Genomic DNA, 126,969 nt, shown 5'->3' on the forward strand with positions numbered 1-126,969 from the left:
TCAAGTTTTTCTGCACGTTTCATATTCTCTGTAGCTAACACTTTCAATTAATATTTCTTTCGCTTTGTTAAAGTCTCGTATGTTATATAGGTACAACACGTGTTTACCTGCGTGTATTCGTTTAATGTGGAATGACTCTGTGTTTGGAGTCTCTTCAATGAGTTTTCTAGTGTCCTTCGGATTTTGCAGTCTGTTTATTGGATGCTTTCTGCCTCTTTTTGTGGACGCGCTTGTTTCTGTGCGTTTTTCCGTGGAGAGGCTAGTGGCCTCTCTGGGACGAGTCTGGTTTTGTCAGTATTGAGGTTGTTAAAGAAAGGCTCACTGCGTGATTTATGAAGGCTGCGCCTGGGACGTTGAGGATTTTGTTGGCGATGGTATTCTTCTTGCTCTATTTATTATTCACTCTCGTACTTCTGATTTCTATGTTTATTTGCCTTATTTTGTAGATTTTTTCCTTTTCCCTTATCAATTCCAAGATACTGTTTGACCTTGCAGTTTATTTTATATCTATTATTTGAGAATGTTGCTGTGTCTGTGAGAGTGGGGTCTTTTGTGATTGCAGTACGTCACATCTACTTCTTGTTGGCATTTGTGCCATTGGGAGGTTCTGCTGTGCTCATAATCTCGTTTCATCCCCTATATGCATCTCCTATTGTGTTTTCTTCTTTGCATTTACTTTCTTTACTACTTTCATCCTTTTGTTCCTACCTATCAAATTTGACGGAAGGTTGATTTCAGCGACCTTTATCAAGAAAGTTCTTGGTCGATTTTTGCATTAGTACTTTTCTTTTTGTGGCTTTTTTCATTCCGCTTATGGAGAGTTCCGATTCATTGTTTTGGTCACCATATCCGTTGTCTTCTATCTTTTTTTTCTTCATTTATTGACTTGATTGTTTTGATAGTGAGGATAACACGTGCACTATTCATCACTTTTGTTACTAAATGTCATTGAATAATTTGACACACTCACTGGCAACTCCTTGGCGTAGTATTTTGGGGGGTGGGGGGGTTACTGCTGTCCGACTTGCTCGGGTTTCGCAGCTAACTGACGACAATCAGTGCACTCAGCGCGGTATGAAGGTTGGCTGATATAACTAGGTTTTGTCCAAAAAAAATATAATACTTAAAGAAATATGAATTGGTGTAAAAATCAGTTGTACATTCAGATATATAAAAGTATGCGTAGCTTCACTTTCAAAAAAGTGACTATGAGATTCCTTCATGTACTTGTGCACTTGAAAGATTACGAGGATGAAGTGGACGGAACCTTGTAAATTGATTTTGTTGAACCTGAAGTTTTGTATTTAAAAATTGTGATGCTGCATTTTCGACATGCTTTCCACAAGAAATAAATACGGTTTCTACCACCGAATTGAGTACTTAAGTTTGCAGGAAGCTTCTCTTGTCTTCGACATAACAAATTTGGCGATCCCTCCCAGGATACTCATCATCCTCAACGGGAAAACTTCCAACCAACTCTACGGACGTTTGGCAACCAAAGGACTACGGTCATACCAGTTGAAGACACGAGTAATCTACGAGCCCAGGTAATATACCAAACTGACCTTCATACGCCATAGAAATCGAAGACCTAGTTTCGATCCCAAATGTTCGCACATCACAATGACTCAACCAACGACCACATCTTCAGCCGACTCGAATTTGTTGCAACAAGCCCGACGATAAAAGACAGAAAAGTTCAACCGGGCTCAATCCGCTGTGTTATGATGTTAGTATTGACTATCGACTCGCGACTGACGTCTAACTACTGAATTTTAACTACTGACTTTCCGTCACGATGATGCCGCAGAGGAAAACTATGATGGGGTGTGTCTAAGAATGCGAGATCATCGGATTCGTCGAGGAAAATTAGAAAGGAAATTAGACGAGGAAATTAGAGTATTATGATAGTGCAAGTCGGAAGGGCCTGATTTCCTATTCAAAAATGAGTCGAGTATGAAGTGATAAGTTTCGACACGAGACTTGGATTTCCAGAAAATCAATTATGAAGTTCCGTCCACTTGACTCGCTACTTTTTAAGTATACGCGTACCTACATGACCGAACTTCACAATCCGTTGTATGGAAAACGAAGCCAGGAAAAATTTTATATATCTGACTGCATGTCTCAAAATACCATTCTTCCTCATACATGCATGTATGTTTTCTTAAATATTTAGTCTATTGGATAGCATGAAATAACGAAACTGATTACTTCAGCCAACGCTCATACCGCGTTGAAAATACTCGTTCTGTCACGTAAACTTGAGGCTTAGATGATAAAAACAAGAAGATTGAGCCGTAACACAACTATTAACTTTCCTTTTATCAAACATTGTGTTAATAAGCTATGGTCGTATACATCAAGAAAATATCTTTTTAATATTAAACGATTATCACCATAAGTTGTATCATTCTCGCATATACGCTTACCTATATATTGCTTTGTTTATATTTTCCGGTAATATTATGTGTATTTAATATTCGGAATTGGAGAATGTACAAGTATTATACATACGTATGTCGTTTGAAAGAATGTAAACATAGATGTGACGAAAATTGTGATACAAACCGAAGGCGAAAATGATTCCCTGCGCGTGGCGAAGATGAAGTCGAATATGTAAAATGACATTATTCAAACATGTTTTCGCGAAAATCAATTATGAAATTGCCCCTACTTAACTTCACAGACCATTTTCTTGAAAACGAAGTCACGCATGGTTTCACATATCCTATTTATTCTTACATAATTGTATGTTTTGTAAATATTTTTTATTTAATAATATTAAATAAGAAAATTGATTACTTCAACTAACGCTCATGCCGAGCTGAATGCACTCTTTCTCGTCAGAGTGCTGTGATCCCCCCAACAGGTCGGACTTCACTGGCCAAAAATACGAGGCGTAAGACTTGTTAGTGAGTTTGCCAATATATAGTGATATTCAATCACGAAAAGTGATAAATAATGCTCATTATAAAAGCAATAAAGAAAATACGAGAAGGAAAGAAGATAGGCAGAATGAAAGAAGCAACCAAAAGAAAAATACAGCAAAGATGAATCAAAAATTCTCTTAGTAACACAAACTTCGGCTCCCAAAGGTTGCTGAAACTTAATCTTACGTCAAATATGGTGGGTAGGAACAAAAGAAAGAAAGTAATAAAGAAAGAAAAGCAAAGAAGAGAACACAATAGGGGATGCACATAGGGGAAGAAACGAGACCACGAGTATAGTAGAGTGCTTCTCAATAGCAAAAATGTCAAGAAGAAGTAGTATCGACATATTGCTATCACGAGAGACCACACTCTCACAAACACAGCAACATTCTCAAATAATAGATATAAAAGAAACTACAAGGTCAAGCCGTACTTTGGAATTGATAAAGGAAAAGGACAAAAATCTACAAAATAAAGCAAATAGGCATAGAAATCACAAGTACGAGAGAGAATAATAAATAGAGCAAGAGGTATAGCATCACAAACAAAACCCTTAACGTCCCAGGCGTAGCCTTCACAAATCACGTAGTGAATCCTTCTCCAGCAACCTCGATACCGAAAAACCAGACATATCCCAGAGAGGCCACCAGCCTCTCCAGGGAAGAACGCACAGAAACAAGCACCTCTGCAAAAAGAGGCAGAAAGCCTCCAATAAACAGACTGCAAACTCCGGAGGACACTATAAAACTCACTGAAGAGACTCCAAACACAGAGTCATTCCACATTAAACGAATACCCGCAGGTAAACACGTGCTGTACCTACACCCACGTGCTGTAACAAAGCGAAAGAAATATTAATTGAAAGTGTTAGCTACAGAGAATAAGAAACGCGCAGAATAAATTGAAAAACTCAGTAAAGCTTTGCGCCTAACCATGCTCACTGAAGACGAATCTGGTAGATGCTCATTTAGGGCTCCTGGAACGGAAACATCCGACGATTTGAAAGCAGAGTCAGTTATATCAGCAAATCTTGTATCGGTACAGCAACCTACAACTGGACCGTCTCGTTAAATTCGATGAAGCTCTACGGAAAACCCGGGCGAACTACCAACAAAAGCTGCCAACGAATAAATCGAAACCGTGGGAAGAAGTGACGGCGTTGATATAGGAGACTTCATAAAGAATGTCAGGTACGCGAGAAGCCAATGCTACCAAAAACCATTGCTTCTAAAATTAATTCTTGTGAAGAAAATAATTGAAAGTAAGAAAAAAAGTACCCGCTTCGTTGAAATCGAAAACTACAAAGAATTATATCCCGCACAAAGGCAGAACGTTTCAATCCCAAATATAGCAACCAGTTGCCGCGACAAACTTAGAACGTCTAGACAAGCAAACAAACTAATTTATGCTATTCGGAACAAACATTTAAAACCTGCAAGCAGGAGAATCGCTATACAAGAAGAGAAAATCGACACGATAAAAACATACATGATGAATCTGAAAGAAAACATCGGACAATAAGTTTGATCGGTCAAAGCCCAGAACCTCGCGTCGGAAATGGAGTTATATATCAGAAAGAAGCAAGGAAAGAAGATTCCGACAGATAAATAACAAGCTTCCGAATGAGTGAGTGAAAATAAAATATTCCAAGCGTTCATGAATCGGACACACAGACGAATTGTTACTTTCGAAATTTTTCATTCACCCACCATCGAGTTCTGTATACAATAATTGATCGCCGTGGAGTCCCGATTTTCGATCAATTACGGAGAAAATTCTACATCGTTCGTTGCAGTCATTAAATTACTACAACTAACAGCACTTCATCAATACATTGATAAAGAACTCTAGCGTAAGTGGAAATAATAAATTATTATCGTTGAGTCCTTTCATTGACAAAGATGGTATAATAACGGTTCGAGATGATTAACGTACGCGAAGCTGCCATCTCATACAGCTAATTATTCAAAAGCAACACGAATCGTGGGTACAGCGGGATTCAGGACACATTAAACGCAATCTGGCAATCCTTTGGGTCAAACAATGGCAAAGTAGCGGTCAAATATTATAGAAATTAGGAAATATATATATAGATATATATTATATGAATATGCGTCATATATAATATAATGATATATATATACATGACCTTGAAATGTTCTTGACCGCTTCATATAGAAAAATTCCAATTATGCGAAAGCCAGAATTCATTTTCGAAAATATTCAGCTGTCACAGTTTACGTGTCTCATCCTGTAAGATCTACGTATGTTATTTTAATTATAGAAAACATAATGCTGGTACATTTTCCAAGTTTCTGCGAATAAACATATTGTCTCACGAGTTAAGGCAACTCTGTACAGCAATTAAATTCGTTTTAGCTTACCTAACTGCAAAAACAGCGAAGTGCCTTTGTAAACGAGGATTGATTGTGAAACTTCCAGCAGTAGGATTCATACAGGATACATATTGTGTATTCTGAATTTCTTTTAACGTCAATTTCGTCCTGTCGTACCTAAAATTCCATCAAATTATTATTTTACGATATTAATTTACAATAGCTAAGATTATGCTAACCTACTATGAAACTGTAAAGACATCTGACTTTAACATACATCGCATGGCAAGAAAATAAAGAATATACTTTAGAATAAAAGAATAAACTTTAGATGGAAATTAAGAGTCTATAGTATGATATTGAATCTTAAAAAGTAATGCAGATAATGATAGATCTCCATTCATTGATCTCCTTAACATGTATCTTTAAATGAACGAATAAGTAGTAAGTGTTTGGTTTACTTTGAATATGTTAATATGTTAGTTAAATTTGCCAATCCAAAAAATTGTGTAAGGACAAAACTAATTGGTCCAACACGATGATTCATCTTTTTCTTCCAAGGTCGTTCTTTCAAGTTTTCAACATTATCGCAATTCCTTAAAATAAATCTGGATATTTTTAGATACGCTCATTGGTGTCTTTTATAACCCTCTGTAAACAAATGGTACTTGGGCTAAAACCGATTAGTTTAAATAAAAGTTTAATTTCATAAAATTAATCGTATGCAATACTAAGAAAACCAGAGCTCATAACTATTACAGGTCAGCTTTTAAAAATTGTGATATAAGAATTCGTCTTTGCTAAAATGATTTTGGTTACGAGTAATCAATATTGATGACAGCAATTCTTTTTTAGTTATCGATAACCATTCTAGATGACGGAAATTTTATTTTGATCATCAATAATCGTTACCAATGGCGAATTTTTTTTTATTACATTCGACCATATAAATAATGATAATAATCAGTAAGTCTTACAAAATTTAAATTGAAACATTCTTGTGCCAGTTGTTTTCAGATCCATGTGCATTACTTCTTTTTTTATATATATAATGGAAGAACGGATTGATGAGAATGCAAAAAACTATATAATCCGATTTAAAAAAATCTTGCTTATTAAACAATGTTCAAAACATTGAAAACTCGAAGAAAAATAATCTTCAAGTAGGAGAATCATCAAGGAGAACCATAATATTTGTCGTTCCGATTAACTTTGTCCTCGTATAATTCTTTTACAGATAAAAATAAGTAAGTATTCAAAAATCCAAGATAAACGAAACACCCTGTATATGTTTTTCTCTTGTCGAAAGGTGCCTTTCATTCTTACCGTGGACCGTTAATCGTATTAAATTACAACTTTTTATGAACAGAGATTGCTTTTCTAATTATGTCGAAACTTTCTATAGATAAAAATAAGAAACAATGAAAACATTCGTTTTGCGAAGAATACTAATCGTCCCGAAGATTTATTACAGCAGAACTCCATTTATCTGAGTTGCACAAAACTGTGTAATAGGATTTCACTGGCTCTCTCCATTACATTGTAATTTCTTGTTCAAATTAGGACTTAGCTGAAGTGAATGGATTCTATCGTGAGATAGTAGTTTACCAGAATAATGATGCATACTTCGATCTAATAAATAGAGTTTAGATAAATGTAGTCCTAATGTAGTTAAATTTGTCATTCGAAATAATAGTTTGACAGTAGAAAGTAAAGAAATTGAACTTTCAGCTTTAGAATTCTATCGTAATATTTACATTATACATAATATTTCTATATACCATATAAAATAATTATATATATAGTACATTATAATAATATTTATATATACCAGTGATTGTAGTCAATATGCTGTCTAATGAGTGTGTGAGGTTGAACGGTTCCATATGTATCGACTTCGGGCATATTCATATCATCGATGAAATAAATTAACTTTTTCATACCAGGTGGTCCATAATTTCTACCAGTCTTTTTCTCCAAATGCTTTTCCATTATTCGTTGTAACATTTCTTGAATATGCAATTAAACTTTTAATTATGTTCTAAAAAAGAACTACATAGAAAATGTGACGATCAAGAAACACTAATGAATAACATTTTGAAATCGAGAAACAATATGTAGCTTCCTTTTTCTCTTTTATTAACACATTCGGTACGGATGGAATCTATAGTTGCCGACATGGGCGAACCTCGCTTTGGGAAATATAGTCCCAAGTCTTTTCAATCAATTGCCAACCTTTGAGACATTGTAGAGGCAGTTCATATGCCTTGTAAATAGATAAATACAGCCACAAGAGAATTTGCCTACACTAGTGATATCAGTGAGGACAGGATTTGAAATTCGTTAAGGTCCTATTTTTATGTGTGATTTTTGTAAATAATTATGATTATAACTACAATTCTGTAAATAAAATTTTACAGATCATAATAATAATTCTGCAAATAAAACTGCGAATTATAATAATAATTATGTAAATGAACAATGTAAATAAATATTTGTAAATAATAATAATAATAATAACAATTCTGGAAATAAAGAGTTGAAATATTATATGTATAGATTTTATAACCTAAATGTATCCCACAGAAATATTTTTTCCGAAACCATATTTTATATTGAAGGCTTGTCTAAACGACAAATTCCATTCCCATGTTAAAAAATGTGGTAAAAGGAACATTTTCTAATGTTAAATATCTTTTGGAATATCTTTTGAAATATAACGGCATATTGATTGATTGATTAAACATATAGAAAAAGGAAAATTCATTTCTCCAAATTCTCTTCGTCGGAAAAGCTACTACGAATGTGTTAAAAAAGTCTTACAGAACCATTTAAATTAAGATATATAGGATGCCCTATAATTAATGATCCAGTTAGAAGACAGCGGTTCTACAAGAAAAGATAAGTTAAAAATATAGAATATGGTTTTCATGTAAAACTTTTATTGACAAGTATTAGTGGAATTCACCGTAGACTATCATAGTTTTCAACTGTTCTAACTCCATTTTCCGAACAAGTTTAATGAACTAATCATCGCAATATAATCCAAAATTAAAAAAGTAATACTTAAAATTTAAATTCAACTTAGAAAGCAACGGGTATTCGTTTCTTTTAAATCTTAGTTCAACAATTTTGAAAGGTTCTCTTTCTTAATAGTTGTATCTTCAAATGCCAATCATATTGCTTCACAGTGTCTCTGTGACAGACAATCCGCATCTGCCTCTCGTGGAAAATCAAAGCACAACGAGAGACAAAATTCAAGGCGACAGCCAGTCCGCGGATAATAACCTTGTCTACTTTGACAGACGATTGTCCCCAGTAATGTCTAATGACCGAGGTCAATCTGTATAATGTTATCCAGGAAAAAGCCCCGTAAACTTCACGTCTGCGAGTACTTTGTTTTCCACTGGAATGGAAAATAAGAGACAAAGTCTGCGAACAAATATTGAAAGAATTTGAAGAACGTGTAAACGGGTAGCGCGTAGCTCGGTTTAATCGTCTCTTTACTAACAGGCTTTTTTTGCTTTGATTCTCTTTCTTTATATCAACAGTTTGGAAACGCAACGGTCGACAACGATTCTCACGTTTCTTTTTATATTTTTGAACCGATTTTTTGTAACAAGATGAAACGCAGACATGAATAGAAATATTAATTTACTGTGGCATTTGTTGACACTTACAAGGAAAATATTTGGAGGCGACGCATTGCGATGGTACATTGCCATGCATTCTATTGTACATGTACAATGTACATAGATCGGTATCGGCGAATCGTTACCAGATGTAACTTTGTATCGATGTAGGAATCACAATACTGTCAGTTGGTAAGTAAGGCCCAATTGAGATACAAGTTTCAATGTGTAGAAGGCAGCACTGCTGTATAATTTACGGTAGATTCTCATCATTGTATTTTGTTTCTGAATCCTTGGTTAATCTTTAACCAATATATGTTAAAAAGCAGAATCACTCATACGCAAATAATTTTTATAATGGCTCGGTTCTTTTGATCCAGTCTCTTTAATAACGCGGAATTAGAAAATCAGATTCTCTCAATTAACGACCTTTTTACCCATTTCTTCTTAGTCTTTAATTATTTATTTTCTATAATCAACATATTTCCTATTATCGATAATAAAACTTGAGTGTACTGTAGTGAATAGTACTGTATTGAATAGTAATTGATATCACGCTATTGAAAATTGAAAAGAATCTGATAAATTGAAACTGATATAGGTTTCATGAAACCTAGATATCATAAAAACAATTTTTTCGGAAACAAAATTTTGCATGAATAAATAATCTATATTTGACATTTATCTTTTTATATTACGGTTTTATATTTTATATAAACAGAATATTTGAAATTAAATTCTTTTAGGTCAATATAAATATATATTTATCTATATAATTAACTACTCTTTAATACCGATTGCAGTTTATGAATTAAGAAAAGATAATAATCGTGAAACACCCGTTTGAAAATTTTTCTGAAAATAGAGAAGCTAATGCGGTAGATGTTCGTTTATCCAAATTGGTTAGAGGACAAGATATTGCGAATAGCCGATAATCGAATTCGAATAATAAAAATCTACTTGCTATCTCTACCAACTACTGCTGAGTTTCAATAATAGAAATCGACGTTCAGATATCTGAGGTTGATTAATAATTTCGACATAAATTGTGTTAAATTACATATCAGCTTAAAGAAAATACACGGACATGTACGATTCTGAATACGCCTTCGTATAACTGAAAGTGTGCTCAAATGTAGTTCGGATAATAAAGTTTCAGTTACCAGTTCGCATAACCAACCGTAAACAAAATCTGATTCGTATAAACGGGATTCGGATAAACGAACTTCTATCGTGTGTAATAGTAATGGTGCAATTCGCTTAAAATATAAAATTATAGTTCTTAGAAACATTATATAACTATTACAGAATAATCTCCTCGCGGAACTGTGTTGATAAAAAAAGAAATTATGTATTCATTACCAGTGTATATAAATATCAATGAGAAATAAAGGTCTACAGCACATTTCGATCAAAATTAAGTTAACAATACAGTATGATTTTACAGTCTCTATAAATCATTTTAGTGCACACAGAATGCAGATATTGCAGTAAAAAGGCAATGTAATTTTGAAAGCAAGAAACGTGTTAGGTGTTTGAAATTTGCGGAAAAGGGAACTATAATACATCTAATTAAAATAGTTGTAGTTAAGTAGTTTTGAATTACTCCGCTTCATTGTAATAAATACTTAAATAAAATGTATCACTACGCCCTCTAGCTGTTCTGTTAAAGTTTTCAATGGAATAAGCGTCTAAGGTACAGGAAAATGTCATCACAACATTAAAGAGCAGTGTAACCTACAAACGGATTTATCTCGGGATGTGTTAAATGCGAGTTAGACCCTTATTACCTTTGGTATTCAATTAATTGAATTTTGATTACCTGATGTAGTATAATAATTAAGAGGCACGTTGGCAATATTATAGGTATCCGGAAGGGATGCGAGCTTTTCAGCAATGATTACACTTTTCCCTGATCCCGCCGCACCTATCAGCATTACCGGCACACGTTGTTGTATGAAAACATCCAGGAAAAAGTGTATGCGCGCAGTTTCTCCAGTTGACACCAAAGTGGACTAGGAAATGAAATCATTCATGAGAATTTGAAAGGTTTGACGGAAAGTTTACAAAATATGCACACTCGGTCACAAAAAGATTCGGACTTTGTACAGTCTATTTCTATCCTCTATACATTTTCAATAAATATACAGTAACCAATAAAAATATATTACATTATATTACACTACATTATATAGATAACAGTAGAAAAACATTTTCGCACTTTTTCACGATATTTGGCCTACAACTGTAATAAATTTAGAGACTTTCGCATCTTTCGATTCAGCATGTATATATCTGTTTTATGTCTTCAAAGTGTGTTGTTTAAATCTTCACTATAGGCTCAGGTAAAAATTGTAAACAAATTAACATTTATTTTTTTCTTTCCGATTCCAACCAATTGTAATTTTTTGAAAACATTTTTTACACGTCATATAGTAAACTATACCTCCTAACTTCTAAAAAAAAAAACGAAGTTGGTTGGCCTAACCTAAAAAAAGGTTATTCCGTTTTAAAGAGTATCCGAACATACATAGATATATTAATGCCGGTCACTATTTTACTCGGGGCCCTGTTACCAGTAGATAAAACAGGCACGTACCCAAAGAAGAGGAGCTCGGACAGAAATATTTGTTATTACTGCATGAAATAAATAAATCCACTGTCTGAATATATTAACTATAAAACAGCATTGAACCAACTACCCATATGTGAGACTGAAAAGATAGTTGTTCGAGGAGAAACAGCTATATTATTTAATAAACCGAATGAATTTGAACTTGTTTCGTTAATATGTATATGGAAAAATTTTCTAGATCGAACAAATGTTAAATGTTCTTAGCAAATTATTGAAATATCATCATATGATAACATAAATAATTTTATTAAAAATATATATAATAATTTCAGAGGGTAATAATTTCAAAAGGATTTCGAAAATGAAGCTGAAAATATTATTTCAATTAAATACAAAAGAATACCGAGTTACACAAAAATATTTTTCGATGATAACAATGGAAACAACGTACGATTACAAAGAAGTGAAGCATTTAAAGTGAACATATTTTTAACCGTTTGTGATAGAATAGTCACTGATATCTGTAGAAGAGGTGATATATAACGATGTGGACAAAAAGTTTACATTTATGTACCTACATATAATTGTATCAAAGAAGCATTCATGTATTGTAAAACTTATATTGAGGGAATTTATAGCAAAGATGTAAATGTTAATGAACTGAAAGTGGAAATGTAGCAGTTTAATATATTAATTGAGGCTAAAAATGTAGTCATTGTTTGTGAAAAATCGAATTTTATGATCGAAAACAAAATTATGCACAGTTCCTAATGTCAGAATAACTTAAACTTATTTTTAACATTACTGAACTATTTTTCAACATTAGATAACTGAAACTGGTAAAAGATTATTTACGTAGTACCTTTTCGGAATAAAAGTTAACGCAATGGCAATGCTGTACATAGAAATGGATATTCTCAAATTCTTTGCTATGAGGATATTATTAATAAGATTTCAGATGTCATAATAAATCAACACAACTATAGAAATTATGATTTTTTGTTAACAAATATTACTCTCACCCTTCTTTATATAAGAAGGCCCCACTTTCATTCGTATAGCTCGGACCTGAAAAGCTCTAGATGCGGTCCTGATTTTACTCATTTTTTTCTAGGAAAAAATTCCATTGCGTAAATTTTTATAATCGCTTAAATAATTACATGACTCTTATAACACTGGTCAATTTAAAAGCATTTGAACAAATTTAAAAACACTCGTTTTTCACAATGTATCTATTTAAACATTGGTGATCATATGGATACTCGGCCTAATGTTAGTAATTTAATTTTTTGTCACTAATTGACGTATTGAAATTCTGAGTTTTCTATGTTGAAACATAGACGAAAGCATGCCCCGAGTGAAGTCAAAAAACCAACATGGTATTACCTTAAAAGAAGTATTTACATATATATGTTTATGGGTATTCACAGCATTTATGTAACTATGTATATAGCTATATGCGCCACACATGCGCATAACTCTTCCTTAAGTTGTCATCATGTTTATTTGTAGGCTTAACTAGAGTTAGTTAGTTAGAAGTTTAACTAGAGTTCGAGTCATGCTTTTCTCCAGCGAGTGCGCAGATCTGTTTATACCGTGCTCGGAAGTGTTCGTCCGATTTTCACTAATTACTTTACATATTGGTAATGAAGTTTTTTTTGTAATAAATGCTCGTTATCGTTAATATCAGTTCATGCAAATCATGCTAGTTATCGATAGAAATGATACTATGTGCTTCCTTTCGTGAGAAATGTGAAAATGTGTCGATCGTGATCAGGCGACTGAAATCTGCTACTTTTCGTAACGCACAACATTATTATGACGATATTATACCTAGACACTTACAATATTAAATGAACGCAAACAAATGTTGGTATTTGGTAACTTATAACGAGACAAGGTTACAATAGGTACATTTCGTCGAAACAAAAATATTCGTGTCGTACTATTATTCACCTAAATGTTCGTGGTATACTTAACCTTTTGTGGTCCTTTTTCTTTCAAATTTAACTCAATTGAATTAAATTTTTAGTGATGCCCGAGTCTATACATATTTTCGCAATAGTTTTCACTATTTTCTTAAGATGCCCCTCGACATGATATGATATTTACGGATTAACCTTTGTATACATCTATTACTGAAAACATTTGTGTACAATATACATATATTATATTACATATATTTGGGTATATTTAATAACATAGAAAATATTTCACTGTTTGTTTTCATAGCAAACCAACTGTATGAATACTTCTATCTCACACTGTGTATTGTATTATTACAAAAATATTTATTAGCTAGAACTTTTTGTAGCCATTATATATATAGTTATCTTATTTATAAACAGTTCATTCGTTTACATTATCTACAGGGTATAAATAAAAAAGTGGGCGCTGCTTACAAGATCGATTGTTGGTACGAAGAGAACAATAAAAAAAGTTGATGTAAAAAAATTTTGTTTCAGGATCTTTTTCAGGTTAAAAGTCATATCATTTACACTAATTTTTTACCTAACCTTTTACCTTTTTACACTAAATTTAACCATTTTATATTATATATTTTCCTACTATTGGCAAGAATGTATCAGATGTGTCGAACTTTCTTTATTGGCTTAATCACACTGTCATTCTCTCCAAATCTTTCACTCTCAAGGTTGAAAACAAATAACATTCGATACAGATGGAAGTCAACCACTACATCCTTTGTCTCTAAGTGAGAAACGTAAAGTGTGAGTGAGATAGAGAAAATACTCTCTTTGTGTTTAAAATCAATCTTGTAAGTAGCGCTCCCTTTTTTTTATTTTCATTTTGCATGCTATTGTTGGGCGATTAGCTCTTTCTCAGTCATAAATAAATAAGCGTTAATATGTATTAATTTTCTAAAAGATAGTTTAAAGCATGCGAGTGAGTAAATCTCACCTGGCTAAGGGAGCAGTGTAAGCGATTGCAGGATATTCTATATACTACCCACGTGATCGAGCACAAGGAAAATTTGTTTCCCTAGTATTAGTACAGACTAGCATAGAGATATCGTTATCATTATAGATATAGATGTCAGTCGTTATAGATAACAATAACTTGTTAAATATTGGTCTAGTTTATCAGATATCGAGTAAAATATTTTTAAAAAATTGTGATTTTCTGAATTGCAAAAAAAACAGTAAAAGCCACTTTTTCCAACCTTTTTTTAAAATTTAAAAGCTTAAAATAAAACTTTAAAAAACGCATATTGTACATTTATGTCATACACATGCTGAAAATTTGATGCAGAAACAAGCGAGAGGTATCGGAAGTTAGATTTATTACAGGTATAGGTAGAAGGTCGTGAAAACAGTGCAAACTACGATTTTCACCATTTTAATTGTTTGTTGCTTAAAGTAACGTTAGCCCATTTCGATGAAATTTTTAGCATGTATGTTATTGTTACAAATATACAAAACATACTTTTTAAGTTTAAGTTTTTAAGGTTATGAAAAGCGACTTTTACTATTTTCTTTGCGATTTCGAATCAACTGAAAGCTTTTCAAAACTTTTAACGTGTTATGTAGCAAACTAATCCATCTAACTTTTCGAGAAAAACCAAGTCGTTTGGTTCAATTTTAAAAAAGTTATTGTTATAAAGGTTAGACGAATACGAGTGTGAGTACATTGTTGAAAAACAAAAGGCGCTTTGTCTGCCGGAACATAACCTGTCGCTATACATTAGGTTGTCCCAAAAGCTTCTTTTGTTTTATAAGGAAATAACAGATGCATAATATTTTTGGTTTTACATTATTTTATCAGATTATGTATGATCCATTTCGTTCCAGTGGAACGCATCTTGTGGTATGTAAATACAAATGTTGGGCATCCATTATTTCCTTATAAAACGGAAGAAACTTTTGGGACAACCTAATATATATGTTGTACCTTCGTCATAGAGTACACGGTAATAATAAGGCATGAATTAAATTCTGTACAGGGTGGTTGGTAACTGGTGGTACAAGCGGAAAGGGCGTGATTCTACGCGGAAAAAGAAGTCGAAGATATAGAATAAAAAATTTTTTTTTTTAATTTTTCCATCGAGACAACGATCTACAGTGAGATCCGTTATAACGTACCGCACGCGTACCGAGCGAAAATTCAAAGTCGATTTTCTCGAAAACAAAGCCACAAACGAAAAATTTTTATTCTATATTTTCGACTTCTTTTTTCGCATAGAATCACCCCCATTCCGCTTGTACAACCAGTTATCAACCACCCTGTATATAGAGATTTATGACTCGTATTTTACGAATAAAAACGTCTTCCTGATTTTTGCTTTCCACGGATACGTGACAGACCTCTTTTTAGGAGAAGATGGAAAGGGTACCTTTGCCTTAGACACATCATAATAAATGTTTTTCTTTTAGTAATTTCTTTCCTATTTTCCTCCTATTGCATCTCTGTTAATAGAAAATTTGTTTCATAACATTTATTTGGTATAGTATTATTAATGAATAGAAAAACATTTTTCTTATTTCTTTTCAACTATGGCGGTGATGCGTGGCATGAGTCGCGCGATAAAAATATTCATTCATAGACGTTATTGTTACCAATCTTTTTCCACAGAATTAAAATGTTTTCCTCAAAAATCCACTATTTTCACTAAAATACGTATTTTTTAAAATCTTTATGTACTTCCGCAGCTCATGTAAGACACGAAAATTTCTGGTTTTTTGGTTTAGGTCGCACTAGTTCTAAAAAGTGCGTTACGCTGATGGATAGGTCAATTTTACATGGCTCATTGCGCATCGCCATTTTGTTGAAAATAAATAAAAAAAGGTTATATTTCTGTCCATTAGTTGTCATACAATAAATCCCGTAAAACAAATTTTCTATTGAATTCATATAATCAATAGAAATAAAAAATAGAAAAGAAATTGCTACAAAACGTAGAATTTTCATGTGTCCCAGGTATTCACCTCTTAAAATACGGTCTGCTGGTCTGCCAGGTGTTCGTGACAAGCAGAATCTTCTATTCGTGAAGTACGAGTCATAAAGTCAAAAGCATTTATGCCCTCTTACTGACTTGTACTCAATGCTACAGGTAATTGATTGAAAGAACTAATTTGTTTATTGCCTGCCGGAGGGTACACGTGATTTCGGGTAACCACACACTATTATCTTAGAGGTTCTCCCAGCTTAAAATTCAATATAACGTTATTATTTTATTGTTATAATAAGTATAAGGATTGCTGGGTGCCACCTGTTACTTTTCGACGTTATATCGGAATAAAAATAAAGTTAAATACGTCTACGAATCATGTGTGCTTCTCTTTATCTCGCGAGTTTCTAAAATCATAATTATAGTGTTCTCATATTACCTATTATATTTTTTATCAATTGATTCTTCAGCGAGTTAACTTCTGAATCCAAATTACTGTATACTTTTTCGATGGAAAAGGACCAGCATTATTAAAGAATTCAAATAACAATTCTATAATATAAAACATAGTTGGTAAGTTAAATTAAATCATCATATTTCGTACTAGTAATATCAAAATTATTATAAACGAAATCTTCACACATTTTCAATTACAACATATTTGAACTGCTTTGTTAAGGCGTTATTATTTGAAATAAATAAATATTTTAACAGTTGTTTTTAAGCCAGGTTTATGGTACTGCAGTACCTGTTCTAATGGCGAGTGTTAGATTATATAGAGGCACTTTTATCATATTTCGGATCAGTTTCATTCATAGTCAGAAGAACTTCTAATTTCTGGAGTTAACGAAGAAATCAGAGAGTTTCTCTGCGTCTCAATTACATTGACGCAGCACAAAGCGCTAATCTGGAGTTCGGCCCCTATGCAAGTAACTTGTATCGATGCCTTGGGTTCTTTAGCTCGGATAACTATATATATTATATATCTCGCTCCTTTATCTTAAAGGCGGTGTTTTTATGAGCGTTGCTAATGTTTAGGAAAGCAAGTAATTCTTCATTGGTCAACACTCTATCATTCTGTTACGAATAGGATTCTCGCCTATGTTATGTTAGACGCTGTACTTAGTATTACTCATTCAAACGTAGTAAAGTAAACGTCTAACCGCCTTTAAGGTAATTCGCATTCTGTCATTGCCCGGTCTCATTTATTTTATACCTACTATATCAATTCTACAGTCCTCTTTCCCTTCCTTATTGTAACTATTTTATAAATTGCGAATATCGGGCGGCTCGGCGTGTTCTTTATTTCTTCTTTCCTTAATTTTCTGAGTTTGAAAATTTTAATTCGAGAATCGACAGCAACAAAGGAGAATACTACGAACTACTGATCAACAGTCAATATCAAATCTCCAGAGTGAAGCGTAGAACGAGTTTTGAGGAAAGCTTTATTTCAACTTGGATAAGAATAACCGGATAGCGAGGTAAATTTTAACCTCAATCCTTCATTTAATCTTTCACGTTCTAAAGGAATTCAGAGGTATTTTTTTTATTAATACGTTGCTATAAAGTAAGTGTGTGTACATTTAAAATTAGATGTTATTTATAAGCAGTACTTTCGTAGAATTCTCGAAATGTATTGTAGGAAGATATATATCCTAATAGATGTATTATATATAAGGTGGATATATATACATATATATATATCTATATTATTTCATCATCAAAATAAGACTAACAAATAAAAATGGCAAATTTACGATAGTTATACAATACAATAATAATATAATAATAAATAATATAATAATATAATAATATAATAACATAATAATTTAGGACATAGAGGATCAAGAAGTGAATCGAGATGCCTAATAAAAAGAAAACGCAAAATAAACCGAAAACTTTTTGCGACAGATGCCACCGGGTAGGACATCTCGCACGAGATTGTTTCACGCTTATGTGCGACTACTGTAAAAGAACAGGACATGATATGCTGGATTGTAGATCCTTTGAGAGAGATAAAGAATACATAATAGATTCAGCTAAGCAGCGTTACAGAAAAAATTTTGCAAATGCTGCTCCACAACCCGAGGGCCAACCTGGTACCAGCAGCGAAATCAGTACAGAAATATCAACCCTATCAACTGTAGGAGCTTACCGTGAATATTTAATATCTCCTTATAAAGATATTATCGAGATCTCAACCCCAGAATTGAAAGGTGAAAAAGCAAAGATGATGGTTTCTAAAAACTGTCCAATTACAATGATAAAAATAGGTACGTTAAAGGACGATGTGACTGCTGCTAAAGAAGTCCTCACTTTAGAGGATGTATTCGGTGCTCGGATTCAAACCATATGTTTAATATGCTTAAGTATACACGTAAATAACAAGACTATACTACATCCTTGTCGAGTAATTTCTGATGACTTTTACGTAGAGACAGATGGCATATTCGGCTGCGATTTTATGGGCAGAGCAAAAATCAAGGATGGGAAACATGTAGAATTAGCTGGAGTACGAATACGATTCATCCCTAACCAACATGTACGCGGAGTACTAAGAGTTAATGAACTAGTGGATATTCCAAACGAGGACTCAGATTCAGAGACACTAACAGAATCAAGTAGCGAATTAAATTCTTAAATCAGGTATTTCTCTCGCGTTATAATTTACCAAATAATAATATTAGCCAAATGAGGCAGGTTATAGTCTCTAATAGCTGAATTTTTTAATTTTATATAGTAAATGATAATCTGTCAGAATTCTATTTTTAACGTTTTATTCTATGTTACTTATTCTGCTAAACTTATACCGTTTTCTGAAGAATTAATTAAAACATTCACTTTTATCTTATGACATACGGATATACTCGAGGAAAAATGAAGTTTATCATTTCTTTTGCAATATTTCGACTTTTCAAAACCATTATATAGATCACAACGGACGTGCAAGCACTTCGGATGCCATATTATTACAGCAGAATTGAATTTAATGAAATAATATTTAAAAATGTAATTCAATTATCCGTTCAATTATATATATCATAAGTTATACGCGAAAACCTAACATTATTGATATTTAACGGTATAATATTGATAGAAGTACGTCAATCTGATACATATTTCGATTTATGTAATATTTAAACCAGCGCAATTATCTATTATTTGCAAACACTGTGTGACATAAAATACAAGACTGTTATAATTACGACTGAAGGAAAATATATCATTTTAATAGCAAAATTCACAATATAGATTAATACACATCTAAATATAATTTAACGTTAGCAGATTTTCCTGAAAATACATATACAAATGTAAAATAATTTAAAAAAATCAGATGATGCATGATCAATTAGCAAACGCTTAACAGAGTTAAAAACATACATTTTTGAAAAAGATAGTACTGCCCATGCATAATGTTATTACATAGTAGTTTTACTTATTTAACTTATTATTATAAGGATAGTAATAATTATCATTCATTCAGCGAAAAGGATGATATCGATAAGTAAACTGCGAACGTTTATGTACGAAAAATGTGTAAAATTGTAGATCAACGTAAAAAATATCTAAAGTAAGGTAGTCGTTACAATATTTTAGAAAGTAAATCAAATCTCTATTTAAATCTCAGGTATTTCTTAGTTGCATTTACAAACATATAAACATGCATAAACATTTGTAGTTTACAAATAATCAATAAACAGAACCCCCTATACCAATTATCCATATAGATTGAAAAAAGAAAAATGTTTGCATCAACATCTAATGTACAAGTATAATACGAACAATTTACTGATGTACACGAAATTCTTATCCCATTTATACTGTATTTTGCATTTGTATAGTATTATTCATCACGCGGTTTACGGAATTAAAGAAGAACAAAGAATTCGTAATGTAATCATCGAAAATTAATAATCAATACTAAACGAAAAACTGGTCCATTGTTACCACATTACTAATGTTTATTTGCAAAGTGTTTGGTTCCTACTCTTATCCGTAGAGCATAATATCATCAAGCAAAAAAAATTTGAAGTCTTTGTATACTTAGTGTCACATTTAAGTCAATTCATGTGAATAACGTTTAAGGCGTTAATAATATTGAAAATATTCCAGATTAAAGCATGTTTCTGTAAATGACTGAGATTTTGTACTTAAAAAAACATTTGTGGATAAGCTTTCGTTTCTTTTATGCCTCTTATTATTATTATTATCCACTGTAAGTTTGATAAGAATTAAATTTTCATTCAAAATGTGAATGAATTACTTATGATATTGGCAAATATGTGTAAGATCGTACATTTAATATCTAATAAATTTTTACATTCATTCACCAAGCTATTTTTTTTTATGTTATTTAAATTCTATTTTATGTGTTTATGCAGGCCGCACAAGAAAGCAGGGAAAATTTTTAGGAGCATATAGCACCCATCAAAACAAATAAAGAAATCTCAATGAACATAGGTACAAATGGGTTCATGGATTTATTAAAATCTTTTTTGCTCATTTTTATCATTACTACGAGCTCCTAAAGTTTTTCTTCAACCTTTTTATGCACTCTGTATATATCAAAATTATAAGAAACTGTATAACACAGGGTGTCTCATCACAATAGGTCCACGTAAATATCTGCTAAACTATATATTATTCGAAAATGTGTTTCAAGTAAAACTTGCTTTAAACAATATATTTTACCTTGATGCAAGCATTTGACAGAAAACATTTATTAATAAACCTTATGATGATCTTATCTAGATGGGCGTACCTTGGAGGTTTCAATGTTACCTTTGCTTTTTAAAGTGGAAATATATATATATATATATATATATATATATATATATTTTTGATATATCATTTGATGCGTTTTTTAATTCTCTGCAAAAGTAGGTATTAAATACAAGGAAAGATAACGCTTTTATATTTATGTTTTGCTGGTTTTCTATACACTCAATTTCATGAAATTAGTACTGAAATATCTTTCAAGTTCTACTGTGTAAAAAATATACAGTTCCATCCAAAAAAAAGATCACCTTGAGATACTGAAAAGTCCTCCACATGGACAAATCTTACAGTTGTCATAAGACATCCTCCTTGAAACAGAACAAGTTTTATTTGAAACACTTGTTCGAATAACATATAGTTTAGAAAATGAAATTCCTTGTATAATAAAGATCTTTCAATAAAAAGAAAGGATGAAGTTCTAGAAACGAGTCGAAGAATAAAGACTTAAATTATCTTATTCTAACATTTGTTTAATATCTAAAGAATTTCTTTTTTAATGAAAAATTGTTTAAACGAACTTGGAGAGGTATATCAGGATCCAGTTCAAAGGCCTGTATCTTCTCACTCCATGGAACCAACTTCTTTGTTTCGTTTTCGATGAAAAAATTAAATACGTTGCTGCCAGTAGGAAACTTAATAGTCTTAAATTCGTTTTGCCACCACTTATTGAACTCGTTTCGCCAATCGATCAATTGATCTTGAAAGGTCGCTGATCCGAACGCCCAAATACAGGCAAATGCAAAGTATAATTCGTACCTGTTTGTAGAAAGGCATTGAGGACATAGAAAATCATTTAAGAACGATAAGAAATGCGGTAAATTTCTCTATAGCACCCAAAAATTGGGATACGAGCCAGACGTTTATCGAGGGAGGAATCGATGCTAAGTATAGGTACGGTCCATCATTCTTACGAATTTTAAGAAAGGACAGCGTGAGTGAAAGCGAAAACGGCTTATTATAAAGAGAAAAAAAGCATATCGGCGAGATGATAATAATGCAACGATGAAACGTTTTTATTTTTCATTTTTGTTGAATAAAACGTATGCCGATGTAATTGTGAGGCTTTTCTGATTAAAGCAAGATCAGACACCATATAATTTGGAACATGTTTCCTTATTTAGTGACATTAACCTATTTTCTGTCTATTAAGTTTGTAATTTCTATTATGTAAATATGATTTAATTTAGGCGAATTTGTGCGAATTTTACTCGGGATCGGGTTGCAATCCCAGAAGTTTGTAATGTTCGGATACCTGAAATTGTAATCGGATCAGGTTAGGTTATAACGCTCCCGTGCGATTTTCTCTTTTTTATTGCAGAAAAATGTGAAAATCATTTCGAATCTTAAAGTTAAAGTACAAAATCTGATTGTAAAATTGAGAAACAGAGTGATACTGATATGGTCACAAAGTTTCCTCAAAGGTCCCAATCTGAGCCGATTACAATTTCAGATTTTCAATTCGGGATCGGAGGTTCGATTCAGAACATAATTTTTCTGTTATCATGCACCTAAACACTGTTTAAGTGTACTAAAAAACAGTGACACACTGAAATTTCATTTAAATTGTTACAATAAATAGTTACAATTAGGTCAAGTACAAATTAACCTTAAACTTAGTTCAAGTACAAGTTAACCTTAAATTTTCTGGATCCGGACCCGAGATCATAATTTCGGTTACTCGCACAATCCTAAATTTAAATTACATCGTGTTTGGTCTTATTCCAATCAGAAAAATTTTACAAATATGTTAGTGAAAGTGTCGCGACAATTATGGGTATGTACTTTTAATTTTTCTTTAGAACTAAACTCAAACTTAACTAACTTCAATCTAGGAAAAACCCTACAAAATAATAATTGACAACATATTTAAAACTACAAGTGAAATTTACAATTGTGATACAAAAATTGAGAGGTTAGCGAGCCATAAGTTATATATGATATATAACATAAGTTATATATGATATATAACATAAGTTATATATGATATACATATGACTATTAAGTTTCATTTTTTTAAATTATTTTTTATTTGTTATTTTTAGTTATTCGAATTTATTATCAACAAATATCAAATTAAATTTCCTTCTTAACTGTTTCCTGTTTACTTTCTGTTATTTAATTTGCGTTTATGCATTTAGAATTCTTTGTGACACTTTTTTAATGATATTTCATCTTTTTAAATAGTCTTTATCAATATGTTGCAGCTTGAAAAAATATATGATGGTCACTGAATTGTATGCTACTACCAATTTATTGTATTTAAAGGAACTGATCAAATGAATATATTCCGATTTTTGAATGAATTATTTTTTGAAATATGTCGAATCTTTCAAACGACGCCGCATATCTTTTTCTACTATGTTGTAGTTGCTAAAAAAACGAATTCAATGATCTATAATGTAATGTCATTTTTGGTTGACTTTGAATATCAGAATGAAGCGAAAATTTATGGAAAGTAATAACTGCATCCCGCCCTCAGCAAGGTCTGTATCGATCCTAAGATCGACTCAAGTTCTCCACAAATCGTTTCGTTATGAAATTCGAGGTCAACTGAAGGTCATTTTCGTAGGTCGCTAAATTCGTCTTTCTAGAGGCTACAACAGTAAGCAATAAAAAAATATACGTTATTATTAAAAAAAACTGAAGGTTACATTGATATCTCAGAAAATATAATTCATCAAAAAGTTCAAAACATATTCATCTGATTAATTCCCTTGAATACAATAAATTTCATTTGAAATATTTATTGATAATGTTTATAATATTTAATGATAGATAACGAGTTCTTTTAAGCGTATATAAATTTTAGTACTGTTTAGGTCTTATTTATACCATTCCTTTGGGCAATCCGGTGTTACATTTTCCTTAATCAGAAAATAGTCCAGTAATTTACAAAGCATTTCCACGTGACATATTTCTGGTAATGGCGTAATTTTTTTAAACCTAGATTTTGTCATTTCTACAAGGGATGGTACATATTTATCGAACAGAATGGTTAAGTTCGCTCTCTCAGCTGGATCTCTTGTTTCTATCCAGCTGGTTGCAAATCTAATCAAATAATAATAATAATAATGGTAATTCATTAATTAATAACAATTATATAACATACATGTATGTATAACACATACAACATATATTATATAACATAACTTTATAATAAAAAATTGAAAATATTTGTCAAGTTCAGTGTGCTATAATTTAGTTAAGAGAACTTATACGAACTACAAAAGTAAATAAATGTTTACTTACGGATACCACCCAATATCTTGTGGATTTATATAAAGAATTCCTGCCCTAGAAACAGTAGCTGGCGTTGCTGTCCTGAAATTTATTTTCCAATCTTACTTAACTCTTGTACGATAAGAAATATTCACACATATAAATAATACATAAAATATTAAAATATGTTAATATAGAAATACAGCATGTATTAGAACAAACACTATAACTAAAGACAATAAACAAACATATTGGGCATGTATATCTATATAGATGTCCTGTTTCATTGGGAACGCTCATTGGAAAAATAGGAATGATACGAAAAAATGTCTGACATGAAGTTGTGTAGTATCAGCGATGACACACCGTACTTTTATCAATTTGAATTTAAAATTGATTGCACGGAACTGACTGTTTTGGAAACATAAAAAAGCTCATAAAGCTCGTGTCTCGATAGTCGAAACGATGGTGCGAAAAGCAGGAATTTGTAGTGTTTGAAAAACTGATTGTCAGCTACAGTAATCTATAATCAGCAATAAAGGTACCCATTTACAATTGTTTTCATTTCAATTTCAACTCGATATCGTATAACTTTTGTTCGAAATATTTTTTCATATCATTCGCATTTTTCTAGATATTTGAGCATTTTCAGCTAAACAGGACATACTGTCTATGTCATATAATAAATAATCATATTGCAATACGTAAATATTGAATGTGCTTTAGCTTCTGCTTGTAATTTGAGGAAAACAGTCACAGGAGATTAGTCTATTTTCCAATCTCCTGAAAATGTTCCCAGCAATACGACATCGTTTACAGTAAAAATGTTGCGTCGATGACTGATGAGAAGATCGATAAGAAGTCTAAGTTCTAGCAAATTTGTGCTCGCAAACTAAAAATCGATTGCCACTCAATTGATACTTAAAAACTGATTTACGATCGAGATTTGTGATCTCAATACTAATAGAATTCTGAAGAAATAATCATTATCGTAAATATGCAGAAAAAGGGACCTCGACTCCAATTTTGTTGAATTTCGGATATGTTGTAGAAGGGGAGTCTCGGGTAACATACGCTTCTTTCGACGCGTAGAACGATCGTGTTCAAAAGTTATGACAAAAAGAAAATGATATTTGTTAGATTATGCTTATGCTCTGAATATAAGTAATTAAAAACGAAATTTCATATGCATTTGTATAGAATTGAGATCCTAATAGTGGTAACCAATAATTAGGTTAGGTTCGATTCCATGATCCACAACATCCAACTTAACATAACTTTTGAGGCCCTCGGACAAAGTGTATGTTATTTAGTCTCTGTCTCTCTACAACATATCTTAAGATCAAAATCATTGGAGTTGAGGCTTCCTTTTGTGGTTAATCAGTTATAATACTTACGATGATAGCTATAGTCATTAGACAAAAAAAATTACCAATGATAAAATGCTGCATATTACCTAAGATTTGAAATTTCGAAGAGAAGCCTCATGTGTTCTGTTAAAGCGATTCTTTCGTTGCTAGCCAAAGTTAACACTTTGTTGTCATCCATGACAGTGTTTAATGACTCGATCCACATCGGATCTATATCGCCGTCAAAAATGATCCATTTTGGATCATTTCCTGTCATGTTTGCCTGATCTCTCATTATCACGGAGAACAATCTGATTGATCAAGATAGTTACTTATTAAATATTTCATATAATATGTTAACGATTAAAAGATGACAAAACTATGTATGATATAATTCATAGCGAGAAAATTGAATGAATTTACTATATATAAAATCATGTATATTAAATTAAAGTTTTCTAAATGTTAGTAAAACAGCTCTGTTCACAGGTATTAAGCCACTTTCAGAAAGTACTTGTGTGTGTCGTATGTATAAGTATGACTTTTTAAAAGTTAAAAGAGTAAAAAAGGTTTGAAAGTTGTTGAAACTATTAAGAATTATTATTTAGTTTGAAACTTATATAAAGGTAGGCAGAGATTATAGAATCTTATGATACATAAAGAATTTATATACAGGTATCCTTCGTATAACACGATACTTAGGTTTCGAAAAATGCCGTAGTATGCGAAACAAAGAACTGATATAAAAGTGGAGGTTAGGTTCCAATAGTTAATAAGTATAGCAATATTACTGTGGTAAATAAGTATACTTAATAATACTTTTTAACGGTTTTTCGATATCATAATGTACCATAATACACCGATATAGTATTCTATTCTATCACATTATATTATATTATAGTACTATATTATAATGTAATATAACATACTAATATAGTACTAATATTTGTAAGTGTACTACAAAAGTATGCTATATTTTCATAGCCAAGAGAAATATATTTATTAAAACAATTAATAATTAATTCAAAGTACTACACATTTATATATTAATATTATTTATGTTACTTCTAAAAACTGTCATCCACATTTTATATGAAAAATAATGAAAGTCTTTGATTTCCTACTTCGATGTAGCGAAGAAATTTTCGAGTGCAAATGGTTAATACTCCTCGAACTAAGAATAAATTCAAAATTTTAATACTTCTAAATTTCGTATGCAAATCTGAGACAACACATATGCTTGTTCGAATAAACGATATCGAATGGTGCTGCTTGCACCTAACGATTTTCAATTCGTGTTTTTTTTTTTCGGGAATTTTCCCAATTCTCAAATCGTGTTGGAACGAATTTGTGTTTGTAAGAGTACCATATTATAGAGGGATACCTGTATCCAATGTTATAACGTTAAATTTCTTCTCGTTAATATCTACTATATCTCTTGATCATTGCTTTGACCAATTCAGGTATTCGCGTTATTAACAAATTTTAATAAATGTAGGCAAACCTCTCTGCATTTTGCATTTAATTCATACGAAATTTTTTAAATAAATATGTGTATATAGTCATACGTTTATTATGTATGATTTTTCACACACATGCACATACTATATTTCCCTTACACTCTTCCTATATAATAGTATATTCTATGAATGCAAAATTATGATTCCTGAATTTAAATCGATCATCATATCATCTCGTCTGAAACTACGAGATATTCTAACGTTTCTGAATGGGATTTATAAAACATCTAAAAAATATCATTAAACCTAGTGTTGCTGTAAGACCTATTGTTAATAGTGAGATGAATCAAACCCGTCTTTCCATTCCCGCGTTGCAGGATTGATAATTCCAAATAGTTCGTCATTAGTCACTGCTTTCGGATTCAAGTCATTATAATATGGTTTTAATTGCTGATTAAAGTACGTTCGATTAAGTGTTTTCCACACTTCCGTTTTTCCGGTTCCAGCAAATCCAACAATGAAAACTGAATGACGAACATGAAGCAATTCCTCTAACTGTACAACCTAACGAATTTAATATAATTTGAAATTTTCCATATACAAAACTATTTTTCATATTATAATGTCAAATTTCCTTAAACTTATGTACGATAAACGACTTTAAACGTAATAAATATAGGTATAATTCTGTATACAACTTTAATACCAACTGTTAAACATTACAACGCAAATCAGTTTTACTCTTACTTTTAGTACAAAACCATCTTCTGGTTGTAATTTGAGATCCAGAGTAGATTGTCGGACCGTTGATTCAAAATCTAAATCCCTTTTTCGCGGAACATCCAGAGCGGGAAACAAATCACCTATAGAAGCAAATGAACTAGTAGGTTAACTTAAGTGCATAAACGTATAGGTTATGATAACTTAGGACATATATACTATACATATGTATGGATAAACATTATACTCAATATGATCTTGTTTTCGAGTTATAGTTGTTTCTATATATTTGTCATTTCGTGGTCAATTGAGATATTTCTTTAATCACTGGAAAATATACTATTTGAAATAATGATACGTATTTCTTTTACGCATGATAATATCTCACTTCATTTTAGTTGATTAGTGAAACAGTTTCTAAAGGTGATTCCTTTAAAAGCTATTCCCAAAAAGTAAACGTAAAAGGGAATAAGATAAATATTGTTGTACGGTAATACAAGTCACAATCCAATAAAAAGGAATATAAACAAGTTGGAAAAAATAGTAAAAGAAAGTTAAGATTCTTGAGAATTGATGAAGAATCTTGCATTTAGTTTCAATTATGTAGATTGTAAATTTGTAAGGCAATTAAGGACTACAAGAAACCAATTTACCAATAAGTCCCATAAAAACTGGAACATCGTCGGTCACGATTTTCGGTATATTGAAGTCTCTGAGAGCTCTCATTAGCACCTGATCTTCAGCTCTCCCGGGATCGTCTCTCTTTAATTTCCCTGCAACCACTAAAACCGACTTAATCGCCCGTAGACCCCAATCATAGTGATCTTGCTTCGACAAAAGTTCTCGACAAAGCTGATACAGCGTTATGAATTTTCTTGCTAGTAATCTAGCTTCTTGGAAGCCTTCCGCTACCAGCATTATTTCGCAAATTAAGTCAAAATCTGGAACTACCATGGCGCAAGGCCTTAAAAAAAAAAAAAAAAGAAAAAACAGTGATAATTCTTTCTACAATAAAGTACAATTCATATATTTATATATATAAGAATAAACATCTAACGGCGAATGCAGAAAAATCAAAGATGATGAAGCTCAGGAAGGACACAGGAAGAAAGAGAAAATTGAAGTAGTACTGGAAGAGAGCAAGGATGAAAAAAGCATCAAGGAGCTTACGTACCTAAATGTACCACTGCAGAAGTAAATGGAAGCATGGTAAAGCATGTAAAAGGAAGGAAAAACAAGGTGAATGTGATACTTAACCAAATACGAGGAACTAGGAAAAGAAAACTTAGAGATGATCTCAGATTAAGAATGTTCCTATTTGATGTGCTGGTGATAGGAGTACTCATGTGTGGTGTGAAACTGCAGTGATGTACAGTGTAACAGGTACAAAGCAGGCACGATACACTAATGTTATGTGTATATCAAATTGTAACTGAAAATTTTATTTTGAGATGATATAAAATCTTATTTCATCTATGACAATTGACCTTCTTCATTTAACTATTACTTGTACTTTTAGTTATTAACTTGTCATATTCTTGAGTTATCAAACTGTATCATCCATTGATTTCATTGTTATGCACAAGAGTAAGATGTGAGAAAGTAAAAAATAAATTATTTATCAATTATTATCCCTAACTAAGAAATAAATTATAAACAAATAATGCCATTTATTGGAACTGAAAATTTAAAAATCATATGTATATGTTTCACTTTTAAAAAGTAATATTTTCGAAAAGTAATATTATTAGCGCCAAGCATACTACGGATCATTATTGATTCATTATTATTAATACCCTTCATTAGACAAGATAGTATTTTTTATGATAATACGTATGACTATGGCAAATGCATGTAAACGTATGTATACATTCTCCGTCGTCATATTTTGCATTTTTCCATTTTCTCGTGATGACTCGTATTAATTTTTTCTATAATAAATGTATTATATAGCCTCATTTTTTAAAATAAAATGCAGTGTTTAATGCAGCATTGGAATGTAATTTGCTGTTTAATGCTAGTATGATTGTAGTCTTATGTAAGTACAAATATAGATGATTTAACGTACCTGAATAAAGTTTTCAAATTTTCGGGCAATTCCGTCCTTCCCGCATAGCCAGGATTCATAGTGATGAACATTCCAACAGTGGGAACGAGATTCAGTTCTTCTCCGAAGAACAAAAATATCGGTTTGCGGCTTTTCACTCCGTCTAAAACTGATTTCACTTGCACAGCCACCACCGAAAGTACCTCCACCGAAATTCGGTTGAATTCATCGAAACAACCCCATGCTCCTACTTGAGCAAGACCTTTGTAAATGTTTCCGCAGGACTGGAAGAAAATGATAATATCACTTACGTTCAATCAACATTTGAAACGAGAAAATATATCTTCGCGTAAGAGTCACCAAAAACTTACTATATGAAATAGTGTAAAGCAACACTTTAAATCTAAATACCTATTAAATTGTATAAGAAGTTCACTCGTATTTCTTTAAAAAAGTATTAAATATCACTACGTTTATTTTACGTATGTAAGATATATTTAATCAAAGGTTATGCGCTATTTTCTATTCCATTATATTTTTCAAATAAATTAGATAATTCTTTATCCCATCACACTGAAGCTTTCATTAAAAAATTCTAATATGTACAATACATATGTACATTCGGATAGCCTTTCGGGTCAAGTCGGAAAAAGTCGTGCAGCTTCGGACGAAATCCCGCCATGCACGTGGCCGTGATTCGATTCGAGATTGTATTTAAAATTGATTATTACGTTCATAATGTAATCTTTGATATTCGGTTTTTTTAGGCAACCAGGTACTCAATAAACTTTCTCTGTATGGAAGTATGAAATAAGATAATTTTCCCTCGAAGAATAAAATTTGAATGTAAGAAATGCGATTGTTTTAAATATTTCTGCAACTTTATGAGCGAGAGATTATTCTCGACATCGGGTAGTATAGTCATTGCCACAAGTACAAAGTTATTGCCATGAAATTTAAAACAATTGGGTTTCTACATTCGGATTTAAAATTGGCTGTATATTTTGATCCTTATTAAACATCCAGTAACTATTTCTTTTCTATCCGTGTAATTAGTACTGTAATATTAAAAGAGTAATTTGTTAATAGAGTACGTTTTCCAATTTCCATAATAAAATCAAATAAGAATAAAATTTATATACTTCCTATAAAGTAAATAAGCAGGTTATATCGAACGAAATTTATTTCAAATATATTCATTAGAGATATTATTATTTCACAGAAAAATTATCTTATTTCGAAGTTTCATATAGACAAAGATTTTGCATTTGCCTGTTGGGTATTTGATTATCTAAGAAAGCTAACTATCAAGATCGTTACTATCGTATGAAGATAATACGATCAATTTTATTCCAAACACAATCTCGAATCGAATCACGACTATGGGTATCGTAGTATCTCGTCCAAGCTCGGCCGAAAAAGCCCAAAGAAAACTGCCCGAAGCAATGAGGCTACCTGAGTGTACGTACGTGTTGGGTGACCACTCGAATCTGCTCGAATTTTTACGGCTCAACCCGCGCATGCCCGAATTTGCCCGAACTTTTCAGTCCCAACCCGAACCCGACATATCGTGTACCGACATACTGCTTTGTAATCTAATATGTAATTTACACTCATGAACAATTTCATTATTTAACACTTATAATATTAATTCTCTTTTTGCTATTAAATGTAATAAATATAATAATAATTATGATAAATTACAATTATAAACAATATTTATTCATACTAATTATCGTATGTTCAGTCACTGTAGCTAACATGAGTAACGTCTCTATAATATTGTTAAAACTGCAATACCAAGATGTGAACAAACTTAATGCGTAACTTAACACAATTAGATACTAAAATTTGGATACTAAAAATAAAATATTGTAAATTCATAATAAAACGACTATCTGATGCACCATATCGGGACACTGTATCTTTTTTATATAAAATGAGTTACATAATATGAGAATACAAGTATTTATGTTTCCATGAGATAAATTTGGAGTTTTCAGACTCACTTTCGTTCGTGCAAATGGAATGCTATATTTTTGTTCTGAAAACTCCAAATTTAAAATTCAAAACCACAATAGCAAACACAATGTGTCTCTTGTAAATATAAAGTAATTTTATTAATATATTTTTAGATACAAATAATTGTTTAATATCTTTATTTACGAGATTTGTAATAATTTAGGTACTTCAGCTATGATTTATACGAGGTAAATCACATAATTTAAACATTGTAAATAGTTCCCGAAATATGCATTTTAGAGAGAAAGAAAATTTATAGAAACTTATCTTATGCTACTTTATAGAAATTAATAAAAAAATTGATGTAACATCAGAGAACACGTATGATATTGAAATGGCTTTATTTTTCAGTATCGAAATTTGAGAAAGTAATTTAGATCTTTAAATATGTGTTCTAAATACCTATTTCAATTACCGTACATGGTCGAGCCTGAGAATTGATTGCCATACAATTGCGTAAATCAAATTGTCTGTGTAGTAAATATTGGACGAATTCCAGAAATTCGGTTTCTCATACCCTCTATTGTCATTAGCTGTTCGTAATATATCGTTTTCTATTGCGTACCACAGAAGGTAATATACCGACATCAAATTGGGAAATCGTGATGGTCATAAAAACTCTTCATAACTGTCCTTAATTGTCAAATTGCATGTAAGTCAACAGAAATTAAATACTTTGGTCGTTTCTTATATAAGTTACGATAACTGGGGTACGCAGTAAAATCAAGGAAAAGGTTTTCGCGAATGTTTCGTTAATCGGAGTGAAACTTCATTTATCCGATACGGTCCGCGGACAAGACGTGTCGGATAATAATAGAAATTCACTAGTTGTTCCTTTCTTCGCTGTTATTCGTACAATCGGAATTAATTTTCATGTAACTGGATTTTGCTTTTCATCATTTGATTGAAATTCGGTCACTACTGATATTGGGATACGTTGTTACGTAGAAAGATTAAACTGAATTTTTTAAATACAGTGACATGTGCAGTATTTGCATAAATGGAGAAGCATATAATTATTTGGATGAGGAGATATTCAGTTAATAGAACCTGCGTCTCTTTTTATTATTATTATTCTATATTTCAAAACAAATAATACAAGAACAATCACAAAGAATACCATACAATATAAAAGGAAATCTTTTTTGAATTATCTATGGATTCTACATCTTTTTACTAGTAAGTCAAATTTTGTTACTACATTGAACTGCGTTGAATTATATTCTGTTTGCGCCTCAAACGACCTAGTCCTCTTTCCAATGCTATAAATACTTTTAATACTAAACACTGTAAAGAAGCCTTTTTATTGTCACTTCCGCTGTACTCTCCTTTCTCTCAGTACGAGGACGTAAAATGTTGATATTTATTTAAATTTCAAAACATTCTTGTACAATATACAGGGTGTAACGGAACATGTGGAACATGCCTCAGGAATTGACCTGAAAATAATGAAAAAGGTTCATATAAACATATGTTCTATCTGTTTTTATTCATGAAATGTAAGTAATTATTTGTTCGGATTTTGTGTTATCTAATTACCCTTAAAAATGATGCTCAAAATGACCACCTCGCATTTCAAGGCAAGTCTGTAGATTTGTCGCAAGTCTTGCCATGGATCCAGTTGTACTCTGAATAGTTCCTGACGTTATTGATAGCCAAATTTACTCATAGGCTTGTTCCATTCTGGATGTTAGTATTTCAACAATTCCAATACATGATTGTGTAGGTATACAATATATTTGTTATATCTCACATACGAAGAGAGATAGACCATACATTCGTATGAGCTTCTTTTGCTGATTTCAAATGTATTGTACAATCAGCTCCAGAAGTGGATATGTTCTGTAATATCCTACATATCTAGACACTGATTCCTTTATTGCTGATTTATTATCATTGCTATAAGACAGAGAATAGATATTTATTTTCCAAATCCATTAATAAAGTTTTTCTGCTTCCTGAAACACTTGGGTAATTCTCACACTTGCTCGTTTCTGTTTTTGATGTCATTAATCGCAGATCTTCTGACGTTGTACATTTTTGCAATTTTTGCAACACTACCATACTTTTTTCCCAACTTTTGAAGTATCTTTCCTTTCCATGTAACGCTCAATATATCACGTTTCCTCTTTGATGTCATCAGAGACAAGAGATATTAACTTGTAGAATATTAGCTTCGTACTGAAGTCATTAGGTGGTACTGACAAAATCCGCACTCACTTAGTTGCCAATCCAATAGTATGAAATTACACAAGAGACATATAATAGTAAATGACACAAGTAAAAAGTATTGTTCCGTTAATTGAACGTGTGGATAATAGATCTTCGGCTACTGAAGGTTCAACTGCACTAAGGCAAACACATTTATTCATGTAAGTGGCATGTCGCGTGGATTAGAGCTGGATAATTTATAATAGGAGTTTAGGAACATATTCGATAAATCGTGCATTATGATGATACCAGTCTGAATGAAGGGAGTTCGAATAAATGGAATATAATGGTATTAAATTTGTAATAAATATGTCATTCGTTGCTAGATTTGGGGAAAGCTCAATAGAAATTTTAATATTAAAATATATCACTCTCCCAAAATTTTACAAAAAACTTAGATATTTCGTTTTTAAATTACCATAAAAATTACGATATTTCGTACGAAAATAAATTATTTATAGCATTTGTGATCTTCGTGAAACCTTGTAATTTATATATTTAACATCCTTCTGTGATATATATGTATATATCTTAATATCTGCACGTAGTAGTCGTCACATGTCTTATTCTACATTTTCAATAAATTCTACATATTCCTTGAATAAAAACATGAAGTAATTTTATAGAAATATTGTTCAAAATCTTCTGCTGGAGTAACGATCTCTACCTATCTACTTCTAATTGTATTTTATTGATTGTTTTAAATAAGAACAAAACAAGTTATTAATTTACATGAATATTTTTATCACTTCAATTTAAAAACAATAAAAAATACTATATATATAATATAATTATTAATCAATTATTAATCAAATATATTATATATTACTATTACTATAATAATACTATTACTATAATAAAATTCATAACGTATAGCAATGTAAAATTAACAAAATTAATACGTTGAAAAGTTACTTGACTCGACGTACTTTCTTTACTAAATACTTAAAAATAATTCACTAAATACTTAAATACACAAGTAGAAGTAATATTAGCTCGTTACTTAAGATTTGTATCATAATAAGTGAAAGTCAAGTAGAGAAATTAATTTTTAGCCAATATACATCTCTTCATAGAAGGCATATCTGAAAAAACTCCGAGCATTATGTAATTCATATTCAGATGCACAATGTGTTAAAATATTTATTTATATTACCGTTTGTTATAGTGAGACGTAAATCAACACGTTATGTCAGATAACTAGGCAATAATTGGTACTATCTTTTGTACAAAAAGAAGTACACATAAAATTCGATTTTCCAAAATGTTATGCTACATTACTCCCATAATATATAACATTCGACTTATGATTATTAATAATTAGATTTACATTTTTTAGGAAGTGGAAAATTCTGGTGCAAGTTGGGAGCATATGAAACTTTTTGCGTAGTTAAAAAATATGTTGAGAAAGGAATATGTGATAAAATGAAACAAATAAAAAGTGTAACTTGTGCTCTTACTATTAAGCTGCTTATTCATTAATACATTTTATTTCATTTTTATTGCAAAATAATTATTTAATTTTCTTTAGATATATAAAATTTATTTGCTCCATACAAAGTACAGTAGAATTTCCAAAAATGACTATTGTAAAATGACTGGTATAAACTTTACGTAAAATCAAAATTATAAAATATAATTATAAAACAAAAATACAGAATAAAACTTATATGTTTGTTATAAAAATAAATCTCCACGTTCCAAAAGTTGTGTAAATTTTAATTTCAACGTGGAAGTTTAATATCAAAGATCTATCCATAAAATAACTATGAGTTTACCTTATAATCCATTTGTTCGGAACAGTTAAACACATAAACCATTTGGCCCAACGCTCTCCCTAAATCTTTCGTGGTTTCTGTCTTGCCAGTTCCAGCTGGGCCAGCTGGTGCTCCACCCATTATAAGATGCAAAGATTGTGTTAAAGTGATGTAACATCGATCGGTTAATGGTGTTATCACCAGCCGTGGAACATTTCCCAAATATTCGTAATCGTATTTGAAGGAAGCATCGCAGATATCAGCGAAACAATCACCAACTTTGTCGTCCCATCTGTAAGTTGTTCGGTCATTTAAAGTGAAACAAAGCAAGTTAGTAAAATGTGTTGATAAATATTTGAGTAAAAAACAAGAGATAAATCGAGGCAATAAATAACTTTGTCTTTAAAGATGAGCTACATAACAGATAAATTTTCCAAGCAATAGTTTCTAAAAATATCACAAAAGTAAGATAATCTGAAAACAATAACTAAACAAATTTGATAAAAGAATTATGAAATTGAATATGCAATTAACGAAATTATGTACAATTTTAATGTTATTCAATTTATTCCATTATTCATCCAATTCGTCCTATTTAATACTTTATTTAGCACATTTATGCTGAAGTATAGATATATAGTTCATAATCAACTGCTTTATTTATACAGTGCAACCTCTAGTATCTGAAACAATAGCGAGACATGGCTATTCTCATATTCTCATAATTATTATACCATACAGGGTGAATCAAAAAGACTGAGCCACCTAAATAACTCTTTCAGTTTTTGAGATACAGAGAAACGTTTGAAACAAAGTTGTTTGATTCTGAGGGGGCTATTACGCGATGGAAAACATTGTTTCTCAAATGGACGTGTTTACGAGTATTGCAGTATGTTGCAAAAAAAATAATGCAATGACAATTACGAAGAGTAAGATGTACTACAAATAAATTATTTCAAAATTATTTATGGACCCCATAAGTTTCTCGTTTATATGAGATTTACTTTTCTCTACCTTAACACTGAGCTAACAAGGAGAACCGATGGCATCCAGTTACATTTGAGCAAAATAACGCTGTGATGGCATTTCTGCTAATTTTACAACCAGGAGCCGATTCTTGTCGACAAGAAACTAAGGTTTTCTTGTCAATGCTTCTCAAAACAAGCCTGCTTCATTGTACTATTTTCAATAATATAATACAATGATAATTCATTGTAATTTCAGCATGGTACACATTGTACATATTTTGCAAAGAATCAGTTAAATCTTTTTATAGAAAAACTATAGTCCCTCAAAGTTCTGGGGTAAGTCCCTCACAGTCTGCTTAGCAAAAAGGCATCACTGCTTTCCCCACTCCCTGGCCAGAGGGTCTAGAGGAAGTTTCTATTCCTTGGGAATGTAATTTTTATTTTGTAATTTTCATTTTGCTAACGAATCACTACTTTCTTTTTGGGCCCAGAAATTTGGATCTCCGTTTAATTGTTGATTAAATTTCAAAGGTTTCCCGCATAGCTTCAGCTACTCATGTTGGTATTGCTATTTTTCTGATTCGTAGAGGTCACTGATGTACAGCAATATCCACATCTTTATTTTGTGGCTCCATTGGAGTTTAGTGCAAAGAAACCTGAACAAATCTCAATTGCATGTTCTTGTTTGTTAATTCCATTCATCGTAGATCTCCCACGGTGCAATACAATCTTGCAATTTTTGCAGTTTTTACATTAGCGTTAATGTTACAATTTAGTAGTACAATGTCATGACACATAAATTATATTGACACGTATAATGTCAACTTAATACCGCGGCAATGTACGAATAAAATGAGATTAAGGAAGGACGTAACTACAGATACACTTCAAGTCAATTTGTTTGTTTGTGTGATAGTAGAGGACACAGGCAGGAAAATATAGTGTCCGAATAATAGAAGGTTTGGATAGTGGAACTTTCGGATGCTAGAGGCTCCACTGTACGATCAAATCAATCGTCGTCGAGTTTACCTGTGCCTGAGTTGCGATTGCCACTGAAAACTAGAATAGTGATCTGCCTTCATCGCGATCATTTTCGCTACAACGTCCCTTGCATGCACGTCGATTGTACAGATTGTCATGATCTTCCTTCTATCGCTTTCACTCAAATCTCCACAGAGAAGTACTATCAACGCGTTTAACTGATTAATTTGCTTTCGTTGATAATCTTTAAACGCATTCTCGAAACCTTCCTCTAGTCTCATAAAGGCCATGTTTACTTCCGTAGTCCACCAGATTTGAGTTCCGCATAGCGCGGGTTGAGCTCGATGATCGAAAATCCATTGCTCACGTGGCTTCTCGTCGTATGTAGCTACTGCCTGAGATATATGATGCCTTACCGATCTCTTCATCGCATCTGTTACGTTGTTCAACCAAACTTCCACCTAAAAAAATAATAGGGAAATGAAATATGTTCTATTAAAAAAAATATACAAATATCTATGAAAATATAAATGATAAGAATATTTGCATCAATGTTATTGACACTTCAAACTACTAGGAATTTTAGTTTTCTACTATGGATACACAAATCCAACTTGGTCCATCCATCTCTGCATACTGTGTCGATTTTGACCGGTAATTTTAAGTAATTATTAATTTCTTCCATATTTTTTTTTAATTTTACTTTGCTTGGTAAAAAGGCTGCTGTTTAGAGGACCCACTTCCAATAACTTCATACATGTTATCGAGGTCACCCTTCTGAGTGACCTTCTAAAGGTTATAGTCACCACTCGTTGTTTGTTAAAAAATTATTAACAGAATAACTTAATTTGTCCAAAACGAAAATGGCAGACCCAGTGATTCTCGCATCTGAAAAATCTTACAACTATTACAAGTGCATTAACCTTGATTGGCTAAATACTATTTATTTCGTACAATTCAATTTTGAATACCACGAGAGTAAAATGAGTACTGCGATCCATAAGTCAGTGAATTTTTGTATATACATATCTTTTATTTATGTCCATTTTATATCTTTCTTAATTTTTTTTACGTTTTTTTTTAATTGCAAAAAGATTTAAGCATTTGGCTACAGTATCACTTGTATCGTAAATTAGGGATTATAAGTAGTATTTCAAAATCTTTCCACTCCATTCTTTCTTTCTTTATTTCTTTCAAATCCAAAACGATAAGAAGTTAAGCCACGAAGTGGACACATTGTCAATCGCGTTAATGAAAAAACATATTGCCAGTGGAGAGTTAAAGAGTCAGCACATGATATTGCTATACGTGTATATATACACACACATTTGATTGCTCGGTACGTTCGATCTTTTGATTGTGCTGGTCGTTGAAACCAAGTTTGTGTCTTGTTGACATCTTTTTACTAAGGAACTCAATGAAAAAGAAGTGCGATGAATAATGAGAAACATACGAGACGATGCATAAAACATAGACTCGACCTGTGGATTGCTTCCTTGTTCCACGTTTTGAACAGAGCAATCGTTACGGAACACTTGGAATGGTAACGATCTGCACTTGTCACTTTGCCCATTCAATTTCTCAACCCTTCCGTCGGTCTTGATCCTTATCGGTAACAAGTTCGAAGTAGCGAAAAGCGTATTTATATTTGGCTATCGCGCACGATTAAACGACGAAGGCAGTGCCGGTAGTTACAAACGATCGTTCTATTCCAACTCTAGTGATTTTCGTGATGTATAATATCCTAACCTAATGGTTTGTATGTTACGACGAGTGTTAGGTTTTCCGGGTAAATCCTAATCTCTTCCAGTATGCCGACTTTGTCGGTAACATACATATTGTGCACTGTTTTACTGTCTGTTGTTTCTGCATCTGCGGATTACATCGACGTTTTACGGCCGATGAAATTGAGATAAGCAACGTAAGAGATAGTAATAGAGTAAGAGATAGTAATAAATTCCTCAATTGGATCTTTCATATTAACGTAAACATTTATATTCGCCTAACGCCTGATTTTAGGTTTGAGTTTCGTTCAATTCGCTAATCCTAGTTTAACCACGGTTCGTATGGAATAAAGCAATTACAGATCCAACATTTACTTTGTGTAACACTTCTTAACTTATTAAGTTTCTTTGGTTATTTAATATTATTATTATTATTTATGTACTTCGTAACTTCTTAACATCACCGATCGACCCGGAATTTTTTTGATAATTGACACCATCATATGGAATGATACGCAGTAAAAATGGCAAAAAACGTGTTGGAAGTAGTACAAAACGAGGAAGCTAGTTAATTCGGTAAACAGATTGTAGGATCCTTTTACATATTTACAATTGGCAGTCATTTTGACTGGTATTTGTATAAATAGCCAAGAAAAAAAGAATTATTTTGATTTTGAATAACTAAAAAAAATAAAATAAAATTCATTATGTTTTTTTAGTTATAGTTGCAAAAGTCATTATATCATTGCGGAAAATAAATGTAACATGAGTAGGAATTTTATTTTAGAATTGTAAAACCAGTCATTTTGACTGATGTGGTGGTTCTAGCTTTAATAAATAAAAACCTTTTGAACAGGATAGAATCTTGATAACATACATGAAATTGAAGGAGGTAGGTTCTCTAAACAGCAATTTTATGCCAAAATTTTGGGGGTTTTTTAAAACCTAAAAATATCCTAAAAAAGCTGCGTGATCTTAAATGATCCAGTATGCAGACGACGTTGGTAAAAATCAGATTACAAACGGAGGGTTCAAAACCTATCTTTATATTTATTACGAGAAAGTACCTTTCCACTGCAATCGCAAGTCCCATGAATAGCCATTTCCTCACCGTCTTTGGCAATCATAACTCTCGCCTGCTTCGTTGCTTTCCCACCGTCCATTTTCCAATGCAATTTTGCAATAGAATCGTACAGCTTTGACAAATGTCTGCAGACCAATTCAGGGTTGTTTCCTAAGGAGAAGTAATGTATTCAACAAATTTCAAATTCAGCATTAAGTTCAGAAAATAATTGTTTACAAAAGTATTTTACTTAAATTAAATAAATATAATTATGCTACTAACGTTGTCCTGCAGTACGTTTTGTTTAACTAGAACTGCCAAAATACCTGGAAAGATACGAATGATACAAAGACATGCTTCAGACGAAAGCTGTATCGTATTGACGGGAACGTACTGTGCTTCCATCTATTTGACCTTGCAATGGCTTTGAAACATGCTGTAAAGCTGACATTACAGTTCTTAAATAGATGTCGCTATTTTTTAATACATATTTTTGTAGTTGACATTCAGACATTTTCGAAACACTTCAAACTCGTGTTCTTTGCAAAATCCGCTATCGAGATACGTCTTTTAAAATTTGATGTGCCGCCGGCATTAGCGTTACCCAATGTGTATCATGGGGATAAATAAAGATGTTTTCCATAATTCTACCATAATTATAATATACATCTTTTTGTAATTATAATTCTATTTATAATTGTGTAATTTATAATTATAATATAATATATATAATTCTACCATAGTTCTACCACTGATATGGCATTGTCAAAACACAATTTTGCAGTTTTCTAATGTTTTTAGAATAGTTAGTCAGCCTTTTTCTTTTTTTTGACAATTTGGAAACGTCTGAATGTCAAATACAAGAATATCTAATCAAAGATGAAGCAATTCATTTGAAAATTTTAATGTCATCCCTACAGGACGTTTCAACGTAATCGCAACATCAAACAGATAAAAGTACAGTACGTGTTCTTCTATACCAAACAACTTTTGCCTCAAACATTTTTTCCCTAACAATCGTATCTTTTCAGGCAATTAAGCGCCCCGAGTTACACAGAACATATTATACGGTTCAAGCTAACATATTAAATATATGTAACGGCAAATAAATCGCTCATTTTTGCTCCCTCGATTTTGCAACTGAATTTCGTACCAAATGACAGCTTACGATCTTATACTCATCAAAGCGTCAGTTTGCATGCTTTGGTGTGCGAACTTTGATCGAATAATTCATACAGTTGTTCTCGGAAATATTGCTAACTGCTGACAATTTGAGTTTGGATCCTCAAAATTCAAAATGTCTGATTCAATCCTGTGTACGATATATTTAAAGTAGCATCTATGTCTTGTATTTTTTTGTCCTATTTACTGCAAATCATGATGATGGATACGTCACATATATTATGTAGGTACATGTATCCCATGATTTTGGCTATATCCAAGAAACCATACAAGTGTCATAACGTAGATGCAACAGCCAACAGTTTGCCACTTCTTCTCAGTCGACGCATCCGTCCTAGTTGCTCTTGCCCAGGTGCTCTTGTTATCATCTTCCTCTACTTCTTTTCTCAAATTCCAAAAATATTTTGCGGTGTCCACCATCCTGGGATCAAAAAAAAAAAAAAAAAAAAAAAAAATAAAGAACAAAATTCAAATAGTAATTCAGCAGTTATTACACATATAGAAATGATGTATCCATCTAAATTTGATAATTGAATCTAAAATTGATAAATATTGATTTTAGATTGTTAATTTTGAAAATCTAAATTCAAATAGCGATTGAACAGTTACTTTACATAATAAGAAAAATGTATCTATTTAAACAAACGAATTGATACATACTATTTAGATTGTCACTGTCAGTTTTGAGAATCTAAGTTCAAGTTCACTATCAGCAGTCAGCAAAACGCATGAGACTGATTTTTTGAATTATCTGGCCCGAGATAAAGGACCACATACCGAAGCACACATTGATGGGTACGAGCATGTTGGACGCCTAATGCCTCGGAAATTAATTGCCGACTGAACTTGAAAATTTGATGTGACTGATATCTCATCATAAGCTATCATTTTGGTAGCAAAAATGTATCACTTTTTGATCGTTCTTTTTCGCAGGAAAAGACAATAAGAATTATTTATAGCTATCAATGTTTTCTAACCATTGCTTAAAATATCAAGTAAATCTGCTGCGGAGATGAAATAAAACCTTGGGTAAATTAATCTCTTTGTTTCCAAGTAATCGGCTAACGCTTTCTCGCAGAAATTTAGTTGCACTTGCAGCTCTTCTAGTTTCTCTAAAAGTTTAGGCCGGTTGGTTGCTTTTACGATATTCAAATTGCTCAACATTTCCTTCAGCAGTTCCTTAAAAATTATTACACGTATCGCTATATTTTTCGATATAATGTTCTCAGACATGTTTGAAAAAATATTACTTAACATATTAATTTCTTTAAACAAATGCTTAATTTAATAAAAGTGTGGCATACTTAGATATTCTATACATGTATTATAATTTAATTGTAATGTAATTAGGTAATTTATATTTGTGGAAAAAATGGACTGTGTTTTGCAGTACAATTGAAATGAAGGAAATTCGAAATGTAGAAAACATTGAAAATTGTATTAGAAACTTTCATCTTCAGGAAGAGTGCATTAAAAAATTAATCAAAAACGTGAGCACTGAACTGATAACTGTTGTTTTTTCTTTTGTTATATGGTCATACATGTATACTTATCTAATGACTCTGATTATTAATTAAAATTATTTCAAACCAGCATCGCCGGCCGGATGATACTCTGGCCTAACCTATAACCCACACATTTTTAAAAATGGTTACATCTTTCATGAATGAGTTAAGTCTAGCTTGGACTATATAAAAATACGTCCGCCTTCGTCAGAGTGAAACGTAATCGTAACATAAATTGTATTCAAGTATTTTGCGAATATCTCGGAAACTGAAACCGAGCGGCGGTTACATGTATAAAAAGAAAGTTGTTCAGAATGTTGGTCTTGACAACATATTTCAAGATCATCAAAATCGGTGAACTCTTTTCTATATAATTACTATTTTTAGTTAGCTTGGTATTATTGCGTTTGATTGAAAGCTTATTACTTATGTATAGTACAATATTAATTATATTAATATTATTAATAATATTAGAGAGTAACATTATATATATATATACATAATAATATTATACATACAAAAAAGCTGTGTCGAATCTTTAAATATAAAATTTAATTTCAAATAAAATTCAATAAATCTTTAAAAATAAAATTTATCGCGCAGAATTATTAACGTTTATTTTTTCATTGCTCTATAACATAATGCTCATGGTTGTTTCTGATTCAACATCGCTTTCGTGAATGTATCGTTTCTATAAAATTGTTTGTTCTTCTGTTGCATTCAATTCATTTATTAATCCATTTGACCTTTCTTTAATTTTTCAACTTCAAACAGATCCTCATCAAACATTCAACATAAATTTTAAACCCAATTCGTAACCCATTCATTTTTCTTTTTTATTTCCATAATATCATGGCTATCTCTCATAGTTAGGTTAGGTTCAGGTATGAGTTAGCTTAGGTTGTACCATATAAAAATGTTATGAAATTAAATTTATCGAAGCTTTCTGCCAATACCTTGACAACATATTTCAAGGTCATTGAGATCCGTGTCCTTTTGCGTATAGTTAAGGAACATGCTTAAAAAAATGCGAAGAAATGTATTTATTGTGTGAAAACGTTTATAAAAGATACCTAAGTATATTTTTTTTAAAAGGAAGATTTTTTGTATTATGAATGAAATTATCAAAGAAAATTACGGAAGATGTTAATAAACAGTTAATAGAAGTACATACTTTGAACTCCCTGTCAATTTTTTCAAACCGCTTGGTTTCTTCTGGAAGTTGGCTCCTAATGTCTTCAGAGCCAATGAAGATGCTTTCGAGATAACCCCAAGCTCGTTGAACTTCGAACCATGCATTAATCACTGCATCCGCAGTACTTAGTTTTTTCTGCCAGTCAAGAATTTCACCGAGAAAATATCCAACGAATTTCGAACCTAACATGTTTTGCAGTTGCACCTATTATAAAGCAATAAGAAAGCGATATAGCACATTGTCATAAGTTAAATAAGTCAACATAAGCAAATATTAAATTATTGGAAAATAAGCGAATTAAATAGGGAACTAAAAATAATAAAATTAAAAAAAAAGGCGAAGAGGAATTTCTGAGCATATTAAAGTAAAACAAAATTAAATGTCATTAATATACAAGTAGCTAAATCATACTGTGGAGATCAATGTAATAAAAAGTAAATCAGTACATATAATTTATAAATTAGATACTTACAAACATTAGATAAATTTCAATTTTTATAAAAAATTTTTACAAAATTAAAATTTATATGTATAATGGAATTTGATCTCTCTATATGGTGCTGAGACAAGTTACAGCATACTGTAGACACTTATTATTAACGCAAAAAGTATTAATAAATTGAATATAATAATAACGACAGTAACAAGAACATTGTTACTAAAGAAATTTTACAAGGTAACAAGTAAAAAAAATTGAAAAAAATTCATAGATTTTTGTATTGTTTATAACGTATTGTTTGAAGCATTCCACGTGTATTTTATTATTTTATTTCTTTGACGAAGAAATATCTTGAAACGGTACCTGATTGTCCTCAAGGATTTCAATAGTTTCCTCGTCGATTTTAAGAATATTTAATTTCGTACGCTCGTGTATCTCTTTCCCAAATTCGAGCGTACTCCAAGTGTCCTTAAGTTCTTTTAGCACCTTCTCCATTGCCATTTCCTTCACTGATTTAGCGACAATATTTTTAACTTCTTCTTCATATTTGTGCAATTGTAACTTTAGCAAGTCTTCCAATGTTGTATTATCGGTCATGATAAATACCACCTACGCAATAATTAAATTCTATGACAAAAGAATTACCTCTAATACTAAAATATATCATATTTATTATATTATTATGTTATATTTATTATAAATATATTATATTATATTATGTATTTCGTATTACATACAGTAATGTAAACAGTGATCATACAGGTTCTTAAATTTTGTGTTTACAACAATTTTCCATTTAAGGCCTTATTTTCAAGAAAATAAAATTTGAACATGTTTCATGATACATTTCCAAATTCATTTGGATAAAATAAAACATCTTGCGATAAAATTTTATTCTACGCCTTTGACTTATTTTTACATGTAGTTTAGAATCCTATCGATTATTTATTCTTGTTCAGTTCGAAATTAGCCAAGTTTAAATATTCTTGTCAAATTTTCAAACTCGATTTTCTCAGAAATGAAGCATCATATGAAAAAATTTTATTATATACTTAATGTAGGATCGCTCGCTATCCGGTTGTACAATATCATCTGTCGGGCCTCAGCCGGTATACAGAATGTACCGAAAATTGTGGTACAAGCAGGAAGGGGCTGATTCTCCATGCAAAAGCAAGTCGAAAATGTAGAATAGCAATTTTCGATACAAGGCTCCGTTTTCGAGGAAATCAATTATAAAATTTCCCTGACTCCCGTTATTTTTCAAGTACACGCGTACCTACATGATGAGACCCTATAACTCATACTTTTAAAAAGCTACGTAATATTTTACACATCTGGATGCACGTGCGCAAATACCATTGCTCTTCACGTAAATTTATATTATATTTATATGACATAGATAATATTATATTTTTATATACTTTTTGTAAATGAATATTCAGTAATAGAAAAAGTTACTTCGGCCAAAGCTCAAACCGCGTTGAATACACTTGTTCTCGTTTATATTAGATTCCGTATTATGATTAGACCGTGGATGTTTATATAAATTCGTAGCTATATTTAACACTATTACAGAAATACAATTATGGAAATTGAACTTAAATAGAAATTTCTTTCATTCAATACAATTAAGTATCATAACTCATTTATTATGTTAATCCTTAACAATATAGCAGAAACTTTACTTTCAATATTTTCGATATCTTTGCACATTATTCTATGCAATCTGTGTATTTCTACACTTTTGAATTTACTATAAATGTACAATCTATTCGTAACTCATGATAATGGTTTAAATTTAAATTACGTTTGTAGAATACGCCTTACATTTGTTACCAGGGGGCCATCGATATCAACATAGGACCTAGCGATGTTAATGCTTTCTCACTAGTGGTCACATTAACACTGTTTGTTTTTATAAATATAACTTCCAACACAAGTTTTCCTATCCCAGTAGTGTCTAAGGTACAGGTCTGTTAGTCGTGCCTTACTGAAGAGTCCCTTTTACTAGCAGATCACGGACGAAACACTACTTCTCTCTTTTTCTCCATTTCCTTTATTTGTCCATCCTACATCATTCATCTCCCCTGTCTGCTTTCACGAGCTGTTTGTTTATATAGTATTCAACAACTGTGAAACCACATATGGGCAAGATGGAGTGACAGAAAGGAAAGAGGATGATTTTCGCGACGGATGATTAATTCAAGAATGCCCATGGGAGCCGCTCTTTGGCCTAAGAGCAGAATCAAAATTAGGTTAAATAAAGGTAAACGGCGCGGTACAACGTGTGTCTTAAGCCCGCACACGGGGTGTCCTCGCACCTTTCTGGCCTAATTAGGTTAACAGGAGAGCAGCTCCATTGGGATACGTCGTAGAAGAGGGAGTAGGAGATCCGACCGGCCTTGGACACTGTTGTCCCGCTGTCTGGTGATGACGTGGGAGGGAAGAATCCCGTTTATAATGTTCCTGCCATGTACATAAAACTTCCATCTTCCCTCCTTCCATTGTGTCTAAGGCATGAGCCTGCTAGGTAACCTTACTGATGAGTCCACTAGCAGGCTCTGGACGAAACACACTTTTTTTTCTTTTTCTCCATTTTCTTTCATATATCCGTGATAATTGTAGCTGCTGGCTGTAGATGTTGGCTTGCCGGGGTACTGCGGTATTTTCTTCTTATTTAGATGTCGTAGAAGAAAAATCGGACTTCGGAAAAGTACGAGGCGCCGGGATTTGAAACCCAGAATCCGAAACGTTTGTACTCTAAGGCGCTAACCACTGCGCTGCCGTCGTCCGACAACTCGTCCTGTTTTGCAACCAAGTTTTCAGGACAGAAAAAATAAAAAAAAAAAAAACAAAATCATATAAAAGCTCGGCTCCCCAGCGGCTTAAACCCAAAAATTGTATTAAACACAAAAAATGTAAAGCGCCGACACATAATATAGTATGGCTACGTCGTACCGCCGCGTATCGGTACCTTTACCTAACACATTATTACAAAAATTCACCATTTATTGTGAACACCAATATGTATTTAAAACTGTATCTTGGGCTAAATAAACATCATTAAAAAAAAGCACTCGTTCTCGTCCGATCACGAAAGTCAAGCAGCGCTGGGCACGGATAGTACTTGGATAAGTGACCGCTTGGGAACTCCGTGTGGTGTTGGCCTTTTTTTTCAATCTTTTTTACTTCTTTAATAATCTATTTCTAATAATCTTCTTTAAACATCGAGAAAAAAAAATCTGTTGATATTACACGACTATTACCATACATTATATCATTCTCCCATACACGTACAAATAAATTATCACATGTCTTAAAATTAAGAGGTCACGTTTCTTGATATGCTGAAATTTTATAACAGATTAATATCAAAAATTGTTATTCTATATTTTCGACTTTGCAGAAAAGTTATCCCCATTCGGCTTGTACTACCGAACGAAGTACCTAAGTACGAAGAAACCTATTCAACCGACTGTCGTTACCTCCCAAGTAAATATGAAAATTTTCGATTTACTTGTACAAGGGAATCAACCCCTTTCATCTTCTATCATGATTTTCGATTATACCTCATTTTTATCGATCTACGTAAATCCTAAATTATATATTAGTCAAAAAAGTGTTTTAGATAAAATTTACTTTGTTTCGATGTTGCAACTTTGAAACTCGACAATGTAATTACAAGGAATTACCTAACCTAAAGGTAACTGCTCACAACCGACTGACTGTTTTGGAAACATTAAAAAACAGCATTATGAAAGATATCCTTACGTGCCGCTAATGCCGGCAATATATCGAATTTGAAATTTCATCTGTTAATAACAGATGGTGTACACGACACAAGTTTATAATGTTCTGAAAACGTCCGAATGTCAGATTACAAGAATATGTAATAAAGAATGAAGGTATCTATTGAAGAATCTAATGTCACTTTCACGGAAGGTCTAAAGATCACCGCAAGATCAAATACACAAAAGTATAGTATATTCCCATCGATATCGTGCAAGCAACTTTTGTCTGTAACATTTTTATTCATGTTTCTCGAAATATTTGAGCGGCTTGAGTCAAACAGTATATACTGTATATATAAAAAACAATAACTATTACATAAATATATCACTCATAAAATATGATAATATATTGGTAGATATAAATAAAACAGAATGTAAAAAGGATAAATACACGGACGTAACTTCTAAGAAGAAATACGTAACTTTTGGCGTTATTACGAGCCAATTTGACTCCGAGCCAATTATGCAATAATATTTGATTCTAGATATTTAAAGAGGTAAGAGAATTCTTGCACTTTAGAAATAGCTTACAGGAATGATATAACATTTAAATTAAAATTAATGTAGATAATATTAATTAGACATTGTCACTGCATTATCAATATTGTTATTTTCATTTAATTTTCTATTATTATTATTATGTAATGCTATTTCTATTTGTAATTATCAATATTGCTACTATTATATTTTTCACATTTTCATTATATTTATGATACGCAGATTTAATATTTATAGGTTAGATTATCTCCTTGTCGTTGATATTTAATCATTATCTGTCAAGTTCTCGGTTCGTTTCATATTAAATACTGCGCAGCTTTCATGGTATTGTAATGTCTGTAATTAAAATCAAGGCCTAACCAAGACTTGGCCTAATTAACCAGAGATCTAGCTTGGATTCAATGCGTTCAAGTGTAAGCAGAATACTTGTTAATTAACACGACAATTAACTTGCAGCAATTTAGGAATAGAAATTGAGTTAACCTAAGTAATAACACGTAAACACGGAATTATTACCTTCGTTTCAGCCATTAATTCTCTCCAATGCCTGTCTCTAATTGCTGGATTCTGCAATTCTGAGACCGCTCTCAATGATGCCATCATGTTCCTTACTTGTGCTTCGATATTAGTGTACAATTCCCAATGACGCACGTCTTTGTCCAGTTCTGTCAAATGAAATTTGCGAAATCTTGCAATGAACAATGTAGGAAAACATTCTATTTTATATTTACAAATACAGAAGTCAAATGCATGATATGCAAAGAAGTTGAGGAAAAGTTTTAGGAGCATGTAGTACTTGTCAAGACAAAGAAAATGTCTTAATAAACATGGATCCAAAAACCATTAATTCCAGAGTTATGGGATGTTTACTGTATAAGAGTATAGTGTATAGTAAATCAATTATTTCGTTTAAATGAATTAAACAACGAATTGAAAAATGTTATCAAGAGATAAGAAAAATGCAAGAGGTCGACGTATGAGTACTTCTGTGACGTAATTAAACGTGCTGAAGTGTATGTTGAAATGAACGTGGGACATATGCTGTAAAGAATGCCACTAGGATTTCCGTCTGTGTTTTCTGTCATCCGATCGCTTGCTGTCCAAACGTCAATCTCCATCGATGATCCGTGTTATTGTGCTATGTGTGCGTTACGTCCGATGATTTGACATGCGTCAAACCACGTTACAAGTCTGAAACTCTCATGGTGGGGGATGTCACGGTCAAGCGTGACCTGTGTTTCTCCAATCTGCCAACGACGTTGCTGTAGAGTAGTCAAAACAATAGAAAACACAAGACCATAATTTTGCGTCTTCTAAAACGAAGTTTAACAATAAAAAGAATTGTTTATGAATAAATAATGTATACCTACTTATAAAGTATTATAAAATATAAAATATTATAAAAAATATAAAAAGATTCACTTGGTTACTTGTACCACGTATTATTTCACTAAACTGTTTTGACTACTCGACATGAGTGTTCTGCGTGTGGTGAACAATGTAAAAATATTTTTGTCCTCAAATCTGAGACTACTCTGACTATAAAAGTTTAGGGATCCCTATATACGACCGTGTGTTAAATCTATATTAATATACTAGACAGCAATTGCCATTTGTTTTTCTAGGACTTTCAAGCGTTACGTTCGCATGAGATGAATCAGAAGCAGTTTAAATGTAACCGCAGTGCTATCCGATTACAATCTAGAATTCACAAACGTTTTGTATTTATCTTAGGATATCGTACCCAGTAGTTAGAAGTGTTCGGGGTTCAGGGGGAAAAGTTTAGAATTTTAATTGTATTTATACCAGATTAATGATTTTATAAATGGCAACTCTATGTAGAGGTAATGCCTTACTGACAAAAACATTTCATAATTCCGAAATTACTAGTTTTTGGACTCGTGTTTATTAACATTTTTTGTTTATTTTAATGAGTATTATATGTTTTTAAAGTTTCTCCGAACTTTTATGTATACCCTATACACTGTAAATTCCTATTGCTGATTTTCAAATTAATGTTATACGAATAAAGAGAATATTATACAGGTTGGTCCATACGTGGGAGTACAATGAAGTACGCTGTGATTCTACGAGAAAAAGTAAGGCGAAAATATATAGAATAAAATTTGTTAACACGACGCTGCGTTTTCGCGAAAATCGAGTTCGAAAATTTGACGAGTATATTTAAATTTGGCTAATTCCGGACTAAATAAGAATATATATAGATAGGAGCTAAATTTTATTTGCATAGTATCAAATTTTGGAAATAATATGAAGCTACTACTGAATAATACAAAATTTGATATAGTTGGATCTAATTAATTAATATACAAATGCAAATGTACAAATACGTTTTTTTGGCCACTATATATTATTATAAAAAAAATTTTTGATGTCGAATAAAAATATTGCTGTCAGAAAAATTCATATAAAAAAGCCTAAAGCTTAAATTAAATTTGATAATTTTTTATTATCGAGAAAGATGTAAGTAAAAGAAAAGTGCTTCTCCTTACGTCTTAATTCTCTGAGAATTTTTTTGCATTCTTGATCCATCCATTCGACATCTAGTTTCTTCCACGTGGTTTTCTTCCACTCGTTCAAAGAAGTTGTAATGACATTCACATAATCCCACAAAGTTTTCAAAAACTGCATCTCCTTTTGTATCTGTTTCGTCATTTTAAATTCAGGCAATTCCTGTTCAAAAATGACAATTTGATCACGTAGATCTTTTTCTTCGCTCAGGAATTTTAACACCTCTTCATGTATTTCGTTTAGTTTTTCATAATGATTTTCACAATCTGGGCTGTAAATACAATTACTCAGCTGTGTCACACTAAATCATAACATTTAGAAAAGTATTCGAGACTTTTATAAATTTATCACGTGTAGCACATTACGTTTGGTATTAACAAGATTCCTATATTATCGACATGTTTTTCTATTTCGTATAGAGGTTATTACGTTTACGTAGATAATTAAAAGATATAGTACAAAACAAAATAAAACATTTAAACACTTCTGTTATTATTGAAAGTATGATGAAGTATTCAAGACAAAAGTTGTACTACTTAAAATAGCAAATATGATGGAATAATCAAATTTTTTGTTTCACGTTACTTTGAAGGTTATTTGAAATTCACTGGGTTTCATCCTCTTTTTTAAATGAAATCATAGCTTTTAGTAGTAGGTTTTGCTGAAATAGCTTTAACTTCATAGCATTGCGGTTGATACCAATATACAGGGTGGTTGGTAACTGGTGGTACAAGCGGAAAGAAGAAGTCGAAAATATAGAATAAATTCTTTTTTTAATTTTTTTTTAAATTTTTCCATCGAGATAACGATCTACAGTGAGATCTGTTATAACGTACCGCACGCGTACCGAGCGAAAATTCAAAGTCGATTTTCTCGAAAACAAAGTCTTAAACGAAAAATTTTTATTCTACGTTTTCGACTTCTTTTTTCGCGTAGAATCACCCCCTTTCCGCTTGTACCACCAGTCACCAACCACCCTGTATATATAGAAAACAGGGTGACTCATGTGACTAAGTGTAAACAAGTTGTACGATAGTGTTCAGGTACACATATAATATGTGTAGGTAAATACATAACCACATATCTGTTTCAGTGTCGTGTCTCACTCTGTCATGCATGTGTCCAGAATTAGAAATAATTTAAAATTAATTCAAGTATGGCCACATAGATAAGCAAATTCGTAGCCATGTAATATATCTCAATAGGTATATTCATGAGTAAATTGCGGATATTTATAGAAATTCAGTTTTTTTGTGCAAATAATTAAAAAAGTGGAACCCAGGTAGAAAAGTTTTTCACATATTAAATATTATAACGAGTGCTGTACTGGGGATATTTTATATATCTTTGCATATTGCATATATATATACGTTCAGGACACTTCTATAGAAATCTTCAAATTTCTCATAAATGCATAAAAGTCCGCATTCTACTTACACGAGAATTACAGACGAGTAGATAAGAATGTCACAAGACTATGATAGTCAAAACTATTAAGTTCTATCTAAAAGAAAAGATAGAATTACGTTTTTCACACATATCAATATATAAAGGTAAAAATATATAACATTATTTTTAAGATAACACATGATATCATTTGATTTTAGCGTATAGGACTTTTGTTTATCTCTGAGCGTTTTGAACATAGAGTTTGTTTTAATTGCATGGGATACTCTGTATATTAAAATAATTGAATAACTGTCTAAAGGAATATTTCAATAAATTTTTAAGAATAATATTTTAATGCCAATGGTAGAAAATGTAAAAAGAATTGTAAAATAATATGAAAAATAGGCTGTACATTAAAGATAGCGATGGTCGGTAAAGACGAAAAATTTGATGGATATCATAGCATCAAATGGTAGATCTAAAACTTAAAAAATTAGTTTCGGGAGGTCATGCGTTTGGAAGATACAGGTCCTTATATGATAAATCTTCACTACTATTAAACGCAATGTTTGACAATTAGTATAACAATGTGATATATGGCTGAGAAATAAATACATGTACGTGTAGATATTATTCGACCGCATCCTGTATGTATAGGGATTTTCGGAACGCATGATCTCCCAAACCTAAGATTTTACAGCTTAAGTCTATTGTTTCATGCAAATAATACCCACAAAATTTCGACCTGTTTGGCCATCGGTGCCATTTGGAGTAATATCCGAAAAATAAATTAGAAGTAACTTTTAGATAAAATGAAAAATTTTATAAAATTATTTTATAAAAATACTTTCAATACTATTTTTAGCTTACTTGAAAACATCTTGTTCATGGAATTCGTTCAGGAAACGGTGTTGTTTAAAGTCATAATAGCTTAGCCTCTTTTTCAAAAGATCGATTTGACGAGTCATTAAAGGCTGGACGATATGTTTCACTTGAGCAGCCATCTTTTTCAATGTTTCCCAATTAACGGGCAATTCTACGAGCCAATTAAAAATTTTCTCATCTAAATACACGTTGTAGCCTTGTAGCAATTCTATTGTTTTCTGAAAAATATTTGATTAATTTAATTCCAGAATGTATACAACGAGACAGTATTTAGTCACAGAGCTAACCCCAACCTAACCCCAATCACAGAGTGTTTCGTGAGCAAACCGACAGAGTATTATACATCAGCATGTTTGGAATGATATTCCTATTAAATAATATTATTGATATCATATATCAGTTCATCTTTGTCTGTAATCTTCGAAAGTATAATAATATAAACCACAGATACTACAATACAATTCATTCAGACTACGTAATTAATTGCCTAAAATTAATTGTTTGTCATTCATGTATTGTATCTTGATACAGTATATATAGTAGCTGACGAAAGTGTTAAAATATTTGCCACATAATTTGTGATAAAATATTGTGATAATTTGTGATGTGTATGTGTAAATATATTATGTGCATTGTATACATTTTTTCTGAAATTTCGTTTATGCATTGTAATGAGATATTACTATCGCGATTGTCATAGTAAAAATTTCCGATTTGTAAATGTCCGATTTGAAAAATTAGTATACAGCGTGAATAAGCAATCTTAAATACAGGGTGTCCTATCTCAATCGATCTCCTAGGCGATTAGGAGCAACAAATTGCTCTTAAACTATACGTTATTGGAAGAAGCGTTTCAAATAAAACTTATTCTGTTTGAGGCAGAACGTCGTATGATGACCACCAGATTTGTCTAGATGGAGGCGTTTTCGAGATCTCAGTGTGATCTATCTCTTTTTTACCTTAACTATACATTCTTTTGCTATAACTTTAATTTTAATTTTAATTTTAATATTAATATTAATATTAATATTAATATTAATATTAATATTAATATTAATATTAATATTAATATTAATTCTAACCTTAATTTTAAAAATATAAATTTGTAGGATTATTCGACAAATCTACAAAAACATTTGGAAATTTACCATTTAAATGAATTTACAACCGTAATGTTACAAAAAGAAAGACACAACACAAGATGCAGGTTAAGTCATTTTGATGATGTCGATAAGACAGGTTACAAAAAAGTAAAACGAGATGTAGTGGAGGCATGCGTCAGATTAATCACAATACATGATAGGCCACTCTCCCCGATAGATAACGACGCGTTTAGAAATATGATTCAGATAATAAATTTCCAAAAAGAAAAAATAAATTCACATAAAGTGCGTGATGCTCTTATTGAGCAGGCAATTGAAGTAAGGAGAAAAATTATAGAGAAAATAAAAGGCAAATTAATATGCTTGAAGGTGGATGCAGCAACTTACACGGGCAGATCGTTTCTCGGTATCAACACACAATTTATGGAAGATGATAAACTGTATGTTCGCACATTAGCAGTTGTTGAACTTTTTAGGGGTTTTTGTTATTTAATATTAATTGTTGTAATTATATGCAAAATAGAGGACATCGATTTCAATGACTATATACACATAATATGTAGCCAAGATCAACATTCTAGGTATTTTCTTACTGTACATTCACGTAACTTTCCACCCCACTTAGTTTCCAAAATATTTGCAAAAAAATTTAATTACATTTAAGTTACGATTACTCATCGATCAGGTAATCATTTTTTATATATTATATAAATACTATACATATATACATATGTATATATGTATATAAGTATATAAATATATAAGTATAAATAAAAAAGAAAAATCGGTAGGTTATAGGTTAGGTTATATAAGTTAGGATAGACTATTATATCCAGCGGCCTAGCGGCAACGAATACAGCTAATGTGAAATGATTTTCAATGAATCGACTGATATATGGAACGTTGTATTAGGTTGTCCCAAAAGATGTTTTCGTTCTATAAGGAAATAATGGAGTGCACAACATTTTTTGGATTATATTATTTTATTGAATTATGTATGATGCATTTTGTAGTAATAGAAGAAGATGGATCATACATAATTCAATAAAATAATATAAATATTTATGCGATGGCATTAGGTGTGGCTCTTTGTTTTAAAGAATACCATTCTCTTCCTTAAAATCAAATTAAATTCTTTCATTTCTGGTTTTTCCAAATATTTGATTATTTGGTATAAAGATATTTTTAATGTCAAATATTGATCATCTGTATTGTTTACGAATTAACCTGACTTCAAATTCAATTTATATATTAAATTATATATTATTTATAATTAATTTAAATAATATATCAAATATTAATATATTAAATAATATGGAATAATAAATTATAATTAATTTAAATAATATTAACGAATCTATAAACAAACAATGGATTTCTCAAAGAAACGGAACTAGAAAAATGTGTAATTTTAGTAATTGTCATGTGATAGTTTCGTTATCATAGTTGCACTTTATTTCAATTTATTTTCATGCCAGTGCACTTTCTCCGCTTTTGTCAAGTATACTCGTCATCGTCTAAAAATAATTCCACATGCAAGTGCACATTTTCAAAATTAAATAAAGATTTAAAGAGACGATAAGACAAACAAGTAAGTGGAAATAAAAAAGTAAAAGAACGAAAACACTTTTGTTTCCTTTTCGCGATTTTCCCCAAAACGGTTTCTTAGTTTATCGGTTCGCTACACGCTTCCGTAATCTCAACAAAATTATTTGATTACTTCAACAGCGTGTGCTTTGATTACTTCGAATAATTCTAATGCTCTAATTCTTCTAATTAATGCTAAGGCTCTAATGCTCTATATTTATTATTTATTATGGAAATTTTTGTTACGAGTATTACCTTAATTGGATCAAACATGTCTTCGATCTCGTATTGACGATCCCTGACTTCCTTTAAATAGTATATAGTTTCTAGAAGTGCGTCATAGTCATCTTCGTGTATAGGACGCGAGAAATTTTCCATTGCTGCTTTCAAAAATTCTGCTAAATTCTCCAATCTAAAATGAACGAGAAGCGAAATTTCAATCGTTAAAGTAGTTTTTTGTTCTCTGACATTTTATATCGAACGAAAAAAAAGGTTATGTGTGTATAGTAATTCTATATATATAGAACATTTACAGATTTATAGATCTATAGATCTATAAATGTACGTAGAGAATCTGTATAATATAGAATTATCATATTGGGTAGCCCGGAAAGTTCGTTCCGATTCACATTTCGATTCAATTTACATTTACTGAATTATATAGGTGTCATTTGTTCCACAAACTTTCTCCATCTTTCAGGCAACTTGAATATTCCATCATTCCATAATCTCTTAGGCTTTTCGGCGAAGAACTTTCGAAAAATCGAAACGAACTTTCCGGGAAACCCAATACATCATTATATATCATGATACTAATTATTATAGATGCAATAAAAACAGTGTCTACCTATCATATCCTATGAAAATGAACGAATAAGAAAGATAAAAATTCATAATTACGCGCGGAAGTGAGATATGCTTCTGCAACCTAACCCCAACCTAATTCCAATGTGGCAACGTTGTTCGTTTAGAGAGTGAATATCGATGACAAGTTTCTGATATATTCTATAACTAAGTCTCTACAAGAATTAGAAAATTTTCAACAGTGCATGTAAATGTTGTTATTACGTTAAAAGTTGTTTAATGGAGCAATACATTAAGCATCAAATGAAAGGACAATAGGCGAGCCTAAAATTATATCAAGTCAACGTATTATTCCAGTAATAGATAAATGATCAGTTTCGCTTGAAATGTTTACATTGGTTGCGCGCGCAATAGGTACTTTGATAGTTTCCCGGAATAGTGATTCCGAGCCAAATACTCAGTTTACTATTCAGTTGCACAAATATACAGGATTAGTGCCAACAGCGAACGTTAGGATTGTGGTTTCAGAGAAATCGGCTCTATTTGCAGTTAAAGGTCAACATGTGATTCGCATTCATAGAACTCCCTTTTATAGATTACTCGGATGTCTCAATAATATTTAATTGCATTCGAAACGTCCAATGGGAAGAGTACACGAAGAGTAGGCTGTTAAAGGAACATTCTTCTTAACATTATACCGATATGTTAATATTCTCAAACGAATGAAGTGGGGAATAGAGAAGAAAATAAATTACATTTAAGAATAAGTATATTATTCAATTTTAGTCCTAGTAAAATAAAATATTATTATTATTGTTAATATTATTGATTTTATTTAAACTTGTATCGACAGTGAAGATCATTAGCGATTATTTTTATATTCGCTGGCTTATCAAATTCTGTCTAATATCTTAATTTCTTTACAGAAGTTGATAATCTTTTGTTGAAAAGGCATCCATGCGAGCATATTCTTAAGATTATTGTCGACACTATGCTCTTTTCCTTTATTATGTGAGTTATATTTGCAGTGTTCCGTGTTAGTTATTGCAGTTTGTTCTTTACGACTAAATTCTTGATTTATCTTCAAATCAGAGAAACTAGGGATTAATTTGTGGAGTGAATTTATATCGCCAATTTTTCAGTAACGCGTTTTAGTTTTGTTCGCATATTTTTTGGATATATTTTACAATGTGAAATGACGTGCTGCATATGGGAAGCTGACATGGTTCTTCAGTGGATGCAATTTTTGCTGTTAGATCAGTTAGTTCATTTCCAAAAATAAAATAAAATATTCTAATGGATAATTCTTCTTATATCCTTTAAATACTAATCATTATTTGTTCAATATAAATATTATGCTCTATTCTGTACGACTATTTTTTTTTACTAATGACAATCCTGCTTAAACGAGGTTTGCATACTATACAGCGCGATATTATATTTAGACGATAGCTTAATGATTCTTTAATGTAAAAATAATAGCATGGCATAATAACTTTCGAGCTGGCCAAAATAATCTTTCGTATATAAAACTTGTGCAGTTTATTCGCGTCACGAATGCAAATATGCCATTCAGATTTATGTTTCACTTGCTTATGCGTCCAACTGAAATTGCAAAGTAAAATAATTTCTGGAAAATCGTAGCCGGAATGTTAGTGGTATCAAAATGGCTCAAAATAGATATTTCTCATTAGACGTGGATTAAATTATACGGTATTGGAGAAAACATGTTTACATTTCGTCAGAAGTGTTTAGTATTGATACTCCTGACCAAAACTAATTGCATTAATGTCACGAGTCATTAAATATACGTAGAATACCAGTGCTTCATTAGTTTCCTAGTAAACAATCGTAAATCTAATAAAATGTCGCAATTCTTTTCCGGAATAGCATGGAAAATTATCGATTAGAACAACTTCGATTGCAACGGTTTTAAATGATGTTTAAAAGTGTAATTTTAAACGAGAAGAATTTGATTACTGCATGATAATGTTCTTATTGAAAGATCACAACACAGATTCCTACGTTTTGTATTATGTTCCTTAGGCTTCTCTTCAGTAAATATCTTCAGCTTATTGAAAGATTCTAACAAAGATTTCTTCGTTTTGTATCATACTCCATAGGCTTCTCTTCAGTAAATATCTTCAGCTTATTGAAAGATTACAACATAGATACCTATGTTTTGTATTATATTCCACAGGCTTCTCTTTAGTCAATATGCAGAGCTTGTTGAAAGATCACAACATAGATTTCTACTTTTTGTATCATGTCCCATAAACTTCTCTTCGGCAAATATCTTCAGCTTATTGAAAGATTCTAACAAAGATTTCTTCGTTTTGTATCATACTCCATAGGCTTCTCTTCAGTAAATATCTTCAGCTTATTGAAAGATTACAACATAGATACCTATGTTTTGTATTATATTCCACAGGCTTCTCTTTAGTCAATATGCAGAGCTTGTTGAAAGATCACAACATAGATTTCTACTTTTTGTATCATGTCCCATAAACTTCTCTTCGGCAAATATCTTCAGCTTATTGAAAGATTCTAACAAAGATTTCTTCGTTTTGTATCATACTCCATAGGCTTCTCTTCAGTAAATATCTTCAGCTTATTGAAAGATTACAACATAGATACCTATGTTTTGTATTATATTCCACAGGCTTCTCTTCAGTCAATATGCAGAGCTTGTTGAAAGATCACAACATAGATTTCTACTTTTTGTATCATGTCCCATAAACTTCTCTTCGGCAAATGTCTTCAGCTTATTGAAAGATTCTAACAAAGATTTCTTCGTTTTGTATCATACTCCATAGGCTTCTCTTCGGCAAATATCTTCAGTTTATTGAAAGATTATAACAACAATTCCCACGTTTTGTACCATGTTCCATAGGCTTCTCTTCAGTCAATATGCAAAACTTATTGAAAGATTACAACATAGATACCTATGTTTTATATTATATTCCATAGGCTTGTTTTCAGTCAATATGCAGAGCTTGTTGAAAGATCACAACATAGATTTCTACTTTTTGTATCGTGTCCCATAAGCTTCTCTTCGGCAAATATCTTCAGTTTATTGAAAGACTCTAACAAAAATTTCTTTGTTTTGTATCATGCTCCATAGGCTTCTCTTCAGTAAATATCTTCAGCTTATTGAAAGATCACAACACAGATTTCTACGTTTTGTACAATGTTCCATAGGCTTCTCTTCAGCAAATATCTTCAGCTTATTGAAAGATCACACCTCAGATTCCTACATTTTGTATCACGTTCCTTAGGCTTCTCTTCAGCATATTTGCTGATATTATCTTCAGCTTATTGCAAGATTATAACAAAAATTCCTACGTCTTATATGATGTTCCTTAGGCTTCTCTTCAGTCGATATGCACAGCTTATTGAAAGATCACAACAAAAATTCCTACCTTCTATATCATGTTCCTTAGACTTCTCTTAAGAACATGTCCTCAACTTATTGAAAGATCACACCCCAGATTCCTACATTTTGTAACACGGTCCCTATCGCTTTCTTACTTATCATTTTGGTCAAAACTACAATGCTACGTACTCTATAGACTCAACATTCTAACACGCAAGGACTAGAGAAAGTTAGTTGATATTTCATTTCTTTTCAAAATTATAAATAACTTAGTAGACTAGTCCTCCTTATTTCGACTAATTAATTTCAATGAAGGAATACGTCATTTTCACAACACTCCCGTCTGCCGTAGAATTTTTTAATATCTCAGATTTATCAACCCCATTTATCGTCATATCACCAGAATCTGGAATTATCTGAATAATATTGCTGATCCAGTTGAGTCTTTCGAATCGATCAATAAATGCACAAGAGCGTCTATGAAACTCTTAAAAGACACTGTACTCACTTTTCTGTCTGTACTTTCAAATCTGTATCTTGCTAGATTAATTCTATAATAAAGTATAAATGCTCATAAATATAACATAAATATAAATATAAGTTCTCAATAATAATTCTAATAAAATATCAACATACTTTCTCGAAACAACATAACCTCGAAAAGTATCGATCAGAAGAATTTTAACCGTAAAAATCTTGCAATATCAAATGAAGGTTAAATTTAATAGAAATTTTAAAAATTTAATTACTGTGTGGTTATTCGGTTGACCAGATACTCCTTCAGCACGTTAGCCCATTTGCAAATTATGTTCAAGAGCGTCTGCTTGAAAGGTTTTATGTCAAGTTTCAACCATCGACAAAAGATTTGCTCATTTTGCAGTTGATCGCACTGGTTGTACAGAGACATAAAATAATCTATTTCCCGCTTGAAGTCCGCTAAATCTGGTTTCTTCTCTTTCAGGTTATCTGGGATAAACTCTGGATGATGTTCCATCATTTCCCTTTGTTCGGGACTTACGTATTGAGAAAATCTCAAAAAATAGGATAAATATTCCTGTTTATCGTCTGTCCACAGCCACGAGTAGATTTCGTATATCTGTGGATAATAATTTGTACCAGTAATTCCTTGTCATTAATTATTTGAGGTTATGTCAGAATATACAGGGTGAATCAGTGAATACTATCACTTAGAATAGCTCGTTATTTATTGACTTTAGCAAAAAATGTTTGAAGTGAAACTTGTTGTACTTGAGAAGACCGATTGAATAAATATATTTCGATTTTTTGATGCTTTATGTTTTCTAAGATATCAAGTTAACTTTGTTTTTTTAACGATTATTTTTAACATCATATTTTTTAGATACTCCGTTGTAGCGGCTAAAAAGACCAATTCAACGAGCTAGAATAAGCTGACCTTCAGTTGAACTTGAAACCCAAAACGAAACGAGAATTCGTCAAGAGTAACCTGTCTTGAATTCAAAAATTTACAAAAACTCAACATCACAGTGATATCTCAGAAAATATAAGATTAGAATACAAGAAATAATTAAAATATATTCATCCGGCCTGGCTTCTTAAATAAATAAATTGCATTTCAATGGTTGAAATAAGAGAAATAAGAAATACGGTAATTTTTATGAAAATGTTAAATTCAAGTTCAGATAATTACATATACATGTCCTTTCACTTCTATTAAGGCCAGTTTTGCTCGATTGCAAGTTTCTTCCAACATAAACACGATACCTTCCTCTTCAGCAACATCGAGCTTCGACGATGAAAATACAATTAATATAGTTTGTATGGAAGGAAAAATTAGTCGACTATTAATGTTTTATCAAAAATTGTTCTATTAAAAATTGTAAAAACAATTGTCAATATACTAGTTAGAAACATCAGTGATAAATAATATACCGCGTAATTTTCTCGACCTTCATGCAACTCAGGATCGACGCGTGGTATGAGGGTGCCCATTTTCATCATTTCAAGTAGAAGTGACTCGAAGAAAGCATAGAAACCTTCCGGGTCATCTAATTCCACTGGCGGTCGGAAAACAATACTAGGGTTCTATCAACATATAAACCAGCAGAGAGAATGATTAAAGAATTGTTGCATTAGGTATATGCACGTGCTTCATTTAACAATAAGAATTTTACGTATTTATAAAAATAGAAAATTGTAACATATAATTTAGTATTGTAAAAGTTTTTAATATTTATTAGTTGTATGTTGATTAGACGTATATGAAAGTGATACTTAATTTATGTTAGTAACATATTAAGGTCGTGTCTAGATTTCATGTCCTTTTAACCCTTTTTTTCACTTAAAAGGTAAAGATATATAGTTAAAAAAAATCGAGTGTTTTTAAATAGTTCGACATAGTCACATCTGCAGAAATACTCACCTCCAAACACATCTGAATCTCAAACGAAGGAAATATTTCGCCTTCAGGATCAGTTTCGTCGAGAATGTAACAAATACTGCGAAAATAATAATAAATGATTGTTTAATTCTTATCAAACGTTGCATAAAGTGTTGTTTTAATGTTGCAAAGACTTAAAAGAGTAGCCACATTTAGATGAATATTAAATGTTATAAAACGTTTATTTTTCAATATCTAAATTATTAGATAGTAAAATGGAAATAATGTTTTTCATGGTGGCAATCTGAATTTAAAAATGTGGAAACACGTAAAATTAAAGCTGTTATCCAGACGCAAAATATTTTGCGCTCTATAATTCTGTTGATTCATAATAATATTTATTTTTATAATACTTAACAATTTTTAATTTAGTTCATTGTTGGTGGGAATTATATAGTACATATATGTTGGAAACAATATCAAATTCGTTTAAAATTTCGTTTTTCAGAGAATTGACTTTAAAAAATTGTCTGATACCAGTACTATTGTATTTCGTTATAAACAAATATATCTACTACTTATGTTTGCGTTTATCCCATAACGTAAAGAAGAACAAATAATGAAACAAAATGTTCATGCACGTATTCTGGTTTTTATTCTGTCCATTAGATGTGGGATATTATATTTGTCTTCTGATTCTGTCGTACGTCTTTTGTATTCCGGGATGTCCTATCAAGTCATGATTTTCTATTAGTATTTGTCCTATCTCTTCTTCACTTAAACTCTGTATTGGTTCGTAAGCAAACTCTATGTCGTCGCGTTGGTCATTGAAAAATAAAAGAGGTCTTTTTATGTGTGCTTTGTCTTGTGCGTTTAAGCTGTTGTCTCCTATTCCTATCTTTCTATTTGTTTTGAGTACGTTTGATATTTTCTGTAACCGTGCGGTTTCGTCATATGGGCCTAGATTCAGCTCTTTATATCATGGCTGTCCGCCTGTGGCTTCGCCCGCACAATATTTAAATTTCTGTTCACTGCTATCTATTCGAACACCTTTTAGGAGGTGATTTTCAAAAAACCCTCAAACGCGTTTTTTTTTATTTTTTTATTTTATTTTTAATGGGGAATTTGTTCGCCAAATTTCCAGCTGAAGTGGATGTGCAAATACACTTATCTTTTGAGAAAAAAACCTATTTCTTCTTTTTATTCCCACGAAAGTTGAATTTCGAAAAACGCTGAAACGTCTGCCTACTTTTAATGAGAAGCTCGTCTATCAAATTTCATATCTCCAGTTTTAGCGCTTATTCTTTGAGAAGAAAACGTATCTCTTTTTCATATATTATACATAAGAGTTGAACTTTGAAAAAGTCGAATTTCACGCGCCCCACTTTAGCAATGCATAGGATGTGAGCATCCTTTAAAAAAATTGTTTCTTCGACCATTCGCGGGGTACGTCAACGGGAGTCGTAAATTCCCGTTACGATTAGATAATCGACGCCACGAACTGATCGATCCCCTTATTTCTGTTAGGATAATAGGGGGTGGTTCAATTGAGTTTACACCGAATTAACACATATAAATTACAGTTTATTCCAACAACTTTATATAGAAGCTAATTACGCTGATGCGTATGTACAAGTTAAGTAAGTGATTGATCTAAGGGTAGAAACCTGGTAAAGATGTGTTGACTATTCTAACGATGAAGAATAAGTGAAGTTCAGAGACGATGCTGTATCGGAGGAAAGCTAGTGATGGGTGTGTGTCTGGCACACGGGACCATCGGATTTGTTGATGAAAATTTTAGTTAGGAAAGTGAGGGCAATGGACATTGCTTCCGATTGGATAATAAGAAGGTTGGGCTGGGCGTTAACGAATGAATCAGTCGCTCTAGTGTTATATACAGGGAGGTTGGTAACTGGTGGTACAAGCGGAAAGGGGGTGATTCTACGCGAAAAAAGAAGTCGAAAATATAGAATAAAAATTTTTCGTTTGAGGCTTTGTTTTCGAGAAAATCGATTTTGAATTTTCGCTCGGTACGCGTGCACTTTATCACGTCTCGTTATAACGGATCTCACTGTAGATTGTTGTCTCAATGGAAAAATTAAAAAAAAAAATTTTTATTCTATATTTTCGACTTCTTTTTTCGCGTAGAATCACCCCCTTTCCGCTTGTACAACCAGTTACCAACCACCCTGTATATATACAGGGTGTACTGAAAATTGTGGTACAAGCCGAAAGAGGGTGATAGCTCATGCAAAAGTAAGTCGAAAATGTAGAGTAGCAATTTTCGATACAAGGCTCCGTTTTCGAGAAAATCAATTATAAAATTTCGTCCGCCTGACTCCCGTTATTTTTCAAGTACACGCGTACCTAAATGATGGAACCCTATAACCCATATTTTTAAAAAGCTACATAATATTTTACACATCTGGATGCACGTGCACAAATACCATTGCTCTTCACGTAAATTTATATTATATTTATATGACATAGATAATATTATATTTTTATATACTTTTTGTAAATGAATATTCAGTAATAGAAAAAGTTACTTCAGCCAACGCTCAAACCGCGTTTAGTGCACTCGTTCTCGTCAAATAAGAAAGAAAAACGAAACATTACGAGGCAAAACGGGAAGACACGGTCCCACCACGTCACCGGAACAATCGGCGCAGCAAGGGCGACGCACCGCACCGTACAACCCAGGAGGCCCGGCGCCTCCAACACCGCCAAGGGGGGACCGAGCACCGGACGGACGCCCCACCGGATGCTCCGCGGAGGAACGCACGAGCACCCCACCCACCACAAAAGAAAACAGGCCGCCACCCATAAACATACTCCTACAAGACCCCAAGGACACGGTAACACTCATAGAGAAAGTAGCAAACATCAAGCAATTTCATATCAAAAGAATACACTCAGGTAAACACGCACTTTACCTCCGAAACCTATCCGACTTCCATAAAGCGAAACAAACACTCCTCTCAACGAACACAACCTTTTACACATACACACCCAAAATAGAGAAACACCATACATACTTGCTAAAAGGTTTAGACAATAGCTACACGGAAACAGAAATACTCACAGACCTACAAGCTCATACGCAGAAATACTGCAACCATACTTTCCGCTGCGTTAAATGCGCAGGCTCTCACTCCACTGACCAGTGCGCCAAATCACCGGAAACCCCAGCGAAATGCATCCACTGCCAAGGGGACCACCCTGCCAACTACAAAGGCTGCCCAGCATATAAAACACTATACACGAACAGGTACCCTAAGCCCAGAGCAAAAGAGGTATCCAACCAAACACCCAGCCCGCCGAAATTCACGACTACCCCAACCCCCTCAAGCAACCAAACGCACAGTCCTACCAAATTCATCTCCACCTCAACCTCCTTTGCCCAAGCAGTACAAGGCATCCAAAACAACCCGAACAGCCAAAGGAACCTTCCCCAAAACAGTGACCCCAACCCACCAAACACAGACAACTCCTCAAGGCTTGAAAAGCTAATAGAGAAACAATCTGAGCAAATAAATCACTTGCTATCGCTACTAACACTCATCGTGGAAAAATTAGCACGCCCCGACTCAAAATAAAATCAAGGCGCATAGCACTCTGGAACGCCAACGGTCTAGCGCAACACAAACTTGAACTAGAACTCTTCTTAAAACACCAGCAAATCGACGTAATGCTCGTGTCGGAAACCCACTTCACCGACAAGAGCTACCTGAAAATAAATGGTTACAAATTCTACCATACCCAACACCCCAGCGGAAAGGCCCACGGTGGCACCGGAATAATAATCAAAGCAAGTATTAAGCACTACGAACTCCCATCATTCCAGAAAGACTACCTCCAAGCAACAAACGTAGCAATAGAAGACTGTCATGGCTCAATCACCACCTCAGCAGTATACTGCCCTCCCAGACACTCCATCGCCAAAGAAGACTTTGATAACTTCCTGGACACCCTGGGCAACAGATTCATAGTTGGAGGAGACTATAACGCCAAGCACATCCAATGGGGCAGCAGACTGGTTACAGCAAGAGGCAAAAACCTCTTAAACAGCATAACAAACAACAACCTCAACTACCTCACCACATACGAACCCACATACTGGCCCACTGACACCAACAAAATACCCGACCTTCTCGACTTCTTCATAACTAAAAATATCCCATCAAGACACGTCCAGATCAACTCCTCGGCTGATCTCTCCTCTGATCATTCTCCCGTGATAGCAACAGTCAGTTCAACAATCATCGAGAATACACCTAATGGCACCATTCACAACCAACACACCAACTGGCAGCTCTTCAGAGAAGTCTTTACACACTCAACCTCAGCCTTCACCCCACTAAAAACAAAGGAAGATATCGAAGCAGCCACGGAATACTTAAACACGAGCATAATAAACGCAATCCGCCTCTCCACACCGACAAAGCCATCTAACAGCAAACAGGAATACCCCCATTACATACTAAAAAAAATAGCAGAAAAACGAAGACTAAGAAGAGTATGGCAGACCCATAGAACACCGGAGGACAAACGCAAACTTAACAACGCAACTAGAAAGCTATCCAGAACCCTAAGAAACTATAAAAACGACTGTTTCCATAAATACCTCGCCAGCTTGTCCCCCACAGCCGACGCCAACTACTCACTATGGAAGGCCTCCAGGAAACTCACACGCCCCCCACAAATAATCCCACCTATCCGCCGTCCGCAAGGTGGATGGGCGCGAAGCCCCATAGAAAAAGCCGACCTGTTTGCAAAACACTTGTCAAAAGTATTCAAACCCCATTCCCCCCAAACCGCCGCGGACGTTACTGAATACCTGCACACCCCCTTCCAAATGTCCCCTCCTATCGAACCCTTCTCCTCTGCTGAGACTATAGAAACAATCAGTCGCCTAAACCCCAAGAAAGCAGCAGGACACGACCTAATAGGCAATAGAGCAATCAAGGAACTTCCCACAAAAGGGATAGCACTCATCACATCGATTTTTAATGCTATCCTTCGCCTGGAACACTATCCTAAGGCTTGGAAAATCTCATTGATTACCCTCATCCCTAAACCCGGTAAACCGATATACGAAACCTGCTCCTATCGCCCAATCAGTCTTTTACCTACCCTGTCCAAACTATTCGAGAAGATGCTCACGAACCGACTCCTTCCAATCCTGGAGAACTTGAAAACACTCCCAGATCACCAATTCGGCTTCCGAAAACATCATTCTACAGTAGAGCAAATCCACCGCCTAACGCATACGATCAGCCAAACACTCGAAAAGAAAAAATATTGCTCAGCGGTCTTCCTAGACATCCAACAGGCATTCGATAAAGTATGGCATGAAGGGCTACTATACAAACTTAAAAAGATCCTACCCCACCCCTACTACTCCATCCTAAAATCTTACCTAACCAATAGACAATTCATGGTTAAATACCTAGACGCCACTTCCGCAACATTCCCAATAGAAGCCGGCATACCCCAAGGTAGTGTCCTCGGACCCCTACTGTACTCCATCTACACTGCCGACCTACCCATATCAAATGATATAACAATAGCGACATTTGCAGACGACACAGCGCTATTAGCTTCCCACGCTGACCCGGTAATAGCCTCATCCACTCTCCAGCGAAGTCTCGACTCCATGGAAAAGTGGTTTCACAAATGGGGCTTCAAAGTCAACGAAAAGAAATCCACACATGTAACCTTCACGCTCCGAAAACAAACCTGCCCCCAGGTCACCATCAACAATGCAACAGTTCCTAGCAGGGACACAGTCCGATACCTGGGCATGACCCTGGACAGGAGACTAACGTGGAAGACACACATCTCAGATAAAAGGAAGCAACTAAAGGACAAACTAAAAAAACTCTATTGGCTCACGGGCCGACGCTCCAAACTAAATATACAGAATAAAATTACCCTCTACAAGACCGTAATAAAACCTGTCTGGACCTACGGAATCCAACTATGGGGAACAGCAAGCAACTCCAACATAGAAATACTCCAACGCTTTCAATCGAAAACGCTAAGATCCCTAATTGACGCACCTTGGTATGTAACTAATGAAACGATACACCGCGACCTCAAGATACCCACCGTCAAAGAGGAAATAGCAAAATATAGCAACAGATACAGCAAAAGAATCAACAAACACCAAAACCCCCTAATCACTGGACTACTCCACACGACGGACCAGACTCGCAGGCTGAAGAGGCACTACCCGCTAGATCTAAACGTCAGATTCACTTAATTATCCAAATTAAGCATATGCACTTACTTATAATACTTATAAATTATATCTAGCTATAATAGTATTAACTCATTGTAAATAAATAGCCATGTCACTGCGCCACGCCAGAAAAATTACTGAAAATTCTCAACGCGAGAATTGATTGTAATTTCAACAAATAAATAAAAAAACTACCTCACCACATACGAACCCACATACTGGCCCACTGACACCAACAAAATACCCGACCTTCTCGACTTCTTCATAACAAAAAATATCCCATCAAGACACGTCCAGATCAACTCCTCGGCTGATCTCTCCTCTGATCATTCTCCCGTGATAGCAACAGTCAGTTCAACAATCATCGAGAATACACCTAATGGCACCATTCACAACCAACACACCAACTGGCAGCTCTTCAGAGAAGTCTTTACACACTCAACCTCAGCCTTCACCCCACTAAAAACAAAGGAAGATATCGAAGCAGCCACGGAATACTTAAACACGAGCATAATAAACGCAATCCGCCTCTCCACACCGACAAAGCCATCTAACAGCAAACAAGAATATCCCCATTACATACTAAAAAAAATAGCAGAAAAACGAAGACTAAGAAGAGTATGGCAGACCCATAGAACACCGGAGGACAAACGCAAACTTAACAACGCAACTAGAAAGCTATCCAGAACCCTAAGAAACTATAAAAACGACTGTTTCCATAAATACCTCGCCAGCTTGTCCCCCACAGCCGACGCCAACTACTCACTATGGAAGGCCTCCAGGAAACTCACACGCCCCCCACAAATAATCCCACCTATCCGCCGTCCGCAAGGTGGATGGGCGCGAAGCCCCATAGAAAAAGCCGACCTGTTTGCAAATCACTTGTCAAAAGTATTCAAACCCCATTCCCCCCAAACCGCCGCGGACGTTACAGAATACCTGCACACCCCCTTCCAAATGTCCCCTCCTATCGAACCCTTCTCCTCTGCTGAGACTCTAGAAACAATCAGTCGCCTAAACCCCAAGAAAGCAGCAGGACACGACCTAATAGGCAATAGAGCAATCAAGGAACTTCCCACAAAAGGGATAGCACTCATCACATCGATTTTTAATGCTATCCTTCGCCTGGAACACTATCCTAAGGCTTGGAAAATCTCATTGATTACCCTCATCCCCAAACCCGGTAAACCGATATACGAAACCTGCTCCTATCGCCCAATCAGTCTTTTACCTACCCTGTCCAAACTATTCGAGAAGATGCTCACGAACCGACTCCTTCCAATCCTAGAGAACTTGAAAACACTCCCAGATCACCAATTCGGCTTCCGAAAACATCATTCTACAGTAGAGCAAATCCACCGCCTAACTCATACGATCAGCCAAACACTCGAAAAGAAAAAATATTGCTCAGCGGTCTTCCTAGACATCCAACAGGCATTCGATAAAGTATGGCATGAAGGGCTACTATACAAACTTAAAAAGATCCTACCCCACCCCTACTACTCCATCCTAAAATCTTACCTAACCAATAGGCAATTCATGGTTAAATACCTAGACGCCACTTCCGCAACATTCCCAATAGAAGCCGGCATACCCCAAGGTAGTGTCCTCGGACCCCTACTGTACTCCATCTACACTGCCGACCTACCTATATCAAATGACATAACAATAGCGACATTTGCAGACGACACAGCGCTATTAGCTTCCCACGCTGACCCGGTAATAGCCTCATCCACTCTCCAGCGAAGTCTCGACTCCATGGAAAAGTGGTTTCACAAATGGGGCTTCAAAGTCAACGAAAAGAAATCCACACATGTAACCTTCACGCTCCGAAAACAAACCTGCCCCCAGGTCACCATCAACAATGCAACAGTTCCTAGCAGGGACACAGTCCGATACCTGGGCATGACCCTGGACAGGAGACTAACGTGGAAGACACACATCTCAGATAAAAGGAAGCAACTAAAGGACAAACTAAAAAAACTCTATTGGCTCACGGGCCGACGCTCCAAACTAAATATACAGAATAAAATTACCCTCTACAAGACCGTAATAAAACCTGTCTGGACCTACGGAATCCAACTATGGGGAACAGCAAGCAACTCCAACATTGAAATACTCCAACGCTTTCAATCGAAAACGCTAAGATCCCTAATTGACGCACCTTGGTATGTAACCAATGAAACAATACACCGCGACCTCAAGATACCCACCGTCAAAGAGGAAATAGCAAAATATAGCAACAGATACAGCAAAAGAATCAACAAACACCAAAACCCCCTAATCACTGGACTACTCCATACGACGGACCAGACTCGCAGGCTGAAGAGGCACTACCCGCTAGACCTAAACGTCAGATTCACTTAATTATCCAAATTAAGCATATGCACTTACTTATAATCCTTATAAATTATACCTAGCTATAATAGTATTAACTTATTGTAAATAAATAGCCATGTCACTGCGCCACGCCAGAAAAATTACTGAAAATTCTCAACGCGAGAATTGATTGTAATTTCAACAAATAAATAAAAACCTACAAGCTCTACAAATAGACGACGTCCAGTTTACAAAAGTCTCACGATTTACGACAAAAAAATCAAGGGAGAACAATATATTGCTCCCAATCTACATAATACAGCTATCCCCCGACAGCAATATAAGCAAGCTACTAAAAATAAACCATTTTAACTACTACAAGATAAAATGGGAAAAAATAATAAAAAAACAGGATGACATAACTCAATGCCACAAATGCCAGCGACTAGGCCACACAGCGCAAAACTGCAACCTAAACTACCGCTGTGTTAAATGCAGTGAGCCCCATGGCCCAGGCGACTGCAAAATAAAAAGGGAAAACGCAGTAACCAAAGACAAAATATTCTGCGTCAACTGCAAAAACTACGGACACCCCGCGTCATACAAAGGTTGCCCCAAACTCGTAGAGCTTCGTAAAAAGCTAGCCGACAAAATCAAAAAAGACAAAGAAGCAAAGACACAACGGATTGCCCGAATAAGCCGCAAATACATCCCAGAACTAAAGTTCTCCGACGTAGCGAAGCAGCAAACAACACCAAATCAAATAACCAAAATCTTCCCACAATCAGCAAACTTAGATCCGCGTTCAAGCCAAAGCCCAATCACAACCGATAACTCCCCCCATCTAAACATCATAAACGTTATCGAAGACTTTAAAAAAGGTATCCTCCAAGCGTTAAAAGAACAACAAATGCAATTAAACGAAATAAAAAACACCCTATCAACGCACGAAGAAAGGTTCGACGCCATCTTCAACACCTTCAATAGCACAGACGACGAATAACCAAAACACGCCAAACCAACAATCACAGCAAAAAACACATAAATTTAACCTAAAACATCTGAAAATAATCGCAATAAATGCTAACTCTTTAATCTCAAACCAAAAAAGATACAGTATGCTAACCCTACTAAATAAAGAAGCCCCCGATATGGTACTCATCTCAGAAACAAAACTAAACAAAAGACACAAGGTACACTTCAAAAACTACACCATGATAAGACACGACAGACCGAACGCCAGCCAAGGAGGAGGAACAGCGATCCTCATAAAAAACCCCATAAAACACAAAACGATCCTAATTGATAAAATAACAAGTTTCAGAACCTTAGAAACAACGATCATAAAAATAAAAATAAGCAATAAGGAAAATTTATTCATCACTGCAGCCTACGCAACCCACGGAACCCAGAAAGAATTTAACTGCGAATTCAATAACCTCTTCGAACTCTTGCAGCTCAATAAACCGGAAAACTACTATATAATAGCAGGAGACCTTAACGCGAAACATACAAGCTGGGAAAACGAAATAAACAACACGAGAGGCAACTTCATTAGAAACTGGCTAGACAATAAAAGCATCCACTACAAAACAAACCTATACAGCTCCGAGCTACCCTCTTACCCAAAAGGAGGCTCATACCTGGACATATGCCTAGCAGATGCGCGACTAAAATTCCAAAACCTACGTCCAAATAATACCGTAAAAACCTTAGCCTATGACAGTGACCATAACGCCCTAGTATTTCAAATTAACAAAAACACATCTGACTTCCTAACACTCGAAACCCAGACCGAGACACCCAGGTACAACTACAAAAAGACGGACTGGAAAAAGTTCCAAAACACACTCGAACAAAACTGCGACCTAAAGATCTACAACAACGTCAACCTAACAAACAGACAAATCGACTCATTCTTAGACGAAATAGAAAAACACACACAAATCGCTCTCCAAAAATCCGTGCCAATCATAAAACAAAAAAATTCATGCGAGCCCTATATAAACAATAAAATAAAAGATCTACAGCGAGATAAAAGCTACATACTGTCCAAAATAAACAATATAAAACTCAACTATTCCTACGACAAAAGAGAAGAATTAGAATTCCTAAAGTTCCTACTACACAGAATAAAAACGCAACTGAAACAAGAATTCGCAATTTCTATAAACCATTACTGGACAAACAAAATAAAAAACATCTCCAAGAACGACTCAGCCAACATGTTCCCACAAATAAATCAAATCTTTAGACCAAAAGAACGGGGCCCCACCCCACCTCTCAAATTGCCCCCAGAAAATGCCCCCCTCATCCAAGAAGCAGGTATAACGATACACAACACCATCAAAGACACCGAGGGCAACTTCATAATACCCAAAACAATAGAAAAACTAGACATCATCGGCACCCACTTTTCCAAAATACATACGCAAAACGAACACATGGGCCGAGAACAACTAAACAGAATTATCATCGCCGAAACAAACAAACTCAAAAATGAAATGGAACAAGACAAAATGCTAAACAAAACAGTCTGCACATTCTCAAACGAAAACACCGCAGACAATCCCAAACAACCAGATCCAGAAATAAACTACTTCACAAACTACAATCAACTAAACACAATCCTCTCCAAACTAAACAACAAAAAATCCTTCGGCTTCGACGGCATCCCAAACACCCTACTCAAGCGTCTACCGAACAAAATAAAATGGTACTACACGGTACTCTTCAACAATGCTCTAAACAACACATACTCCCCCAGAAAATGGAAAAAAGCCAAACTGATAGCCATAACAAAAAAGAACAAAGACGGCTCATCGCCCGCAAACCTACGACCCATAAGTCTCCTCCCCAACATAAGCAAAGTATTTGAAATAACCATAAACAATCCCCTAACCTCCTTCTGCACAAAAAACAACATAATCCCAAAGAATCAATTCGGCTTCCGACACAAACATTCCACAATCCACGCAATAAACAAACTCACGTCGGACATCTGCTGGGCTCTAAACGCAAAACAACGAGTAGCCGCCTGTCTAATAGACCTCGAAAAAGCTTTCGACACAGTCTGGATCCCAGGTCTCATATACAAACTGAACAAAAAAAAGTTCCCTAAACACCTGACTAAAATGGTCTGGGACATGATCACAAACAGAACATTCGTAATGACTGAAGGTTCACACTCATCAAGCAAAGAATTCTCCATAAAAAACGGCCTACAACAAGGTACAGTAAATTCCCCGTTACTCTTCAGTATCTACAACAGTGACTTACTAAACCTCTTTGATCTCAATACATCCACCCATAAACGCTCCATAGCCTCCGCAGACGACCTAATCATATACGTAACAGGCCGCAAAACCAAAACTATAAAAACGGAACTTCAAGAACTTTTTGAGAAAATAGACGACTATTACCACGCATGGAAACTAAAAATCAACATAAGCAAATGCAAAACCATACTGTTTAGACCCAAGTCAAGTGAAATCGGCCCAATAGAAAGAGAACACCGCAAAAAATTTCAGATAAGAGAAAAAACAGACAAAGGGGCCCTCATACCACACAAAAATTGCGTAAAATACTTAGGGGTAAACATAGATTACAAATTAAATTACAAGCAGCACACCGAAATTCAACTTACCAAGGCCAATAAAGCATTTTGGAAAATGAAAAATCTATTCCACTCCAAACATCTCGACAGGAAAGTAAAAATTGTATGCTATCAAGCACTAATCAGACCAATCATAACCTACGGCTGCTCAATCTGGTACAACATATCAGCCTCCCAAATGGAAAAAATTCGCATATTCGAAAGAAAATGCATCAGAGCCTGCTTGAGTACCTACAGATCCGAACACAGCGGATTCAAAAAATATATAAAAAACAAAATAATATACGACCTAGCCCACGTTCACCGCATAGACTGTCACATCCTAAAGCTAATACGAAACCACTTCGCGCAAGCGGCAAAGATAAAAGAAAATAGTTTAATCTTCAGTTGCTTATTTCCAAATGACGCATATTACAAAAACACTCTGACAACAGGCTACATCCCGCCAGAAGCTTTCCCATACCTTGAAGGAAAAAACTACCTACAAGACCAAAATAACATTCCGATAATTTATCACATAAAAAGAAAAATAGGGACCCAAACTATACTTTACGAAGAAAACCTAGATGGCCAGTCCGCAGACACTAGATGGAGATACAACATGGCCCTCCCTCTGAAAGACACCAAAGACAAACATAGAAAAAATTCAAAAAAATATTGGTGGATACCGAATCCATAATAAAATAAGAGAGAAAATCCACTAAACCGATAAAACTCAATTCTGCCCCCGTACAACACAGGTGCAAACATTGTAATCATTGCAATTCTTCTTCTTTTAAAAGAAACTTATTTATTCAATATCCCCCTCCCTCTCCCCTTACCCCACCCCGCCCCCAAACACCACAGCACCCAAAAATATACTACCGAAGCGTCCTGTTTTGCGACCCAGTTTCCAGGACAAAAACAACAAGTAAGAACAAAACCACATAGAAGCTCCGCTCCTCCAGCGGCTTAAACCAAAAGATATATCCAACACGAAAAATGTAAAGCGTCAACAACATATTACAGCATGGCTACGTAGTACCGTTGCGTATCGGTACCTCTGCCTAAGATACCATTATATAAATTCACCGTTTATTGTGAACACTATAATGTATTCAAAATTGTATATTGGGTTTTAAATAAACAGCTTAAAAAAAAAAAAAAAAAAAGCACTCGTTCTCGTCCGATCACGAAAGTTAAGCAGCGCTGGGCACGGATAGTACTTGGATGGGTGACCGCCTGGGAACTCCGTGTGGTGTTGGCTTCTTTTTTCCAATCTTTTTACTTTTTTTTAATAATCTATTTTTAATAATCTACTTTAAACTTTTGATCTTAAATCTTTTGATATTACACGACTATTACCATACATTATATCATTCTCCCATACACGTACAAATAAATTATCACATGTCTTAAAATTAAGAGGTCACGTTTCTTGATATGCTAAAATTTTATAACAGATTAATATCAAAAATTGTTATTCTATATTTTCGACTTTGCAGGAAAGTTACCCCCATTCGGCTTGTACTACCGAACGAAGTACCTAAGTACGAAGAAACCTATTCAACCGACTGTCGTTACCTCCCAAGTAAATATGAAAATATGAAAGATTGTTATTCCATATACGCGACTATTGTTACGCGGGGAATCACCTCCATTTGATTTGTATTACCGAACATAGTAGCTAAGTACGAAGAAATCCGTTTAATCTTAGACAGCGAAATATGTCGTAAACTGAGCTCGATAACTTCATCGAAAAATATGTCGAACGTCATCATTCAAGATATCCTGACAAAAGTTTTGAGACAAAATCTACACAAATTCGACAGTTAATAGCCGCAGTGAAGTTGGAAGGGACGCAGTCCAATGATTTTGTCTTTGACATTGAATGTTCCAGCTTAAACATGTAAGCTCCAACGATATTGATTGAGCACCTGTCGCAACCAATGTGATGTAACTGTGGCGGAGGTTGTCGCTGCCAGGTGAAAAGAGAGTTTTGCGTTTCGTCCCGGGACTACCGGTGGACTCGTCAGTAAGGCTATGCCCGGTAATCCCTGCCTTAGACGTAGAGGGAGTCTCGCTAGGTGCGGTATTTGTATCATTCGCCCGTATATTCGACCGCTAGCGAGATAGACAGACTCGTTGTCGCCGTAGCCCTCTGATGTTGGCGGTTGGTACCCGCGGATGATTGGTGCCCGGGAGATGTTGCGCCGCATTGGTGCCTCGACCTGTCGGCGTCCTATTGATACCGATCCGCCACATAACCAATAATGACAATTGCATGTATTGGGACATCCACTGCTATGAAATCTTGTTTCGTTGCATTTGTCCAATGCTGATATGTGAATCCAAATGGACCATTCCCAAGGTAACTAAAAGTCTAGGATGATTAGGATCTTGTATTTGGTTTCTTCGTCTTTGCTGATGTAATGAATTTTGTAGAGATTTCCTTATTATTTATATAATCCAATATTTGTTATTTTTCGAGCATTCGAATGGTGATGAGTATTAGAAAATCGCTGAGCATAAAAACGGGAAGCATATCGGTAATTTGCATGGCGTTCACCGAAGGTATAGAGCTGCCATTCGCCTAATGGGTTTCCCCTAATTTTTAGTAGTTTCAATAGCGCCCGGAGATGCCCGGTGAGATTTTCTGTAGTCATCCGGGTTCACCGATATATTCCAGTTTGATTGCTAAATTTGTAATAAAGTTCAATTAAAACAAAATTAATAGTTGTGTTACGACACGAACTATAGTTATTTTATCACCCAACCCTCAAGTTTACGTGACACTCGCTTGCTGTCGAAACTATCAGCCTCCACTGACCACCCGCGTCATTATGCTGTGACACCCAACAGATCTCACAAAGGACATAACCTAACAAGCAAACACTCACCTCAATAAAGAAATAAATCAATCAAACTCGAAGATGATACCTCATTGGGGGTAGCCATCCACATGTTATATTATTATACGACTAAGCTATAATATTTTACCAAATGTCCTACTGGACAAATTGTAAAATTCAAATAAATAAATAAAGAAAGAAAAAAAAAATCATGCTGTGTGTACGTTGCGTACGGTGTTGTTGCACGCGTTAGAGCCACCTATACTAATATACTGGATAGCAATGCATTCGTTTTTCTATGATGACTTCCAAGTACTGCGTTTTTAGACGCATTAGAAGCAGTCTAAATGCAAACGCAGTGCTATCCGGTTACAATTTATATTGGGTTTGGTATAATTTGGTCCATACAAAAGATCATATCGAGAAGTTTCTCGCCGAAAAACCTGACGAGTTCTGGACGGATGGAATATTCATGTTGCGTGGAAGATGCAGAAAGCTTGTGGAAAAAAATGGCACCTATATAATCAATAAATGTATTACATTTAAGTTTATAGAAGTTTTCTTACGATATCGTACCTAACCCCAAAAACAATTAACAGTATCGAGGTTTCAGGCGGAAAAATCCGGCCTTTTAACGCCCTCTATTCTAAATTAGTAATTTTATAAATAGCAACCCTAACCAAAAGTCATTAACACATCGATAACACCATTTGGAATACAGATCGCCGTTCTAGAGGTACAATGGTAACTTTGTCGTTGTTCTCGGTAGTCTATTGCCTCTTGCACGCAAACCTCGTTATGGGTCTCGCCAACGTATGATTTCTTTACCTCTCGAATAACAAATACGGGCTCTAATTAGATCCGTCGATAATCGTCTCGAAGTATCCCTACTTTCCTGCTTCAACCATAGAGCGATAAGATAGCGTTTGTGCGTTGGGAAGATGAAATAGTGTCCTCTTTAGCGTCCGGACTTTTGTTTATCCGTTTTAGCTTCCGTCGGTATTCCCACGAATTCTTGGAAATGCACTTCAAGCGTGTCATATTAAGTTACATTGTCTGACTGCTATCCACATGCTCTAGTGACGGGTATCGGTATCTCACTCATGCTCATTCATTCTCCTTCCCTCAGTCGAATTCTAGGAATTTAGCAATCCAGATAAGCGCCCAGATTAATTTCGGACTTTGAACGCTAAAATGGACAGTTATATATAAAAACAACTTCTTTGTATGGTCCGAATGGACACTGTATCCACTGTACGGCGTCCGCTAAACGACTCGCCGTGCGAAAATTAATCTGCAAATCAAATATTTGTGAAACAGAAGCTCAGATCGAAAAATCGATAAGAACGAAAGGTATTTGATTTTTACCATACAATCGGAATGTGTCATACAATATGGAGGTTCTCGTAACCTAATTACGTACGTTATTAAAAAAAATAAAGTGTAAACCGAACGAGCTTGACCCAACATCAAATGTTTTTCTCCTAACTTTATAACTTTTGTGTAAAATATTTGTTTCGATAAATTTTTAATTTCCGCGATATTTCGCTGTCAAAGTTAAATTGGGACCTGTATAGACGCCTGTTGAGGTTTCTCAAATAAAACGAACCTACCGCACAAATTTTATTTCATATTTCCGACTCATTTTTTCATGTAGAATCACTCCTTGTTGGAGTAATATTTCTTACCGGACAAGAAATATTGTATAAGCAAAATGTTGAAACCAAGTATCCATAAAATACTGTTATAAATAATAAAATTTTAAATTTTCACTTAGCTTTTCTAAGTAGTAAATAATATTGAGTATTAATTTAAAATAAGATAAATTTTAGTCGAGCATCGCAATTATTATTAATAACCTTGTGGAGACAGCCTGAATAAGACCTTTGGAAATTAAGTTGTCAACATAAAGTAGATAAGGCTGCCATTTCTCGCGTCTCATTGCTAACGTTTCTTCATCAACCTCTTCTTCTTCTTCTACTTGCTCTTGTTCTTCTGGTACTTCCGCTTCTTCAGTTATTTCCTCATCCGGCCTAATGAAATATTAATACAAAATTATAAGACAATAGTCCTTCTTAATACTGTCGATTATAAATTATTAAAACAAAAATATTATTTTATATCTAAATTACCGGTCGTCCTTTTTTATTATTGTATTTTAATTTCTATAATTGTTTATTCATTTATTCGCGAAAAATTTATTACTGAAAATAAGAAATGATCACATGTATTGAATAAGAGTTTCCGTTAATTGTTATCTGTTACGAAAAATATGATAAAAATGCGTAATGAAACAAAAATGATGATATTCAAGTTTCCTAATTTTACTTTGCAGCTTCAGCATCGTTTCCTCCTTCTGCTTTTTCCGTTTCTACTTCTTCTTCTTCTTCAGTGTGGGCTACAAATAATTGCATTGAATAAATAACGCTTTCAAAAAGTTTGTAAAACGTTTTATTAATCAGTATCCACAGTAAAATACAAAAATTATTGAACGGTTACCGTCTAATAATTCGAGCTCCTCTTTATTATAGACATGATCTGGGAGCAAGTCGAAAAACAGTTTATAATTTTCTTTTAATACGTGTTCCAGTTCTTCAGCGGTTGCTTCAATCTCCGCAAATCTTTCCGCAAATTTGTCGTCTTTATCAGCGACTGACAATAAATTTTCATCTCTCGCATCTTTACGGTAAATAACTGGCATCATTGCCCAAGTATACATTTCATCCATAATATTATTCAAGTTTTCTTGCGCGCGAAACACTCTGGCATGTAATTTCCAAGTAATTTTTAACAAATTATCGATATATTCTGGAACCTCTAAAATATATTTGTTTGAGTAAGTTGAAGAATTCAATAAACATATCCGCGTATTTCTTAATCAAAGTTGAACTATGCGCTAAAGATGTACGAGAACCCGAAAATGTCGGGAACCCGATACTCGGGACAGGTCGGGTCGAATCTTGAACGTATCTCGTAATTGGAGATTGTCGGGACTCCCGAGAATTTCAGGTTCTCCAGTATTATAAAATTGTACAGTCTAGAACACGAAGCAACGATAATAACGAAATACCTGTTATATATAATATTTAAAATATTATTAGAGATGTGTGAGAACCTGAAAATATTGGGTCGGGTCTGGTCGGGTCGGGTCGGGTCGGGTCGGGTCGGGTCGGGTCGGGTCGGGTCGGGTCTGGTCTGGTCTGGTCTGGTCTGGTCTGGTCTGGTCGGGTCGAGTCGAGTCGAGTCGGATCGGATCGGATTGGATCGAATCGAATTGGTGCGGATTGGGTCGGGTCGGGTGGAATCGAGTCAACAATTTTGCTCGGAATTGGGTTGGGCTCCCTAAAGTATCTAGTAATTCGAGATTGTTAGAATTCCTGTAAATTTCGGGTTTTTCAAGAATTATAAAATTACATAATCTAAAATATGAAGCAAAAATAATAATGAAATATGTGATAAATATATTTAGAATAATATTTCATAATAAAATATTCCTGCTCCATGTTCAAGCCAATACTATCTTATAATTAGCGAGAATTCCGAGATTCTTGGGAGTCCCGACAATGTCTAATTATCTAATATTTCTGAAAACACGACTCGTCCCAAGCATCGGCTTCCTGACATTTTTGGGATCTCAAACATTTCTAGATATTATATTCGCTTCAGTATCACTTTTCGCTCATTATAATTTTATAATTATATAATTATAATTTTATAATTTTATAATTTTATAATTTTATAATTCTTTATAATTTTATAATTCACGGGAACCCGAGTCGCTCCTGAGATAAATTATCGACTTGACCTAACATTTTCGGGTTCTCTCAGGCACATCCGTGCTATGCACGAATTGGATAAATTAGAAAAATTCCAAAAAGCCGTATGTCACTTTTCTTATCGATAGAAATATATTTATTGATTGAAATGCATGAATGATAGTGTACATACAAGGTATCGCTGATAACGTAGTCGATCAAGTAAATAGCGATTCTACAAAAATAAATCGGGGATATAGAATAAAATCTTTTTGTCCGAGCCTTTCATTTCAAGAAAAATGTGTTTGAAAATTTGTCAACTGTATTTGAACTGGACTAATCCCGGATTGAGCAAAAGCGAATAATCGACAGGAAGTTGTTACTCTATATGTGGAATTAAGTAGGAATTGTATAATAAATTTTTCTCACAACACGTTTTGTTCTCGAGAAGAAGATTTATCATATTTATCTGACGATTTATCATACGCCTGCACTAGAGCAATTCTTAACATGCTCAAACTCTATTTTCTTGAGAATGAAACTTTAAACAAAGAAATTTTATTCAGGATATATTTTTACTTATTTTCACACGTTGAATAACTTCTCACCAATTGTATCTATACTCGAACCTAATAAAGTTTATTTTATAATTAGTCACATCCGAAACTACTTGACAAGCAATCAAACTCGATTTCCCCGAAAATGAAGCTCCGGACAAAAAACTATTATCCTGCATTATCGACTTATTTTTGCACGTGTAACCGGTCTCTAATCGACTGACAACGCTTTTGCGGAATACTCTGGATATACAGACATACTATTAGATTGCCCAAAAGTTTCGTTCGCTTTATAAGCAAATAATATTTTTGGCTTTATATTATTCTATTGAATGTTATATATGATTCATTTTGTTCTATTTCTATTATTTTATTGAATTATTGCTTGAATTATCGCACGTCAGCTCGTAAATGAAATTATCGTCTATATCGATGATAAATTATCGTACATCGTATATATAGTTATGTATACGTATCCGTATACATAATTGTACAACTTTCGACAGAACTCGGTAGCATGTAATCATAGTGAAACTCGTACAAACATGTTTTGTATACATCCGAGATATTAGATTGTCTCAAAAGTTTCTTTCCATTTTGTAGTAATAGACAAAGTGGATCATACACAATCCAATAAAATAATATAAAACAAAAAATATTGTGCATCTATTATTTCCTTATAAAACGAAAGAAACTTTTAGCGCAACCTAATATTACACACTACATTGCGACGTAATAATAGAATCCTAATCTCCACCGATTCTACGAAATATTTTAAACGACCAACAGTTACCTTCTGTAGTTACTTGCCAGATGGATAAACATTTGTATGAAATATTTCCTACAAATTACTATGCTTTTACAAGACCCAACGCGTTTTATAACTTTATTAGACAATTTATATATATGTGTGTAAATTCTATAGAATTCAAACTACCCGCCAATCGACATTTTTACTTTTGCTTTATTTTACCGGCAGTCATTTGCTGAATAGAATAGATCACGAGAGACGGACGGTAATTTAAGACTTAGAAAATCGATTCCCGATCTTTCAGATAAAATTTGTGGTAGATTTGTTATCAACTATTATTGTATTTAATTTAATTATTCCCAAAATAAACTCGATTTTCCAGAATCGATCGTCTGATCTAACCTAAGGATTTTCGTTATTACATATATATAATATTTTAGGTAGACAAGGGACGATTAGAGGGACTTCTACGGTAATTCTGTTGTAACTTTTGTTATCGATAGAAATCAACTTGATGATAAAAGGTAAATGGTAATAGCAGATCCAATGATTTAAGCAAACAAAGTATGTATAAAGCAAACTGTGGATAACACATGAAGCATACAAAATAACAATAATTATATTTTAATATAATTATTAAAATAACATAATAAAATTCAATATAATAAAAATTAGTATAATAAAAGTATTATATTAATAATTATTATTACGAAACTTATATGTGTATGAAATTGTTAAAGAGCAAGTATAATTTAATTTAAAAGAGATGTACAACTGTGGGGATATTATCAATTCTATACCTTCCGAATTCCAATCATAATGTTCTTGGCCATAATTAATCAAGTTATCAATATTTTCAACTTCGTCTTCCACTAACTGAAATTCTACTGGAGCGCTTTCATTTCGTATTCTGTTATACCTGAAATATATTATTTGTTTAAAAAACAAACTACATTACTAGGATATACTATTATAGTAACTATTAAATATCATTTAAGTATCATTTAATAAATTTTGGAATACCAATTATCGTAAATTTGTTAACGGTAAACATGTATATACAGGGTGTTCCGTTGAAGTGAAACATCTTCCGTTGAAACGTGTCACGAGAGATAAGAGAAGTTAGAAAGAAAATATTCTTATAGAAATTATTTTGTGACGATAAAAGTATTAATTTAAAAAGATATTTTGTGGTTGACGTAGTTGCTGTCTTTAAGTGGCACCATATCTTTTCGTTAATATTACACTGGCTTTTGAGACAAATTCAACAACCTGCTATTCGATGGTATTTCGCGTAATGAGTGATAAATTGGAGTCACGACAGTCAGTAAATGTCGGTTAGCTGAGTCTGACACTTTCACGTGCCATACCGTTGCTCCTCGCATGGTAAAGATGCTAATGCTGGAGTGAACGTTAAAAGTGAAAGATTATTCTGCTAGATGGATAATTGATCAATGATCGATTTTAATTTTCATTATCTACCATTTAACTTTTAGCGCAACGTTGGAAGATGCCGGAAGACACTTTTTACAAACATCAGAAACTGCGGTAAAATTACAAATGTTACTGAATTAAATAATTCAAACTTATCAATTCATTGAATCTCTAATTACTGGAATCACAAGAGTAATTTAAATACAATGTAACTGAGTTACAATTTGAATCTCTGAAAAACTGAGGCGAATTTTTATATTTATGAATAATACCATATTCATCATTAATAATAATTTTTTTCTGTTTGAAACCTTTAAAAAAAACTGTGGTCTTTTCCTCCTCTCATTGCCTCTCAATTTGGATATCATTCAGTGTATTTCGTAATTTTATTTCAACTGCATTGCATTACGTAATTATATTTCAATTGCATCGTATTTTCTAATTATATTTTAATGAGATTGTACTTTGTAATCGTATTTCAATTGCATTGCATTTTGTAATTATATTTCGATTACGATCACGAATTACATTGCAATTTAATTAACCGAGAGATCTAAATTACGAAATGCAATGTGATTGGGTACGACGTAATTGAATTTGTAATTGTAATTCATGGAATGTTTAATTCAATTATTAATAATACACAAACGTATATTTCTAAACGATGGTGGCCACATTGAAGAATAAGGTACATAAAAGAATTATTAACAAATTTTTCTTACTTATAACAATATTTGTTTCACATACGATTTTTCTAAGAACATTTTTTTATAACTTTGATTTCTCGTCAGATATTCCAGCGTACTCACTTAAACAGAACACTTTGTACACTGTATCATCGTTATAATTACGATTTTTAATTATTTAGTCATTTGCAAATCAAACGATTTTTTACTTAGGCCGATAACATGATATAAACCTATTACTACTGAAAATAAAAATGTATAATATGCTATTTAAAAAAATTAATTGAACAAGAAGTATTCCATACACTCATCGCCAAGAAAAGAACTTATTACTGGAATTCTACGATTACCACAATTCTCGGTAACTTTCATAAACAATATTTTCCCTGAATTCTAGAAATATCGGTGATGCTCTGAGTGGACGCAGTTGCTATTGCCATATGTTATGGAATTCCCACATCTTTAAGCCTATTTCGGTATTCATAACGTTTGCCCCTAATTTCGTGACTCTTTCTTGTATTTTATCGCGTAATTCATCGATTTACGATCATTTTTCATACAAAAACTTTTTCATTTTGATATTCAATATCTTGGCTTATTACAATTGCTCACACAATTCTAATTTTTTTTAATCACCTTTATATTACGTATTTCAACTACTTTTACACGGTAATAAATGTTTAATACGAAGCTGAATAAGAATTTGAGTAGTAAAGTGGTTGAGTATACTTGAAAACGATGTAGGTTAATTTTTTATGTGGAGCAGCCATCTATGGTACGCTCGTTGAGGTCCCGAACTGGAGACGACGTGTCACGAGTTCGAATCCTCGCCCTGGTGGATATATCTGCAAAGAATGGAGACAACACCCCAGGGCCGTCGCGATCACTCGCAGTTGGTTACGGTAATCTGATTCACTGTGGAAGTTTTAGCCGGTAAGAATCCGGCACTACCTTCTGCTACCACCCTGTGTCCCCCGCCCCGCGTCACAGGGTGTAACGAGAAGGTGTCTATGAAGATTTCCTCCACGTAAAAAAAAACTTTTTTGTAGTAGCAAAGGAGTGCCTTTCGGCGGCACTTACCGGATTTTTTTTTACGAGGCTATCCGCTCCTTCTGCGAGCAAGTTATGCTCGTAAAGGAGCGAGCAGAGAGGGAGAGAGAGAAAAACTCTCACCCTTGTAGGGTAACGCGGCGGAGGGTTAATTGAACTCGAGCTGCGAATAACAGGGAGGGTGGCACTAGGAGCAATGGCTTTCCCTAGTGTCAGATTAATCAACTAGGAAACTTATAGGATCGGCTCATTAAATAGTCTTACGAAAGAACAATGGATTGACTTCAATCGTGCCATCTGGTGCCACGAGCGTGAAAAACTGTTGTAAACAGACGATGTAAAGGTTCGCGATCATTGTCGTTTTACGTTTTACATTTTACATTTACATTTGACATGATGTCCTACACGTCATTCGTGTAATCGCTTGTGTGATAATGAGTAGTAATTCGTGCAATAAATCGTGTAATCCAACAGCTGGAATATTAACACTAAGCTTAGCAGGCCTGATGAAATAACCGGTTTCAAAGTTTATTTAAAAATTGTATATTCGTTATTATTTCGTTTGATCGTTTAACTTTATGTAAATTCTTGTATTCTTAATAATTCTTATATAATAATTCTTGTATTATTTTCTAGGTTTACAGACATTCCGATTACGTCGAATGTGGTATGATAAAATATATTCTAATATGATAAAATATACCACGTATGTAGCAAACTTCGAGGCTAGAAAGTTTCGAAGGAAATGAATTTCGGTATATATCTGTCTTGTTAAACGGAAGATAGCCAGCAGAAATGGTAGAAGAAAAATATAAAAGGGCTAATTTTTCTCGTGAACTTCGAAATGCGTCAAAATGTCGCGTCACGTAAACCTGGTGTTAACAAAAATGGAGAAATTGATTAGTCGGATGATATAAGAATTTACATAAAGTTAGATGATCAAAAGAAATAACAATAAATGTATGATTTTTAATTCAATTTTGATTCCGGGGCTGGTAAGGTTAGAAAATAATAATATATATAATAATGATAATAATAAGGTTTAGAAATTCTCGAAACGATGTACGATTACTAATGTATGCTATTTGCAGGTGTAAATTGTATAAATTCCATAAAAGAATTTGGGAAAGAATGGAAAAGAAGAGTTCATAAAAAGAAGAAAAAGAGAAATTGTAATTTACATTATGGAACTCCGATCGTCATACCCGTTGTATTCACAATGTTTCGTCATTAAGAAGCTCGCCAACACGTTCGAGGGTAAAATAACTGTTAGCGCTCGCTAAAGAGACGCACATTTCTTTCGTGAAACACTTTACAGTCACGCGTGGTAGGAGAAAAGAATGGGTGAAGTTTCGTTTCATCGACTGTCTCAAATTCCTAAACTGGAGACTTGAGGAATTCCTCGTATTTGGAATCGTATTTGGAAAAGAGTAAATTGTGTATCGTACAAAACATCGCGGTCAAATATCTTCCAGAAAGCGACTTCGAACTTCTCAACAAGAAAGCTGTCTTTCCATACGATTACCTAATATCCTACGATAAACTGTGCGATACACGTCTGCCCACGCACGAATCGTTTTACAATCGATTATGCGACAGTCACGTATTGAAGACAAATTATCTCCAACGCGGTCAACGTTTGGTCACGTTTTCACATCGTGGAATTGTATTTGGGGGCATATAGCGACTTGTATCTAAAATTAGGCGTATTATATTATCATATGTATTATATCCTATTATATTATAATATAATATATTATTATATATTAATAAAATATAATATATAAAATATATTATGTTATATTATATTATATTATTGTATATTATATATTATATACTGCATTATATGTCATAACATATAATGTAATAATAACAATAATATTAAATATTAAATATTATAATAATACAATAATATATATGATATATAATTGTACAGGGTATTTCCTGCTTCTCCGGTAAAATCGTAGGAGCATGATTTACAAGTAAATATAAGAAAAGTATAATATATACATAACAAATATAAATGTATTTATATATATATAAACTATATATATAATATATATTAATACTAAACGTAATATATGTAAACAAAGAAGATATATATTTACATGTATTCTAACAATAATACGGACATAATTTCAAGCAGAGAACCAGCGGACGGTATTAATCTACATTGTCTATGGTCTTGCCTGGCAATTTCAAAATTAGATTGTGAAAAAATGTTGGAAAATGTAACATTTGATTTCAATAAAATTCAAAGAATTCAAGCCGAACTATAAGATCACTATAAAAATTTAACAATTGACTGGTTAGCTGTTGCGAGCATTTTGAAAACTTTGAAGAGTGCGTACCTAAAATTTGCTACAAAGAGTAAGCGATGCCGAGTATACTCATCAAAGACAGAGCATGTGTGACTGTAATAATATGAAATTAAACTGTAACGAAACGACTGTTTTATTTTTTAATTTTATTACTAACAGTGCTCATCATAGCACAAAATGTTGTACCATTTCTTCATGACGAATATACTCGTAAAAAACAGCTACCTGGTTAGGAACTGATGTTATAATAGTGTTTATTGCGCAGCAACGCAAAATGAAAGTTCTTCTTTATTTGATCCCATTCAGTTGTGCAAATTTAATGATAAATTATATCTCCTTCTAAATGCTTAGTTACACGAGGAACGAGACCTGCTTACAATCCGTGAAAGTAACCGATAATATTCCGAATAACCAGGCAATAAGTAAATGTGATTGCAACAGCAAGCATAAGACACCAACGGAATGCGATTTTTCTGATGATTACATAAAGATGAAGAATATTGATGTTACGGCAACAATGAACAAGAAATTAATTCAAATATTTGGTAGTTTCTACATATGTATTATTGGAAAGATTATGTTGTGATCGTTCCAATTGCTTCCTCTTTTCAATTCCAAAATTCTTTGCAATTTGTCTACGTGGACATTAGACAAATTCTTACGTTTAGTATTGAATTGAATATCACGTAGACGATTTCTCCATTGGGAAAACGTCTACAGGCGAATTCTATCTTTCTATCAGATCTACCGGATGATCTCTCTGAAGTATTCTCTGGATGTGCTGGTTATATAAATTGTTAATCAATGGGAGCTTTTATTTTGCTTCTATAATTTACCACCGTTTTGATTTTTTTCTCGTCAACTGTATCAATATTAACAACTACATTAATATATAATAAAAAATAATATGTAACGAACTATAATAATAAAACAATATGAACCACTATAGCAATATTAACAACTACGGTGTTATATAATAAAAAATAATATACAATAAACTATAATAATAAAACAATGTTAACAACTACAGCAATATTAATAAGGATGTCTTTCACTAACATCGTAGAATTGGTATAGGTTCTTTTTTGGAAAAATTTAAGGAAGCACGAATTTATGTATACTTTCACCTTCTTATTTGTAAACAATTTACAATTCGAATCTTAAAATGCTTGTCTGTTCTAATTTCATTAATAAATTTCATTAATAAATGAAATTGCATAAACATTTCTTTTGAAAGTGATGTAAGCATTCCTAAATTCTTCTCTTCACTAATGATGAAAAACAAATGATGATGAATGATAACGACGTAATATTACACGTATGGATGGCGATTCAGTGATACGCCCGTAAATTATTATTACATTTCAAGTATTATCGAATTAATAACAGTTTCACATTTGCATCAGGTTGCTGTCGAAGCGTAATCTTAAGATTGAAGAAGGTGTAAGGATATTAACACGTTATTAAGAATTTAATGATCCACGTAGGGTGCTCCTCGGCAAGGTTTGTAAATTTTATAAATATTTTCGTAATTTCTTCGATATTTCGTATTTTGTAAAATATTAAAATTAAACTCTGTAAATATTTTTTGATCTGCAACTTTAGGATCTACGAAGAGGACATGAGCAATTTAAGATTTTTAGTTTATTTCACACCCAATAGCGATGGACGTGGCATAAGCCCGATATCTCCGAAGAGTATGCTGTAACCATATTATGACGATACAAGTCGCTGAGATTATCTGACCTGGAAGAATAACACGACCTCGCAAGAAAATCGAACATCTCGCAGCCATTTGGTTGGTTACCACCCCGTTGTTACAAGAAGAAGACGCATCAAAAACGCGTAGAAGAGTCGTCGTGACATTCGGCGTCGATCAGATAATTAATTTTCTGACAAGAATCAATCAGCGTGTGTCCCGAAGTTATACCGGGTTGTACTGTATTTGTTATAATAATTGTTTTCTGCACACAACCGAGTTTATCAGAAATGACCAAATTATGGGAAAATTATTCGTTCGCATAATACAAGACTTTCTTTCCTGGTTGTGCAACGGGTTTGTCAACAATCGCCTCTTCTACATTACAAAAATCTCGTATCTATTGCATACATACGACTAGTTCGCTACGATGTCGCGTTACGTTACGTAACATTTGTCGTGATATCTAATTTCGGGATCTTAATAAACGTCCTAAACGTAGGTGCAATGGACGTTCACTGAGAAAATACATTTTCCGCGTCATCAGTAGCTACCCCTCTCTGTCCTGCAAGAAAGATTAATAAAAAAGAAAAATATGAAAATATGTGCGTGAGAAATGCTGATTTCTAGACCAGCCTGTATATGAATTTCAATTTATACAAGAACAAGATAAATATCAGCGTGACACAACGATAAAGCAACAGTGTTTCATGAAAACCTAGTCGACAAACATAAACAAAGGGATTCAGACGAGGCGAAATCTCGAACATTAGGAGACAAGAAATATGTAGAAAGCTAAGATAAGGTAAGGTAATGGATAACGAAACACAGGGCATATAAAGTGTAAAGAAAGTATTGAAATGTAACTATTTTAAGATAGTGCAGGCCTACTTTCTAAATGTATGTGAAATTATCTATTAGATTGTCTCAAAAGTTTCTTTCGTTTTATGAGGAAATGATAGATCACAACATTTCTTGTTTTATATTATTTTATAGAATTATGTATGATGTATTTTGTTTTATTACTGCAAAATACACAATTCAATAAAACAACATAAAACACAAAATATCGTGCATCTACTATTTCCTTATAAAACGAAAGAAACTTTTGGAACAACCTAATATATGAAAATTGATCAGATTTTCACGAAGATACAAAAATTGTAGATAAAGAACGAAAAAGAAAATACAAGGAAATGCATTGAAAAATATATACGACAAACATGACCACATCAACACTAATACATATTAATGGTGTTTGGACAATTAGTTATACAAAGTACCTGCTATTAGCGATATCACAATTTTGGATAGAATTAGTCTGTAAAATAAATATAGAAATATTTAATTCACAAATAATTTGGTAAATTCAATAGGTTTCAACCAGGAAGGTTTCAAGCTATTACAGGGTACCAAGAGAATACCAGAGAAGTTATATTTAGAATTTGAATCTGGTAGTTTCTTGCACTTGCATATATGACTATATATATTTATATAATATTTATACTATATGTACACATATATAATAATATAAAATAATAATATAATAAAAATGAATAATATAATATAAATATAATAATATAATAATAATAATATAGTAGAATAACATAAAATATACTTTATATTATTATATATATATATATATTTATTATTTTATTATTGCATGTATTAACCAACTACATGTGTGTTTTCAGTACACGTTCAGAATCAAAGACTTTATAATAAGCTATTTTATTGAAAGATATCCGTCTATTGTAAATGATAAATGATAAATAAATAAATGAAAGTATAAATCTTATATATATTTACTTTTATATTGTCGCGATGCTGCCTTTTGTTTCTTTGTTTTTTTGTTCTATTACATTTCAAGACTTGTGCACGACTGTTACAGGATGTTGTTTCGTCATAATAATATTTAACAGGACTTCATCGATTAGGGCAAATTCTATCGCTAATAATAGTTATTGATTTCAATCTATGATCTGATTGTAAATAAGAAGGTCGATAAATATAATTTTCTATCGAATGAAAAGTTTCTTCGAAACACGCTCTGTTACAATTTATTATGGTTGTCATGGTTGTTAGTAATTTGTACTAACGAAAACTGTACTATTTGTAGTGATGAAACAGAAACTTCGAAGCCGAGAACTTAATCGAAACCAAAAACCAAAACGATATTTTCTTCTTCGATAACTACTGTGTGCAATGGAAATGCAATTTTTCTCACCGATAACTGTTACGATCTACCGAAATAAATTTCCCTCGTCGATAATGGTAATCGAGAATGAAAAATACTTTTCGGTCATTTACAATCATTATTCGCAACCAAAAACATTTCAGTCGAAATGGCTGTTTTGATTTTGGCCGTCACAGTTGTGGCCCCTAATTGTAAATTCTCTCACTGTCACTGACCTAATAGTATTATGCAAATACCAAAATGATTTTCAAATGTCTCTTCAAAAAAAGGGAACATTTTACTTTTCTGTGACGTATAAATTATGAATGAACTGTATAGAAGAAAAAGAGAAAGAAAACATACGCCTCAAATTGAGATATCTTCCTTCTTTTCTATATCTATATATCTATAAAAATAAAAACATGACTTACCAATTCACTATCAGATTGAGATTGTAAGTGCTGATGAAGAAGAATTGTGATCTATTATAAAAATCTATGGCTTCTTGAGGAAGATCGGGAATCTTCGCAATTATCATATAACGAATCTCTTTCAAGGCAATTTTTAAAGCAAAGTCGAAATTCGTTTCCAGCAGTTGATCCTCTCTAACGTTTAAAAGAGTTTTCGTTAAGTGAGTTTCCCAAATTTCTGGCAATTTCTCCGTCCAGGCGGTAAATATTTCTTTTTCCTTTTCGTCAATAATAGCCTTGAAGAGATAAATATAATCAATATAATATTATCGATATGATGAATATACTGTACCTGCGTTATTTATTGTATATTCTGATCAATTACAAATTATTGTAAATCAATGAAAAGAAGATCTTAGAGAAACACATAAGGAAATATTCTATCCATGACAAAATCAAGTAAGAAGAAACAGTATTGTAAGAAGAGATTGATCAAGTTCAATGCAAGCTTTAAACGTACTTAAATATATATTAACATTTATTATTATTTTATCGCATATTACCTCAAGTTCTTCGTATTTGTCTTTGAGTACGTTTTCCATTTTGTCATTAATTAAGGGATGGTCAATTAATTTCATGCACTCAATTGGGAGAACAGTTCTCTTACGAAGTTTCATTAAAAAACACAGGGATGCACTCACTACAGGCAAATACGAATTCAGTGTCGAAAGCTCGTTGTCTTTTCCGGAATTAAAATTCTTGTCGAATAACACCTACAAGACAAAATGTTTGTTATAATTGGCAACTCGTAATATTTCTTATAAGATATTAACCCATTTACATGACGCAATTGTTTATTTCCTATAAAGAATTGCCACTCTGTTGCAAATGAATTCTAATTTATAACTGATTTAACTTTATACCATTCTGCCCACGTGCTTAGTTCTTATCACTGCCCATTAACTATAGTTAATGGTTTACTAACTTAAACGAATACTTACGGACTTGTAATTACCCTAATTGTTTCTTTACAATGTCACTGGAGAATCGTGCAAGGTATATAATTATATTTTTATTTCGTTTATTTGTTATCTTTTTGCTTGGATGAGTAGGTGGATGAAAAATCGTTATCGAGTCGCGTTAAGTGCAGTTTCCATCGTCTGAAGTCTTCTTAAATAATTTTAAGAAGAAACTTGAATGGAATGTAGAAAAGTGAGTCTGGTAATGGTAAAATTAACTAAATTTTAACATTCTTTTTTTCAAGAAAACGGTTCAGTTGCAAAGGTTCCTTGAAGATTTTTGGTCCTCATTGTGCGTAGGATGCGGTGCAATAAAAAAGAATTTAGCCTTGAACTTCAAGTTCAAAGTCAATTTTATGACAACCTTCTTTTTCAAATTTTCACCGATCCAGAGACACTTACACAAATGTTTAAGACAGTAATAACAAAAATGATAACTTTCACATGTATAGTATTGTTATATTCTATTTGTAATATTTTCTTTCTAATTTTCTCTGCATATAATTTTATGTAATTCTATACAGCGATATAATCGCATAGCAGACTGAGAAATATGGTAATATATGTTATTTCATTGATATCTTTCTTAAAACGAGATTTCACTTTTATTGTTATTGTTACATTCTCTCTCTCTCTCTCTCTCTCACTTAATATATTTTTTAAAGTCATCAAAATATTTTCTAACATGTATTATTTTATATTACACCATATTAACATATTAACACCAACCTTGCCAGACCCGGTCAAATGAACGGTTTCAAAATTTAATTTAAAATTGCACATTCATTGTTGTTTCTTCTGTTCATCTAACTTTATGTAAATTCTTATATTATCTGATTAATAAATTTCTTAATTTCTGTTATGGTGAAATTATGAGCCTTACATCACCATATAACAATATACCCATATGAGAAATTATTGAAATTATTATCAAGAACGTTTAAGCTTTATCTTATAAAAAACTACAGTTCATTTCTATATAAAATACGAATAATTTCAAGCCATTTTTGTTAAAGCCAGAGTATTATTCTTACTAATTAGAAGTAAAAATTAATTTCTTAATATAATAATATATAATTTAGCCCTACCTTAAGGTCACTGAAGTGTTGATCTACTCTTTGAATTATGTCTTCATAATTGTGCCATAATTGGGCCATTATTATAGGTCTGTTGGCAATTACGCCCATTATCCAAACGAACTTAAAGAATGACTCTAAGTTGTAACATTCAGCAAATGCTTGGTCGAAAATGCTTGCCAATCGTCGATCAAACTGCTCTATCTTTTATTTCAGGAAGAATTTTCATTGATTAGTAAACATGTAAAGTAAGAGGTAAATATGTATTAATCCACGTAATTATAAATGTAATATACAAAATATGAAAAAATATATCAAAATATTGAAACAAATGATACGTATATTTAATAAGAACATCAAAATCTGTGATAGAATTTATTATATTGTTATATGTCCTATTTAAAAAAATTGAAACTTCATTGAATAGATAAATTTAAGAAATTCTTTATTGCTTATTGTACTATATGGAATAGTATAACATGCGACTGTATCAAATAATGATTGTAATAGAAAATTGTAATTTCAAAATTATAATTGACACAACTGATAATACTTCTAACTGGACACTCTATTTATTAGTATTATTAAATATTATTGGTAAAATATTCATAAACGGCATATTTCTTGATAAAATTAAAACTTGTTTGTTCAATAAAATTATGTGCCTACATGGCTTTTAAGTTATTAAACTTAACTAGAGAACATTCAGAAGCTAGCGAAGAGTCTAGTGAATAAATTGCTTACCGAGGCGAAAAATTCATTTAAATCTGCAGTGAATTGTTTTTCTTCTGGCATTAAAACTTCATAAGACACGTCTCCAAATTGTTGGTACAATTTAATAAACTCTTCGTAAATATTATTAATCATGGAAAGTAGTGACTTCGCTTTTAAGCCAAACATTTCTATTCTTTCTAGTTTCAAATAATCTTGTACTGTATCAAATAATGACTGTAATAAAAAATTATAATTATAAAATTATAATCGATACATGCGACAGATTAATATGAGATATATATTATAAACACAAAGCAGGATATCATCAAAAGTGGAACATAACTGAGAGATTAAGAAAAAAATAAAGTAAAATTTTTTTCTAATTAAATTTCTCAATTGAGCATAAAATTTTATATGCAAAAACATTCACGAATCCTCCTCATAATGTCCTATCTTCCTCCTCACAACAGAACACATGTTCTATTATATAGTATCTATTATATAATAGTCCACTCTAGAACACATACTTATAATCAGAATCAAGGAGATTTTCAACAGTAAACAATTAATGCCAGGTCGCCAGTTAAAATCTAGAGAAAAACATTCCACAAGAGCACAGGCTAATTAACAAAATTGTAACAGCTCTGGAAAGCCGTAAATACTGCACATGCCTATTTTTAGACATAACACAAGCGTTCTGGTACGAAGGTTTGCTGAAAACCAGAAACAACATTTGCCAGACGCAATTGGTCAACTATTAAAATCTTACCCAAATAACAGAATATTCTACGTAAAAGAATAAGAGATTTGAACTCAGATACGCAAGTACTAGGCGCTGAAGTACCACAAGGAAGTGTGTTGGATCCAGTATTTTACACTTTATACACAGCAGACATTTCACCAACACGAAATACTGTAGCCTGTATATCCACAGATGATACCGGAATAGTAGCAATGCATGAAAATCCATAGTAAGCAGTTAAGATCTCACCAAGCCATGTAGATGCACTGAAACAATAGTTGGTAGAGCAGAGAACAAAGGTCAATTATAATAAACATAGTCGTATTACCCTCCAGAATGAAGATACTGCAAAAATCACACTTCACAACAATGAAATGCCAAAAACAAAAGTGGTCAAATACCTGAGACTCCATTCGGACTCAAAATTAATTTGGAAACAGCACGTACACAAAAGAATACAGCAAGTAAGAATTAAAAAAAAAAACACGTACTGTTTAACCAATCGTCGTTCGAAACTTAGTACAGAAAACAGACTACTAATCTATAAAGTCATAATAAAACCAGTATGGTCATACGGTGTCCAATTATGGGGTACAGTGGCTAAAAGCCATATTGCTAAAATGGAAGTCATGCAATCAATCGTACTTTGTAGAATAATAGACTGTAATATACAATACTGTAATGTACAATAATAGTGAAGAACTATGCAGAGATCTTCAAGTTCCCACTGTAAAGGAAGAAATTCAGCGGATGTTCAATAAATACAAAACAGCAACAATGAGTCACTGAAACGCACTAGTCAATACACTGTACACAGTCAGGACCGTTAGAAGACTGAAAAAGAAGTCACAGTACCAAGTGACACGAGGTCAATTATAAATACATTCTTGTAATAGTGCTAGCCCAATAGGGTTAGCACCCACAAGCTACCCTTAATAGCTGAAGGAACCTGCCGAATGTTCTACAGGGCAAAACTCTACCAAGGATTATTTAAAAAAGGAGGAAACATGCCACGTAGAGCACGTTACAACAACGCATTTAATTGCGATTGAGGACAATCTATTTACATTACTGAAGTATTATAATAAATGAATGTTGAATATTAGTATGAATAAAAATAATTATGTACACATTATTCAAAGTTTGTGAATACAAATTATTCGCGTTTACAAGGATGTTGCGATGAAATTAATTAACAGATCAGACGACATACGCTAAGTATTGACACACAGAGTTAGTGATAGATAGATAAGCTAATATTATACGTTACATTGTAATATTATAAAATACACACAAGTTAGGATTTGGGTGTTGTTAATATTATTATCTAATGGAAAATGTTCAAATAATAATTGGACAAATGATTTCGAGGTGGATACATTTTAATATTGCTAGTTTTTAATTCGGTTCAATTCTCAGCAAGAATTTTTCTTAACGATCAACGATATTGCTGGGAAAAAGGCGATACAGTTTCACAAGCAGTTAGATTTGAAGGATCGCTGCTGTAGTATGGTGGCGCAAGCTTGGCTAGGCGCCAAATATGTGACACTAAGAAGAGGATGGAAAAAGTTAATGAACTTCGTTAAAGACACCATACAGAAAGAAGCGGAAGATAATACGGCACATGTAGAAGGAACTCTTCCTGCATTGAATACAATACCAGGATCCGGTGATTGTGACAACGTCGACGTGATGGAATGGTTGCAATGTGATGAGTATTCTTCGATTGGCCGTGACACTAATGTTATGTGTGCTTCGAATAATGGATCGAGACACGAATATAATGGCAATGATGATGTTCCTTAATGTTTTGAAGTATTTGAGGCCTTAGAAACCACAGCTAAGACGGAGACACACGAGGAACGTAAATTTGCAGAATTAGATCTGCTAAAAAAATTGTACAATTTATTTTAGGACCCATAAATCTCCAATCGAATCATATTTAATTCTATTATTTGTATCGGTATTATTGATATTTATGTTCTTTATTTAAATATGTAAAACAATGATGAATTTTCAGAGATTCATTATCTGCTTTGTTGCTATTATAGTTTATGTTCTTTTTTCAAATACATGGAACAAAAATGAACATCTTTTTGAAGACGAATTATCAGGAAAGTAATTGTATTATCCGAACACCCTTATGCTCCAATTAATTCGGATAACTGAGGTTCTCCTGTCCTATTGGAAATATTACTTTCATGTATATGTCTGAAGCTATATGTATTTGAGAAATTACCCAAGACATTGACCTTAACATGTCTTAACATCATTGAAATTAGTAAGACGTGTTCTGTTCCTTGTATTGTACAATACAAAAATGTTTACATTTTGGTAAAACTGTTACTTAAAGGAACCATCTCCAGTGATCTTCACAGGTACTATCAAGGTTCCGAGTGACCTTCAGAAGGTTTCAGCCGTAGCTCCTTATTTGTTAAAAAATTATTGACAAAATAAACAATGGCAATATAAAATACTCTTGCAAGTAGAACGAACCTTTTCGACGCTAGATATTCCCACGCTTTCCGTTTCACTTTGATTTGACTTTGGTTTCGTCAATTCGTTCATTGCCGGCTACGCTGTTTAAGCTATTGGCTTGAACAGAAAGTTCGTTTCGTTTTCCGTAACTAGATGAATTTGGATTTAAACCATGACCATTAAGTTTAATTTAATTGATGTAACCTGATACTGATGATTGGTTAATAGTTAACTGTATTATATAAAAGAAACATTTTCAAAAGCAATTTTTGTTTTCTACTACATATGACTGACTACATGTGTCAATCGTCACACGACAAATATCGGTGCAACTTGTCACTTATTCCACCCGTTACAAAACTATCTTGACAATTAGAAGTTGTCTCTTTGGAATGCTGCAAAAACAAACTGGGACGTTTCTTTTTCTCGGAAGACTAAGCGATTCTACGCCAGTGGAATAACAAAGTTTTTTTACAAAAGTATAGCTATATATATATACATTTGTGTATTGTACGTTATATTGATTGAAAACAATACATGTAAAGAAGAAAACACATCTTTTAGATTGTCCTTAAAGAGGAAACGAATTTTCCGTTCAACCCAATACGGTCCAATACGAATCTCTTCTATATCAGAGAATGAAACGCACAAAATCCCAGGAATTGCGATCGAAAAAACATAATAGTTGGTGGAAAATTATTCCAAATTTTACCCGAAAACGCAATGCGACTTCCGCCCACTGTTTTGGATGTCAACGTGTAGAAACTCAAGAATGCGCGAGTAAACTACTTCAGTAACTGATATGAATCTCTTAACTATTTTATCATCAACTGGATTCAGGTTAGGTTTCAGCATTTTTACCTCGCCTATCCTAACCTGACCCATATGGAATAAAACAGTGGTAGGTCCAGCATTTGTACCTCCATTTCCACATGAAGCGTTAATGTCTTTTACAAACAACTAGTAACAGCTATAACCTTCTGAAGATAACTCACGAGGGTGACATATGTGAAGGTTAAGGTCATTGGAGGTTGGTCCCCTAAACAACGAAACTTTACCAGCTTTATTTGCCAGTTTTACCAACGAAACTTACTGAACAATAACAAAAGTTAACAAAAAATGGTTAGTGATCAAATTTTCCCTATAACTTTAGATACAATTTTCTTTTGTTAACCACTGTCGTTTCTTCATATCGATAAAAATTGACTTTGTTTAAACGGCATAAATGTTGATAAATTAAAAGCAAGTATTTATAGATATTATTCAGCAAACCTCGATTTCTTTAAGTCTCTTCTCAAACATATGAATCCTTTCGAAAACTAGCTTCTCGTGAAACGTCCAAAGTATAGGTTCTTGAGACTTAAAGTAAGTTTCTACCTTTTCTTTATATGATCGAAACAATTCTTGATAACTATTGAGCGTCGGTATTACCTCCGCTATCTTCGCTTTGTTGTCTTCAATATCTCCTTCGAATAAAGTTGACGGATTTATATGTTTCACTGCCTATAAAACAATAATCAAGTGACAAAAATATCAAATACGAGCGTTATCTTCCCTGTTAATATTAAAGTAACGATTAGCAGAAAAGTCGTGCTTATTTCCCAAAATGTTAATTTCCATACAAGATGCGTCACAATCGAATTTCGCGGATTTCGGTAGTTGACCCACAACACCGATAGGGGACGATTAATGGTCAGTCTATATATTATATATATTATATTGTATTCTTGTCATTTTCTTTTTACATCACTATTATTATCTGTACACGAATAAACGCACTTTGCAGTGTAACAAATGTTGGAAGAAAAGCATTTAAAGCTGTGAGTTTATAGCACTCGCTGACAAGATGTAAAATATCTGTAATCAACATAAGTCCTAAAGGCAGTCCTTTCAATGAAAAATAATGATTTGTTTTTACATTTGTAAAAGACGTCCGGTGTGTCTTCCATCTATTTCAAAGCAAGACTAACATCTGCTAATTATGGATTGTCGTAATTTTTCTTTTCAGTATTCATTCCATGTCTTGTATTACACAACATACGTTCATTTTCCATTCATTGCTGTAAGTCTATTGCATTATTTATCATTGACAAAAAGAACAAGACCTTCAAGTGTCGCCATAAAATACATCCAAAGAAGTCAGATTATTCAGAGTCATTAGCATTTAGAGATCATTTTGAGGTTTACGATATAGATGAGAATATCTACTATTTCTTAAAATTTAAATATTTCGCTAATTTTGCATATGTTAACTTTATTGCCAAGAACGTCGTAAACTTAATCACCATTTAAACCTTTGATGTTTTCTATTCAATAAACGTATCGTAAATTATTCTTAGAATTAGAAACCACGAGGACAACATGCATCTTAAACACTTGGAATAAATTGGAATTTAATTGCCGATGAACGACAAACGGACACAGGATACAATAAATTTGTGAATGAACTTGAAATAATAATGTTGTAGATAATGTAATTTTTATTTGTAATAAAATTTTATCAGGTGATACCCGGATAGGACGTAAATGAGAATCAAAAAGTACATCAAGCGATATATTGAAAGTGTAAAATAAAGCATTAAATAAAATAACTGATTGGACTAGTAGTAACTAGAACTCTGAAATAACAAATGACTCTCTATTTGAATAATTCTTTAACCCAGTTAGCTGTTTCTGACGAGTATACTCGTCATGAGGAAATGGTACAATATTTTGTGTTATGGCGAGCCCTGTTAGTAATAAAATTAAAAAATAAAACAGTCGTTTCGTTACAATTTAATTCTATATTATCACAGCTACACATACTCTGTGTTTGATGAATATACTCTTACTTTTTGCGACGCATTTTAGATACACACTTTCCAAATAATGGTTAATGAAAATTTGTTCAATAATGCTCAAAAATGTTTGTGTCAATATGTTATCTGTTATGTGATTATACTATGTGAATTAAATACCTGAGAAATTAATAAATTTGAAATTTCCCGTAACAGAGCAATAATTCTTTCCATAGAGTAATATTTCGAGTTCGACCACATTAAGCAAACACAGTGAAACAGTAACTTCAATTTCCATATTATATCTCTGAACTCAACGTTTTCAATTTCATTGAAATACATTTCCAGAGGTTTCAAGTAAAGATTTATATCCCTTGTTTCCAACAATGCTGAAAGATTAAAGCAAAGATCATTTGAACATAAATAATATATCTATTAAGTATAATAGTAATTTTTATTTTCAATTTAACAAAAGGATTAAGATTTAATATTTCTCAAAGATTAAATTAGAACTACTTTGAATAGGAAAAGAAGAAGCAATTATAATTTTAAGTTGAAACATAAGTGTCTATATTCCTTAAATTAGGAGTAAGAAAATGCTATTCCAGTCAATATAAAAGAAAGTCAATAATTCCAAAATTATAAGAAATAAAACATTTTCTTTTTCCTAACTATTACTTACATGCAGTCACGTTCTTTACTAAATTTTTGAAATACACCGAATATGGACTTTCCATTTTTTCTAGAAATAGATCCATCTGTCGTACTTTTGGGTCTTTTAATTGATAATAAAGCGATTCCATATTCTTTAGTCTCATGTTCCAATAGACCAACTCTAGTGAAATAAACGATTTCGAATGATATTAATAATTGTCGTACCTTCCTTGGCAGAATAATAACAAGTGAGATGAATTTTTTCTTCAAAAACACGTCATATTTAATATTTTTAAAGTGAAAAACTCAAATATTTTTAAACTATCTATACTATCTATCTATCTTTACTTTTACTTATTTTTACTTACTTACAGGTAGGTAAGTTGAATTCAACAAAAGCTAATACATTATTCTATTGAATTAAATTATTAATTTATTGTAATTATTCCAGAATAGAGGCGATACCAACGATTTCAATGACCTTGAAATATGTTGATAAATATTCTGAACAACTTTTTGCTATACATACAGCGTGTTCTGTTTAACTGGTAATGCTCAGATATCTGAGAAAATACGAAGGATGCGAAAAAATGTTTGAGACAAAGATTGCATCATATTGTACTCTTGCGTACTTGACCTTGAAACATCCAGTAAAGACGACATTAAAATTTTTAAATGGATACCACCATTTTCTATTACATATTCCTGCAGCCGACATAGACACATTTATTTGCACATGTCCATTGTTGTCAGATAAAACAATAGGCCTTCATTTCTTCCAAATAGAACACTAATTCTTCCTCCTCTTGGAGAAATGAAAACACAGTTTAGAAAACTCCTAAACTAGTCTTCAACATCTACTGCAAATTTTCTCGATGGATAATTGATAATATTCAAGATTTAATATGATTCAGAATAGTTACTTACTATCGTCCAAAAGATGGTAGAAAATAAGATCACAATCATTAGAAACAGAAAAATGGTCAAATTGTTTTGAAAACAAAAATTTGTAAAATAATTTGTTAATACATACACTGCTTGTAATTTGACAACTAAAACTGAATGGCGGTTTATTTATAGGAAAAAGTTGTTCAAACACATTGAAATCGGTGAAGTCACCCTTGTTCAGAATAATTACTAATTAATTAATTAAATTGATTTAAAAATTGCAGTACTGAATTAGAATTATAATTACATTCTTATAAATATGCAAAAAATTATTGTTATCTAACACGCTCAAATTATAATCATTACAATAAAACAATACTGATTCATTTCACGTATTTCACAGATATATATTTCAAAAATTTACCTCACTCGTTTCCTCGCCTAATCCATCTCTACCTAGATTACCCTAATAGTAACATAGCATACTTAAAGTATGCTAAATATAATATTATTATGAATTATGTATAGTAATTTATCCTAAACTTATATTTTATAACTATGTTTGACATATCTGGTAAAATACTTATTTTTTAAAAAATATAAAGAAAATATCTAAGATTTTAGAGAATAATTTCACAGAAAACATGTCTCCTTTTATTACAATATTTGAAACAATATATTCTAAGTATACAAACTAAGTATATGATAATATTCTAAATGCTAATATACGTATATAGGTTTCAGTTATATGTAATGATAAAAACAAAATAATAAACTATAAACAGATATGGTTTGAAAAATTAGTAGATTACCGGACACAGGAATTTCCTTTTCATTCGTTGAAAACTTTGAGAACTCTACGTTGAGGATCTCATTAATTTGTGTCGCCCATTTTATTACAATTTCCTCTATGTTGTTCTTTACTTGGAGTAATTTAGGAGACTCTAATTTAGAATTGAATTGCTGATCAAGAATTTCTTCGATACCCATTGGCATTGGTAGTAAAGTTTGTCCTGTTATTTTTCCTTTCACCTGTATTTTGTAATGTATAAGTAATAATATTTTAATTTGTTCTTCACATAGCCTTTAATATGCATATAAACGAATGCAATAGGTCAATTAATAAGTATAAAATTATACAGTTTGTATTTAAAAACGTCAACATAAAAATGCATTCTATAAAGTTGAAGCAAAAAATTTCATACCAGATATCTACATATGAATTCATTACTAAATCATTATTGGTAGGTACAAATACATAAGAACAGCGGCTAAAGAGGAATATCTGCAGAAGGAAGGATGAACAAGATGCGGAAATGTTGGGGAGCGTAATCGTTACTAGTTGGACAAGAGAAAAAGAAAATGTGTTTCATGTAGTTTAGAGATAGGCACCTTAAAAGGCTTAGTAAAAAAATGGCTATAGGTTAGATTATAGTGTGCGAAGAAAAGAAAATATAGTAAAAGGTAGGATAAGTGAAGCGGTTATAAGCTGGTTAATTCAGTTTTGGAAAAAGACCCATAAAAATATAGGCACCGAACTGATTGTAAAGCAAAGGTAGATACGTAATAGCATATAGGATAGTGTATATAGGTTAGGTTAGGGTTAGGTTAGGAGAAATAAGGATAAACTAACACGTTTAATTTTTAGTATTAAATATGAGAGACAATATGTATGCTTGGGATAGAAGTATGAATAGGTATGGGTCTTTGGATGTGATGGATGCTCCGAGAGTTATATGGCAATGAATAGGAATTAGAAATACAAAAAAATAAATATTATACATATACAGTGCATCCCGTTTATCTCGAATTACTGAAATATTTCGAAGAACATGAATGATACAAAAAGAATTGTACGATATAAAAGTGGACATATTGTACTCTTAAGTATTTGACCTTGCGATGACCTTGAAACGTTCTGTCAAAAGGGTGACACTCAGACTTTCTCAAGACACTACAAACCTGCATCTTTTGAGAAAGATATAAAATTCTAATGTTTTGAAAACATCTGAATGTCAGCTGCAAAAATATGCAATAAAAGATAGATACTTCCATTTAAAAATTACAATATCATTTTCACAGCCAGTTTCAAGGTCACTGCAAGGTTAAATAAACGAGAGAGTATACTATTGTATATCCCCTCTCCATGTCGTGTAATTTTTGTCTAAAACGTTTTTTCATATCACTCGTGTTTTTCGAAATATTTTCGTGCTTTGAGATAAACCGGACACGCTGTATATACTGAATCACTATTAAATATGAAATTAACTGCTTTACTATTTTTTAAATAAATATCTTTCTACCTGCCATATTAGACTTCGAAGGTCGTATACTTGTTTCTTAACATCTTTCCGAACAACTTCCGGCCACCCAACGTGATTTTTTGGATTAGATAAAATAGGTACGTATGCCTGAAAATATTACAGTATGTAAAAATTATTTAAGGACCGATATATAGTGACTGAATTAATGACTGAATTAACATAACAGTTTTCATATATGTATATCTAAACTGTGTAAAATAATACTTTGAAAGTAAGTTCATTTTCTTTTATTTCTTAGTTTGTCCGCGTCTCTATGTGTTCAATGATGTAAATACATTACACAAGTAGTTCTTTGAGAATTTCCTGGACCAATATCTTCTTTCAAGATTATAAATGGACTTACACCACTTTCAAAATTAGTGAATTGTGCGGTTTATTAAATTTAAATTACTTAACATTTTTGTTTTATGTTTTAATACACTTTTGTTTATAGATAAGACCAGGAAGAACAAAATACTGTTATTTAATATCAATATCCTTTCTTTTCGATTATTGGTACCTGACTATTTAGACAGACTATAGATTATAGGACATAGAATTACACCACTTTGAAAATAGATGATTATACAACTTCATCTAATAAGAAAATTTCGATTAATTAAAACAAATGAATTCTTTAAGTCTTAAATTATAGATTGTTTCATTGATATTTTCAAAAATCACATTTAGAATTTTTTCTATATTTACCTGTTTTTACTTTTACCAGATATTTTGCTATCTTAACTATCTTCTAAAAGCAAAAAATATTCAGGAAAGAAAGGTGACAAAAAATTAAGCTTGAAAATTAATCTTTAAACTCAATTAATGTTACAATAAATAACAAATAGCAAATTTTACCTACCAAATTAATATTTACTAGTTTAGAGAAAGACGTTATATATTTTACACTATATATGTAATTAACATAGTGTTGCTACTAAAATCACAAAATAAAAAAAGAGAAACTAGATTTTCCTGAGTCGAATGGAATGGAATGGAATGGACAAAGTTAGAGAACTAACATCTTCTTCAAGCACCGCCAGTTCCTCGATTGGATTCGGTGCCATGTCACCTGGTATCAACAAATCTTTGTAGTTATCCTCAGTGACCTTTTGGGGCTTCCTCTTCAAGAAGTACGTCTGCTTTCTCTTAGATTGCGTTATTTCGAGATAGGGTACTAAGACACCGGCGGGTGTCAGTTGCAACACGAGGACCATCTCCGATGCAATTCCAAAGAACTTCGTGATTAAATCCTGTATGTGAAAGTCCCGTAATTCATTCATCATTGAATTAAAGAGACCATTTCAGTTTTGGAATCTCTTTAACCGATTGTATTATTGTGAATCTTATACAGGATGAATCGAATCAGTGAGAAGTACTACCTAAAATAACTCGTTACATATTGGTTATATCAAAAAACGTCTTAAATGATTTATGCTGCATTTCATGGAAATGAACGCAATTGTATTTTCTAATATCTTATATTTTTTGAGATATCGAGGTAACCTTGATTCTTTTAAATGGCACCGTATATTTTTTATGACATTAGTTGGGCCAACTGGACATTTTCTACAAAACAGATATTAATCTATTTATAACGAAAAGACATTATCGTGGCAGATATCTTGATTTGAATTTGTTAAATTTAACTTATGAAAGACGAAGACAACGTAAGCACAAAAATACCGCGTCGCATCACTCCTTGTCTTTCATATTAAATTTGACAGTTGACAAATTAACCGCAACCACGGCAATATCGCGTGAGCTGACTAAATGCTTTACAAAAAAGTAATAAAATCCACTTATGTCAACAACTTAATAGTTTGACAAATATTTTATGGGCTACGCAAATATTGTCCAATCTCTATCATCCTCCCTTGAAATTATCAAATAAATGACGATTTTTAATGACCGAATTTTACGCTGGTAACAATCTGATATTTGGAACGAATTGAAGGATTCGTAACAAAAATTATCCTCGTCAATTCTTATCTTTTTCCCTTCCTGTTCAGTATGTTTGAGCTCAGACAGGTACATCAAATAATACATCATAATCTACACATAACAAAAATATTAATTGTTGTTATATTAATTTATGTAAATAAGTATGCCCCCCTCTGATTTAGAGCAAGATAATGATTGTAACATTATTGACAGAGTGTTTGGTTATAAACAAAATATGCAAATTACTAGAAAACTATCCACTGTATAAAAAAATGGTTCAAACAGGAAGTGAATGGTTTCAGAGGGGACATAATGTGGTATAATTACCTTTTTTTGTAGATGGCCGGTTAGAGATCATATACTTTCAAATACAACTAATATTTATCTACAAATAAATAAATAGTATTAAAACCTATTTATGTTGAAAAACTATTAGTGGAGCAGATGTTTTAACTTTAACCCATTCGCAATCCATGACGTACTGGTATGTGAAAGTCGAACTGATCAAATCCACCAATGACGTATTGGTACGTCAAAATCAAACTAATTTTAATCCATTTGTATCACGGCTCTCTAATTGTATGACTTATCGCTTATAATGACAACAGCAACTTTGGCAATGAGTCTATATGTCCGGAACATGCATGACTGATCATATGTAATTTATCAAATCATTCATAATTCATCCAGATTTTGTTTTACCGCATGGTGCCACTTCTTCAACTGAACTATGGTTTGATCGATACAGAAGATCTCGATCGATATGTAATATCAAATCGATAATATTCTTTAGTCCTTATTGAATTGCGAGTGTTCGAGACGTGCCCCATTTCACTACGTGTGTCAGTATTACGATCAAAATAAATATTTATCTTTTCAGTCATAAGACTCTATTTGTACTCTGATGTAACCTTATACATTACTAATTAGTAGTTAATTAATTATTAGTTCTAATTTAATCTAATCTGATCGAATCATACTGTATGTAAACTTTTTAAACATTCAACAGAATAGTAAAAATATCTTTACATCTACATACGTACATATGTTTAATGCCCACACGCCATCTGTGTGTGAATTTACATATACACTCGCGTGCACTCAGCATATCAATAGTTCACAAAGAAAAAGTAACTTGCGGAATGTTCCGCTAGGGTGACATCGGTCAGTTCGTCGTATGCAAGTTTTAATATGGCGAAACGGAGCCGTGAAGTTAAATGGAATAGAGTATATTTTCATTCTAATTCTGATTCTAACTTTAATTCAAATATTCAACAAAGATATAAAACCGAAATAACTGAAACAAGCGAGGTGAGTAATGATGAACATTGTAGCATCGAAAATGAGGAAATTGGATATCAGCGGACACAATGTGATGTACAACTGAAAATTTATAAATTTGAAGGACATGCGGCAATTTTGAATACTATAAATATCAAAAAAATAGAAAGCTCGGATGAGATTAATATACATATGACTAAATAATAAATAAAACTTCGTGACAAAACAACAAGACATTCGAGGCACTAGTACAATAACACAATGATACATTAATAACAATAATACATGTTTTGGCCGAGCGACTTGGCTCGTTACATTCATCCACGATACATATGCAATATGAGCCAGTCGACGCGACACTTTTGTGTTGACAAATTAACCTATTCAAATATGAAAGACAAGGAATGACGCGACGAGGTATTTTTGTGCTTATGTTGTCTTTGTCTTTCGTGAGTTAAATTTGACAAATTCAAACTAAGATATGTGCTACATTGGTTTCTCATTATAAATAGATTAATACCTTCTTGCAGAAAACGTTCAACTGGGCCGACCAATGTCAAGAAAAATATACGGTGGCATCTAAAAGAGGTTGCCTTGATATCGCAGAAAATACAAGATATTAAAAAATAAAATTGCACCCATTCAGTGAATCCCATGAAATACAGCATAATTCATTTAAGACATCTTTCAATATAAACAATAGGTAACAAGTTATTTTGATAGTACTTCTTGTCGACTCACTCTGTATAAAGATAGATAACATGTTAAAATGCAAACGAAATCCTACTGTACATGCACTTATGTAATCAAAGATTGTACTAGGCTTTAAGCCTAGCTGCAATAAATAATATACGTATGCACATACATTACCAGAGATCTTTCGACAGGTCGTTATGACTACTTCTTTCCACAACGCATTTTTATCTTTACTTACGATGTACCCTATCTTCACTTAGGATATACTTATCGAAAAAAGTAGAAAGACGCAGATTGTTTTTTATCAAAATGCATAATCTGATAAATTAATGAAACAGTAAAATTTTATTACTCTGTTTTATAAGCACAATTTATGATCCTTTTATTTTTACTTCAGATGATCACTTTATTGCGTTAATCTGTATTATTGCGTTCTTTTAGCTTACACGTGATCACCATAAAAACAGAAAATATTTTAATGAAAATTAATCGTATACAGGATGTATACTGAAAGCATCTTTCAAGCATTTCCGATAATTTGCCCAGAAAAAAAGCTTTAAAAGACAGTCTGTCAGTTTTTGTCCCGCTACACATTTGGATATTAGAAATTACCAAAAAAATTTTTTTCATTAAAAGATAATCACGTTGACTTTTTTAAAAGATATATATTTTGGGCTTTACAGAGTTGTAGCAAGACGAATTCAAAGGCTTACTACACAATATCCTTGAGATAACCTTGTATTCAGCAATTTAGGTTAGGTCAACAGAAAGAATATGGAAAATTATTTTATTTCGATCAAATTACATATTCAAAATAAGATTAAGACTGATAAACTAATAAGTTTATTAAAAAGATCCAACGATGACAATAATACCGTTTTGTATTACGATAAACTACTGCTATTGGTAGAACTTACATTTCTGAATTCAAGGTCATCTTAAGATTACCTCAAGGTCATAATATATCAGGCCGTTGAATTTGTCTTGACGCCAGTTACAGCTCTGCGAAGTCCAAAATATTTAAAAATATCAAGGTGACCTTGAGTTTTTATTGGAAAAAAATTTTATTGAAAAAATATATTTTTCAAAAATTTCTAATATCCAAATGTGTAACAGGTCGGAAAATGACTAATTTTTGTCCAAAACATTTCTTTGGCACATTATTAGCAATGCCTGAAAAATAGTGGTTAATCTTAGAAGATACACCCTGTATATTAAAAGGCATCCTAAGATAAATTCTTCTTTGAAATATAACTTTTTAAATCGTGTTGTCAAAAATAACAAGTAATAATAAGTTGTGACGTGATAAAATATTTTAGATAAACGAATCAAAATAAATGTTCCGCTACTCATTCAATGAGCTACGTTCACGTAATTGCGATTTCCCAGACATTTTCCTTCTAAGTTATCCACAATATTTTATTTATGACCTTTCAGATAATAAAAATTTCGAAGATGAAAATCGACATGAAAGGTTTAAATGAAAGTATCCAAGTGCAACTTATGTAATATCATGTGACCGATAAGATCATAGTGAAAGGTGTGCAATAATGTTTTCCTTGCAATAAGGAAATATTTAAGTGGCTTTTGTGATTAAATACCTCACAGCTGTTCCAAGAAGCCTCAATGACTGACCGAAATGAAATTTGAGGGGATTAGCGGTTTACAATATCGATATCGGCTTCGGTACCTATAGGGAGTTTCACCTACGATCTACCCGTCTTTTTTTAAACCACGTTTTAATTTCCGTGGCCAAACATGTTATGTTACGATATACCGCATATATGTATATACAGGGTGTCTGACGTAACGCGATTCATTTTTTATGTTTTCATACTATTTGCAACAATGTAACATTTTTTGTTTTTAACCGTACTTTAATGATATCTAACGTACTACAAAAGACGATAAAAAAATTGTGATTTCTGCGAAATTAGTTTTCACATTAAATGCAACAATATCTGGTTATCATCCGTCCGGGTTTTCCCGGAATTGTCCTAATTTTTAAGACGACTTTCCCGATGCTGACTTATTTTCCAAACGGTCAGCCTTCATCAATCGTCCATATTATCATGGTATACATGTATGTGTATGAGTACAGTGACCTGCCACGTGTCAGACACATCTACATGTGTTCTAATATACTAGGTAGCAATGAATTTATTTTTCTAAAAATGATTTCCAAGTGTTGCGTTTGCATTAGATGCATTCGAAGCAGTCTAAATGGAAATGTTGTGCTATACAGTTATCATACCTAACCTAAAAAAGTATGCAGTTTGGGAGTTTCCAAGTTTCAGGCAGAAAGTTTTGGAGTTTTAATGCTCTTTATTCTAAATTAGCAATTTTCTAAATAGCAACCCTATTTAATAGGAATATTAATCCAGTCATCTTTTGACTGCGTAATCACTTTCAAGAATAGTTAAACAAAATGTAAGATCCCGTAGATAACTGAGGTTACAATAGTATATCTTACGTGGAACACCCTATAGATACTAAGACTGAATATCGCTATTGCATCATCGGCTATTTAGTATATCAATCTCTCGAAAACTAATGAATACTCAAAGCTAAAATTTTATATTTGTAGTACACTACTCCTTTCAAATTTCGTATCGATCAGCCACCGGGATCTTTCGGAACTTTATCCTCTTTCATACTTATAATGCAAAAGTAAATCGGGAATTTACCTGTGAGTAATAGTCAAGTTTCGTTCCTTTATCTTAATAGCCTTACACGCGCGATAAGATCCAAATGAACATGTAATTGCATTTAAGAAAGGAATATATTTGCACAGAGCAGGTATTCCAATGCGTTTGCAGCAGAGATGCAAAATAATAGTTAGTTTAAACATTTTTCATCAATGAGAGAAAAGTCATTGAGTAAAAATGAATATTTATTTAAGTAGCAATCAGTTATTAATAAATCTCAAAAATTTCCCAAAATTAAAATGATTAAAAAACAATAATTTTTATTTGTTCCGATTACGAATAAACATTATGAATAATTACAATTTTTTTTGCTACTAGTAAACATTATCGATGGCGAAATAATCAAATTGTGGTTATCGGTAACCAGCATATGTACATAACAAAAATTTTTGTATGTTACTAGCAACCATTATCGATGGTCCGAATTTTATTTTAGTTATTTAGTTACATTTATTTAGTTGTAACCGAAAAAAGATTTTCGATGACGAAAATTCTTTTTAATTATTGCTAAGCAATATCGACAACAAAAATCTTTTCTATTTATAATAAATAATATTAAATAAATTTATATAAATAATAAATAATATTTATCGACAACATAAAAAGACTTAATTATAAAACTTGTTTATTAAGCAAACAACGATATGAAAATATATGAAACAAAGAATAAGATAATAAATATTATAGAATAATATTTTTATTAACGCTTGCATTAATATTTTACCAATATCTCTTATTCTATTCTTTGTTTCACATGTTTTCATACTGCTTTCTTGCTTAATAAAATACCAATTTTTAAAATTGGTTTTTTTATGTTGTCCATGAATATGTATTAATTATCAGTAATGCTAATAGTTGACAGTAAGAAAAATATTCTGCCATCGATAGTGGTTACTGTAACTAAACAAATTAAACCAATTAACCAATTAAATGGTAACGAAAGTTAAATTTCCATTATCAGTAATGATTATCTTTAACCAAAATTTATTTAATTGAAGATATTAAATCTTATATCATAATAATAAAAATTTGTTTTATAACGAATACGGCATCTGGTTTGCAGATAAAATGGTGTTGTAAAAGATGAAAGCTTTATCGAATTATACAACATTTTTGTTTATCCTTCTTCGAAAAATAAATTGATTTCTACGATAACACTTCTATCAAACCACAACGTATTCAAGTTACCTTGAAATCCGCATTGGATAACATTTTCGCCCATCTGTCGGCTTTTAATTTTCTCGAATACGTCAAATAATTAAACATATATTCCAATCGCGGATCCTCCTCCTTTTTCTCATCATCCTTTTTATCCATTTTTCCTGGTTACAACTTTATTTATTGAATCAAATATAACATCTTATATTACTATTAATCTGTTTCTTTATCGTATGTTTATACAAAGAAATAACGACTGCTATGACAGCAGAGTATATGCGGATACCTTCGAAGGTTTCTTTTGTGATCTGAAGTTGGATCTTGGCTAAATTCATACTGAAGATTGCACCGTTACCATATATGTATACATGTATATATGTATATCTGCTATATATGTATACATATATACATATGTATAGAGGAGTACGGGGACGAAATAGGATACTGTTTTGTAAATATATTCTCTTCTATACAGAGTGTCTCATTTTGATCGATACGCACAAATATCTCTTTAACTATACATTTTCCGTAGAAGTATTTTAAATGAAACTTGCTCTGTTTGAAGGAGGACGTCTTATGGTGACCACCAGATTTGTCTAGGTGAATCTTAAGGTGATCTTTGCCTTTATTAACTATACATCTTTCATACACCATACAATACATTTTTTAATTGTCTACAGGAAAAATATTATTACGGAAAGTAGTATATGATTAAGGTACTTGTATTTGAGAATGCTTAGTTTAAAAGATATTTCAATGTCAATTTCATCAGATTGAATATATGGAAAAGAGAGAAATATACACATAAAAGCACTGCGTTATGTTTCCTTGTCTTTTATAAGATAAATTTTATAAAATCAAAGTTAAAATATCTTTTAAACTAATCATTTTTCAGAGCCATTCTTTTCTAACAAATATACAAATCTCTAAATGAAAAGAAAACAAAAAAAGCTTGTATGCAAAATAAAATGAAACTGTTAGGAAGTTTCATAAAAGTATTTAAAATGTCTCAAATAACAAATAAATTATCTATCTTTCTTCGTAGTTAAAAGGTCATTAAAATTGACTTTTATACTCAGAAAATTTTTTTATTTAATAGTTTCTGCCGCCTACCAGAATTTTTTTTTAATCCATCTACTATTTTTTCAAAATTAACTATTTCAAAGATCGTATTGCAATCGCAATGCTTTTAGCTACACTTAATTGGATAATCAATTTTTCATTCGTTCCAAGTACCAAATTTTACACACTTTTTATTTTATTTTCATGGCCGATTTTTAAATAAACAAACATTTTTCTAGGAAGAGATCTTTGCTCGTCTAGTACTTTCCAATTAAAAAATATTGTTCATCTATTAAAAACTTAAATTTCTATTTTTAGAAAGTTAAAAGATATCTTTTTTTTAATTCTATTACACAATAATTACATAATAGTCGACATTTGTAATTAGGCACTTGAAATATTTTTTGCTATGTCATGAAGGTTATGTATTATGTGTTCGTATTATCGAATCAAAGAGAACACTTTTAAAGTCTATACAATTTGTACCAATCAACAAGATTAATAACTGCAGTCATTAAACGTAAAATGGGCCTATTTATTTCGCTTTGAATTAGCACTATATTTCTACGGGTTTCTCCTCCGCATTCAGTTTCAATTATATCGTTGACTACAGTTTTTGATTACGAGTTTTTAGCTACATTTTGCTTAAATGAATTCGAAGCTACTTTCTCTTTCGCTAAATGCATGAAAAAAAGCTGTACAAATACCAACAGAAGGAAATAGGTAATGACAGAGGCATAACACAGACATGTATACTAACAGGCTGTTATTATATGTCGGAGATGAAAGGAAACCCGGAGCCTTCCCTTTGCAATTTTGAGAAAATTCTCTAATGCTTTAGCCTAGATTTTATCATAGCTGTAATTGAGCAATTATTGTCATTCGATCTGATTGTAATCGTTCGAGATTTGTGATAGCGAGATTGGGCTCGAGGTGACAACTGGTCGCCGAACGTAGCCACGGTCACGGGATGAACGTTTTGCCTGACGGAGGTGTGGAGGGGTTGTATGCTTCTCCCTAGAAATGTGGTTGTGGCGGCATACAGCCTCAAGAACGGGCCTGGCCACATGGGATTGTACTTTGGAGGTGTCAATATAATGGGACACACGTTGTATTAATAATCAAACTCCAGACGGAAACTGCCTAGCAACGGTGTTTGGAACTTTCTCGATGCTTCCAACAAGTGTGTATCAAACCTCAGGCAGAGGCTGCTTAGCAACGGCGATTGGAACCTTCTCGATGCTTCCAACGAGCATATAACAAACAAATGCAATCGTACAACGAGAAAAATTCCCATCAGATTATTGTTCGTGTGATCGCCTTGGAAAGTGACACATCGAGCAGTTTATACCGAGCGTTTCAGCAGTCGTATTTTGTGCCTAAAATTATTCTACGCATAGTAAAGAGTTATCCCGTTGACCGTGGATTCGTTTGAACCCAAGAACATTGTTAATAGCGTTCATTAAACTCATTATTCGTTAAACATATTATTCGTTAATCTTATTATTCGTTAAACTCAATATTCGTTATACTTTGTAAAGTCTTGTATATACGCGTAAATATAATGTCTGTTTTGTAAAACGATGGCTAATCCAAACGAAGAATCGCTACGCGCCCTAAAATCTAATGTTAACCCGACATCAGAAGTGGGATCAGGGCCATTTATAACAATAGAACAACTTTTGAGGGTCGTGGACCGGTTAACTCAGCCGAGAGAGCAGGTACCGAGTGTAAAACCTGAGAAATTATCACTACCACGTTTTAACCCCGAAGTCGCAGGCGCCGATCCAGCCGCGTGGTGCTCGGCTGTTAGTCTGCTTGTGAAGGACAACCCTCTACGAGACAGTGCGTTATACTCTGCCTTAAATGAAGCTTTAGCGGGTTCTGCAGCACACTGGCTGACGCAAACGATGGTAGACGAAGAGATTACCTGGTCTACTGTTAAGGAACGATTCCTTGCGCATTTCGGTGGCCAAGAGACAACGTCCTCGTCGTTAATAAAGGTATCCAGGGAACCACAGGGGAAGAACGAATCCGCAGGGGCGTATTGCAGTCGTATCCGTTCCCTCCTGAAGATGAGGTGGCGACATTCTACGAAGGACGAAATACTTAACGCCATCGCTCTCTACCTATCAAGTTTGCGCGACCAACGTTTTAGACGATTGGCTCTCACGAGTGACATCAAAACGGAGGACCAATTTCAGAACGAAATGAGACCCTTTTGTTACGAGGAGGAGCCGACGGGAAATTCACCGGCGGAACCCGAAGTCAAACGACGCAAGTTATCGGGCCACAGGGTGAGGTGCCATTACTGTGGTACCCACGGACATAAAATAATGGAGTGCCGCAAGAGGATGCGTAGAGAACAGCAGAAGAATACACGAGGCCAGGGAGAAAGCCGACCAGCCACATCGTCCAAGGTGGTTTGCTTCAAGTGTCATGCGGAGGGCCGTATCGCACCCGATTGTCCGCTACTGCAGGACAGAAAACCCGGCCTCAAGAACGAACGTCGAGTCGACTCCTGCGTGGTGGAGTCTCCAGCTGGTAGTTTAAGTCATCTGGGTGAGTCGTTTCCATTTTATTTCGATTCCGGAGCCGAATGCTTTCATTAAACTCATTATTCGTTAAACTTATTATTCGTCAAACTCAATATTCGTTATACTTCGTAAAAGTCTTGTATATACGTGTAAATATAATCTCTGCTTCGTAAGACGATGGCTAATCCAAACGAAGAATCGTTACGCGCCCTAAATTCTAATGTTAACCCGACATATATTTTCTGAACACCTTAGCTTAGCGATTATTCGCTTGGAAAATTCCTGGATAGAAGAGCAAAACGTTTTAAATCTTTGAACAACAGGAACAGATTAATTACATGGTCCATAACCTCATATTATTCGTTAAGGAAGATATAAAACAATTTGCGAAAAATGTTTATAATCCATTACACATATTGTAACCAAAACTAAAATATTTTCTTATTCTTACCTTATAATAATAAATAATGTGACCTTAAGTGTTAGACCAAATAGGAAAACAATAATAATAATAGCCACCTACTGCCACTCTGGCTCGGTAGGTACAGTAATTTGTTTTATGTCCTATTATATTCTAAACATCCTTAACACTAACTTACTAAAAAAGATGAGTTTCTCACTTATTTTCCATTACATTTATTTACATTACAATAATCTGAAGACATCTTTGCAAAATAGTAAAAATTGATCTGTTGGATTTCTTCCCTCTGAACTAGTCTAAGCTGCGCTATGTTCCTTATCATGTGTGTTGGCAGTTGTAACTAGATATAGTCTTTATGTTTGTATGACTGTAGGTCCTTGTTTCTTTTGTCCTTCGTATCATCGTGTCCTTTAAAATAAGCTTCTCTCTCTGACCTTCCCTAGGATGCTTGGTAGGTTCTTTCTTATTTGCATAACTCTTCCTGATCGGTTTTACTGAGTATATTTTTAATTTGTGTATACTAGTTTCTTACCAGTTTTCTCGTTTTTCTACATCGTCCAGTTGGTCCTAGTCCGTCGCAACCTCTCCTCGGAACCTTGTGCCCTCTATTTTCAGTAATTTAATTCTCTACCGCAACGCCTTCTATATGATTCCCACATTTGTTCTCCCTGTTTCGAATCTCAGTAAGTGGAGTACGGAATACCGTCGTTTCTATGTTAGTTGTGTATCCAACGATAAATCTTTATATACTAGATGTATGTGTAAATATGGCGGCTACTGTTACATCGAAGATTTTCATTTTTGCTTCCCAGTTATATATTTCTTTCTTTATGAATGGTTTCCAAAGAGCTCCAAGAGCTTATTTGTCTTTCGCTGCGAACTGTTGGCAGGTCTGGTTGAATACACCTGAAGCCAAAAAGGTAAACACCTAGATATGTACACTTTTTATTATTGTTATTGCTATTGCTAGTGATATTGCTATGGCTATTGCTATTGTTATTGGTATTGCTATCGTCAGGAAGGAAATATACACTCTGGTAATAGCAATGGTAACAGTAACAATCGTAACAGTAGAGAAAGATGAGGGTTGCTCACGCTTATGGTTCTGGTTGTTCACGAACTAGTGCTGCACCATGCGGCCAAGTGCTGAAGGTTGCAGACGCTAGCACATACAAGAACCTACAATGCACAATAACATAGACAAGAACCTATTAATTTCCATTTTACATGAACCTATCTAATTGTACTACGAGAAGGTTTATATCTACTTTTCCATCCAATAGACACGTACAAGAATAACAAAATCGCGAATAATTAAACTAATTGTAAGTTGTCAAAGGAAAAGAAATAAATTGTTTACTATATTTTTTCTAGAGAAGAAAAGAGAATATTCTCTTTAAAACGATAATGGATCAGTGGAATGGCACAATAATCTTAATATATTTTCCTTACACGATAGTGTTTTAGATTTAACATTGAACTTACTTTTGTCCCAATAATTCACTAGATGGTGAACAGTGAATAATATTTCTGACAGAATGTATCCATCTCTGGTATCTATTTTACATGCATGTTCGTTTACAAAAATGATAAAAACAGAAATTCCAATCGTCTATGGACAGTATGTAAGAACACGAAGACGTAACGACTAATTTGTGTAACCACGTAATTGAGTGGTGCAACTAACCACGCTCTTTATCCATCATATTTTCATTACTGACACAAATTTATTAATTCTACGAATCTTGATCTTGTTAAAATTAGGAGAACCATATTGAGATAAACATTTCACATTATATTGGCATCAGACGAAACTTCTCGTTTAGTATCTAGCGAAAGAATAACGAATAAACAGAACGATATAAAAGATGAAACGACGATACAAAATCTTTCAACGAAAATTTAGAAAATAGGCAATTAGGACTCTCTACTAAAAAATATTATTTTAAAAAATATAGGAAATTATGTTATAATATTGGTAGCAAAAATTTCATTTTAGAGAAAAAACAAAACTTTTACTGAAATTTAATATATCTATCAATTCTTTATGGCAAATATAATTAAAAATCGCTTACAATGGTGTCGTGTTTCGTGTAATTTTAATTAAAAAAATATCACGGACATGTTGATGAAAGTTTCATAAAAAGAGGGCCAATAACATAAGTTTTATTGTTGCATTGTTGCCTTATCGATTACCGATCTCGGACTGAGTAATATTGCTCGCCACTACCTCTGTAGTTGGTAACAGATGTTCAGTAAGGAAAATGTAATTGTAAAACGTAATTGTTTTATTGTATATCCAAAGATATCATCAAAATGCTAAAATGGTCCTACCGTGAGTGTATCTTAATTGAATTATTTTATTATTATTAAGTAATATTATTATTAAGTATTAAGCAATGATTGTTGCGTTTACATACAAGAAAGTTACAATACAAGAAACATTCGATAATTACACAAAAATCTGGAGCCAAATATTACAATAACGAAGATGTAGAAACGATTGCATTTTTCGATATTGAGACGTATGAACATCGAAAAAGTCAGAAACTGAACATAGAAAATAACAATGCGAGTAACGAAACGATCGACAAATATTAAATACTCGCGATAAGGTAAGACCTTTAACTCAAAAATCGAACTTCCTTGTTTTTGATTTGTTGTCAATAAAACTTTTACCGACATGTTTCTTACATCCTTCTGGTTGAAATGACAACAAACACCATATAATATGGAGTATATTTGCCTACTCATTTTAACCTAAAAGATCTCACAAGTATGTCGGTAAAAGTGTAAATTTTCAAAAATCATAAAAATTTTAAAATCAAATAAGATAATTGTCGCTTTTAAATTGGTACTTAGATTGTTTCAGCAATATCTGTCATGTCACATTACTCGATCACGGCGGGTTATCGAGCTTCTCAAGACGTCAGAGGGAATTCCTCTCCATAGTGGGGATGACTCCGTGCAACAGAGACTTCTTTTTACTTGTTAAATAATCTTTTGCGAAAACTAATGAACATTTAGGGATGAAATTTGGCACACTTTTTCATTTAGAAATATGTAGTGTTCCTAAGGATCAAACGAACATTCCATGCGATTCAATCAGATCATTCCTATTTCTTCCATTAATTTGCAGGGAAGTATGCCACTTTAGATGCTTGTTTCATCTTTCGAATATCTATTAACATTAAGCCTTGGTTGTTATTTACATGTGTTCCTGTTCTACAATTTTTCTTAGCGACATTGCTAATGCTTCTTTCTATTGGGCAGGATCCTTGCACAGATACATTGCATGAACATCAATAATGAAGCTTCTGGTTTTCATTCTAAATCTGGTAATAATCTATGATTCTTTCACAACATCCGTATAGAGCGTTCAGTATCGTCGTGAAGATTATCCGTATCGTTTTCAAACAGATTATTTTCGTCGTTCAAGGAAACCGAAGCTACACTTACGAAGTTATATAACACAAAAGCAAAGGCTTCCTTGTGAACATTCTTTATCCCTATCAATTTGTGGACCAATAATATTAGGTAACCAGTTTAATGGAGAATGAAGTAATCGAATTCTTCTGCCATTTGCCAACGAGGAAGCATTGGATTAAGTAACATGAACCCTTTCCAAATCAACAATTAACCAACTAACTACGATAGAAACTTCCAACTAAATAAATTTTCTATTATTCTTTCCTCTTATGTAGAGTGCGGTACAACGATTCAACATTCTCCAGTACGTCTTCAAAAACAAAACAGAAATATTGGCAATGTTTTTGTAAAGTAATCTACGTCTTAGATATAAATACTAGAAATTATTGTATTTTTTTAAGGAATATTTTTATTAGAAATGAAAGGGGTTAGTTTACAAAATATCGTGTGGACAAATTTTCGAAAAAATTGTCACTCGTCGGAATCCTGAAAAAAATAGTAACGGTCTCGTTTTACAATTTTGTTACCCGAGCCTGTAATGAAAATTTAAATAATACGTTTCTGTATACTCATGTCAGTTGTATACAGGGTGGTTAATAACTGGTGGTACAAGCGGAAAGGGGGTGATTCTACGCGAAAAAAGAAGTCGAAAATATAGAATAAAAAAAATTTTTTTTAAATTTTTTTTCTTTTTTTTAAATTTTTCTATCGAGACAACGATCTACAGTGAGATCCGTTATAACGATAAGTGCACGCGTACCGAGCGAAAATTCAAAGTCGATTTTCTCGAAAACAAAGCCTCAAACGAAAAATTTTTATTCTATATTTTCGACTTCTTTTTTCGCGTAGAATCATCGCCTTTCCGCTTGTACCACCAGTTACCAACCACCCTGTATATGCTGAACGCTTCGTTCATTTCTGGTTATTGAGTCGCAGTTTCGAGATCAAAATCGGGCGAATATCGTACTGTTATAGATCGTTGAATTCGTTTTGAAATCAGCTACAACCATATCAAGTAAAAATTACATAATGCCATCTGTAAAAACCAAGGTGACCTTGCCCTTTTATTGAAGAAGCAGATTTTTGAATAATTTTCTTATTACCAAGTTTGTAGGCTGTAATCGAGGCTGATTAACTTCCGTCTCAAGCATTTTCTCGTTAGATCATTGGAAATGTTATAAAAACAGTGGATACTCTTAGGATGAACACCCTGTATAAGTGACATGAATCTTCAAAATGTCTTGTTCAAATTTTCATTACAGACCCGGATAAAAAAGCTGCAGAAAGCGATCTTTATCGTTTGCAATTTTTTCAAAAGTTTCTTACGCGTCATCTAGTAAACTAGTCATCTTATGTCCTCAAAAAAAAAGGCTGAGTAGTTTGTTACGATATTAAGAAAGTTATTCCGTTTTAGAGGCTGTTTGATCAGTTATCTTCACATATTACGTTGAAAATCGAATCTTTGGATATTGAAAATTATTACTAGAAACTTGTAAAACAACGGGTAATCAAAATATTCATTATCCAAGTAGCATGGTTGATCAGTGATACATTAATTGCAGGTTGAGTAGAATTAAAATATCGATTAGGATAAGGTTAAGGTAATAAAATAGAGATAAGATAGAGGTTAGGTTTGGTTAATTAGGGTAGCTAATATCATGTGTGTATTTAGGTTACGGATGTATGTTTGAATTATAGCTGAATGTATACGTAGGTTTGCATATATGGTTGTGTATGTACATATTCATTCATATATATGAGATTATATAGATTATATATGTGAAGTACATATTTATTTATTTTACTAATTTTTTTATATTGCAGCGAGTATCACAGAAACGAAACGTTGTAATTCTATAAGCAAACCAATAAAGACAAAAAAATATTCAACCTAACCGAACCTAACCTAACCGAAAATTATCCCATTTATTTATACTTCTAACGATATTTGAGCATTGTTTGAGTAAACTACATAGAAACTCTTTTCGTATGTTTTGAAGGAAAATTAGTAAAATTTTCAATAATTTGTTTAATATAATTCCATTTAATATTATTCCATTACAGAATTTTATTACGTCTTAGTTACATATGTTATATCTTCGTTACATAAGAAATATTTGAACATTTTACAATGATAACAAATGAGATATTAAACGAACAAATCACAGATACGTGCTAAACAGTTAAATAACCAAACATGAAGTAATCACTATTCTTCGACGTGCTGTGAATGGCGTTAAAATACTTGGCATAATCAGCATACTAACGCTTTCCCCTCTACCGTAACTAGCGCATTGCCTTCTTCGATGTTTCTATTTATACGTGCATTTGCATCGATGCGCTAATCTATTTTCACTCCTTTGCAAATAGAAAACCGTAACGCAAGCGCAATAATAATATAAAAAAAGAATCGGCGACTTTCATATGTCCTCTAAGTATTACAGAAAAACTAATCATGTCAAATGATGCCCCCCTCGAAACTATTCAACTTCTATCTGAAACATTTTTTAATATTATCGATAACAAACGAGATGTTCCAGATGATGAAGATAGATGGACCACCCGGTAAATGGACCGTATATTTTGAAAATGGCGCAAGTCAATTTTTTGAAAGAATTGATTAAATGAGAAATTTATTCTTCAATGCGAATTTTTCGTTTATAAATAATTCATAATTTAAATCGTAAAATATTCGTTTGTTTCTATCGATTGAAATTTCGTTAATAAATAAAATTGTATAATCAATAATTTATTTTGAAAGTACCGCAAGCCCATTTCGTAGTCTGCCCAAACAGCGAGGCCACCGGTAATGAAATACAAATGATATTGGAATTAAACAACAGTGTTTTGTCTTTTCTGCTCCTATTTACAAAGAAAAGTGGGTCAAAGCATGAAGCGTGAAGTTTAAATAAATGAAATTTGTTAAATTACATGGTTCAGTAGTTTTAAAAGTGGTGTCAAGCCATTCACGACCCTGAAGAAAGAAAATATTTTAAAATTGGGTAATCTAACCTAAACTCTTACGGATCACGTACGATCCAATGATATTAATTGAAGATTAAAATTTAAAAAATAATAGAAATTGCAAAAGACGAGACGATTATCATATCAGTTCGAAGTTTTAATATTTGTGTATGTGTATATACGTAAAGAGTGTAGACGTTACATTTGTCCCGCTTCAATGAACAAACCATATGATGAAAATCATCTAATTTCACTAACCAATTAATGGATTAATCGATTTAACGTATTTTCGTAATCTTAAATTACTTGAATACGTTACGACATTTTGTATTATACGTGATTTTGTAGTCCGTAAATTTGTTCGAAAAAAACAAATTTTAAAAATAAGTTTATTAATATGCAATCAATATTGTTCTTGTTGGTTTTAACCAATTTCTGTACTGTACTAAACTTCTAGTCAAATACCTAAATACCTAAATGGATTATGTCAGATATTTACATGATTCGTTAATTTAAAAAATTCGTGTAAATATAACATTTTGCTAGTTTACTAAATATTTACATGTACAAAAGAATGGATAATTTTTACTCTTTCTTTTAATTCAAATTAATTTCTTGGTACATTTAATATTAAAAAAATATATAAATCACAAATATATAAATCAATTGTTTAAATAAACAATGAGCAATATGAGAAATAATTGGTACATATAGTGAAGTACCCTTTTTAGAATATACTAAAGTATATTTACTTGTTTTCAGGCTCACAGCCTACTACAAAGAAGGTTGCTGGTATATAATACATATATTATATATCATACATACATCAACATATATTCATATATATGCCCAATATATGCACATACACACTGCAATATAGTAACTTAATTTTTATTATGATTCAACTAGCATTAATTTTCTTACCTTTATGATCTCTTGTACAAAATGGGATACATTTCTTACTTCCCATATAATCCTAATATTTAATAAGACAGGCAATTCTTCTTCTCCAACTTTTTATGCATGGTACTCCTACGAGAAACATATATAATTTCATAGACACCAAATTATTTTACAATTTCTATCACACTCTATAGTTCATCTACTATATTTTTGTATGCACGTGTCAGGCACCAAAACACATTTTGTTACAAATAATGGTTATTCATGATCAAAAAAGAAATTCTGCCACGGATAATGATTATCAATAACAAAAAAAAATTCTCTCATATTTAACAGTTATCGACAACCAAGATAAAATTCTCTAACCTATTATGCTTATCGGTAATCAAAAGAAATTTTTCTCCTCGAAAATGGTTATCGGTAATTAAAGTAAAATTCTCTTATCTATTACGGTTATTGGTAAAATTGTTCTCTCCGAAAATGGTTATCGACAACCAAAATAAAATTCTCTTGTCTATTGTGGTTATCGGCAACTAAAAAGATTTCGATTTTTATAATGGTTAATCATAACCAAAATCGGTTAAACTTATCTATTAACTCTTATAGTTCAACTTTTAATCAGTTTGGCCATAACTGTTAGGCTGCCTGATACGTATGTATATATTTCAAAACTGAATATAAAGATTACAGTCTTCCCATATATTGACTGTGAACTACTAATGAACTACGTAACACGGAATGTATTTTCTTGCCAAGGCGAAACCAGATAAGAGAGAGCTACTGTATACACGAATTCATAGTCTTAAAGAAACTGAAATCTACGACACAAGATTTTACCTGTAAATTCGATAAGTTCCATTTGGTCCGGATATGGTCAAGGCGGAAGAACCGAATGATTTAACGGACGAGGGAAAGAGGACGGCGAGCCGGGCGAAGATAAAGATTGAGCCAGTGAAGAGTATCATGAACGAAGAGGAGGCTTGAGAATGAGAAGGAATTTGGTGCGGGCAGTGGAAAGCGGCAGGTGTTCCGGGTTAATATTCGTAGCGAAGAGGATTGTTTTGCAACGCTAACTCTCCGGGCAGCTTACGTGCCCGTGCCCGTCTCGTAATTAGTTTGACTTTCACCGTGAGGGCCACCATACCGAGCACACTTTCGCTCGTCTTCAGTTTTGCCCGTCTCCTCTGCTTGCCTCTACTTGCCTCTGGAATTACGTTATGGAGAAAATGCCTGAATGCGTCCACAGGAATTTAGGCCGATATCAAGGACGTTCTCCCATAACCTCGCCAGATCCGAATCGTCAATTCGATGATCCGAGAGTCGACCAGCGCGTCCCACGTGACTCACGGGGTCCTCGAAATCTTTGTGTCAACGGCGCAAAGCGGCACAATTTGATTCACCACATCCTTACAGCAGCGATGCTTACTCAATAATGGGCTTTGATGTAACCGGGCTTTGATTTCTTGTAATCTCCGAATGATCCGTTGCGATACGAAGTCTCCTTCATGCAATATCGTTTCACGAGGCGTTTAAACGTCGCGCTACGTCGCCCTCTTGTTGCACCTTCATTCAAACTTTCTTCCAGTGCAGCGTGACGATGAGGCTCGCTGCCAAAATTATACCCAACCGTTTTGCACCGTCACTTTTTTCCTCTTTCGTTCCGTAAAATTATACACAACCACTTCACGCCGTGACCCTTCCCTCTTTCGTTCGATATTCAACGTTCTCGAAATCACAGGTTCATACATGATGGAAACTAAAACCTTTTTATCTCAAGTATTCATGAACTAGGCACGTGTGTCGAAATTGGATGCAACGACAAGTATCGAGCTGTTATCGTTTTGGTAACCGAACTGTGGTAGAAACGCAAATTTGCCATAACCTAATTTATGTCGACTCTTGTTTTTATCCTGCCATCTAAAGGAAACACACGTCACTACGTAATAGTAATATCATCTGTGCTTTCGTTTCTTTTAATGCCGTTATAAGCATGCGCGAGGATATTTTTGCTCGAATTGCTATATAAAAAACCT

At 32.9% G+C, this 126,969-nt stretch overlaps 3 protein-coding genes and 1 long non-coding RNA gene across 6 annotated transcripts; 2 read left to right on the forward strand and 2 right to left on the reverse strand.

The window, feature by feature from the left end:
* Window positions 1-17,337: 17,337 nt before the first annotated feature.
* LOC117237449 lies at window positions 17,338-19,129 on the forward strand. The gene is made up of 2 exons (XM_033501426.1): window positions 17,338-17,863; window positions 18,216-19,129. Exon 2 carries the CDS (start codon window positions 18,244-18,246, stop codon window positions 19,021-19,023), a length of 780 nt encoding a protein of 259 aa, XP_033357317.1. The 5' UTR covers window positions 17,338-17,863; window positions 18,216-18,243; the 3' UTR covers window positions 19,024-19,129.
* Window positions 19,130-21,557: 2,428 nt separating this feature from the next.
* On the reverse strand, window positions 21,558-34,045 carry LOC117237458 (dynein beta chain, ciliary-like). Its single transcript, XM_033501435.1, has 10 exons — window positions 33,966-34,045; window positions 33,799-33,880; window positions 29,981-30,243; window positions 28,566-28,876; window positions 27,940-28,055; window positions 27,545-27,756; window positions 25,840-26,043; window positions 24,414-24,485; window positions 23,997-24,212; window positions 21,558-21,920 (listed from the first exon to the last, which is right to left on the reverse strand). The coding sequence occupies exons 1-10, from the start codon at window positions 34,043-34,045 to the stop codon at window positions 21,635-21,637; spliced, it is 1,842 nt and encodes a 613-aa protein (XP_033357326.1). The 3' UTR covers window positions 21,558-21,634.
* Window positions 34,046-35,858: 1,813 nt separating this feature from the next.
* LOC117237447 (dynein beta chain, ciliary-like) lies at window positions 35,859-108,744 on the reverse strand. 3 transcript variants are annotated; one of them, XM_033501417.1, is made up of 30 exons: window positions 108,260-108,744; window positions 108,105-108,162; window positions 106,856-107,888; window positions 105,834-105,941; window positions 104,343-104,562; window positions 102,671-102,823; window positions 102,169-102,377; window positions 100,484-100,714; window positions 96,022-96,225; window positions 95,290-95,481; window positions 93,746-93,955; window positions 93,204-93,478; window positions 84,207-84,325; window positions 80,843-81,160; window positions 80,672-80,741; window positions 80,203-80,376; window positions 63,373-63,448; window positions 62,883-63,035; window positions 62,641-62,736; window positions 61,721-62,067; window positions 57,047-57,203; window positions 54,087-54,319; window positions 51,809-52,098; window positions 49,812-49,960; window positions 45,370-45,615; window positions 44,547-44,771; window positions 42,845-43,046; window positions 40,690-40,856; window positions 37,947-38,359; window positions 35,859-36,241 (listed from the first exon to the last, which is right to left on the reverse strand). In XM_033501417.1, the coding sequence occupies exons 3-30, from the start codon at window positions 107,117-107,119 to the stop codon at window positions 35,959-35,961; spliced, it is 5,784 nt and encodes a 1,927-aa protein (XP_033357308.1). In that variant the 5' UTR covers window positions 107,120-107,888; window positions 108,105-108,162; window positions 108,260-108,744; the 3' UTR covers window positions 35,859-35,958. The 3 variants fall into 3 exon arrangements, with proteins under 3 accessions (XP_033357308.1, XP_033357309.1, XP_033357310.1); XM_033501418.1 differs by having other exon boundaries at window positions 106,856-107,086; window positions 108,105-108,744; XM_033501419.1 differs by lacking the exons at window positions 100,484-100,714; window positions 102,169-102,377; window positions 102,671-102,823; ... (3 more) ...; window positions 108,105-108,162; window positions 108,260-108,744 and adding an exon at window positions 99,230-100,469.
* Window positions 85,551-87,688, forward strand: LOC117237450. Its single transcript, XR_004494002.1, has 3 exons — window positions 85,551-87,117; window positions 87,213-87,309; window positions 87,395-87,688. It is a non-coding gene; the product is annotated as an uncharacterized LOC117237450 (long non-coding RNA).
* Window positions 108,745-126,969: the final 18,225 nt, after the last annotated feature.

Source organism: Bombus vosnesenskii, unplaced genomic scaffold (assembly GCF_011952255.1).
Source record: "Bombus vosnesenskii isolate JDL3184/JDL3185 unplaced genomic scaffold, Bvos_JDL3184-5_v1.1 scf7180000013371, whole genome shotgun sequence".
NCBI classification, from domain to species: Eukaryota; Metazoa; Arthropoda; class Insecta; order Hymenoptera; family Apidae; genus Bombus; species Bombus vosnesenskii.

Coding starts and splice junctions, on each gene's coding strand:
- LOC117237447 (XM_033501417.1), bottom strand. CDS start 107,119: ATGATGAATGAATTACGGGACTTTCACATACAGGATTTAATCACGAAG. Junction 52,099..54,086: donor CATGAACAAGATGTTTTCAA/GTAAGCTAAAAA, acceptor TTGTATTTACAG/CCCAGATTGTGAAAATCATT. Junction 38,360..40,689: donor CTTGCGATTGCAGTGGAAAG/GTACTTTCTCGT, acceptor TTATTTTTTTAG/GTGGAAGTTTGGTTGAACAA.
- LOC117237458 (XM_033501435.1), bottom strand. CDS start 34,045: ATGGTAGTGTTGCAAAAATTGCAAAAATGTACAACGTCAGAAGATCTG. Junction 27,757..27,939: donor AAGATGGTTTTGTACTAAAA/GTAAGAGTAAAA, acceptor TAAATTCGTTAG/GTTGTACAGTTAGAGGAATT. Junction 24,213..24,413: donor CAAGATATTGGGTGGTATCC/GTAAGTAAACAT, acceptor TTATTTGATTAG/ATTTGCAACCAGCTGGATAG.
- LOC117237449 (XM_033501426.1), top strand. CDS start 18,244: ATGCCTAATAAAAAGAAAACGCAAAATAAACCGAAAACTTTTTGCGAC.